We start from the raw sequence: 112,948 nt of genomic DNA, 5'->3' as shown, positions 1-112,948 counted from the left end.
TATAAGAACACAGGACCAACTAACAGAGAACTATAAGAACACAGGACCAACTAACAGAACTATAAGAACACAGGACCAACTAACAGAACTATAAGAACACAGGATCAACTAACAGAACTATAAGAACACAGGACCAACTAACAGAACTATAAGAACACAGGATCAACTAACAGAGAACTATAAGAACACAGGACCAACTAACAGAACTATAAGAACACAGGATCAACTAACAGAACTATAATAACACAGGACCAACTAACAGAACTATAAGAACACAGGACCAACTAACAGAACTATAAGAACACAGGACCAACTAACAGAACTATAAGAACACAGGATCAACTAACAGAGAACTATAAGAACACAGGACCAACTAACAGAACTATAAGAACACAGGATCAACTAACAGAACTATAAGAACACAGGACCAACTAACAGAACTATAAGAACACAGGACCAACTAACAGAGAACTATAAGAACACAGGATCAACTAACAGAACTATAAGAACACAGGACCAACTAACAGAACTATAAGAACACAGGACCAACTAACAGAACTATAATAACACAGGACCAACTAACAGAGAACTATAAGAACACAGGATCAACTAACAGAACTATAAGAACACAGGACCAACTAACAGAACTATAATAACACAGGACCAACTAACAGAGAACTATAAGAACACAGGACCAACTAACAGAACTATAAGAACACAGGATCAACTAACAGAACTATAAGAACACAGGACCAACTAACAGAGAACTATAAGAACACAGGACCAACTAACAGAACTATAAGAACACAGGACCAACTAACAGAGAACTATAAGAACACAGGACCAACTAACAGAACTATAAGAACACAGGACCAACTAACAGAACTATAAGAACACAGGACCAACTAACAGAACTATAAGAACACAGGACCAACTAACAGAACTATAAGAACACAGGACCAACTAACAGAACTATAAGAACACAGAATCAACTAACAGAACTATAAGAACACAGGATCAACTAACAGAACTATAAGAACACAGGACCAACTAACAGAGAACTATAAGAACACAGGATCAACTAACAGAACTATAAGAACACAGGACCAACTAACAGAACTATAAGAACACAGGACCAACTAACAGAACTATAAGAACACAGGACCAACTAACAGAACTATAAGAACACAGGACCAACTAACAGAGAACTATAAGAACACAGGACCAACTAACAGAACTATAAGAACACAGGACCAACTAACAGAACTATAAGAACACAGGACCAACTAACAGAACTATAAGAACACAGAATCAACTAACAGAACTATAAGAACACAGGACCAACTAACAGAACTATAAGAACACAGGACCAACTAACAGAACTATAAGAACACAGGACCAACTAACAGAACTATAAGAACACAGGATCAACTAACAGAACTATAAGAACACAGGACCAACTAACAGAACTATAAGAACACAGGATCAACTAACAGAACTATAAGAACACAGGATCAACTAACAGAACTATAAGAACACAGGACCAACTAACAGAACTATAAGAACACAGGATCAACTAACAGAACTATAAGAACACAGGACCAACTAACAGAACTATAAGAACACAGGATCAACTAACAGAACTATAAGAACACAGGATCAACTAACAGAACTATAAGAACACAGGACCAACTAACAGAACTATAAGAACACAGGATCAACTAACAGAACTATAAGAACACAGGACCAACTAACAGAACTATAAGAACACAGGACCAACTAACAGAACTATAAGAACACAGGATCAACTAACAGAACTATAAGAACACAGGACCAACTAACAGAACTATAAGAACACAGGATCAACTAACAGAACTATAAGAACACAGAATCAACTAACAGAACTATAAGAACACAGGATCAACTAACAGAACTATAATAACACAGGATCAACTAACAGAACTATAAGAACACAGAATCAACTAACAGAACTATAAGAACACAGGATCAACTAACAGAGAACTATAAGAACACAGGACCAACTAACAGAACTATAAGAACACAGGATCAACTAACAGAACTATAAGAACACAGGACCAACTAACAGAACTATAAGAACACAGAAAAAGGAGCCTGTGATACAAATTCCTCTAATATATTTTCACACACACACACACACACACACACACACACACACACACACACACACACACACACACACACACACACGTGTTAACAGTACAGACACACATACAAGACTGCATTGTCTCAAACACATGTGATTACTCAGCACTTCCTTTAGATGTATTTTTTCTGACGGCTCATAATCACACTGATTTCACAGCAAAAGCTTTGGGGCAGCACTTTGTCTTTCCTGCTCTGGCTAGTGTAGTGTAACCGTACTGCAAAGTCACAGCAATGTCGCAGGAAAATGCTGATGCCAGTAGCCTACCTCTCTTCCTCTCTCTCTCGCAGAATTCTTGAAACACACAACCTCCGGGCTGAACGCAACTGTCAGTCCTTCAACGAGGAGAGAGAAGAGAGAACATGGCTCTGATGTGATCTCACAGATCTGGGACCTGTCCCGAGTCCTCTTTCAGGAACAGTGTGCTGAAAACTCAGACAGGTAAATTACAAATCTGACCTCTGATTGGTCCGTCAGTGCCTTGTGCTGGTCGACTCTGCACCTCTCATAGATCATTCAGTACAGTTAAGGGAAGTAGAGGTCACCCGAAGGTCACACTTCCCTGCTTTCCCAGCTGTAAGCCGACCTCACCTCAGCAGATTCCATGGAAATATGTTCTAGGCATGATTCCCCTAACACTACCATAGGTGTCGGATCCAAAACCCTCACCAGTAATGTGTGAGAGTGTGAGTGATCGAGTGAGTGATCGAGTGATCGAGTGATCGAGTGAGAGTGAGTGAGTGAGTGAGTGAGTGAGTGAGTGAGTGAGTGAGTGAGTGAGTGAGTGAGTGAGTGAGTGAGTGAGTGAGTGAGTGAGTGAGTGAGTGAGTGAGTGAGTGAGTGAGTGAGTGAGTGAGTGAGTGAGTGAGTGAGTGAGTGAGTGAGTGAGAGAGAGAGAGAGAGAGAGAGAGAGAGAGAGAGAGAGAGAGAGAGAGAGCTTTTTGACCTTGACTTGTAATGAGCAGTGTTGATGAAACAGAAAAGAGGATGGATGCTCCTTTAAGACTCGATGACCTCCGACGTGTCTAGAGAAAGATGGTACGTGAGGTAGCGCTCCCCCTGGTTCATTATGTTCAGATCTACATCGTCTACGGAACTCAGATACCCTTCCTTAACGCTTTGATTATCAGGAACTCCTATATTTAAGCATCACTAAAAGTGGGTCATTCACAACCTGCTGTATCCAATAAAATATGAGTAATAATTATTCAGTTTAACTTCCCATCCAACTATTTAACTGCTACTGTATGGCCACCACCTTACATGATACCTGGAAGGACTTCCACTACAATCAGCACTTTTCACGTCAGGCTTGACTAAGTAGATATAGTGCTGATAAATCCCTCACAACACAGCACATTTAGTCAACCGTGGAACGACAATGAGAGGAATGCACCACTATATGAATAGCACAGATGATCAGTTATCTATCAACATGATTGTAGCCTGTCCATAGTAACAGGTCATGCTAGGAACTACAGTATGTTCATGGATTATATTACTCTACTAATCTTGTGCCGTTCATCATTAACATTTAAACTCTATACTGCTAACCACCATAAAAAAAAGTGGTTTGCTTGCTTTAAGATAACAATCTCCAAGTTAAGGATAGATGGATTCAGGCGATTTACTGAACATGCAAGATGGGAGAATTTAAACCACAACAGTCTCCCAAGGGAGGCGGAGTTAAAAAGCTTTTTAGTCTCCAACATGATTAAATACCCTGTTTTTTTGTTTTTTTTTCTCTATATATATATATATATATATATATATATGCCAAGGAGTTTCTTTGAACACAAGTCCTTCCTTTCCACAAAGGCTGCAGTCTCTTGACGTCTATGAAATGTACATTGAGTGGGCTGGTGCTGCCACCATCTGTTTCCAGCTATTAACTGAGATTAACTCCACAGCCATGGGAGTGTTGCCATGAACTCTGTCTCCACAGCCACGGGAGTGTTGCCATGAACTCTGTCTCCACAGCCACGGGAGTGTTGCCATGAACTCTGTCTCCACAGCCACGGGAGTGTTGCCATGAACTCTGTCTCCACAGCCACGGGAGTGTTGCCATGGACTCTGTCTCCACAGCCACGGGAGTGTTGCCATGGACTCTGTCTCCACAGCCACGGGAGTGTTGCCATGAACTCTGTCTCCACAGCCACGGGAGTGTTGCCATGAACTCTGTCTCCACAGCCACGGGAGTGTTGCCATGAACTCTGTCTCCACAGCCACGGGAGTGTTGCCATGAACTCTGTCTCCACAGCCACGGGAGTGTAATAATGTCTTTCTCCCTTTGTAATAATGTCTTTCTCCCTTTGTAATAATATCTTTCTCCCTTTGGAATAATGTCTTTCTCCCTTTGGAATAATGTCTTTCTCCCTTTGGAATAATGTCTTTCTCCCTTTGGAATAATGTCTTTCTCCCTTTGTAATAATGTCTTTCTCCCTTTGTAATAATGTCTTTCTCCCTTTGGAATAATGTCTTTCTCCCTTTGTAATAATGTCTTTCTCCCTTTGTAATAATCTCTGATGTATGAAATCAAAAATCTTCCTGAATCCTGGTGCATAGCTTTATTTAAACAATCCTGTCATGTCCGATCTCTGAACGCATCAACAAAAGAGGTAGAGAAGGAAGGATGCATCCCATCCACAGAGTGATTACACAGGGCAGGCAGGGAAGAGGAGAGAGGTGCTGGCAGGGAAGGGGAGAGAGGTGCTGGCAGGGTAGAGGAGAGAGGTGCTGGCAGGGAAGAGGAGAGAGGTGCTGGCAGGGAAGAGGAGAGAGGTGCTGGCAGGGTAGAGGAGAGAGGTGCTGGCAGGGAAGAGGAGAGAGGTGCTGGCAGGGTAGAGGAGAGAGGTGCTGGCAGGGAAGAGGAGAGAGGTGCTGGCAGGGTAGAGGAGAGAGGTGCTGGCAGGGTAGAGGAGAGAGGTGCTGGCAGGGTAGAGGAGAGAGGTGCTGGCAGGGAAGAGGAGAGAGGTGCTGGCAGGGTAGAGGAGAGAGGTGCTGGCAGGGAAGAGGAGAGAGGTGCTGGCAGGGTAGAGGAGAGAGGTGCTGGCAGGGTAGAGGAGAGAGGTGCTGGCAGGGTAGAGGAGAGAGGTGCTGGCAGGGTAGAGGAGAGAGGTGCTGGCAGGGTAGAGGAGAGAGGTGCTGGCAGGGTAGAGGAGAGAGGTGCTGGCAGGGAAGAGGAGAGAGGTGCTGGCAGGGTAGAGGAGAGAGGTGCTGGCAGGGAAGAGGAGAGAGGTGCTGGCAGGGTAGAGGAGAGAGGTGCTGGCAGGGTAGAGGAGAGAGGTGCTGGCAGGGTAGAGGAGAGAGGTGCTGGCAGGGAAGAGGAGAGAGGTGCTGGCAGGGTAGAGGAGAGAGGTGCTGGCAGGGTAGAGGAGAGAGGTGCTGGCAGGGTAGAGGGTGCTGGCAGGGAAGAGGTGCTGGCAGGGTAGAGGAGAGAGGTGCTGGCAGGGAAGAGGAGAGAGGTGCTGGCAGGGTAGAGGAGAGAGGTGCTGGCAGGGTAGAGGAGAGAGGTGCTGGCAGGGTAGGGTAGGAGAGAGGTGCTGGCAGGGAAGAGGAGAGAGGTGCTGGCAGGGTAGAGGAGAGAGGTGCTGGCAGGGAAGAGAGGTGCTGGCAGGGTAGAGGAGAGAGGTGCTGGCAGGGAGAGAGGTGCTGGCAGGGAAGAGGAGAGAGGTGCTGGCAGGGTAGAGGAGAGAGGTGCTGGCAGGGAAGAGGAGAGAGGTGCTGGCAGGGTGGCAGGGTAGGAGAGAGGTGCTGGCAGGGTAGAGGAGAGAGGTGCTGGCAGGGTAGAGGAGAGAGGTGCTGGCAGGGTAGAGGAGAGAGGTGCTGGCAGGGTAGGGAGAGAGGTGCTGGCAGAGAGGGAGAGAGGTGCTGGCAGGGTAGAGGAGAGAGGTGCTGGCAGGGTAGAGGAGAGAGGTGCTGGCAGGGTAGAGGAGAGAGGTGCTGGCAGGGAGGGGTAGAGGAGAGGTGCTGGCAGGGAAGGAGAGAGGTGCTGGCAGGGTAGAGGAGAGAGGTGCTGGCAGGGTAGAGGAGAGAGGTGCTGGCAGGGTAGAGGAGAGAGGTGCTGGCAGGGTAGAGGAGAGAGGTGCTGGCAGGGTAGAGGAGAGGTGCTGGCAGGGTAGAGGAGAGAGGTGCTGGCAGGGTAGAGGTGCTGGCAGAGGTGCTGGCAGGGAAGAGGAGAGAGGGTGCTGGCAGGGTAGAGGAGAGAGGTGCTGGCAGGGTAGGGAGAGAGGTGCTGGCAGGGTAGAGGAGAGGGTGCTGGCAGGGTAGAGGAGAGAGGGTAGAGGAGAGAGGTGCTGGCAGGGAAGAGGAGAGAGGTGCTGGCAGGGAAGAGGAGAGAGGTGCTTGCTGGCAGGGTAGGGAGAGATGCTGGCAGGGAAGCAGCAGAGAGGTGCTGGCAGGGTAGAGGAGAGAGGTGCTGGCAGGGAAGAGGAGTGACTGGCAGGGTCATGCTGGCAGGGTAGAGGAAGAGGTGCTGGCAGGGAGTGCTGGCAGGGTAGAGGAGAGAGGTGCTGGCAGGGTAGCCCCTGGCAGGGTAGGGGAGAGGTGCTGGCAGGGTAGAGGAGAGAGGTGCTGGCAGGGTAGAGGAGAGAGGTGCTCAGAGGAGAGAGGTGCTGGCAGGGAAGAGGAGAGAGGTGCTGGCAGGGTAGAGAGAGAGGTGCTGGCAGGGTAGAGGAGAGAGGTGCTGGCAGGGTCAGAGACATGGCAGGGTCCTGCTGGCAGGGAGAGAGAGAGGTGCTGGCAGGGTAGAGGAGAGAGGTGCTGGCAGGGTAGAGGAGAGAGGTGCTGGCAGGGTAGAGGAGAGGTGGTGCAGGCAGGGTAGAGGGAGAGAGGTGCTGGCAGGGTAGAGGAGAGAGGTGCTGGCAGGGTAGATAGAGCTGGCAGGGTAGAGGAGAGAGGTGCTCAGGGTCAGAGACATAGAGGAGAGAGGTGCTCAGGGTAGAGGAGAGAGGTGCTGGCAGGGTAGACATACAGCTGCTGGCAGGGTAGAGAGAGAGGTGCAGCTCCTCTGGCAGAGACATAGGTGCAGGCAGGGTAGAGGAGAGAGGTGCAGGCTCTCAGGGTAGAGGATAGAGGTGCTGGCCTCTCAGGGTAGACAGACAGCTGCCTCTCTCAGAGACATACAGCTCCAGGGTAGAGGAGAGAGGTGCTCAGAGACATACAGCTGCCTCTCAGAGACAGAGAGGTACAGCAGGGTCCTCTCTCAGAGACATACAGCTCCTCTCTCAGAGACATAGGTGCAGCTCCTGTCTCAGAGACAGTGTACAGCAGCCTCTCACAGCTCCTCTCTCAGAGACATACAGCTCCTCTCTCAGAGACATACAGCTCCTCTCAGAGACATACAGCTCCTCTCAGAGACATAGAGACATCCTCTCTCAGAGACATACAGCTCCTCTCAGAGACATACAGCTCCTCTCAGAGACATACAGCTCCTCTCAGAGACATACAGCTCCTCTCTCAGAGACATACAGCTCCTCTCAGAGACATACAGCTCCTCTCTCAGAGACATACAGCTCCTCTCTCAGAGACATACAGCTCCTCTCTCAGAGACATACAGCTCCTCTCTCAGAGACATACAGCTCCTCTCAGAGACATACAGCTCCTCTCAGAGACATACAGCTCCTCTCAGAGACATACAGCTCCTCTCAGAGACATACAGCTCCTCTCAGAGACATACAGCTCCTCTCAGAGACATACAGCTCCTCTCAGAGACATACAGCTCCTCTCAGAGACATACAGCTCCTCTCAGAGACATACAGCTCCTCTCAGAGACATACAGCTCCTCTCAGAGACATACAGCTCCTCTCAGAGACATACAGCTCCTCTCTCAGAGACATACAGCTCCTCTCTCAGAGACATACAGCTCCTCTCAGAGACATACAGCTCCTCTCAGAGACATACAGCTCCTCTCTCAGAGACATACAGCTCCTCTCTCAGAGACATACAGCTCCTCTCTACAGCTCCTCTCAGAGACATACAGCTCCTCTCTGAGACATACAGCTCCTCTCTGAGACATACAGCTCCTCTCTGAGACATACAGCTCCTCTCAGAGACATACAGCTCCTCTCAGAGACATACAGCTCCTCTCAGAGACATACAGCTCCTCTCAGAGACATACAGCTCCTCTCAGAGACATACAGCTCCTCTCTCAGAGACATACAGCTCCTCTCTCAGAGACATACAGCTCCTCTCAGAGACATACAGCTCCTCTCTCAGAGACATACAGCTCCTCTCAGAGACATACAGCTCCTCTCAGAGACATACAGCTCCTCTCAGAGACATACAGCTCCTCTCAGAGACATACAGCTCCTCTCAGAGACATACAGCTCCTCTCAGAGACATACAGCTCCTCTCTCAGAGACATACAGCTCCTCTCTCAGAGACATACAGCTCCTCTCTCAGAGACATACAGCTCCTCTCTCAGAGACATACAGCTCCTCTCAGAGACATACAGCTCCTCTCAGAGACATACAGCTCCTCTCAGAGACATACAGCTCCTCTCAGAGACATACAGCTCCTCTCAGAGACATACAGCTCCTCTCAGAGACATACAGCTCCTCTCTCAGAGACATACAGCTCCTCTCTCAGAGACATACAGCTCCTCTCTCAGAGACATACAGCTCCTCTCTCAGAGACATACAGCTCCTCTCTCAGAGACATACAGCTCCTCTCAGAGACATACAGCTCCTCTCAGAGACATACAGCTCCTCTCAGAGACATACAGCTCCTCTCAGAGACATACAGCTCCTCTCAGAGACATACAGCTCCTCTCAGAGACATACAGCTCCTCTCAGAGACATACAGCTCCTCTCTCAGACATACAGCTCCTCTCTCAGACATACAGCTCCTCTCAGAGACATACAGCTCCTCTCAGAGACATACAGCTCCTCTCTGAGACATACAGCTCCTCTCTCAGAGACATACAGCTCCTCTCTCAGACATACTGTACAGCTCCTCTCTCAGAGACATACTGTACAGCTCCTCTCTCAGAGACATACTGTACAGCTCCTCTCTCAGAGACATACAGCTCCTCTCTGAGACATACTGTACAGCTCCTCTCTGAGACATACAGCTCCTCTCTCAGACATACAGCCCCTCTCTCAAAGACATACAGCTCCTCTCTGAGACATACTGTACAGCTCCTCTCTGAGACATACAGCTCCTCTCTGAGAGCTCCTCTCTGAGACATACAGCTCCTCTCTGAGACATACAGCTCCTCTCTCAGAGAGCTCCTCTCTCAGAGAGCTCCTCTCTCAGAGACATAGTCTCTCAAAGTCTCTCAAAGCCTCTCTCAAAGTACAATGAACAGCACTGTACACTGACTTCCAAGGCAGTCACGACTTACTATAGCTGCACGTCCCTGAATATTCAGTAACCACCCTCACACGCACACTCTCACTCGCACAGATTCTAGCTCAAACCTGACAGTCAGCAGCACTACAAAGGAGCAGAACGGGTAATTACATCACAGGTTGGTAGCACCTTAATTAGGAAGACAGGCTTATGGTAAAGGCTGGAGCGGAATAGGTGGAATGGTATCAAATACATCAAACGGATGGTTCCATTTGCTCCGTTCCAGACATTATTATGAGTCGTACTGAATGACATGGAGCAGCAGCACAATGCAGCAGCCACCACGATGCCTTCACTGCCTGACAGTCATGACCTTCATGGCTAACAGGACAGGTGATTGATAAAGCCAAGGCAATTCCCATCCCCGTATCAGGCTAACGAGCGTGTTACCTGATAGCACAGCATAGGTAACCTTCTGTTGGGTTCAATAATCACTTATTCTTGTGCGTCCCAAACGGCACATATCCTATTCACTACCTAGGGCTCTGGTCAATAGTGTACTATATAGGGCTCTGGTCAATAGTGTACAATATAGGGCTCTGGTCAATAGTGTACAATATAGGGCTCTGGTCAATAGTGTACAATATAGGGCTCTGGTCAATAGTGTACAATATAGGGCTCTGGTCAATAGTGTACAATATAGGGCTCTGGTCAATAGTGTACAATATAGGGCTCTGGTCAATAGTGTACAATATAGGGCTCTGGTCAATAGTGTACAATATAGGGCTCTGGTCAATAGTGCACTATATAGGGAATCGGGTGCCATTTGGGATGCAGACACAGCCTTCCAGAAGAACAGCATCAGATCCTCCATAGTATATTGTATCTGTTGTATAATTTAGCAATAAAGCCAGAGGGGGTGTGGTAGATGGCCAATATATCATGGCTAGTGGCTGTTCTTATGTGTGACGCATCACGGAGTGCCTGAACACAGCCCTTACCGTGGTATACTAGCCATATATCAAAGTCTTGAGGTGCCTTATTGCTAACGTAATTAGAGCAGCAAAATAAATGTTTTTTATTCATTTAACCCATATTTTACCCGCTAAATTGACTGAGAACACATTCTCATTTACAGCAACGACCTGGGGAATAGTTACAGGAGAGAGGAGATGAATTAGCCAATTGTAAACTGGGGATGATTAAGTGACCATGACAGTATGAGAGCCAGATTGGGAATTTAGCCAGGACACCAGGGTTAACCCCCTACTCTTATGAGTAGTGCCATGGGATCTTCAGTGACCACAGTCAGGACACCTGTTTAACATCCCATCCAAAAGACAGCACCCAACACAGGGCAATGTCCCCAATCACTGCCCTGGGGAATGGGGATATATTTTTAGACCAGAGGAAAGGGTGCCTCGATCTGACCACTTCCAGCAGTATACGGTCTCCCATCCAAGGACTGACCAATACAAACGCTGCTTAGCTTCAGAAGCAAGCCAGCAGTGCGATGTATGGTGGTATGCTCATACCCGTGGTATACTGTCTGATGTTCCACAGCTTTCAGCCAATCAGCATTCAGGGCTCTAACCACCCAGTTCATAAGGCTGGATATGATTCAGAGCACCATTTCGGAACCAGCAAAATAATCCTCAACAACTTCAACCTTTTCAGAAATGACAAATGTTCAGTTTGTCCCCCACTGCATCATAGCCATGTCCTCCACACGCAGCCACGATGAGGTCATCTCCCAAAGCGTATCTATTGTCAGCAGCCATCGCTCCTGTGATGGAGCAGGAACAAGGTTGTGTTCAGTACGGTAGGCACCTGCAAGTTCCCGGACATTTCTGGGGGGAATGGCCCTAGTAATAATAATAATATAATAATATATGCCATTTAGCAGACGCTTTTATCCAAAGCGACTTACAGTCATGTGTGCATACATTCTACGTATGGGTGGTCCCGGGAATCGAACCCACTACCCTGGCGTTACAAGCGCCATGCTCTACCAACTGTGCTACAGAAGGAATGGCCCTAGTGCTCACCGTCCGATCCAACAGCTCCCGGACATTTCTGGGGGAATGGCCCTAGTGCTCACCGTCCGATCCAACAGCTCCCGGACATTTCTGGGGGGAATGGTCCGAGTGCTCACCGTCCGATCCAACAGCTCCCAGACATTTCTGGGGGGAATGGCCCTAGTTCTCACCGTCCGATCCAACAGCTCCCGGACATTTCTGGGGGGAATGGCCCTAGTGCTCACCGTCCGATCCAACAGTTCCCGGACATTTCTGGGGGGAATGGCCCTAGTGCTCACCGTCCGATCCAACAGCTCCCGGACATTTCTGGGGGGAATGGCCCTAGTGCTCACCGTCCGATCCAACAGCTCCCGGACATTTCTGGGGGGAATGGCCCTAGTGCTCACCGTCCGATCCAACAGCTCCCAGACATTTCTGGGGGGAATGGCCCTAGTGCTCACCGTCCGATCCAACAGCTCCCAGACATTTCTGGGGGGAATGGCCCTAGTGCTCACCGGGGGAATGGCCCTAGTCCACCGATCCAACAGCTCCCAGACATTTCTGGGGGAATGGCCCTAATGCTCACCGTCCCAGCTCCCAGACATTTCTGGGGGAATGCTCACCGTCCGATCCAACAGCTCCCAGACATTTCTGGGGGAATGGCCACCGTAGTGCTCACCGTCCGATCCAACAGCTCCCAGACATTTCTGGGGGAATGGCCCTAGTGCTCACCGTCCGATCCAATTTCAGCTCCCGGACATTTCTGGGGGAATGGCCCTAGTGCTCACCGTCCGATCCAACAGCTCCCGGACATTTCTGGGGGAATGGCCCTCCACCGTCCGAGTGCTCACCGTCCGATCCAACAGCTCCCGGACATTTCTGGGGGGAATGGCCCTAGTGCTCACCGTCCGATCCAACAGCTCCCGGACATTTCTGGGGGGAATGGCCCTAGTGCTCACCGTCCGATCCAACAGCTCCCGGACATTTCTGGGGGGAATGGCCCTAATGCTCACCGTCCGATCCAACAGCTCCCGGACATTTCTGGGGGGAATGGCCTTAGTGCTCACCGTCCGATCCAACAGCTCCCAGACATTTCTGGGGGGAATGGCCCTAGTGCTCACCGTCCGATCCAACAGCTCCCAGACATTTTTGGGGGGAATGGCCCTAGTGCTCACCGTCCGATCCAACAGCTCCCAGACATTTCTGGGGGGAATGGCCTTAGTGCTCACCGTCCGATCCAACAGCTCCCAGACATTTTTGGGGGGAATGGCCCTAGTGCTCACCGTCCGATCCAACAGCTCCCAGACGTGCTCAATGGGATTGAGATCTGGGCTCTTCGCTGGCCATGGCAGAACACTGACATTCCTGTCTTGCAGGAAATCACGCACAGAACAACCAGTATGGCTAGTGGCATTGTCATGCTGGAGGGTCATGTCAGGATGAGCCTGCAGGAAGGGTACCACATGAGGGAGGAGGATGGCTTCCCTGTAACGCACAGCATTGAGATTGCCTGCAATGACAACAAGCTCAGTCCGATGATGCTGTGACACACCACCCCAGACCATGACGGACCCTCCATCTCCAAATCGATCCCGCTCCAGAGTACAGGCCTCGGTGTAACGCTCATTCCTTTGACGATAAACGCAAATCCGACTATCACCCCTGGTCAAACAAATCCGCGACTCGTCAGTGAAGAGCACTTTTTGCCAATCCTGTCTGGTCCAGCAACGGTGGGTTTGTGCCCATAGGCGACGTTGTTGCCGGTGATGTCTGGTGAGGACCTGCCTTACAACAGGCCAACAAGCCCTCAGTCCAGCATCTCTCAGCCTATTGCAGACAGTCTGAACACTGATGGTGGGATTGTGCGTTCCTGGTGTAACTCGGGCAGTTGTTGTTGCCATCCTGTACTTGTCCCACAGGTGTGATGTTCGGATGTTCCAATCCTGTGCAGGTGTTGTTACACGTGGTCTGCCACTGCGAGGATGATCAGCTGTCCATCCTGTCTCCCTGTAGCGCTGTCTTAGGCGTCTAACAGTGCAGACATGGCAATTTATTGCCCTGGCCACATCTGCAGTCCTATGGCATGTTCACGCAGATGAGTCAGTAGAAAGGCCTCTTTAGTAGTGTCCTAAAGTTTCATAACTGTGACCTTAATTGCCTACCGTCTGTAAGCTGTTAGTGTCTTAACGACCGTTCCACAGGTGCATGTTCGTTAATTGTTTATTGTTTATTAAAACAAACATGGGAAACCATGTTTAAACACTTTACAATGAAGATCTGTGAAGTTATTTGGATTTTTACGAATTATCTTTGAAAGACAGGGTCCTGAAAAAGGGACATTTCTTTTTTTGCCGAGTTCAGTACATTATGGATAAAATGGCAGCTGAAAGAACGTGTGGCGATGTATGGAATGGATGAACACTAAAAGAAATGACTTAATAGTGGAGATAATTAAGCAATAAGGCACGAGGGGTGTGGTATATGGCCAATATACCACGGCTAAGGACTGTTCTAAAGCTCGACGCAACGCGGCCATATACCACAAACCCCCAAGGTGCCTTACTGCTATCATAAACTGGTTACCAACATTATTATTTTTATTTTATTTATTTCACCTTTATTTAACCAGGTAGGCTAGTTGAGAACACCTTTATTTAACCAGGTAGGCTAGTTGAGAACAAGTTCTCATTTGCAACTGCGACCTGGCCAAGATAAAGCATAGCAGTGTGAACAGACAACACAGAGTTACACATGGAGTAAACAATTAACAAGTCAATAACACAGTAGAAAAAAAGGGGAGTCTATATACAATGTGTGCAAAAGGCATGAGAAGGTAGGCGAATAATTATAATATTGCAGATTAACACTGGAGTGATAAATGATCAGATGATCATGTAGAGATATTGGTGTGCAAAAGAGCAGAAAAGTAAATAAATAAAAACTGTGGGGATGAGGTAGGTGAAAATGGGTGGGCTATTTACCAATAGATTATGTACAGCTGCAGCGATCGGTTAGCTGCTCAGATAGCTGATGTTTGAAGTTGGTGAGGGAGATAAAAGTCTCCAACTTCAGCGATTTTTGCAATTCGTTCCAGTCACAGGCAGCAGAGTACTGGAACGAAAGGCGGCCGAATGAGAGGTTGGCTTTAGGGACGATCAGTGAGATACACCTGCTGGAGCGCGTGCTACGGATGGGTGTTGCCATCGTGACCAGTGAACTGAGATAAGGCGGAGCTTTACCTAGCATGGCCTTGTAGATGACCTGGAGCCAGTGGGTCTGGCGACGAATATGTATCGAGGGCCAGCCAACTAGAGCATACAAGTCGCAGTGGTGGGTAGTATAAGGTACTTTAGTGACAAAACGGATGGCACTGTGATAAACTGCATCCAGTTTGCTGAGTAGAGTGTTGGAAGCGATTTTGTAGATGACATCGCCGAAGTCGAGGATCGGTAAGGATAGTCAGTTTTACTAGGGTAAGCTTGGCAGCGTGAGTGAAGGTGGCTTTGTTGCTGAATAGAAAGCCGACTCTTGATTTGATTTTCGATTGGAGATGCTTGATATGGGTCTGGAAGGAGAGTTTGCAGTCAAGCCAGACACCTATGTACTTATAGGTGTCCACATATTCAAGGTCCGAACCATCCAGTGTGGTGATGCTAGTCGGGCATGCGGGTGCAGGCAGCGATCGGTTGAAAAGCATGCATTTGGTTTTACTAGCATTTAAGAGCAGTTGGAGGCCACGGAAGGAGTGTTGTATGGCATTGAAGCTCGTTTGGAGGTTAGATAGCACAGTGTCCAATGACGGGCCGAAAGTATATAGAATGGTGTCGTCTGCGTAGAGGTGGATCAGGGAATCGCCCGCAGCAAGACCAACATCATTGATATATACAGAGAAAAGAGTCAGCCCGAGAATTGAACCCTGTGGCACCCCCATAGAGACTGCCAGAGGACCGGACAGCATGCCCTCCGATTTGACACACTGAACTCTGTCTGCAAAGTAATTGGTGAACCAGGCAAGGCAGTCATCCGAAAAACCGAGGCTACTGAGTCTGCCGATAAGAATCTGGTGATTGACAGAGTCGAAAGCCTTGGCAAGGTCGATGAAGACTGCTGCACAGTACTGTCTTTTATCGATGGCGGTTATGATGTCGTTTAGTACCTTGAGTGTGGCTGAGGTGCACCCGTGACCGGCTCGGAAACCAGATTGCATAGCGGAGAGGGTACGGTGGGATTCGAGATGGTCAGTAACCTGTTTGTTGACTTGGCTTTCGAAGATCTTAGATAGGCAGGGCAGAATGGATCTGGTCTGGTCTGTAACAGTTTGGGTCCAGGGTGTCTCCCCCTTTGAAGAAGGGGATTACTGCAGCAGCTTTCCAATCCTTGGGGATCTCAGACGATATGAAAGAGAGGTTGAACAGGCTGGTAATAGTGGTTGCGACAATGGCGGCGGATAGTTTCAGAAATAGAGGGTCCAGATTGTCAAGCCCAGCTGATTTATACGGGTCCAGGTTTTGCAGCTCTTTCAGAACATCTGTTATCTGGATTTGGGTAAAGGAGAACCTGGAGAGGCTTGGGCGAGGAGCTGCGGGGGGGGTGGAGCTGTTGGCCGAGGTAGGAGTAGCCAGGCGGAAGGCATGGTCAGCCGTTGAGAAATGCTTGTTGAAGTTTTCGATAATCATGGATTTGTCGATGGTGACCGTGTTCCCTAGCCTCAGTGCAGTGGGCAGCTGGGAGGAGGTGCTCTTGTTCTCCATGGACTTCACAGTGTCCCAGACCTTTTTGGAGTTGGAGCTACAGGATGCAAACTTCTGCCTGAAGAAGCTGGCCTTAGCTTTCCTGACTGACTGCGTGTATTGGTTCCTGACTTCCCTGAACAGTTGCATATCGCGGGGACTGTTCGATGCTATTGCAGTCCGCCACAGGATGTTTTTGTGCTGGTCGAGGGCAGTCAGGTCTGGAGTGAACCAAGGGCTGTATCTGTTCTTAGTTCTGCATTTTTTGAACGGAGCATGCTTATCTAAAATGGTGAGGAAGTTACTCTTAAAGAATGACCAGGCATCCTCAACTGACGGGATGAGGTCAATGTCCTTCCAGGATACCCGGGCCAGGTCGATTAGAAAGGCCTGCTCACAGAAGTGTTTTAGGGAGCGTTTGACAGTGATGAGGGGTGGTCGTTTGACTGCGGCACCGTAGCGGATACAGGCAATGAGGCAGTGGTCGCTGAGATCCTGGTTGAAGACAGCGGAGGTGTATTTGGAGGGCCAGTTGGTCAGGATGACGTCTATGAGGGTGCCCTTGCTTACAGAGTTAGGGTTGTACCTGGTAGGGTTCCTTGATGATTTGTGTGAGATTGAGGGCATCTAGCTTAGATTGTAGGACTGCCGGGGTGTTAAGCATATCCCAGTTTAGGTCACCTAACAGAACAAACTCTGAAGCTAGATGGGGGGCAATCAATTCACAAATGGTGTCCAGGGCACAACTGGGAGCTGAGGGGGGTCGGTAGCAGGCGGCAACAGTGAGAGAGTTATTTCTGGAGAGAGTAATTTTCAGAGTTAGTAGTTCGAACTGTTTGGGTATGGACCTGGAAAGTATGACATTACTTTGCAGGCTATCTCTGCAGTAGACTGCAACTCCTCCCCCTTTGGCAGTTCTATCTTGACGGAAGATATTATAGTTGGGTATGGAAATCTCTGAATTTTTGGTGGCCTTCCTGAGCCAGGATTCAGACATGGCAAGGACATCAGGGTTAGCAGAGTGTGCTAAAGCAGTGAGTAAAACAAACTTAGGGGGGAGGCTTCTGATGTTGACATTAATGAAACCAAGGCTTTTTCGATCACAGAAGTCAACAAATGAGGGTGCCTGGGGACATGCAGGGCCTGGGTTTACCTCCACATCACCCGCGGAACAGAGAAGGAGTAGTATGAGGGTGCGGCTAAAGGCTATCAAAACTGGTCGCCTAGAGCGTTGGGGACAGAGAATAAGAGGAGCAGGTTTCTGGGCATGGTAGAATATATTCAGGGCATAATGCGCAGACATTAGAGCACTACAAATAAATGTTTTGTCATATCCATGGTATACGGTCTGATATACCACAGCTGTCAGCCTATCAGCATTCAGTGCTTGAACCATCCAATTTATAATACCTGGTATGTTAGTCACTGATATCTGGATTATTCTCTAGACAGAGAACAGACATGTAAATAGACATTCTCTATATCCCTCAGTCCACCTAGAACCCTGACGTCTTGTCATCAGTTCTATAGAGAATCACTCTGGATTTATCTTGCTGTACTGTTAATAAAACAGTCCTCAATCGTAAGAGATACTAAGAGAATTAGGCAACACCCATTGCGGGGAACTTGTTTTATACACTACACAGTAGATCTGATTCTGCATGGGTAAGCATCATATCAGGTGCCTTGTCAGAGTAATATGATACAAGCAGTGGAGGCTCCTCAGAGGAAGGGGAGGACCATCCTACTCCGTGAATTTCAGAAAATATAAATAGTTAAAGATTTAAAAAGTAAACATTTTTAGATTAAACTAAAGTAAATATATTCACGTCACCAAATTATTGAATAAAACACATTGTTTTGCAATGAAGGTCTACAGTAGCCTCAACAGCACTCTGTAGGGTAGCACCATGGTGTAGCTGGAGGACAACTAGCTTCTGTCCTCCTCTGGGTACATTGACTTCAATACCTAGGAGGCTCATGGTTCTCACCCCCTTCCATAGACTTACACAGTAATATGACAACTTCCAGAGGATGTTCTCCAACCTATTCAGAGCTCTTGCAGCATGAATTGACATGTTGTCCAACCAATCAAAAGGTTCAGATAATGAATGTAGTACTGAAAGCATAAACTACAGCTAGTTAGCACTGCAGTGCATAAAATGTAAGTAGTTGACAGAGGGAAAGACAATAGCTTTGAATAATGTGTTTCCTAAATTAAGGATAGGCAGCAGAGAGAAAGCTAGCTAGCTATTGTCATTGTATTTTTTTTCACTTAGCTAATGCAGCGAGCTAATTTAGCCTACTCAAACAGAGAGGAATGCTTATGTTAGCTAGCTGGCTAAGGCTATCCAACACTGGAACTCTTCCAAGTCAAGTTAAGCTTTCAGTTTTATAAATGTATTGCTAAGAGGGCCCGTCCGTGTAACTGCTAAACTGCTTGCTGTACACGGCTGGTTTACTAACGCATTAGTTATAGTAGCCATGTTGACTATGTTTGCGAATAGGTTGAAATTGACAATGTAGGTTGTGTGTAGGTGGTTGTGTGGTATAAAGGTTGGGCTTGGGAGAAGAAAAAAAATCCACCTGGTCAGACAGCTGCACTGAAGTCCACAAGCGAAGGGTAAAGGTGAGAGGAGGAGAGTGTAGATTCAAGTAGGAATTATACAACAAGAAAAGTGATGATGCTGTTTGTATGTGGTTGCTATGAAAAGTGAACTGTGTATTCATTCCACCGATTGTTGAAAAATGTTTCTTAAACGGAAGCAAACGGAACAAAAACGGGGATAAACATACCCGAATTTGACTAATAGAAGCCCTTGTATAGACCTGTTTGAACTAATGATTACAACCTTGATCAGGCACCGACCTCCACCAGATACAAGCTGCCTTTAACACAACCTGTCTATTCTGTAGTATATTATTATTATTCTATTCTAGCGCTGTGCTGCCACCTAGTGGAGCAGACCTGAGACAACTCAAAAAGGTGAGCTTGGAAGAGAGGGAGGAGCAGAGGAATGGAGGTTAGACATTTACATTTCAGTCATTTAACAGATGCTCTTAAATTGATTTACAGGAGCAAATTAGGTTTAAGTGCCTTGCTCAAGGGCGCAGACAGATTTCACGTATTGCGGATTACTGGCCGAATGCTTTTAACCGCTAGGCTACATGACGCCTTTAGCTATTGACTCAAGTAGCATTGATTAGATAACAGGAGTTAAAAATGATTAAAAGGCATACATAAATAATACCAAATGAAGCACATTTTACACCATGATAACTGTCTCATATGTTTTATATGGAAGCTGTGACAAATGTCCCACATTACCAACATGTCAGAAAGAGGGGAAGCTTTGTATCCCCCAACATTTTTCAAACTGTTTAAAAAGGAAATGAAAACCCTCTCTTTTAACAGACATTAAAACTTAGCATGGTAATTAAAATAACTTAAAAAGCATCTCTCGCCAATATTGGCCATGAATGTTGTGAGTTGTTCGACAAATAAAACAAAATGTGTTCAGGCTTGCAATGGCATAGAAACGTAAAGTCATGGTCTTCTGATGCCACTGGCATCGACTTGACACAGCAGTCATGAAAATGACTTTTCACAACAACAAAAAAATCCCTTTACTGCCAGTCTTAACTGATTGTAACCCTTAAATAATCATCTCTAATGGAGCGATGATAAGGCTTAAACACTGTGCTTGAATCCAATAAGTAACTCGAATGTAATGCCAAAACAGCTGTACTAAATAATGAACAGAATATTATTTCTCAGATTGTTCCTGATTGCACTTAGGTCTGTCACTGCTATCAAAAACATTACCGAGGATGTATTTGAAAAAAAAAACAGCTGCATTTAACCATATTATGCCAGTCTGATAAGGATTCTTCTTTTATGATTCTTCTACTAATATTGTTTTGTTGATAAGTTTGCCAAGTCGTCATAGAAACAGACTAATTCTGAGGACATCATTTGCTTAGAAATCCAATGGTGTACATTATAATAGGAATTTGGTGAAATTCAAAACAGGGGAAAATGCATTCATCTTCTTCTCAGTCTATCAGTGGGAGGAGACCGCGGTGGCATCCCCTTCAGCCGGTGCTGCTGTCCGATTGGTTGGGCCAGGGCTCCGAGCTTCGTCTACTGAAGGTGGGCCTCCACATGCTCCAGGGGTTGTAGGAGGGGCTCAGCTGCGTGGGGGAGGGCTTTGTTGGGGCCGGGAGCGGGGTTCCACTGTCAGTGCTACCCATCAGATCGGTCAGGGGGGAAGCAGAGGAAGAAGAGAAGGAGTGTAGGGGGGAGTCAGAGGGGGGGCTGGTGGACCAGATGGAGGGGCTGAATGGAGGGCTGGAGCCCCACATGCTACTGCTGCCCAGGATGGACTGGATGAGAGGAGAGAGAGAGGCTGACCGTTAGGGACCTGGACTACTAGTACAGTCTGATGTCTTTGTGGAACAGACCTCATAAAAAGGTCCAATGCAGACAGATTTATCTCAATATCAAATCATTTCTGGGTAACAATTAAACAGTGATTGTTTTCAATTGAAATGGTCAAAGAGACTATCTTCTTAGCAAAGAGCAATTTCTCAAGGAAGAATTTAGCTGGGAGTAGGGAGGGGAAATTTAAAATGAGCTGTTATTGGCAGAAAGGTTTAGAACTCTTTCTTATTGGTCTATTAACTAATTTACCACATGGCGATGTCATCATGAAAGGAAAAAACTCCCTCCTACCAAAACAGGCTGAAATTTTAGGTCTTCTTTTCAAACAGCTTTACACAAAAAAAAGTACATAAACATAATCGTCACAGTATTATTCCAACCTCAGTGTGGAAACATCAATCAAAAATGGGATTTTCTGTTTTCACTAGGCCTTTAACTAACACTGAAGACACTTCTGGTGCCCATGTAAACGTCCCAAATCACACCCCGTTTCACCTGGGAAATTGCCTGTGTCTCTCCTGACAGCCATCCTACGCTATAGATACTTTCATGTTCCAATGTGGCTCTGGTCAAAAGTAGTGCACTACATGGAGAATACTGTAGGGTGTCAGGAGAGACTCAGGCCAGTTTACATAAGTATGGAGCAGTGAAAGAGGTCTTACTGTGGTGGGGGTAGCAGGGGAGCTGGAGCTGGGCTGGATGGGCCAGGGCTGTAGAGGCTGCAGGGACTCGTTTGGCCAGACGGACGGGGTGGTATGTCTGAACTCAGGCCAACTCTGCTGGGGCTCCATAGCACTCCTTCCCGAGGTCATCCCACTGAACACTACACAGCACAGTCAAACGTCAACTGGTTTCCATATACACTGAGTGTACAAAACATTAGCAACACCTTCCTAATATTGAGTTGCACCCCCTTTTGCCTTCGGAAGAGCCTTCATTCATCGGGGCATGGACTACATGGTGTTGAAAGCGTTCCACAGGGGTGCTGGCCCAATGCTTCCCACAGTTGTGTCAATTTAGCTGGATGGCCTTTGGGTGGTGGACCATTCTTGATACACACAGGGGAAACTGTTGAGTGTGAAAAAACCCAGCAGCGTTGCAGTTCTTGACACACTCAAACCCGTGTCCGGGCACCACTACCACACCCGGTTGAAAAGGCACTTACAGAGCCTTCAGAAACTATTCATACCCCTGGACTTATTCCACATTTTTGTTGTGTTACAGCCGGAATTAAAAAAATATATAAAAATGTATTTTCTTTCTTACCCATCTACACACACTACCCCATAATGACAATGTTTGCAAATATACTGAACATTTATTTACATAATTTACATTCAGGGGTATGAATGCATACGTATTCACCCCGAGTCAATACAAGTTAGAATTACGTTAGGCAGCAATTACACCTGTGAATCTTTCTCTAAGTGCATTGCACACCTGAATTGTACAATATTTGTCTATTATTATTTTTTTAATTATTCAAGCTCTGTCAAAGCGGTTGTTAATCATTGCTAGACAACCATTTTCAATACTTGTAAATCTGCTTGAAAATCTATCACGTCAAAATTGTAACTCGGCCACTCAGCAATATTCACTGTCTTCTTGGTAGGCAATTCCAGTGTAGATGTGTCCTTGTGGTTAAGGTTATTGTCCTGCTGAAAGGAGAATTCATCTCCCCGTGTCTGGTTTTCCTTCAGGATATCGCCTGTGCTTACTTCTATTATGTAAAAAATGTTACATTGAAAAACTCCAGAGTCCTTAACAATTACAAGCATACCCATAACACGATGCAGCCGCCACAATGCTTGAAAATGGTGGTACTCGGTAATGTGTATTATTGGATTTGCCCCTAAAAATAACACTTTGTATTAAGGACAAAAAGTTAATTGCTTTGCCAAATGTTTTGGAATATGTTTTATTCTGTACAAGCTTCCTTCTTTTCACTCTGCCAATTAGATTAATATTGTGGAGTAACTACAATGTTGAGTAACTACAATGTCCATCCTCAGTTTTCTCCTATCACGGCCATTCAACTCTAACTGTTTTAAAGTCACCATTGGCATCATGACGAAATCCTTGGGGGGTTTTCTTCCTCTTCAGCAACTGAGTTAGGAAGGACGCCTGTATCTTTATAGTGACTGGGTGTATTGATACACCATCCAAAGTGTAATTAATAACTTCAACATGCGCAAAGGGATATTCAATTCACTGCTCGACTGACAGAACTTACAGTTAATTGTGTGGGGTACAGAGATGAGGTAGTCATTGAAAAATGTTAAACACCGTTATTGCACAGAGTGAGTCCATGCAACTTATTGTGACTTAAAATATTTTTATTGAAAAATAATTCCACTGACTATGGGCAATTGTGTGTGGGCCAGTGACCAAAAAATCTCCATTAAATTAATTTTAAACTCAGGCTGTAAGAACATAATTTGAAAAAAATACAAGTAGTGAATACTTTCTGAAGGCACTGTGAAACTTTTGTCTTGTCCGTTCACACTCAATGGCACACTTACACAATCCATGTCCTAATGTCTCCAGGCTTAAAAATCCCTTCTTTAACCGACCTCCTCTCCTTCATCTACACTGACTGAAGTGGATTTAACAGGTGACATCAATAAGGGATCATAGCTTTCACCTGGTCAGTCACCTGGTCAGTCATGGAAAGTTCCTAATGTTTTGTACACTCAGTGTAGTGAATTTAACAGCCTCGTCTAGGGCCATGTTTTTCCTGGACGGTCACATGTCCATGAAAGACTCAGGGACCTACACCATGTAACAGATCACAACACATTGATCCATGCGATCTTCTCTCGAAAGAGAGTGTACAGAGTGCAGGTGTTATTGTGTCGCAGTTAGACATATTCATGCATTTCCCAAGCTATTCTGTCTGCTTTTTCTAACTGCTTACCTCCAGACAGGTTGAAGGTGTTGCTGGGTCCGAAGGCTGAGAAGGAGTTGACAGAGTTGAGGCTGGGTCTCCTGCCGTTCCCTACAGGGCTCCACAACCCCGAGCTGTCAGATCCATCACTCTCTACAGAGGAGAGGTGTTGGAGGACATCTCTGTCTCTGCTCCCCACAGCCGCCTTCGTTGCACTGCACCCTGGTGGTCGGAGGAGAGAACAACAGGTTAGCACAACAGCTACAGGAGTGGACACATTGAGCTTCTTCATTCACTCCCATATCAACCCCCTAGCCAAACACCTTCCCCCTGAAAGGACTGGATAGGTAGATGCGATATGATAAGAACTCCACCTTGGAGGTGCACGTCTCTTCGTTAACAACAGCTGGTGCACGATCTCTAATATTAAAGGGACACGTCGGGATTTTGGAAAGGAGGCCCTTTCTCTACTTCCCCAGAGTCAAGTGAACTCGCAGATACCATTTTTATGTCTATGTCAGGGTTTCCGTTAGCCAGTAATAGCCGACTGTTGGACAATATATTTTTTAATTCCTATAGATAAAACTGGTGTCAAAAAGAAAATTCCATTGTGAAATAAAGCTTTTTCGCCTAAATACATTTGACCGGTCATGCTTATCAGTCTATAGGTTAAATTGCATAATTTTGTGGAATTCAATTGCCGTGTGTTACGGTATATTTGTTATGCATCTTATTTGTCACACATTATACAGACAGAGTCTTTGAGAGGAAAATCTGTCAGATGCTGCAGCATCTCAAACGGCAACGGAAGGCAGGCTTCATCAGCGCGTCACACACCACTTTGCAATGAGCTGAAGGCAGTATGCATTTTCAAAACATATACTTCATTGTTTGAATACATGAGGCATGTCTTACCTTGCATCAGAGTAATCCATAAGATCTCCTCTCTAAATTTCTGACGTGTATTTTCTTCTCACATTGCGGTGCCCTTTTGGCAACAGTGTTTTGTATGAATTTGGGCTCTATTGTCCCACAACTGTCACAGAGTCTGTATGGAATAGGCCATTTCTTTCTCAACAAGCTGACCAATAGAATCAGTCAACTTTTCTACTATGGGGGATTAGTACATTGACATAGGCTAGTGATTTTGCTGTTCAGCTGCTAGTGATTTTGCTGTTCAGTACTCGTCTTGTTGGCTTATTAAAAAATCTTCAAAGTGCATATCAGAATTTGAAATGTCAAATTCCACATCACCAAGGATCTACCATGGTCCACACGCACCAACACAGTCGAGAAGAGGGCACGCCTACACCTCTTCCCCTCAGAAGGCTGAAAAGATTTGGCATGGGCCCTGAGATCCTCAAAAGGTTCTACAGCTGCACCATTGAGAGCATCTTTACTGGCTGCATCACCGCTTGGTATGGAAACTGCTCTGCATCCGACCACAAGGCACTAGAGGGAAGTGAGAACAGCCCAGTACATCATCACTGGGGCCGAGCTCCCTGCCATCCTGGACCTCTATACCAGGCGGTGTCAGAGAAAAGTTTACTCCACCAACCCAAGTCATAGACTGTTCTCCCTGCTAACGCACAGCAAGCAGTACCGATGCACCAAGTCTGGAACCAACAGGACCCTGAACAGCTTCTACCTCCAAGCCACTGCTAAATAGTTACCCGGACGATCTGCAGTTAACCTTTTTGCACTAACTTTGACTAATCACATATGCTGCTGCTACCATTTATTATTGGTTACTTTATTCCTAGTTATATGTATATATCTACCTCGTACCCCTGCACATCGACTCACTACTGGTACCATGTGTATACTGCCACGTTAATGTTACTCATTGTGTATTTATTATTGCGCTTTTTATGTTTCTATTATTTCTCTCTCTCTCTGCGTTGTTGGAAGGGCCCATAAGTAAGCATTTCCCTGTTAGTCCACACCTGTTGTTGACAAAGCATGTGACGATTAAAATTAGATTTTGATTGGCTAGATGGCCATATTGCTTAGACACATCCAATCATCTCAATTTTACACAGATGCTGAGAGTGTAGGGGCTAGAGTAAAGAGGCGAGGGGTCCATTTGGGACATGGGGGAAGAAGTGGTCAGAGACAGGACATCTGACTGACCTGGGCTTTTGTCGAATCCAGCCGCCACAGCAGCGAAGGTAGGGTTCCCGTTCTGACCAGGTACGGAGACCAACTTGGTCAGCTTGTTCTTCATGCCTGATGCAGTAGACATCAGACCCACCTCGCTGGAAAACACACAGAAACATAGAAGACTTTGGTATTTAGAAATAACCACTCTTGGATGTAGATTACATTTTTATCTTGATCTACATATATTTTGCAGTTATTATTTTGGCATTCTTCTTTTCATCACACCTTAGGATGTGTATGTTTCATGTCACTCTGGCACAGGTAACTACACAGACAGTTGTAGGACTTCTAGATCAGTTTAAGATGAAGAGCTGTGCAGGTCTCTGTTGTTGTAGGTTTGTTCACCTGGTAGCAGTGTTGACCATGCCGCTATAGGAGTCATACAGAGAGAAGCCAGACGAGGGAGGGGGAGGGGTTCCGATGGTTCTCTTCAGGAAGGGATCAGACGAGGGAGGGGGAGGGGTTCCGATGGTTCTCTTTAGGAAGGGATCAGACGAAGGAGGAGGAGGGGTTCTGATGGGTCTCTTCAGGAAAGGATCAGATGAGGGAGGGGTTTCAATGGGTCTCTTCAGGAAGGGATCAGATGAGGGAGGGGGAGGGGTTTCAATGGGTCTCTTCAGGAAGGGATCAGATGAGGGAGGGGGAGGGGTTTCGATGGGTCTCTTCAGGAAGGGATCAGCGTTCATGGTCTGCAGGGAGATCTGCTGGAGACTGTCCACAGCTGAGAGGAAACGGGGAGATGCATGTCATATGGCTGCCTTTATCACAATACTCAATTGGTTTGTTTTTATTTGAAAGACTGGATTGATACATGCTTGATTCAGGAAGTTAAAAAGAGTTAATATGCTAGAAGAGGTGGGGAAACAGGTTTGGAGCAGGTATGAGGGGGTTGTGGTAGTGCACTACATAACTCACCATTGTGTGCTATGTGGAGGGGCACACAGTCCCACTCCGGGGGAGGAGAGATGTCCTTCTCCCCTTCTGAGCCGCTGCTGTTCCCCAGCTCCTGCACCACCGGTTCATTGAACAGGAACTTAGCCAGGAGAGAGGGGCGGAAGTCTTCCAGCTTCACACGAGGCACTGGGGTTTGAGAGGAGGGAACGAGACTCAAACATAACCCTACACAGTCCTGAAAAGGTGTCTCCCAAGTCAGTGGGAAAAAAGGCAGGTAAAAACCAAACAAGACATTTGCCATGTCAATGTGAGAAAACAGAAAAGTCAAAAGGTCAGTTAGCTGGAAAGGTAGTAACTGACCTCTTGGTTTAGGAGGTATGGGTCTTGTTATGGTTGTTGTTGTTGAGCTGCTGGCCAGGGCCTGCTGCACCACCACCATGTTCTTGGAATTGAAGCTCTTGCGCTTGTTTTCCAGTGGGGTCACGTATGGAAGCTCCAGTGAGCTGTGGAAAAGCAACATGGAATAAAGTGGTCAATGTCTGGAAGCTCAATCACGTCTGAATACAAAAGGAATGCTTTATTTGTGAGTGCTGTCCCTTTTTCACACAAGTCAGATTACTCCTAGGCTACAGAACCCAATGATGTACAGAACTTACTAAGAGCTGAGCATGTCAGAATTTTGTATCGGGGTCATTGAGAAAAATGTGTACAATCCGGAATAACCAAAGAGGAACCCAACTTAAGACTCTGATCGACGACACGGTTTGTGATCGCTGCAGTTGTTTTCTAATCTTCAACTGTATCTGTAACTTCTGACACTGTCTTGTGTGTATTTTTTGGGTAATAATACTATGTACACGTTGCTATTGCCCTGTTTTTCCTTCTTGCCAGGTCACCCTCGCAAAATAGTTTTTTAACCTCAAATGGGTGTTACCTGGTTAAATAAAGGTTCAATACAAATAAAATAAACCACACCTAGACTTTGCATCCATTTGGCTCTTCTCCTTTGTAATGGCTGCTGGCTTCTTGATCTTGGACTTTGAGTGAGCTTCAGGAGTATCATCTTTCTTCTTCCCTTTGTTGTCCTCCATTATGTCTGGGTTGGAGTTCTCTGTGGTGGTGGAGGAGCTGTCATCGTTGTCCTCCCTCAGTTCCTCTCCTCCCTGAGCTCTTCCCTTGTTCCTCTTCTCCCGCTCTTCCTTCTTCTTCTGGGCCTTGGCTTTGGTCTGCTGCACTTTCCCTTTGGCTGCACTGGCTGGAAGGAGGGAAGAAGATGACAGATTCAATACACTGTGTGAACTGAATCAAATCCTGTCAATAATAAGAGTGTTCGTACTGTGTGCCCCTGAATGAGTCCGTTGTTAAATAAGCAGGTAATCACATTTTAAGGGCCATCCAAATTCTCAACACAAAAGCATATGTTTCTCAGGGTTAATACTAATATCCAGGTAGGTACCTTTGCCATAAACTGCATCCTGATTCCCCCCCTCCTCAGCAGACTCTGGTCTGTCCAGGTCTTTATCCATGGTCTCCACCAGGCTCACATAGTCAGAGTCCTCCGAGCTGTGCCGGCGTGGCCCTTCTAGGGGATTTCTTCCTGGGGCTGAAGGACCAGCCTGTGAGGGGTGCTGCTGGTTCTCTGGAGCTGGCTGTGGCTGCTTGGGGCTCCGGGCCTTGCGGCTGGCCTGTTGGCCAGAGGAGGGGGTGCTGTCGGAGACTTTGGAGCCTGGCTGGGAGGGAGGGATCGGGGGTTGTGTGGGGCCTCGGTTGTGGCCTCCTCTGGTGTTCCTGCTAGCAGCCCTGGAGGCAGAGCCTGGCATCCCTCGCAGGGAGTTGTGGTTGGCTTCTCCACCGTACCCATTCATACTGCGAGACAAAATACTGAGAAGTTAGTAATTATAGAATAAAATATTTACACACTAAACATCTCCGATCTACTCATCAAACCATTTCCGATAGTAACGTCAACATCTATCAGACAAAGTTTACACAAAATCGTACATTCAGAAAACAAACTCACTGTGCATCGCTTTGAAGTCGTACTATTTCCCTGAGGTCAAAGGGCCTCCCTGTCTCCATGGAGGTGCTGGATGTTTCGAAACACATGCGTCTCTTGAACGGCTCCCAGATCCCCAGGGCCTCCAGATAGGCCGCTACAATCACCAGCAAAAACATAGAGCTGGGCACAACAGATAGAGGCAACGCAACGTTAGTTATCCTTTACAGCCTTAGATACAGGGGAAATATCTGTCCAAGAAATGTTGCTAAATAAATGTATTTTGAACATGTAGAAAAGCTGATATGCCAAGATAATTCATGATATATGGGGTGCAACCTATGAGCCTAGTTCCAGATACTGGGCCTCTGAACTAATCTAGGGAACACACGGTCTAGGCGGGGATCCACCCATAGAATTCAAATGTGTTCTATTTGTGAGGCACCTCCTCTCACCTCATGATGACAGAGATGATGACATAGAGCTCCAGCTCCCAGTTGGGTCTGGGGAGGACAGCAGCACAGGCAGCCAGCATATGGTAGGGCAGAGAGGCGTTGAGGGAGAACACAAAGTAAGAGCCTCCGGTGGTGATGAACTTTAACTCCCGGATCACCCTGGAGGCTGTGAAGTCTGGCGTGAACCTGAGAGAGATGAAGAGACACGTCAACGTTGGTCATTTCAGTTGGTCATTGGAGGTACTAGTGATTAAACAAAGCAAGCACAAAACAATTGTAGTGATTCATGGGATATTTATCTATTAACTTTAAACTGCTAGCTATAGGTTTACTTACAATATGACGATTTCTTTCGAAGCATTGGGTTTTAGTGAAAACTCTTGGCAATTAAGGACTTTAAAGCCGAATCCCTCACAGAGACGTCCGTTTATTTCAGTGGATTGAATGTTAATTTCCAGCTGTCCAGTGTTCTCTAACTTAAAGGATTTTCTCAGAGTGACATTTGGCTCCTTCGACTTCATTTCTGAAACACGGTTCACAAAGTTAATTAGTCACATACCTCTGACAACTTCCTCTTTCATTTATATCTATTTAAAGCTGCAGAGGTTTGTGTGTCTAGAGATCAAATATATAATTTACACAAATACACAAGCATAAACAAACTATCAAAAGGGTTCTGCAAGACTATTCTCGGAAGTTCAACCCGCCGATAAGTAATGGTTTCCTGTCTGTGGATGCAGGACATTATAACAAACTGGATTCTAGACCGCTCACTGTCTGTGGATGCAGGACATTATAACAAACTGGATTCTAGACCACTCACTGTCTGTGCATGCAGGGATCTATAACAAACTGGATTCTAGACCGCTCACTGTCTGTGCATGCAGGGATCTATAACAAACTGGATTCTAGACCGCTCACTGTCTGTGCATGCAGGGATCTATAACAAACTGGATTCTAGACCGCTCTCTGTCTGTGCATGCAGGGATCTATAACAAACTGGATTCTAGACCACTCACTGTCTGTCTATAACAAACTGGATTCTAGACCATCACTGTCTGTGCATGGGGATCTATAACAAACTGGATTCTAGACCACTCACTGTCTGTGCATGCAGGGATCTATAACAAACTGGATTCTAGACCGCTCACTGTCTGTGCATGCAGGGATCTATAACAAACTGGATTCTAGACCGCTCACTGTCTGTGCATGCAGGGATCTATAACAAACTGGATTCTAGACCGCTCACTGTCTGTGCATGCAGGGATCTATAACAAACTGGATTCTAGACCCTCACTGTCTGTGCATGCAGGGATCTATAACAAACTGGATTCTAGACCCTCACTGTCTGTGCATGCAGGGATTCTATGTCTGTGCAAGGGATCTAAACAAACTGGATTCTAGACCCTCACTGTCTGTGCATGCAGGGATCTATAACAAACTGGATTCTAGACCCCTCACTGTCTGTGCATGGATTCTAGACCCTCACTGTCATGGGATCTATAACAAACTGGAACAAACTGTGCATGCAGGGATCTAGACCCTAGACACTGTCTGTGCATGCAGGGATCTATAACAAACTGGATTCTAGACCACTCACTGTCTGTGCATGCAGGGATCTATAACAAACTGTTCTAGACCACTCACTGTCTGTGCATGCAGGGATCTATAACAAACTGGATTCTAGACCCTCACTGTCTGTGCATGCAGGGATCTATAACAAACTGGATTCTAGACCCTCACTGTCTGTGCATGCAGGGATCTATAACAAACTGGATTCTAGACCCCTCACTGTCTGTCTGTGCATGCAGGGATCTATAACAAACTGGAACTGGATTCTAGACCCCTCACTGTCTGTGCATGCAGGGATCTATAACAAACTGGATTCTAGACCGCTCACTGTCTGTGCATGCAGGGATCTATAACAAACTGGATTCTAGACCGCTCAGACCTTCTACCACTCACTGTCTGTGCATGCAGGGATCTATAACAAACTGGATTCTAGACCACTCACTGTCTGTGCATGCAGGGATTTATAACAAACTGGATTCTAGACCACTCACTGTCTGTGCATGCAGGGATTTATAACAAACTGGATTCAAACTGTTTCAGTAGAGACTCATGTCATCTTGAACCTGACCACTCACTGTCTGTGCATGCCCCCTGGGATTCAAACCTTGCCCTGTCTGTGCATGCAGGGATCTACCTTCAGCATTCAACAAACTGGATTCTAGACCTGATGCAGGGATCCAAACTGGATCACCACTGCACTATAACCAACTGGATTCTTTATGCAGGGATCTATAACAAACTGGATTCTAGACCGCTCACTGTCTGTGCATGCAGGGATCTATAACAAACTGGATTCTAGACCGCTCACTGTCTGTGCATGCAGGGATCTATAACAAACTGGATTCTAGACCCCTCACTGTCTGTGCATGCAGGGATCTATAACAAACTGGATTCTAGACCCCTCACTGTCTGTGCATGCAGGGATCTATAACAAACTGGATTCTAGACCCCACCACTGTCTGTGCATGCAGGGATCTATAACAAACTGGATTCTTCCTGTAGAGACATAACAGTTATCAATACTACAATAAACAGGATTCTAGACCATATTTTATTCACACAAACGATATGATTCAAATTGCAATTCATTCATCCACACAACCACCAATATGGCAAGGGATCTATATTCTACTTCAAACTTCTAGACCGCTCTACAAAACTGTCTAACTGTCAGAGGATCTATAACAAACTGGATTCTAAAAAAAACATTTAAGTCAAAGGCTGTAAACAAACTGATATACTGGTCTGACTGGCATGACTTCTGTGCTGCTGTAACCCTGTAGCTACTACAGCACCTGGTGAGACTATATGGATTCCCACTCACTGTCTGTGCCAGGGATTTATAACAAACTGGATCTAGACCACTCAACCAAGGGATTTATAACAAACTGATTCTAGACCGCTCATGTCATGCTCAAACTGGATTCTAGACCCTCACTGTCTGTGCATGCAGGGATCTATACAAACTGGATTCTAGACCCCTCACCCTCAGTCTGTGCATGCAGGGATTTATAACAAACTGCTAGCATCAGAGCTGTGCATGCGGGAACTATAACAGAGTGATCCCTGACTGTCTCATGCAGGGATCTATAACAAACTGGATTCTGGATTCTGTGCATGAGTCTGTGCAGCTATAAACGGCAGGTAGCCTAGTGGTTAGAGCTGTCTGTGCATGCAGTAAACAAACTGGATTCTAGACCACTCACTGTCTGTGCATGCAGGGATCTATAACAAACTGGATTCTAGACCACTCACTGTCTGTGCATGCAGGGATCTATAACAAACTGGATTCTAGACCACTCACTGTCTGTGCAGTCCTTCAGTAGAGACTCAGTCATCTTGAACCTGAGGAATCCCCCTGGTCCCGGGGCCTTGCCCCCTACCTTCAGCCTTTCATAGCTGCCCTGACCCTGCACCACCAGGAACTCCATCACCGTCAGGTTGTTCCTGTAGAGACATAACAGTTATCAATAGTACAATAAACAGCAGTTTATATTTTATTCACACAAACGATATGATTCAAATTGCAATTCATTCATCCACACAACCACCAATATGGCCAAGTCGACAAATGAACTTCGAGAAAGTTAAAAAAACATTTAAGTCAAAGGCTGTAAAAGATATATGGTCTGACTGCTGACTTCTCTCTGTAACCCTGTAGCTACTACAGCACCTGGGAGACTATATTCCTCTTCTGCCCGTCCTCCTCAGTCCAACAGAGATATTCATAGCTCAAATCAGCACCCTGCCCTCAGAGGTGCAGATTTTAAGAAGCAGCATCAGAGCTTGCCGAAACTTCAGAGTGATCCTGACCTCAAGCAGTTAGCATAAACGGCAGGTAGCCTAGTGGTTAGAGTGTTGGGCCAGTAACCGAAAGGTTGCTAAATAGAGTCCCTGAGCTGCCAAGCTAAAAATCTGTCGTTCTGCCCCTGAACAAGGCAGTTAACCCACTGTTCCTAGGCTGTCATTGTAAGAATGTGTTATTAACTGACTTGCCTCATTAAATAAAATGAAAAATAAATAAATAAACACTGTACATTAAAATGGCACACTATCCCCTATATAGTGCACTACATTTGACCACAACCCCATAGTCCCTGGTCAAAAGTAGTACACAATATAGGGAACAGGATGCCATTTGGGACACAAACCAGAGACTTATGTAAGTGGACAACTGGTTACAGGCTATAGGGTTAACATGCCTTAGCATAAGCAGAGAGGAAACCGTGTGGTTGCTGACGGGGGAGAATTTCAAACGTAGCGACCTCACTTCCTCTGGCTGCAGCATTAGGTTGTAAACGTAGGGTTGTGTCGTCGAGCCCTCGGCGAAGCCTGCGCTGCCTCTGACCACAGGCGACTGCAAAGGGGAAGGAGAGATTCAAGTCTCAAACATGGTATTGTATTTGATCAACTGGCATGACACAGGACTAAAAGACAGAGCAAAGTAAACTCACATGGTTTCTGTGTACCTGGAACTCCATTGTGTCGGGGGTGAAGTGTGGGAGCCTCTCCAAGGGAAACCTGGCGTGAAAGAATATTAAGACCATAGAATTACTTCTAGAATTATTTTCCATTCATTCTAACTCTATGGTGGAGAAACCCCATCAGTGTGACGTGAAACATTTTGCCAAAATGGGTGACAGACATGATCACTATTAGCAAACTACAAGTGCATATTGAAGGCTACTCACATTTGTGCCAGTTTGTGGGTGACAGCCGGGAGGTTGGGATAGAGGGCTAATGGCAGGACTTGGACATAGACAGGAACGTCAGCTGGGTTCTCCAAGACAACCTCTATCTCCTGGCAACAGAAGACTGCTGGTTAGAACAGAAGGCTCAATACAGTAGCATGTACAGGACCCAGAGTTGTTCTTGACCGTGTGACTTGACCAGGAAAACTCTTGGCTCTAGTTATAGCCTTAGTTTAGAGTTGCTCTGGTCACATGGTCAGGGAACCACCCCTGGGCCTGCCAATCTATCCTGAACAAAAATCTAAACGCAACATGTAAAGTGCTGGTGCAATGTTTCATGAGCTGAAATAAAAGATCCCAGAAATGTTCCATATGCACAAAAATCTTCTCTCTCTCACGTTGTGCACAAATTTGTTTACATCTCTATTAGTAAGCATTTCTCCTTAGCCAAGATAATCCATCCACCTGACAGGTGTCAGATCAAGAAGCTCATTAAACTGCATGATCATTACACAGGTGCACCTTGTGCCGGGGACAGTAAAAATGTGCCGTTTTGTCACATAACGCAATGCCACGGATGTCTCAAGTTGAGGGAGCGCGCAATTAATATTCTAAGCTAGACATAGGAAAGATCTCAATTGCATAATCCCCGCGCCCTGTCCCCTCCCCAAAACCTCCCCAAGAGGACGTGAGGAGTATGCAATTGAGATATTCTCATAGAATTGATGTTAATGAATCCACCTCACCGATGAGCTGGTGAGGCTGGTGAGAGGGAACAGGACCTGCTGGGAAGAGTTCATGATAGAAGGCCACTTCAGCTGAGCTGACACTCTGGTCTCAATGTTCTTCTGGAGGTCAGCGTTGGCCTCAAACACCGCCTCCGCCATGTGTCCTGAACTCTCCTTCAGTGCTTTCCATCGCCGACGGAGCATTTGATACAAATCTACATCCACATCCCACATATCCTCCTGCATTGACAGCCCAGGCGGTCTGCTCTCAGCTGAAAGTTCAACATGTTTTAATGAAGAACAAGTTCGCTAGGTACAGCAGCAAACTAACCAGAAACCATTAAAGAATAACGCCAATAACCAAAAATACTCACATTTCAGAACAAACGGTAGTCCCACATAACAATGGTCGCCACACTGCAAGCTGGCATCAAAATAAATCTTGGCGACCTTCGACTTGCGTTTGGGTTCCAGCTCGTCCCGGTTGTTCTTCAGTCTCCTGTAGTAGAAACGTGAGTCCTCAGTCAGAGAGTGGATCTGCTGCAGGGTCACCTTCTGAGAGAACGAGCTCACCATGCTTAGACTCTGCTGCACTACTTTACCCTGGGAGGGACAGAAAACACATAGAAAATAGCATAGAGGCAAAATACAAAAATGTTTGATACACTCAAAACAATATAGCAATCTACGACAAGTAAAATATAGTTAGTCTAACCGGAAAAGATGGCGGGAGGACAATGTGTTTGGGATAGCTGGTCAACGTGCCCACTGCAACGACTGCTTTCACTGGTATCGTTAATATCTGTTTACAGAAGAGGAATGAAGAGCACTGACAATTCTTGAACATCACACAGCAGCAATGAACAAATTGATGCATTTTATGTAATGATTTTCGTTTATGTGTGTGTTTCCTTTATTTAACCAGAGAAGTTACGTTGAGATTGACATCTCCATTTCAAGTGAGCCCTGGCCAAATAGAACAATTTCACAAAAGTAAAACGTATATAGTTGCCGTAGCAACTCAAATAGCAGGACTTAGTGACAGTAGCACTTCAACGGGCCAGTTGACAGGTATACCTGGTAGTCTGTTGTGATGTGGATAGCTCCGTCGTAGGCCCCCTCCAGGTCTTTAGCCACCAGGGTGACCCGGAAGGCAGCGTAGTAGCCCGAGGCTAGGATCACCTGCAGGTGGAACAACAGAGCAGTCAGTCAGCCTCCTGATTTCCATCTACTTTACCTACTGCTCTCAGACACAAGGCCACTTTGTTGGTGTTTCCTAGAAGATGAACACAGCATTCTGTAGTCATCTATACACACCTCCTTTCTACTCCATCTGTACAGGACCATGAGAGTGCTCACATACAAAATATGTAGGGTCGGCAGGTAGCCTAGTGGTTAAGAGGTTGGGCCAGTAACAGAAAGGTTGCTGGATTGGATCACCGACTAAGTGAAAAAAAGTGATTGTCCCACCAAGCTATGTTAAGATGAATGCCTGAGTCACTCTGGATAACACTAAAATGTTTAAAAAATAAACTAATATTTCAAGGAAAAGAAAATGGAGAGAACATATATTTCATAGCAGACTTAAATGACCTCCATTATCTCCAACCAAGTACCTCTAGATTCAGCCAGTCCAGGGACAGTAGTAGTTGTGATGCTGTTACCGTTTTGTGAGGAGAAGCTGAGGCGCTGTGTAGCTCTCTGGTCTTGGTCAGCACCGTGGTTCTGTTGCCTCTCTCGATCTTCAACAGCTCCACACTCAGACTCTCTCCTGTCAGCAGCCATGGCCGGATCACCAGCTGTACGAGTGAGTGAGAAAATGACTCGTCTCCTTTTCCATCACACTAATCCAATCAGTTTTCAAACAAGTTGAGGTGAAGGAGAGATACTAGGTAGCCACCTCTAGTGAAGCATTAGTTACCCATGCATTCAAAAAGAGCTGTACTGCTTTATTATGGGAAGTCTACAGAGCAGAGGGGTGTTGAGGGTGAGCCCACCTCGATGGGGTTGCTGTTGACAACCACAAACAGGATGCTGCTGGTGTCTGTAGCGCTGAGGACACCAAAGTCCAGGAAGTTGTCTTGCAGACTGGGCGGCAGGACAAAGGGCTGTTGAGAGGATGGGAGGAAGAGAAAAATGAGAGTATATTGTTATGATATGGGGGCCAGGTTAGTATTAGGACATGCACCAACACCCCTATCCAGGGAACACTTCCACACACCATTCCTCCAGGGGGTAGTAGGAACCTTGTTCAGCCAGGTTGATAAGCACATCAGGTGATCATCAGTCAGTGTCCCAGCTTGCAAGACGTGAGGCTGCTGTTTGGTTTGGTGGCCATGAGGCCTTTCGTTTTGATTTCACATTTTTCGTTTAGGTATAACTGTTCAGAATTTTCCTTTTTGCACATATTTATGTTTAGTCACCATCTGAACAAATGATAATCTGCCTGGACTGGCAACCAAGAGATCAAGGTCTAGTTATGGGTTTCGTAACAAAATGCATTTGCAGGTGTTTCCCCCACAATGTACTCGAGTGTGTGAAGGATTTAATTTGTGTGTGTACACTATTTCCCCAGTGTGTGCGTGTTGCAGTACCTCCAGGAATCCAGTGTAGGCGCGGACGGGGAGGTGGAACTTGGAGGCGTTGGTGACCAGCAGGATGTTGCTGTCGATGTGATTGGAGGGCCGGACGGGCTGGAAGTGGAGGGAGAAGATGTAACGAGACTCCTGAGGGGGGATCAACACCGGCTCACTGAAGTTCTGCACCTGAGGAGGAGAACACAGGACCGTTCATATATACGCTGCCACCTGACGACACACTCAGAGGACAACAGAGCAGTTCAACACGTTTAATACTTGACAAACCAAAGTCCCCCCAGGGATCAATAAAGTAGCTCGTTTTTATCTTAAGACTTGTTAGTAATTTATTGAAGTTGGTTGTATTTAAGCTGGGTTGGAACAAAAGCCTGCAAGCTTTGAGTTGGCCGACAGCAACAGGCCTCTGGAACACGATACAGTTCATAACAGTTACTCACTAAGAACATGGTCTTGGCTTCATCTGGAAGGGACACGTCATGGATGCGGATGGCAAAGTGGAAGGTGTTGGTGAGGTGGATGGGTTTGACCACTGGCTCTAGCACACTGTCTCTGATGTGGAACAACGTGACCGTATGGTCAAACCCCAAATACCTGTCACACAGATGGAGAGGAGAGTTAGTGGAGACGTTTCAAATGTTCAGAAATTGTGTAATGGTGATTTGTTAAAGTAAAAAAATAATAATACTACTTCTCTTTTCACTGGTTAAATAAACTACTTGTCATTGTTATTGGTCAAGGAAACAGAAAAACCTACCCATCTAGAACCTCAGCTAGGTATGGGATTTCAAGTTTGGAGTAGCTTTTCTCTTTCGCTTTTACTGTTATTTTACCAGAGGACTGGGAAGCTTTTTGAACTTTCGAAGCTGGAAATCAAAAAAACAAAACCGTGTCAAAACAGGTTGGAACAAAAAGGCAGAGGTGCAATATGCAGGAGAAATTCCAGAAGGTATAGGGAGTACTGAGCAATATAGCTCACTTACCATCAAAACTAATACTAGCGACTTTGGTGTATCTATGTTCTCCAGCTTTTAGCGTGACGGCCTTGAAGTCTATTGTGATGGCATCGTTTGACGGCGTCGCTCGAACGCTCATTATTTGCACATCTTTTGCTCCGGAATTGAGAAGATGCAAATTCAACTGCTTTGGTCGATCTGTAAAACATTTAAACAGAAAATACAATAAACAACTAATCAAATCACCCAAGAACCATTTTCAAACGTCCAAATCACTCAAATATTTCACGAAAGCCTGACCCATTGGAGAATGAGGGTATAAACGTGAAGTGAACACAGCACACCTTGTGAGCGTAGCGTTCCAAAGTCCAACATTTCTATTGAGGAGTAGATTCCTGGTGCTGAGGACAAAGACACACAGGATCAGGAGATGTTTCAATCAGCCAGTCACAGATACAAGTATTGAAGTATTACGATTGGAAATGTATGGTGAGGCGTTGCTATTGGAAACATTGTTATTGGAAACGTATGGTGAGGCGTTGCTATTGGAAACATTGTTATTGGAAACGTATGGTGAGGCGTTGCTATTGGAAACATTGTTATTGGAAACGTATGGTGAGGCGTTGCTATTGGAAACATTGTTATTGGAAATGTATGGTGAGGCGTTGCTATTGGAAACATTGTTATTGGAAACGTATGGTGAGGCGTTGCTATTGGAAACATTGTTATTGGAAACGTATGGTGAGGCGTTGCTATTGGAAACATTGTTATTGGAAACGTATGGTGAGGCGTTGCTATTGGAAACATTGTTATTGGAAACGTATGGTGAGGCGTTGCTATTGGAAACGTACCCGAGGTGACCTCCACCTCTACAGGCAGGATGATGAACTCGTCCTGGTTGGAGGCGTTTGTTTTGATTCTGATGAAGGCCGTGTGGTTGTCTGCGTCTCTCGACGAGAAACTGGCTCTCATCACCCCCTTCGTCTCAAACGGGGGAATCTCCTGACAACCACACAGGAAGAAAGAACAGAAAAGACACTATTCAGGGATCAAGTAGTTGCCCAATTAAAAATCCGTTCTGGTCAGGTATTTGTCTCAATTCCAATTCTAATGGTGTAGAAGTAACAGGAAAATAATCTAAAAGCCCCCGACTGTCCTGATCTATACACACCCACAGATGGTGCGTTCCTCCCTGTTGCCCTGTGGGGAGCTCCAGGTGCAGGTCTCCTCCACTAGAGTACATCTCCACTACCTGCAGTGGCTCACTGTGTGGGTTGTGGATGTTTATGAGTGGAGAGAAGCTGCTGTTGACTGGGACTCGGGCCCCGATGAATGGCCGCAGCCTGTAGGGGTTGGGGATGCCCACACCAAACACCTGCAGGGGATAAGACACCAACAACATAAGACTCATGATCTACAGCAGGGACCTACTTGATCTACAACAGGGACCTACAGCAGGGACTAAGACTGAGGAGTCAAGGGAGAAAACCAGCAGAAAATGCAACCCACAAAGGATCCTTATATACAGTGTTCAGAACACACCTCCAGAATACAAACATATTACAGAATTATTATACATAGTGACACATTATATAAAACATACACACCTGACATGTAAACACTCCATGATTAATTATTAGTATAGATATGACATGTGATTCTGTAAACATATGTATTCATACACACCTGACATGTAAACACTCCATGATTAATTATTAGTATAGATATGACATGTGATTCTGTAAACATATGTATTCATACACACCTGACATGTAAACACTCCATGATTAATTATTAGTATAGATATGACATGTGATTCTGTAAACATATGTATTCATACACACCTGACATGTAAACACTCCATGATTAATTATTAGTATAGATATGACATGTGATTCTGTAAACATATGTATTCATACACACCTGACATGTAAACACTCCATGATTAATTATTAGTATAGATATGACATGTGATTCTGTAAACATATGTATTCATACACACCTGACATGTAAACACTCCATGATTAATTATTAGTATAGATATGACATGTGATTCTGTAAACATATGTATTCATACACACCTGACATGTAAACACTCCATGATTAATTATTAGTATAGATATGACATGTGATTCTGTAAACATATGTATTCATACACACCTGACATGTAAACACTCCATGATTAATTATTAGTATAGATATGACATGTGATTCTGTAAACATATGTATTCATACACACCTGATTAATTATTAGTATAGATATGTAAACACTCCATGATTAATTATTAGTATAGATATGACATGTGATTCTGTAAACATATGTATTCATACACACCTGACATGTAAACACTCCATGATTAATTATTAGTATAGATATGACATGTGATTCTGTAAACATATGTATTCATACACACCTGACATGTAAACACTCCATGATTAATTATTAGTATAGATATGACATGTGATTCTGTAAACATATGTATTCATACACACCTGACATGTAAACACTCCATGATTAATTATTAGTATAGATATGACATGTGATTCTGTAAACATATGTATTCATACACACCTGACATGTAAACACTCCATGATTAATTATTAGTATAGATATGACATGTGATTCTGTAAACATATGTATTCATACACACCTGATATGTAAACACTCCATGATGCGAGGTATTAATAAATAAAGTATTCTCTACGTTTCCTACTACTCGAGCGAGGAAGACCACATCAAACGACGTATTCCCCGCTGGTGGAATTATCTACAGGGAGAAGAGAAGGGATGGGATGAATTAACTCGAGAAATAACACGACAATTATCCAATCAAAAGATTGGAATCAAAAGGTCGAGCTACTTTTGGAACTGTAAATGTAACCAACCAATTAAGGTCAGTCTTGGGTGTGATAAAGCAGTAAACATGAAGATTCTTGTCATGATGCGATATCGTTTTAGAATATACTGGATGACAGCCAGACATAAACAAATCGCTTTAACAATAAAAATGTTTAAATACCAGGTGGAAAGAGGGCGTTTTTGCTCCAGCCAACATTCTTCCTTATTTGACTTGATTTTCCTGCTCTACTCTCAGGACTCAAACATGCTGAGCAGCACAGGCACACCATCCACCATCTCCTCTGTTCAGGAGTGCACTGGATTCAGAGCTGTCATGACTTTCACAATTCAGTTAAAAGGCCCAAGATGGCGGAATGTTGACAGTTGAGCACGTGCCTCTTGTTTTTCAAAAAGTACAAAACCAGCACATGATACCCATAACAGCCAGGTCACATGGTCAGACTGACAGGCAGGGGAATCGGAATGGCCGGATAAATGAGCCTCTGTCCACCGACAAACACAGGGCTTATTCTTTCAGCTTTTCAACAAGCCGTGCGTATGCCTGTAGAACAGGAGACATCGGCTGTGTCCCAAACCAAAAGGAAGCTTGCTGCCTACCTGGGCTCCAAAATGACCTATGTAGGTAGCACTTTCCTCAGTAGGTAACTGACATTTAAGATGAAATTGGTAGGCAGCATTTTAAGGTGCCTTGGGATTGTGACACGCCAATTTTGACGTCCTGCCTTAATGCTGCATCTTTGTGGAATGGGACACAGAAATAGGGTTATACTTATTAGCTACTCACCCTGTTTTGAAAGAATGATGCATGAAAATGTGCAGTTGTTGCTGATATAGATATCAAGCTAATTTCCTCTGCACTAGGATTGTGCAAATAAACTTTCTCCATTTTTGGCATTCCAACAGGCCTGGGAACAGGAAGAGAAACAGTGTTGTGAAAGCTGTTGCACATATAGCTGTCAGAAACATATAGGCCTAATGGGGTCAAATGGAGTCTGAAAGAAAATCTGTTTGATTTCCATTTCCTTGTCTCTCCTAACAGATGATGATAAAACGATCATGCTCCAGGAGGGCTCTTCTCTTAACTGTGGAAATACCCAGCAGATAAGAGCACGTTTAAAAAGTATCAATGCCAAGTTGTCAAATGATCTGAGAGGGTGATGCACAGAATGTACATCTCAACAACGTGACAGGAAGAAAATAAACAGAATAGTTGGTCGAATTTGTCCCATTTCACACATGTACAAGTCTATATTATCAAATTGTATTGGTCGCATACACATACTTAGCAGATGTTATTGCGGGTGTAGCGAAATGCTTGTTAAACTAGGGCAGAGCGATATGGCCAAAATATCATATAATGGTATTTTTCACATTTTTGACAGTATATAATGTTTTTGATTAATAAAAGTTCTACATTTGCTTTATGAGTAGTGTGACACCCTACGGTGGCAACACATACATTCTAAATTATTTCAATGGGTCTTTCTCCATTCTGATTGTTTTATACTGTTCAATTCAACTTCAACCTAAAATAATTTCCTGCATTTCCATCAATTTCCGCATTTCCTGGACTCATTTGAGATCATTTCCACACTGCCATGACATGGGCAAAAATACTAGGTCTTATTTTTAACCAAATGTTGTAATTGTGATTTAGATCAAAACACTTAGGTGAACTTCTGGAACCATGGAAATGTTTATTATAATTCTATAGTTAGAATATAAATAATAGTGGGCACTTTGAACACAGTGTTGTTTGACATGGACAAGTTATTGTGACAGGGTAGGAACCAAAGTGATGTTCAGTGTTTCCTAGAGGAACCTATAATCTTTGGCTACATTAAATCTGTATTCATATAGCCAACATATTAATTATTAGCCTATTCCTCTTTGATTTAGAAGATACTGTTGCACAAACAACATGCTGATTTAAGCCTCCACCAGTACTGGTATCAGTCTGTATTAGCTAGCTACGTTTGCTCTGACTCAGTACTTTTATTAGCTGGCTAAGACGATTTAGCTTAAGTTGCTAAGAAAATACAAACTAGCTGTTTGCAGATGTAAGAAACAAACAAATAATGTAATTATAGAATGCTTGTGGATTTATATTCAAATCAAAGTGGCAACATCTTCATCAACATTGTTGCATGTGCTGCGTTGACCATGCAGACTGAACAAAAGTGTCGTGGTCAAGCAACAAATGCACTCCTTGAGTGACAGGGAGTGGGACTAGGTCTGTGTGGAAAGCAGCATGGAGAGAGAGAGGAGAGGGATGACTCAAGTAGAGGAGTAAACTATAAAAATGGACGTCACACACACACACACACAGCGTATCACATTTAACAAACCAAACATTCAAATAGTTATAGAAGGTAACGTAAGAACCCAAACCGGTCCGTGCAAATATACTGGTATATAGTAAAATACAGTCTAATGCCCAGCCCTATGTTAAACACGTGTGAATTGGAAATGTGTTTTTGTTACATATCCCAACTCTCCCGAGACACCCTCGGAGAGTGGGGTGAGACACCCTCGGAGAGTGGGGTCACAGCCAGGGTCTGCCATTATCAACAGCGACCCAGGAGCAATTAGAGTTAAGTCCCTTGCTCAAGGGCACAGACAGATGGTTCACCTTGTTGGCTTGGGTATTCGAACTAGCTACCTTCACGGTTACTGGCCCAACGCTCTAAGCGCTAGGCTACTTGCAGGTGTATCTGTAGGTAGAGGAAGTTAACTCACTGTTCATGGAAGTCCAGCATTGGTGGCTCAAAGCGTATGGGCCTGCTGTTCCCTCTCTGTAAGGGTGAGCTGTGGGAGAGAAAAAGAGGAACCATAGTGAGGAAGAGAAGGGAAACAATTACGGCTGTTCATCCATGCTGCAGTCCTACTTCCTATCGCCCAACATGTAAAAAAAATATACAAAAATGAAAAGTGTTTACACACACACACAAAGCAAATCAGGTTAACATGTAAAAGCTCAGGGCAACCGCCAAAACAAGACAGGAAACCTGCCAAACCTGCTTTGCAAAAACAAGTGATCTACTGCAAGGTTGTTTCCCCTATATCATTTTGACTTACATATTGTAATTTCCCCCAAAAATAGTTTTTGCAAAGGTAATTGAAGTCAGAGATATGCATTAAACAGATGTCATTGCATGTGTATTCAGCTCAGACAAACAAGATCTTTCCATGAGAAACAAGGCACCCAAAAGGGAAACCGCTCCCTGCACACGCCACAGACAGTATATGACTTCACTGAACAACACGTACAAGCCGACAGCACACAGGCAAGTCATAAAAAGGTGTCGCTGTGGATCCATGACCAATGTTATGCAACATCAGGAACTCATTTGCTTCTTAAATTGGATTGCAACAACGAATATATGTTTTAATATTCCACTTGTAGGCCTTGGAATAGTTGTGCAGTCATAGTTGTACATTAGAACTTAGTTGTGCTACTACTGTGGTCTTGTGTGTTCTAAGAGAGTGAGGTGGAAAAGAACTGCACATGCTCTTAATGTCACTATGGGAGATTGACCTTCAGCTGGGTAAATCACACACACCCCTCTGTCTATGTGTGTGTTTACAAAGGAGCTCTACAACCAACCAGACCTCTCTCAGAATGACTCCTCCACTCCTGCATTTTGCAGCGTTTATAACTGTTAGAACACACATTTGCAGGTGGCGAACAATGCAGAGTGTTCAGCTTATATTAATTGTAGATCATATTATTTATAATGTAAACAGATGTAGATTCCCTGTAATTTCCCCCCTACAGCTTCAGAGTACAAACAAAGCCACATCATGCATTGTTTAATGGTCACAATGGGCCACTGACTGACTGAAAAGGGCCACTGACTGACTGAAAAGGGCCACTGACTGACTGAAAAGGGCCACCGTGTAACAGCCAACCAAACACTAAATTCTTGAGGTTTCAAAATGCAAATACATTGCTTATTCTGCGTGGCGTGCATTGGCCAACTTCTGATGTAGACTGAATGTTTTTTAAGCAATGTCAGCAGCTAGATAGATGGGAGGCTTGGCGGTGTTAGTTCGCCGTGGGTGGAGGAGAGGTGCGAAGTTTAGACTATAAAAAAAGGAACAGATGCATCGTCAGTCAGCATCGTGACTAAAAAGCCACAAGCCATTTCCTGTTCCAACTAAGCAACGCAAAAGTCTCTTCTGCATATTATAGAGGTTGTCTAGAGAACTTTAAACCTGCTGAATGCTGGCCAGGGGATAAAGTGAATCTGATAATGAATCTTCTGCATATTGTAGAGAAATGTAAAAGAAACCTAATGATACTGGCTGCTAGCCAGAAGAGGTAGAACCATGATAAAGACACCTATTGCATTATTTATATATATTAACTGGTGTGACACCTAAGAAATGGAAAGACAAAAATAAAAAACGGAGAAAGGCTAATATAAAATTAAACAGAAAACAGATGAACCACGTGTTACTAAATATAATCTTGGCCTCAACACAATGATGACTAGACAATGAATAACTACTATTTACAAGCTGAACACAACTCGTCATTTGGAGAGAAAATACATAAGCCGCAGTGTTATTGCATGCTTTTGTGGTCAATCAGTCCTTGGTGTTGTGGACAGAAACCTCAAGTCAAAGTGAAAGGAAAATTGCCAGGCTTGCATATTTAACTTGCCTAGTTAAATAAAAGTTAACCATGGAGCTCTTTCAACTTAATCGAAACTGATCTGAATAGCCAAAGCAGAACTTTGTTAAATTGCTAAATCTGTAGTGCTGGAAAAGTTGTGTCTTGATAAACCATTTAATATAATAATATAATAATATATGCCATTTAGCAGACGCTTTTATCCAAAGCGACTTACAGTCATGTGTGCATACATTCTACGTATGGGTGGTCCCGGGAATCGAACCCACTACCCTGGCGTTACAAGCGCCATGCTCTACCAACTGAGCTACAGATTTGTGAGATCATCTTCATAGATTAATGACGAAGAGCAAACACAGCATCTCAGCTGTTAGAAACAGTAAACCAGACACTCCGTTGTAATACGGCTGCAGCCGTACCAGACAATAACCACAACACAAGGCTCTTAGCACCGCCTACATCCTCATACACACATGCTGCCCTGGAGTCTGAACATTGACCTTCATTATCAAGTCAGACTTTAAAAAGGCACATGCACACAATAACTAACAGCGTACATTTCCGCTACAAACTCCATTCACCACCTTGCTTTCCATTTGTATTGATCTCTCAATTGAATTCCTTGCTCTTCAAGCAGAGAGACCATTCAGTGCTATTCCATTTCATTTTAGAATTAAATGAATTTCTATACCTTTGTGACATCACTTCCTTCAGCTGGGTTATACCAACTTCCTCCAATCTAAGCACTGGTTTAATCCAACACTTCTAGATAAGAGAGCTATAAAAACGTAATTGCCCTTACAGATGTTTACACAAACAATGGAGAGGAATCAAGTCAACTAAGAGGACAAAGGTGAACAGAGAGGGAGGCGTGAGGGGACTCCATTGGCATTGATATGAGCTGTTGCTATTAGGGTCTATCAGAATGAATACATAAAAATAAAATGTTGGTCCCATGTTTCATGAGCTGAAATAAAAGATCCTAGAAATGTTCCATACGCACAAAAAGCTTATTTCTTTCAAATTGTGTGCACATATTAGTTTACATCCCTGTTAGTGAGCATTTCTCCTTTGCCAAAATATTCCATCCACCTGACGTAGATCAAGAAGCTCATTAAAGAGAATGATCATTACACAGGTGCACCTTGTGCTGGGGACATTAAAAAGGCCACTCTAAAATGTGTAGTGTGTCACACAACACCCCAGACGTCTCAAGTTGTGGGAGCATGCAATTGGCATGCTGACTGCAGGAATGTCCAACAGAGCTGTTGCCAGAGAATTTAATGTTAATTTCTCTACCATAAGCGGCCTCCAACGTCGTTTTGAAGAATTTGGCAGTACGTCCAACAAGCCTCACAACTGCATTCCCAGTCTGGTGAAATCCATATATTTGGTCCAAATGAATTTATTTCAATTGACTATTTCCTTAAATGAACTGTAAGTTAGTAAAATATGAATGTTGTGTATTGTTCCATTGTCATATAATTGGTACATTAACTATCAACATAGGATTAAAAATAGTTATCCAGATTGCATTTTGGCAACATGTGTGTGTGTGTGAGATATATATACACACACACACACACACACACACACACACACACACACACACAGGGGGATTTAGTCAGCCACCAATTGTGCAAGTTCTCCCACTTAAAAAGAAGAGGCCTGTAATTTTCATCATAGGTACACTTCAAAAATGAGAGAAAAAAAATCCAGAAAATCACATTGTAGGATTTTTAATGAATTTATTTGCAAATTATGGTGGAAAATAAGTATTTGGTCAATAACAAAAGCAATGGACATTAGACCGCAATGTCTCTGTGAGACGCAAAGTAGGTTAACGGATGATCTCCGCTAGAGGTCAACCGATTAAAATCGGAATGGCCGATTAATTAGGGCCGATTTCAAGTTTTCATAACAAATCGGAAAACTGTATTTTTGGACACCGATTTGGCAGATAAAAATTGAACTTTTTTACCATTTTAAAACACCTTTATTTCATCTTTATTTAACTGGGCCAGGTCACAATTGTAAATGAGAACTTGTTCTCAACTTGCCTACCTGGTTAAAGGTGAAATAGGCAAGTCAGTTAAGAACACATTCTTATTTTCAATGACGGCCTAGGGACGGTGGGTTAACAGCCTCATTCAGGGGCAGAACGACAGATTTTTACCTTGTCAGCTCGGGGGATTCAATCTTGCAACCTTACAGTTAACTAGTCCAATGCTCTAACCACCTGATTACTTTGCACTCCACGAGGAGACTGCCTGTTACGCAAATGCAGTAAGCCAAGGTAAGTTACTAGCTAGCATTAAACTTATCTTATAAAAAACAACCAATCATAAATCATTAGTTAACTACACATGGTTGATGATATTACTAGTTTTTCCTAGCGTGTCCTGTGTTGCATAAAATTGATGATGTGCGTATAGTTGCTCCAATGTGTACCTAACCATAAACATCAATGCCTAAGTATATATTTTTAAACCTGCATATTTAGCTAAAAGAAATCCAGGTTAGCAGGCAATATTAACCAGGTGAAATTGTGTCACTTCTCTTGCAAAGCAGAGTCAGTGAATATGCAACAGTTTGGGCACCTAATTTGCCAGAATTTTACGTAATTATGACATAACATTGAAGGTTGTGCAATATAACAGGAATATTTAGACTTATGGATGCCAGCCGTTAAGATAAAATACGGAACGGTTCCGTATTTCACAGAAAGAATCAACTTGTTTTCGAGATGATAGTTTCTGGAAACTATCCATATTAATGACCTAAGGCTCGTATTTCTGTGTGTTATTATGTTATAACTAAGTCTATGATTTGATAGAGCAGTCTGACTGAGTGATGGTAGGCAGCAGCAGGCCCGTAAGCATTCATTCAAACAGCACATTTGTGCGTTTTGCCAGCAGCTCTGCTGTTTATGACTTCAAGCCTATCAACTCCCGAGATTAGGCTGGTGTAACCGATGTCAAATGGCTAGCTAATTAGTGGGATGCGCGCTAATAGCGTTTCAAACGTCACTCGCTCTGAGACTTGGAGTGGTTGTTCCCCTTGCCCTGCAAGGGCCGAGGCTTTTGTGGAGCGATGGGTAACGCTGCTTCGAAGTTGGCTGTTGGCGATGTGTTCCTGGTTCGAGCCCAGGTAGGAGCGAGGAGAGGGACGGAAGCTATACTGTTACACTGGCAATACTAAAGTGCCTATAAGAACATCCAATCGTCAAAGGTTAATGAAAAACAAATGGTATAGAGAGAAATAGTCCTATAATTCCTATAACAACTACAACCGAAAACTTCTTACCTTTCATATGTTCTCATGTTCTGAGCAAGGAACTTAAATGTTAGCTTTCTTACATGGCACATATTGCACTCTTACTTTCTTCTCCAACACTTTGTTTTTGCAATATTTCAACCAAATTGAAAATGTTTCATTATTTATTTGAGGCTAAATTATTTGTTATTGATATATTATATTAAGTTAAAATAAGTGTTCATTCAGCATTGTTGTAATTGTCATTATTACAAAAAATAAAAAGGCCAATTAATCGGTAGCGGCTTTTTTGGTCCTCCAATAATCGGTATTGGCGGTAAAAAAAAACATAATCGGCCGATCTCTGCATATGTGGATCCCACCTTGAAGCATGGAGGTGGTGGTGCTTTGTTGGCGACACAGGTTTATTTAAAATTCAAGGCACACTTAACCAGCATGTCTCCCACAGCATTCTGCAGTGATACGACATCCCATCTGCTTTGCGCTTAGTGGGCCTATCATTTGTTTTTCAACAGGACAATGACCTAAAACACACCTCCAGGCTGTATAAGGGCTATTTGACCATGGAGAGCGATGGTGCTGCATCAAATGACCTGGCCTCCACAATCACCCGATCTCAACCCAAATGAGTACTGCAGAGTGAAAGAAAAGCAGCAAACAAGTGCTCAGCATATGTGGGAACGCCTTCAAGACTGTTGAAAAAACATTCCAGGTGAAACTGGTTGAGAGAATGCCAAGAGTGTGCAAAGCTGTCATCAAGGCAAAGGGTGGCTACTTTGAAGAATGTCAAATATATTTAGATGATTTTCACACTTTTTTTGGTTACTACATGATTTCACATGTTATTTCATAGTTTTGACATTCTCTATTATTCTACAAAATAGTAAATACTGAGAGGAGATCCCTCTGTGAAACTTACTAAAACTCACATGATCCCATCCACCATAATAGTCTCTGTTAGTTTCAGAGAGAGTGAAAAAGGTGGAGCGAGACACTTTCAGACCAAATAGATTATTTTGAAGGAGCCACTAAAGCCCTGGAGAGAAGCACTCAAATATCCTAACCAAGGCCTGTGCTTCAGCTATTTTTACACTAATAGATTTTTACACCGAAACAGACCTAGGGCACACACAACGTAATGGGAAAAGAAACCCTGCTGATGTTGACAATCGCCCCGATGACGTGCTGCACTGTGGCGTTCCACCCCATCCATGTTTTCTGATGTGGTTCTCATGATGTTCTGACCGACTTATTATGTCACGACACATGTACTGCCGCCTGATGGGCGTGGGCCGCCTGATGGGCGTGGGCCGCCTGATGGGCGTGGGCCGCCTGATGGGCGTGTGCCGCCTGATGGGCGTGTGCCGCCGGTGTGGAGTGCACTGTGCAGATTGAGTTACTTTGTGACCCTAGCACAGAAACACACCGATTGCCAAACAATCCCTGGAAAGCCTGTTTAGTTCACCTGTGTGTGTGTTTACTTAAGGAAAGAGACAGGCCTCTGATCTGGAGGAACCTCATTGGCTGAGGGTGACGGTTAACCTGGCCTGAGGAATGTAAGGCAGGACACACACTGATTATTCAAGAGGATTAACATGTTTCAGACCGGTTCTTCTAAATGCCACCAAGGTTAAGTGTAGCGAACTGCCACCTAGTTTGGCTGAAAGCTTCACAACCGATGTCTAAAAGGGGTAACGTATTCACTGGGTGAGACTTTATGGAATCCACTTCTCGCTATTAACGATGATGTCTGTCCACATGCTATGTAAACCCAGTCCCCTCCCAATGTGATCCTAACACTGCCTTGATGCAGCGGGGCTCTAATTGAACCTCCTGAAAACTCTTAACATCCCTCCACTGTCTCCATAGTGACTAGGACACACACAGACCCACACCCTCCCGTTGTCTACCTCCAGTGAAACCCAGCAGCCAGTCGACCAGCTCCACCTCCCAGCAGCCAGCTAACCAGCCCCACCTCCAAGAGCATGACTATGTTGATGGAAATGAGAACAGGTGTGGCAAATGGAGGATCAGTCTCCTACGAAGCAAAGCCGCTACATATGGAACTGGCTAGCAGCCATAGATAAGCTGAGTAGAGATGTGATGCTAATGCCAGGGTTTACCCTCCTATTTCGAGTCTATCTAGGTGCGACTGGTGTTACATAAGGACGTTTAATTAATTAATTGTTTACAGTCATTGTGGCCTGAAACAACAAATACAGTTCTCTCAGAGTCATAGGTGCATTCAAAGATAAATTATTTTTTTAAATACCTTTTTTGATGATATGAACCCAGGTGAAGGTCAGGCTCTATCTGTAAAACAAAGAAAAATCCATGTGAAGTAACCATTAGATGAGCAGCAGGCGATCATCATAGCTCTAGTCTGACATGACTCAAAACGTAGGAACAAAAAGAAAGTTATCCCACCCCTAATGATATCATCAGAACAAACAAACCAGGTCTAGATGCAGAAAGTCATAGGCAAATAAGTAAGACGTGCTGGTGCATGCAAATGTGAGCAGTTCTGACATGATGATGTCGTTTTATTTTATAACAGCAGTCAAACGGATGTGTTTCCACCACAAAGGTGGAACACCCATCAATTGAACCCAACACTGGTGCCCAATTTGCATTGGATTCAGAATGTGCTGTATTAACTCTATTCACCTCACTGCTAATTGAAAAATCATATTTTGCACTACAGTGATTCAAGCATCAAAACCAGCAAAAGCTTAACGTCTCTGACTATGTACCTCCTTCAATCAAACCGGCCTTGGCCATATTTACGCAGCTATTTACACAACTACTGCCCTTGTTCATCTAAGACCATTTAACATGTGAAGTGGTGGCAGTCTACCTGTTGTTTCTTACCGTTCCCTCAACTTTTTGCAATTCTAGGCCTATTTGATCATAGCTAAAGAGGGGATGTTTATATACTATGCAAACACTCCACAGGGGGTTTAAATTAGTTGAGCCCTCAACTGATCTGTTAAGGCCAATCAGCACAGGCAGGCGAGGTGCGCAGGTGAACAGTGGTGGAGAGAGGAGGGGTGACTGACTTTCAGAGCAGTGACATGTGGGATGGACAGTGTGCTGACCCCGCCGGGCCAACCAGAGCTCGCTAGCCTCTATAACAGTGACATGTTTGTAAACTATTATATCTGGGTGCTAAATGACTTAAATGTAAATGTATCACTGTCAATAATGTCCTTTTGGATATCTCACAGAAGTCCTCTCTGTCATTTGTCTCGTCTGAAACAGTGAACAGCACACGACCAAGAAACCTGATAAAGGCTAACCACAGACTACCGGGGTAAAAATACATATAGCAGAGAAAGTGAAATTTACAGCTTTGAGAAGATACTGATCTCATGTTAATTTTTACAGCAATTATACTTGATTTCACAGGCTGCTATTCACCTCGTGTTTACTGAGTAACTACATAGTAGTGTGATAGTGTGTTCAGCTGTGCATGTTGTATAGGGAGGGTCATGTGCCTTTCTGTGGTCGCTAGGATGGGAGTGTAAGGAAACAATGTCTTACCTGCAAGAGGCCTCCCTCACCAAAGTGAAGTACCTCTAAGATTGTGTCTGATTGGATGAATGCTGTGGAGACACAATTTGTCAACAGTTATTAAAAGACCCCTCCATAATTACATTCTGCAGAAAGTGGCAGAGTTGACTTGCCAACTGTAAACAGAGCAGAAAACCGATGAAAATATCCATGTCTCTGCTATTGGTAGGGTGTGTTAAGTGTGCATATAGGTCCCCATTTTCAGTACATTCCTTAAACATGTCATGATTATGTTCAGCAATGCAGGAAACAGCCATACTTTAGACAGGAAGCATTTCAACTGTGGCATTTAAACTCAACCCACCACTGCTTCACACATTGAAACTGCTGGTGGAAAAAGTTCTCCTTTTCACCCTAGCCATAGGCTACATTTGTATTTGTCAAAGTTACAGTTAATTGGATATGGGAAGGTGTACTAGCAAACGAATGCTTCCCTAAACAACTGTAGCCATCTAGCTAGCTACTGTGTTGTTGAATCCCAGTGAGGAATGGGCTTAATTCTGACTGTATGAAACATAACGTTACGAGGATAGCTTGTTAGCAAAGCAAACCAATAAGAAAAAAACGCAAACCTGGTAAATGAGCACACCTATGATGAGTGTGCATTTCGTTGCACTGTACTCCAGTCCATGATGTATATAATGTGTAGCTTATATGTAAATGACAAATAAATGAACTTGAACTTGTCGGTCTTGACAAACTAAAAATACCACTTATTTCCTGGTTTAAAAGAACAGCTAAACCAGTGTGACAAGCACTAAAGTTAGCTAGTGAAGGTTGATCACAAGTTACCCAGGACTAGTGATAGATATCCAAAATGATTACGTTAGCTACCTAAGTTCAGGATATTTAGTGAAACATGACTGGAACTGGCAAAACAATTGAGCTAGCTATGTTAGTTAGCGAACGGTACAGCTTGAAATCTCAAGGGCCACTTTAGCTAGCTTGGCTAACGACGTTACCAACACGTTAAAGAAGCGACTGGACTGGTTAGGAATGTGTGAATATTAGCTAGCTAGTTTGGTCATAACGCAACCAAGTATTACATTTAGCTATTGAGCCATGTCCTTTACTAAGCCAGTCCAAATACAAGCCGACACCCCCTCAATCACTGGACACCTTGGCTCTAGTCTTGAACACAGGCTAACGTTAGGTCGTTAACGGTAGCTAAGCTTGCTAGCTAGCAATAGTACACTTGCTGGCTAAATGTAGCGGAAAAAAATGACAACTAAAAATACAAACCTTGTTTATTTGCCTGAGCTATATGAAAAAGTGCAAAAAATAAAACCCGAAGATATCCGAAACAAGACGTTTTTCCCCTCACTGGCAAGTGGAGGAAACTCGGTGTTCTTTCTGCTTGCGCCATTCTTCTGCTCTGACTGCATCACTATGACCGTGTGCTCCGAGCTATAAACATTGAGCGCAAGAACTGGCAAGCAGTGACACGAGGAAACTTTGTGGACACTGTGAACGGTGCAGTTGGCACTTGGCAACAGCACAAGAGCAAGTACTTTGGTCTTTGCCCCTCGACCTTCTCACACGTTTTAGTGTTTTTACATCCTTAATTTATATTTTCTATTTCAAATGCAACAGACATAAAAGTTATGTTCCATGTTCATACATATTTTTTTATCTGTTCCATGTTCATACATATTTTTTATCAGCAGTTCCAGCCTTCATAGATTTCTCTCTTTTGTTATTATAGCAGTTTAACGTTTAGTTAAGACTAGACAGGCACTATGTATAACGTGTCTTTATTCTCTTAGCAGCCACCATCTCTATCAGTTCACATGACAGACAGGAATTTAAAGACACGGGTCAGGCATTACTAATCAATTATGAATATCTGATTATCATCCTTATGCTTTGCTTTTCATTAAATTGTTGGGTGAAGATCAAGTGGAATAATACATGTAAACTCCAGAGGGCAGCAATGCTACATCATTTCCCAATCAAATTTCAATATGCCAAAATAAAATTAGCGAGAATGGGGGAAAACACACTCACAACATATTTGTATGACCCAAATGACACCATAAGCCAATGACACCATCAAATCCAAGTTATAATGTATGACAGACTTTAATACACTAAAGTAAATGTACCTCATATCATTTGTGAATCCTTCCCTGAGTTTATTTGAAGGGAGCAACAATCAGCATGCAGACATTCAATTTGTTTTGCTGACATATGGCCAATTGTTTTCCGTGCAAGGTCCATATGCCCTAGTGCTGGGTCCTAGGGGAGATAATACAGGCCCCCCAGGACACAAAGGTGTTCCTCTAGCTTGACAACTGCACAGTTAGTAGGGCAGATCAGGGACCCAGTGGTGTGATTGGAGTGAAGCGAAAGATGGTTAAGCAATTAGAAATGCACATGGGTTTAGCAATTATTGTTGCGTTTACCCACAACACAATAGAATAAACAACTGCCTGGAGTCCAGTGGAAGTAGCTGAAGGGAGGACGGCTCATGACACTGGTTGGAATTGAGTGACTGGTTTGATACCATTCCATTCCAGCCATTATGCTCCATTCCAGCTATTATTATGAGCCGTCGTCCTCTCAGCAGCCTCCACTGCTGGAGACATACAGGATGGTGATGGGTTAGGCTTTACAGCACAGGGCAAGTAGATAACAGATTATGTAGATAACAGACTATGAATTTGATTGATCCTCAGTGGAAAAAAGCTCAAATGTTTTGTTCATCATAATAATTTATATTATGCCACAAATGTTAATCTTTATGACCAGCCATCTGTATGAAATGTTAAAATAAATTAATAGGTTAGCCAACAATGAAGCATAATATCTAACAAATGGTTGTTGTTTTACAGACACCCAGTACTGTAGCTCTCCAGGAGGATGGTTGGCCACCCCTGACCTACCTGTGGGTCTTTCCATTTTACTAAACCTGCAAAAGTGGATTGAGCCTATGAGATAATATGAAGAAACCCAAAGGAAGAGCCATGCCCTCTTCACTCATCCCAGTTTACATCCTCTCATGTTAACAGTCCTGTCTAGATCTGGCTGAGGATATGCACTAGATTTTATGTAGGCATTTTAATGTAAGATGAGTGTCCTGAAAGGTGTCTGGAAATCAAATGTATTATTATTATTATTATTATTATTATATCTGGGGTATTATACAGAGACTTTACTATGAATGTCTTAGTTCCCTGATGTGTGTCCTTCGTGAGTCTTTCAATGTGTGGTTTGGTTAACACATATGGGGTCTTAAGTGCGTAGCCCATGTATAGGGATGTTTATTAGGTACACCACCCCATTCACCAAAATGGTTGGCTTCTTCAGACAGTGAGTCAAGTGGCTGTGGTTTGCTATAAAAATCAGGCAGACAGGCATCGAGGCATTCAGTTACTGTTCGATTAAACGTTAGAATGGGCCAAACTAGTGACCTAAGCAACTTTGAGCGTGGTATGATCATCAGTCCCAGGCGCACCAGTTCCAGTATGTCAGAAACGGCTGGCCTCCTGGGCTTTTAAAACACGACAATGTCTAGGATTTACCGAGAAGGGTGCGAGATACAAAAAACATCCAGTCAGCGGCAGTCCTGTGGGGGAAAATAACTCGTTGATGAAAGGTCAAAGGAGAATGGCAAGAATCGTGCAAGCTAACAGGCGGGCCACAAACAGGCAAATAAAGGCGCAGTACAGGCATCTCGGAACGCACAACTCCTCTGTTCTTGTCACACACCTGGTTCCACTCCTATCAGCTAAAAACAAGAAGAAGCAGATCCAGTGGGCACGCTATCAACAACACTGGACAATTGAGGAGTGGAAAAGCATTGCCTGGTCCGACAAATCCCAGTTCCTGTTGCGTCAGGCTGATTGCAGAATCAGGATGTGGCGAAAAGCAGCAAGAGTTCATCACCCATCCTGCCTGATGTCAACGTTACAGGCTGGTGGCAGTGGTGTAATGGTTTGGGGTACGTCTTCCTGGCACACGTTAGGTCCCATTGAGCAACGTTTCCATGCCCCAAAGAATTCAGGCATTTCTGGAGGCAGAGGGGTCCAACCCAGTACTAAATGGGTGTACCTAATAAACTGAAATATATGGAAATACTAGGAAATGCTCCAGGTCATACTAGGAAATGCTCCAGGTCATACTAGGAAATGCTCCAGGTCATACTAGGAAATGCTCCAGGTCATACTAGGAAATGCTCCAGGTCATACTAGGAAATGCTCCAGGACAGCAGTGTATGATTTGAATTGGCCTGTTTATTCCAGCACAAAGAGATTTTTAATTGATCCCTCAGCACATTGACAAAGACGCCTAGGATGGAGTGAATCATTGGTATCATGGTTACACACACAATCTCACAAGATCAATGATTTCTCATGTGAGAGAAAAGGAAGTGGCTCCTCCATATTAGGAGACATTTGGATATCTTGATCAACTGTATTGTGGGAGACCCTGAAAAACACCCTAAAGACTCTTCTTATTAACTTCTTCCCAGCTGACTGCAGTTGTCATTGCCTCTCTTGTGAACGTCCAAATACCATCAAAAGATTAGAGGCAATCTCATTTGTAAGTACTAATCCCACAGTGCCAGTGACTGCAGTCTGGCCACACGTAGGCTTTTGGAGTACACAAGGTTCAAACGTAAAGACAAATAAAACACAAACAAAAATACTTCAATACAATTTCAGTATATGGACTCTGAAGCTCCATCTATGCCTCTAATATTACATCAGTGTAGATTTAGTCTACTACTTGAAGAGGGTGCCTGGTACGAATGCATGTCCCCCAGTCGAACAATCACTTTTCTGGCCCTTTATCTAACGTTGTATGGCCAGTAAACACCTACATCTCACAGCCAACAGGACAGGTCATGCAGTTTCTGGAATTGTTGTTGGACAGAATTAGCCTTTTATTAATGACTGTTAATTCAATGTTTATTTCTGAGCCCTTGATAAGTATTTATAGCTGTGGTAGTGGAGAAACACTGTCTGAACAACTAATTAATTGCTTTACTCTCACATTCATTCGGGTGCCTCTGCGGTTCCTTAAGTCCGTCATGACAAGAACTGACTTAACACTTGGACCAGGGAAACACATTAGTGGATCTAGGGACATGCTGGAGTCTTAAATCTAAGATTAGAGCTTCTGTTCTATAGATGGAGGACGGAGGATTTCCCCTGTGTCTTCTCCACTTTTCCCAGGTGGGTGGGGCCTCTGTGGCCACCCAGTAGAGTAGCCTAGTGGGTGAGGCCTCTGTGGCCATCCAGTAGAGTAGCCTAGTGGGTGGGGCCTCTGTGGCCATCCAGTAGAGTAGCCTAGTGGGTGGGGCCTCTGTGGCCATCCAGTAGAGTAGCCTAGTGGGTGAGGCCTCTGTGGCCATCCAGTAGAGTAGCCTAGTGGGTGAGGCCTCTGTGGCCATCCAGTAGAGTAGCCTAGTGGGTGAGGCCTCTGTGGCCATCCAGTAGAGTAGCCTAGTGGGTGGGGCCTCTGTGGCCATCCAGGCCTCCTCTGTGGCCATCCAGTAGAGTAGCCTAGTGGGTGGGGCCTCTGTGGCCATCCAGTAGAGTAGCCTAGTGGGTGGGGCCTCTGTGGCCATCCAGTAGAGTAGCCTAGTGGGTGGGGCCTCTGTGGCCATCCAGTAGAGTAGCCTAGTGGGTGAGACATTCTGAACATCAGTGACATCTCACAGCAGCTCATGGCCCAGGCTGTGCTGAGGGAAAGAAGAGCGCCAACCGTGTCCTACCAAGCTAAGGGCAGAAAAGGGCACTTGGCTCTTCCTGTATTTGTAAACTGTAGGTAAACTACCTGCCTGATACGACACAACACCAATCACCCAGTCCTAAATCAACACCTACCCACTACTCACAAGACACTTGTGTAGATATGAATGGAGTCGATAGTTGTCTGGAATATTATAATATTTTCACCTTGCCCTCTGATAGGCTAGGTGGAATTTACGCCATATTTCGACCACTTATCCAATCCGTAAGGGGACGTTGCTTATTATCTGTTATTATGCAGGTGAGGAGCAACACATAGCACCTCTTTCAGTCCCAATGGAGGAGCAATGTTGCTAAGTGGGAGTCTAGGGATTCATTTTCAAGAAGGCAGGGAGAGGGGGTGAGTATGAAATACGCACTACATTTCTAATGGACTAATCTTTTAGCCTCTTTAAGCCCCAGTTCATCTCATCCTTCTGACTCCTGCTCTATTATTCACTGGAGCCAAAGAGTAAATCCGTCTTCCTTCTTAATATACTCTCATGACCATGTACTTATGGCAGTCTGGTCTGAACCTTGTTTAGTCGAACCTGGTGGAAGAACTGACATCTGGTCCAGGGGTGACTGACATTAGGGCCCATTGCAAGGACTCTGTTGCACGACATTATTTATTTCAGGCAACATCTAACGATAAATGATAGGACTTCACCACCTGAACAAGTACTATCTTACCTAACTGTAGGCTAATGGCAAAATTCCGAAACTAAATGAATACTGCCCTTATGTGGTAGTCGTTAAAAGTTGTAGAAACTTCACTTCGCAACAAGCGGTGGCGCTCACAGACCCCTCCCTTCTCTCTCTTCTTCCCACCAAGCAGTTAATGACTGTTCATGAAGGTGACGGAAGTGCGTTACGGTTTAAAGAAGGCTGCTTGGGTAATAAAGGACACAGGGGGAGCTGTCCGTTGGCCTGGGTGCTGAAATATAATTCCAAGTCGTTGTGTCCAGTAGTATAACATTTGAAAGTAATGTAAGGCCGTGTCTAAAGAGGAATTAATGATTGGAAAACGTTTGTGTAGCCTATGAAGCAAAGGAGGAAAACATGGGATTATATCACATCGAGAGTTCCTTTGACGAAGACATTTGGTTGAGGACTATCCTTCCCTAAACTATATTCAGGTACATTTAGACTAGAAATTTGCACAAATTGTGTGGTAGTCTAAAGAAAGAACCAATTTTCCGTTTTGTTGCAAATAATATAGAATTCATCAAATGTTATAGATAAAATGTTTTCATGTTTTCGCCTACATTTAATCGGGACCAACAATAAAGGATAGATCCAAGCAGCTATGGCTACTTGGCAAGGCAATTTGTGAGGACGTTCTGATTAGATCACATTTAAGCAGACTACTGTGTTAAAAAATAGGATGAACTAAACAACTAAATTAAATCACAATGAATTAACTCAAAAGTTTGAAGAAGTAATTAAAACAATTACAACTTGGATGTAGGCCTTATTCTAACCTTTTTGACAGATTTTTATTATTATCACCAGCTGCTGAAATAGTTTATAATCAACCATAAAGACATGTTAACATAAATTATAGATACATTGGAAACATTGGAAACATCAAACATTCTGAAAAGTCAATCAATTGGATTTAATTCGGTCTCCTTCGTAATTCTTAACAGTAGAGATGTAGCCTACCCGAAAGTGTTGTAAACTGTGTGGATTAATTCATTAATTAATTATTCCTTGCATGCAGGTTGTAAAATGTTAGATTTGAATGTGTGTTAATCCGTTATTTGACATTTTAAAAATAAGCACGAATACATATTCCATTTAAATATTTTTGTCTTTGATTTCAAATAAAACATGTTGCGCAGAATAATACAATCATGCCTTACTAATGTATCTGTATTCTTTCTCTAATCTCGTGTTTCATTTAGTTGTTCAATTTGAGGTTCAGATAGGGCCATTCAAAGACATCACACCATACTATGGGCAGGTCACGTCAATACTCCACATCATTTGCATGTAACGCTTTGGAAAGCAAAGCATTACTTTAGTGCGAGTCACACTTGTTGTGTGGTTGTGGACCAACAAGAAAAATCGTATTTTTTTTAGATCACATTTGAGTTTTTTATTGTTGTTATTAAGCAAATGTCTTGGTCAGTACACGTCCAACACACATTCATCGATACAATGTAGATTCATAAAATTCGTGAATCAGTCTATATGAAGTGAGATTGTTAAAACCATAGTTAAGTCTGTAAAAATCCCTTCTAAATCCACAGTGAGACATGTGGTTCACCATCCCTTAAAATCCCTATTCATACTTCTCCCCTCTAGGAGAGTCACAGAGTCATCCTAGACCTAGAGTTATCCTATAATAGATAGTTGAATCATAGTCATAAACTTTATATGGTTGTGATACATTAATATAAAATGTGGATGTACACAACTACTGATATGAACATTGTTGCCTCAATTTCTAGGCTTCAACATTGAAATGTCTCTGTTATAGTTGTAGGTATATTTAATATTTAACAAACAGTTGTTCTGACTTGTGAGACTGTGAACAATGTAAATAATCAAACCCTAACCCTTGTGGTCCTTCTGTAGCTCAGTTGGTAGAGCATGGCGCTTATAACGCCAGGGTAGTGGGTTCGATCCCCGGGACCACCCATACGTAGAATGTAAGTCGCTTTGGATAAAAGCGTCTGCTAAATGGCATATATTATTATATTATTATATTATCCTACTCTAAAGTATCCTCACTATTCTGTTCAGTTCACAGCAGTCCACCAGCCTGATGCATTGGGGACCATAGAGTGAACCAAGATGCCTAAGATCAGCACGGAGCAGTCTTATCCCAGCCACGGCCGCTGTTCGGTAAACACCCCCGACAACCTGGACCAGATTGAGAGTGGCAGCAGGTAAGAAATGTACAGGATTTTACCAGCTTGGGTTTAGTTTAGGATTTGAAAACTTTTACTTTGAAGAGCCAACAACACACAGACTCCATTTTTGAATGCCATTTTTGAATGCCAGTAAGCATTCTGTGTGATCATGATTTATTGCAGTGTAGTGACACTCCAAACACAGTAAACACAAACGTTGACACATCCCAAGCTAGTACAATTTCAGTGTATATTTTTAGCCTGGTGGAGGCCTCACTCTCTTCCTGGTGTCCTCTCTACACTGCAGCCATGAGGACCAACTGGACCCCTCCTTCACGGGGACAGGAGGCATGTCCAGGTCAGTGCAGATGTCTTTTTTACATATCATTATTTACATTTATGCTCATTTTAAGGACTACAATCAAAATAAGTCAATAGACTTTAATGTGTTTTTTATTCTTCATCATTTATAATGTGTGTATAGTTGTTTCTCATTGTTTTATAATGCATGTATAGTTGTTTTCTCAATGTTTGAACATCATTTGAACAACATTACAATGAATTTCTCTCAGGCTGTCTCGCTTCATGGTGTTGGTGAAGGGCTGGTCATCTCACAGTAGTCAGCCCTTAGATACCCTTCCTTTAGACTCAACCATGAAGTCACACACAGAGTTCAGAGAGGCCTGGAGAGCAGAGAGCATGTCCAACACCAGACTCTCTGACCAAGTCCGCAGGAGGAAGTGAGTCCCTGTGTGTGTGTGTGTGTGTGTGTGTGTGTGTGTGTGTGTGTGTGTGTGTGTGTGTGTGTGTGTGTGTGTGTGTGTGTGTGTGTGTGTGTGTGTGTGTGTGTTTTGCTCAATTTCTCTTTCTCTCATGTTGCAATTATTATGACTTAGAAATGAAATAACTGCTTAGATTTGAAGCTAACACGTGTATTTCTATATTTTTTCAAGCAATGGTCAATGGCCCCTTGCAGCATACAATATGAACAACTGCAACAACAAGGATGAGTAAGTGGACCAACTAGAGCATTCCGACCCCTTGACTTTTTCCACATTTTGTTGCGTTAAAACTTTTTATTCTAAAATGAATGTTGTTTTTTCCCCTAATCAATCTACACACAATACCCCATAATGACAAGGCAAAAACAGGTTTTTAGACATTGTTGCTGATTGATAACAAAATAAATTTAAATATAACATTTACATAAGTATTTCAGAACCTTTCATTTACTATGTAGGTAGTAACTAATCTAATCAAATCAAATGTTATTGGTCACACACATATTTAGCAGATGTTATTGCGGGTGTAAATAAATAGCTGTATATGGTTTTGTTCCCCCCCTGTCACTCTCCAAAGTATTTTGTGTGTCATAATTGTGATCAGACACATATTTGTTTTTATAAATGTCATACTGGAGCACAAAGAATGACAAATTACAAAGAAATATCAGGAGAAAGCCAAGAGACCTGTCACTACTCTTTTGACCCGACAGTAGAATGCTGCCCCCCTCTGGTCTTGATAAATCATTGCACATAGTTTCATGCAATGGAACATCTAATTGAAACCAAATAACACCCTCCATGAACATTACAATCCAATATCACCAAACAAATCTGTAAGAGTGACGTTAGTTCAGTTGATTAGCCTGATCCACCATCCAGACTGCTGAGCTTTTGTTTCTTAACATTTCGTATCAGTGGAGGCTGGTGGGAGGAGCTATAGGAGGACGGGCTCATTTTAATGGCTGGTAGGGAATAAATGGAATGGTATCAAACACTTCAAACATATGGAAACCACATGTTTAACTCCATTCCATTTATTCCATTCCAACCATTACAATGAGCACGTCCACTCCTCCCACCAGCCTCCGCTGCTTCATATAGAAAAACAGAGAGTTAGCTTGCGAGATCAGGATGGTGAAACAAGGCTTGGTTGATTACACCTGCTATAGATAATCCTCTTATTTTCCCCTTGTGTAATAGTGTGCTGTGCTGTAGTTAGTACCTGCTTCATTGAGATTGATAAAACGATATGTGGGAAAATAATGTGTTCAGCAAAAAAGACGAGAAGAAGGATGAGAAGAAGCCGGATCCCCCGAAGCCACCTGATAAGAAACCAGATGAGAAGAAACCGGATCCCCCGTAAGTATATTCAGATTCTATGGTTATATGGAAGTCTTATATGGATAAACAAAAAAATGGATTATAAGTTTACAGGAAAAAGCCTTGTATTTTATGTTTATTTCAGTAAAGAAGTGTGGATCATTGACCCCGCCACTGATATGTACTACCAATGGCTGACAATAGTAGCTGTCCCAGCATTCTACAACTTAATGCTTCTGGTGCCAAGGTGTGTGCTGTTTTAGAATTACAGCTTTAGGGTTTCCCAAGATATTGTTGAGTAATTGTGAATGATCAATACTCTTGTGTTTCTGCTTATCTCCCAGAGCTAGTTTCAATGACCTGCAGGCCAACTATGTAATGCTGTGGATGGTTCTCGACTACACTTCAGATGTCATCTATTACATTGACACGTTTGTGAGATCTAGGACAGGTAAAACCATTCTTGTTTAGGGTTGTTGAAATAATTTCTACATAACATAGCCTTGTTCAACAATCTAGTATTTGCGATAAAGCTTTGAAATGTCATCAACAGGTTTCCTGGAACAAGGATTGCTCGTGAAGGACCCAGTGAAACTAAAAGAACACTACCGAGCCCAGAAGCAATTTAAATATGACATCATATCGATGATACCTACCGATCTTGCCTTCATTCCATACGGTTACAACAATCCAGAGTTCAGATTCAACCGCCTCGGCAAGATGGCGCGCCTCTTTGAGTTCTTCGACCGAACGGAAACCAGGACAAACTACCCCAACATTTTCAGAATCGGCAACCTTGTGCTTTACATCCTGATCATCATCCACTGGAACGCTTGCGTCTTCTACGCCCTCTCCAAACTCCTGGGCTTCGGCTCAGACACCTGGGTGTACCCAAACATCACTGACCCCGAGATGGGCCAGCTGTCCAGGAAGTATGTCTACTGCCTCTACTGGTCCACCCTGACCCTGACCACCATTGGAGAGACCCCGCCCCCTGTCAGAGACATCGAGTACCTGTTTGTAGTCGCCGACTTCCTCACGGGCGTGCTGATTTTTGCCACCATTGTTGGTAACGTTGGCGCCATGATCTCCAACATGAACGCGGCACGCGCCGAGTTCCAGGCCAAGATCGACTCCATCAAGCAGTACATGGAGTTTCGTAAGGTCTCCAAGGTCCTGGAGGCCAGGGTGGTCAAGTGGTTTGACTACCTGTGGACGGAGAAGAAGACCTGCGACGAGAAGGAGGTTCTGAAGAACCTGCCGGACAAGCTGAAGGCTGAGATTGCCATCAACGTCCACATGGAGACGCTGAGGAAAGTGCGTATCTTCCAGGATTGCGAAGCCGGCCTGCTGATCGAGCTTGTGCTCAAGCTGCAGCCGCAGGTCTTCAGCCCCGGAGACTACATCTGTAAGAAGGGCGACATTGGCCGAGAGATGTACATCATCAAAGAAGGGAAGCTGGCTGTGGTGGCGGACGACGGGGTAACACAGTGGTGTGTGCTGAGCGATGGGGCGTACTTCGGAGATCTCAGTATCCTGGGCATCAAGGGCAGTAAGGCTGGCAACAGAAGAACAGCCAACATCAGGAGCGTGGGTTACTCTGACCTCTTCGCCCTGTCTAAAGACGACCTGATGGATGCTCTCACTGAGTACCCTGACGCCAAGTACGCTCTGGAAGAGAAAGGCAAGGCCATCTTGATGAAAGACAACCTCATTGATGAGGAATTGGGAAACAAGGCCGACCCCAAAGAAATGGAGAACAAAGTCCTTACAATGGAGACCAACATGGAGGTCATGACGATCAAGTTCACCAGAATGATTGCAGAGTGGGCAACATACCAGGCCAAGGTCAAGCAGCGCATCAGCAACATGGAGGCCAGGGTCAAACCCCTCAGGCAGGGGGATGGATGAGGTCATAGGACAAATAATCACATGCAGAATATCTACTCCACATATTTAACAGACACGGACATTACATGTAAATCTATAACTCATACTCACAATTTAGATCTGGTTAGATCTAAATAGCTTTCCATCCAAGTGGATTATAACCATAAACTGTATTGTTGACCAGTCAAAAGCAATGAAGGCTGGTGGGAGGAGCTATAGGAGGATGGGCTCATTGTAATGGTTGCAATGGAATAAATAGAACGCAGTCAAACATGTTGTTTCCATATGTTTGATACCATTAAATGTTTTGCATTCTAGCCATTACAATGAGCCAGTCCTCCTATAGCTCCTCCCACCAGCCTCCACTGGTCAAAAGTATACCTAGATTCAAACATAAACTCAGCCAAAAAAGAAAGTCCTCTCACTGTCAACTGCGTTTATTTAAGGCAAACTTAACATGTGTAAATATTTGTGTGAACATAACAAGATTCAACAACTGAGACATAAACTGAACAAGTTCCACAGACATGTGACTAACAGAAATGGAATTATGTGTCCCTGAACGAAGGGGGGTCAGAATCAAAAGTAACAGTCAGTATCTGGTGTGACCACCAGCTGCATTATGTACTGCAGTGCATCTCCTCCTCATGGACTGCACCAGGTTTGCCAGTTCTTGCTGTGAGATGTTACCCCACTCTTCCACCAAGGCACCTTCCCGGACATTTCTGGCGAGAATGGCCCTACCCCACACCTTCCGATCCAACAGGTCCCAGATGTGCTCAATGGGATTGAGATCCGGGCTCTTCGCTGGCCATGGCAGAACACTGACATTCCTGTCTTGCAGGAAATCATGCACAGAACGAGCAGTATGGCTGGTGGCATTGTCATGTTGGAGGGCCATGTCAGAATGAGCCTGCAGGAAGGGTACCACATGAGGGGGGAGGGTGTCTTCCTTGTAACGCACAGCGTTGAGATTGCCAGCAATGACAGCAAGCTCAGTCCGATGATGCTGTGACACACCGCACCAGACCATGACAGACCCTCAACCTCCAAATCGATCCCGTTCCAGAGTACAGGCCTCGGTGTAACACTCATTCCTTTGACCATAAACGCGAATCCAACCAGCACCCCTGGTGAGACAAAACCGCGACTCGTCAGTGAAGAGCACTTTTTTCCAGTCCTGTTTGGTCCAGTGACGGTGGGTTTGTGCCCATAGGCGACGTTGTTGTCTGGTGAGGACCTGCCTTACAACAGGCCTACAAGCCCTCAGTCCAGCCTCTCTCAGCCTATTGCAGACAGTCTGAGCACTGATGCAGAGATTGTACATTCCTGGTGTAACTCTGGCAGTTGTTATTGCCATCCTGTACCTGTCCCGCAGGTGTGATGTTCGGATGTACCGATCCTGTGCAGGTGTTGTTACAAGTGGTCTGCCACTGCAAGGACAATCAGCTGTCCGTCCCATCTCCCTGTAGTGCTGTTTTAGGCGTCTCACAGTAAGGAAATTGCAATTTATTGCCCTGGCCACATCAGCAGTCCTCATGCCTCCTTGCAGCATGCCTAAGGCACTTTCACACATATGAGCAGGGACCCTGGGCATCTTTCTTTTGATGTTTTTCAGTCAGTAGAAAGGCCTCTTTAGTATCCTAAGTTTTCATAACTATGATCTTAATTGCCTACCGTCTGTAAGCTGTTAGTGTCTTTAACGACCGTTCCATGTTCATTAATTGTTTATGGTTCACTGAACAAGAATGGGAAACAGTGTTTAAAACCCTTTAAAATGAAGATCTGTGAAGTTATTTGGATTTTTACAAATTATCTTTGAAAGACAAGGTCCTGAAAAAGGGATGTTTCTTTTTTTGCTGAGTTTAGTTATTTGTCCTGCTTGTTTGATAGGCTTAATGTTAATGTTTTTATTTTGTAATAAATATATTATCCAAAATTGGTCTGTATTTGAATCCAAAAGATACTGGTAGTTGAATTTTGCTGCTGGTGTGCTTTTGAAATGTCTTGGTCAGTTGAAATGGACATTATTGGACAATAATTGGATGTTTTTGGCTTACTATCATTTCCTATTCATTTCCACTTAAACTCAGATTGTACTGTACTTGTTAAAACTAAGAAGCTTAAAAACGGTCAAATCAAATGCAAACATATTTATTTGAACTTTCAGTGATATGTTCTCTTTTCAGAGGTTGAACAACTCGGCTCTTTTAAGCCAATCGACTGAATGTATGGTGTTGAATAAATGAACATGTCTTGGTTAACTTCACTGGGGTACGAGACAGTAAAAAAGTGGAAGAGTGCTTCAGAATCATAAATGACACAATCCTCAAAAAAAGTCTTATAAATCCATCTGTTGGCATATGTTTAAAATGAACTCTTCACCAAGTACAAGTTGGAAAAAAGCAGTCACTTTTATTTAGCATGTTTTCACAACACTTGATTTTAAGCCTTTTTATCAATTACATTTTTTTTTTTTTTTAAGGTAACAGTTAACTCAAACCAACCTATAAACTGACTGCTTCAATTCCAAGATCAGGGTGAACGTTGTCCATTCTCTGGGCCCTGGAGTCCTTTTAAATGTACAGGCGAGCAGCAACTTCAGCAGTACAAAACAGAGATACAAATGAATGAGGTACAGCAGAAACCCAAAGAAGCGATGGAGGAAGGGAAGGCTCAGGGCACAATATCTGAAATGTATTTGTTGGGGCAGGTTCTTCACAAGCAGCCCTGAGCACCGTTGAAAAGTGACATTACTGCGAGCTGGCTGACTGCTTTACGCCCCAACTGACTGAAAGACGGCATCAGGATCCATTGACATTCCTAAGCAGTGATTACATCCCTATGGAATTGTCCAGAAACTAAAAGACAAAGAAACAAATCAACTGTTTACTGTGCCAGTGCTGAAGGGAATTTTCACAGCTTTTTCCAAATCGAAAATTAACCATTTAAAAAAAGGGCTGTCGTAAGTTATTTTCGACACAGAGACAAATCTTCTAGATCGCTCCAGGATCACTGGAGAGCAAAGATTTGTCAGCAACACTTGGCAAATGTCTGTAGACATTTAATTTAGTACAAAATGCCTTGATTTTAAAAGGAAGATAAACCTGGGACATATTTAGGGTTGGTCTTCTAGAAGTGTAGACAACCAGAATAAATGATATTCTGATTATATTAATGTACTGAGGATTACAATATAATACCGGTTAGACAAGGGCAACACAGGAAGACTTCAGAAAAATATTTTTTTGAGAACAATCATGTACTTGTAGCCCAAAAATAATAATTCTGAAAATGTCTAAGTGCACTTACAACAGCTCCAACAAAGTTTCAGTCTACTCTCAGTGCTCCAATGGAGAAAATAATGTATGTCCCAAATGGCACCCTAATGGGCCCTAGTCAACAGTAGAACACTAGATAGGGAATCGGGTGTCATTCAGGACAGATGCTCAAGGTAAACATTTTCTGAAGATGCTGTCTGAATGAAATTACTTTCCAAGTTCCAAACACTTCCATGAAAAATGGGGCCTGGTTCGATTGGCTAAATAATATGGAAGGTGTGTGTGGGTGGGAGGGGGTAGGACATCATATACACATACACACGGTTTCCCTCGTCACATCAGCTTCTGACTGCAGCGATGCAACCGAAAGATCGCAAAGTAACAGACTGCAAAGAGGACTGCAATACATGAATGGATGCAGCCTTTTCTGTCTCACAAATGGTAAAATGTTTCTACATCGTCATTGTCACAATCCAGATTATTAAATAATCCCAGCCCTCCCCTTTCCCAACAAAAAAAGGTGTTATTCCAGTCAAGAATCAAAATAACCAATTTCAACCTTAAAATAAATATTAAGGGGGAAAACAATCCCCTGTACATAAAATAAAATAAGATAAAGGATGTGTTCAGAACACATTCACACATGGGAATTGAAACGTACTTTAGATCACATGAAGTTCAATGAAGCTGCTCCAAGAGATCGGGACGCTGGCACAGACAAACTCCACTACTAGAGTGCGCTACCTTTAGATTAACCATTGTGTTGATTTTCGGCTTTTCTCATCTCGAATCTTGAACGATTTTGTGTTGGTTGGTCATCTTTCATTTACTTTTTCTGATATGGGGGAAGGAGGGAGATTGTGAAAAGGAGTCCTCTTTCAGTGTGGCAGCCATGGCCTCAGAGCATCCCAAACCCTTTGGCATAGAGGATGGCTTTGAGCAGTCTCTCTCTCAGCTTCTCCCTGGTGTCGTACTCCGGGAGCAGCAGCACGTTGAAGCAGGTGTGAGATGTGGGTAACCTGCAGAAAGTGGCAGAGGAGAGGGAAGGGGTCAAAGGCCATTCCAATTGTTAAGGTCAACAGGCCATTCATTTGGAATGGGATTACCTTGAAGTTCCACTGTAATCTGAAGCCAATTCATCCATTTCCCCTCAAACAAAACGCATGCAAAGTACATTATTTTTATTCATTTATATATACACACAGTTGAACACATTTGCTAGTTGCATGTTTCCAACGTGATGTGAGTGAGCAATGTGGGCTGCAGACGGAAGACCTCCTCACCTGTCTGTGTCGGGGCCGTTCTTGGCGATGATCATCTTGAGCTTTCCCAGGCCTCCGACAGGGGCTCTGTCTGTGCCCGTGGTGAACTGCAGGAACAGCCTCTTCTGCTCCTCAGCAAACGAGTGCAGCGTCTCCCAGAACTCCCTGGTGGGTCAAGTACAGACAAGGCTTTATATTAGTGTCCTATCCTGGGTTTTTGGTCACTGTCCCTGATGTCAGCAGCAGATCAAACTGCTGAATTTCAAAATGGTTAGACTGTCCTTTCTGCAGTCAAGTCCCTTTTGAAGTAATGGTCCATCACACACACACACACACACACACACACACACACACACACACACACACACACACACACACACACACACACACACACACACACACACACACACACACACACACACACACACACACACACACACACACACACAAAAAATAAAGCAATTCCTTACTTAATGATGCGTGAATCTCTGCTGTAGCCGCCATCATATTCTGTCGTTTCTTCAAGTGCTTGAAAGTCTAGGTTCTGTGTGTGATATACACATTATGGAGAGTTAAAAATCACATTTAAAAACAAAAATAAATAAATAAATAAATACAAATGACTAAATTCTCTTTTCTACAGCTTACCCTGCTTCCACAGATGAGCAGCTCGATTTCCTCCGGCCGGAATAAATATTTCAGCGGGGACTCGTTGGTGACCATGTGAAAACCTCTTCTGAAGGCTTTGAACTGCTTCTCAACACTCTTATTCAGCATGTACTCCGCATACTGAGCTACAAACTCCTGTCGACCACAAGATGAAACAACGGCATGATTCTCTGGATGGAACACTACCTCATACTCTATTCAACCCCACTGGTCAAATAAGCTACATCTAAAATAGAAAAATCCTAATAATTAAAATGTCTAAAAGCATGATTTTGAGTGAAATAATTTTCTCCAAAAATTCTTGAAACTCACTTTTCTGTTCTCGTTGGTGACTGGAATTTGATCACCATTTTCCCTTAAGTCGTACATGAGGGGGTTTCCGAACAGGTCCGTCTGGGATATCTGGAAGGTGATCATCATGTCCTCCTCCACACTACCCTCGTACTCTGACAGCTCCTTCAGACTCTGGTACAGAACCTGCACAGAGAACAGGACACAGGGGAGAGCAGACAGGAACACCTTATCAATAACACCATTTCAATGGTATTTATCTGTTAAGGTCTATATTGCCCTGAAAGAAATTGCTAAGTAAAATGTAATGTAACACCATAGGAGTCTACAGCCATGTCGGAGCACAAAGGTTTAAATCCCACTCTGGAGATGAATATCATTAAGCTAATTGTATGAATAAACATGACTTCAAATACTAACCGGATTGGAGTCTGCGAGGTCCCGGAAGGTTCCTTTCTTGCCCATTAGCTTTCTGTAGACCACCATGGGGAAGTGAACGTCCAGGATGCAGTTGTTGTAAATGGCCAGGCCAAGGACGATGCCAATCAGCGTGAACTGACCCTCGTTTTCAAACGACGACGGGTTGAACCAGAACATCTTGGTGCGCTCGTCGTACGCAAACATTCCTGAGGAGAAGGAAGCCGTGTTAAGGACAAGGAACAACCTTTACAATACACAACACAAACCAACCACATCCACTGCAGTAACGACGATGACCTTTATAAAACACAACAGCAACACAAACCAACCACATCCACTGCAGTAACGACGAGGACCTTTATAAAACACAACAGCAACACAAACCAACCACATCCACTGCAGTAACGACGAGGACCTTTATAAAACACAACAGCAACACAAATCAACCACATCCACTGCAGTAACGACGAGGACCTTTATAAAACACAACAGCAACACAAACCAACCACATCCACTGCAGTAACGACGAGGACCTTTATAAAACACAACAGCAACACAAACCAACCACATCCACTGCAGTAACGACGAGGACCTTTATAAAACACAACAGCAACACAAACCAACCACATCCACTGCAGTAACGACGAGGACCTTTATAAAACACAACAGCAACACAAACCAACCACATCCACTGCAGTAACACAACCTTTATAAAACACAACAGCAACACAAACCAACCACATCCACTGCAGTAACGACCTTTATAAAACACAACAGCAACACAAACCAACCACATCCACTGCAGTAACGGACCTTTATAAAACACAACAGCAACACAAACCAACCACATCCACTGCAGTAACAGGACCTTTATAAAACACAACAGCAACACAAATCAACCACATCCACTGCAGTAACGACGAGGACCTTTATAAAACACAACAGCAACACAAACCAACCACATCCACTGCTAACGACGAGGACCTTTATAAAACACAACAGCAACACAAACCAACCACATCCACTGCAGTAACGACGAGGACCTTTATAAAACACAACAGCAACACAAACCAACCACATCCACTGCAGTAACGACGAGCAACACAAACCAACCACATCCACTGCAGTAACGACGAGGACCTTTATAAAACACAACAGCAACACAAACCAACCACATCCACTGCAGTAACGACGAGGACCTTTATAAAACACAACAGCAACACAAACCAACCACATCCACTGCAGTAACGACGAGGACCTTTATAAAACACAACAGCAACACAAATCAACCACATCCAATTCCATTCTCACAGTGACGGGTCAGCAACGTATCGACCGACTGACGACTTGGTTTCTCACCAATATCTGGGTTGAAGATCTCCTCCACGACGAGCTGAAAGAACTCTTTGGAAACCCCTCCTTCATCTACACCTTGTTCTCCTTCAAACTCCACATACAGCTGCTTCTTCAAGTCTGCAGGATTCTCCATGGCGATCATCTCAAGCTAACAGGAAGAATAGAAGTAAAAGAATGATCTAATACTAGTGTGAGGAATATAGTGGACACTCTCTCCAGTCAGTACAAACACCACTCCAATGCTTTTAAATTCTTGAGGGGGAGTAGACGAAACAAGTGCACACTTCGGGGTGGGAGAAACTAAACAGGGCCTTGGACTTACCCTGACGAGGGCATCATCGATGATGTGGTCTCGGCGTACTTTAAGCCTCAGGTAGGGGTTGAGCTGTTGTCCCTGCACCAGGCTGTAGAGTACTGTGATGCGTCGCTCGCTGTACATGCGGATGCGGTTGTCGTAGTACAGGCCCAGGTTCTTGGTCACGGCGTTGAGGATGAACGGACACGTCATGAAGGAGAACTTGTTCTCCGTCTCCACTTTAAAGAACGTGTAGTCCTTGTCCATCTCTAGGACTTCATTCAGGGGCTCGTTGACAAACTCCTCAAAGGGGATGAGGGGCCGCCGGCTGTCGGAAGTCCGGATGGTAAGCTCAGTCTCCAGGGGGTCCACCCGGGGGCCCTTCTTGTTTCTCCTCTCCTCCCCCAGCAGCTCCTGCAGTGTCAACTCGCTGGACTCAGGGATGGGCTCCTCGTCCTCCTCTTCGTTGTGCTCCGTGTCCACCTCCCCTCCCATGACATTTGCATAGTAGACAATCTTCAAGCACTTGGTGGCTGCCACCACTGCATCGTCGTCGTTCACCAGGTTGCGGCTGTTGAACTCATTGCTGACCACCTTAGTAATTAAAATAACAATAACTTTAATTTGTATAGTGCTTATCATTACAGAGGAATCTCATAGCTCTATGTAGGCTGAAAAAAAAGAAAAGACAAAATACCAAGAGAATCTAGCTACCTTGTAGGTGATGAGCTGCTGGAAGGTCTCCATTATGCGGTGGATCTGCTCAGCACTGTAGTGAGACCACAGGCGGGCCAGCTTGGCCAGCGCGGGTAGGGGCAGCTTGCTCATGGCCCTGCAGAACTGGGGCAGGGCAATCTCCAGGTAGTCTGGGCTGTGGAGGTTACTGTTCTCCATCACCACCACAAACAAGTTCAGGTAGTTGGGGTCCCGGGAGTAGACGTTGTGGTACGTCAGGTCACATTCCACGTTGGGCGACAGGTAGACTAGTGCGTTGAGGAAGGCAGTTTCGATATTACCGTTGGACAGCAGTCTCTGGTAGACCCTCCTGACAGCGTCGATGTCCACAGAAACCTCATCAGGACCTAGCTTCCCCACATCATTGTCCCCTGATGCAGCGCCGTCTAACCGGGAAGAGGAACCGGGCGAGTCCTCCTCCATAGCAGCAGCGGAGCAGGCGGCCGCTTCCTCCTCGTCCTCGTCTTTGTCCTCGTCCTTGCTCTGGAGGGACTTGAGCTCCTCCTTGGTGGGTGGTTTGGACCGGCGGAAGCTCTGCACCAGGCCCTCTGCGCTGGAGAACACCCGTCCTATGACCCGGATCAGAGGGGAGTAGTCCTCCTTCTCTCCACAGATGTGTAGGATCTCATACACTTTCTCCTCTGTTAGGTAATTCACATCTGGAAAACATCAATGTAATACAGTTAATTAAGCAGCATATGTAATATCCAGTTATGGACAGTTTCAGTTAAGACCAACAGTCTAATTCTGTAATTCTGCACTACAATTGAAACACTCCGAAAAGTATTGATGCACGAATGAGTCACTTATGCCAACACACCTTTGAAGTCGTCCCTTACACAATGGTTCATAGTGGTGCCTTTCTTGGAGGGGTGTGGGTCGCACAGTTTGGCATTGATCTTGTACAGCTCCAGGGCCTTGACGGCGGCTGCGTTGTTGTCCAAGCGGTGGGAGCCCCTGGACGAGGAACACCACACGTTCGAGCAGGAGTCATTCCCACAGCCCTCCGTTAACTGGTGGTAGTAGCGCTCTATTAGATGCTTGGCGGCTGCTCGCTTCCTGAATTGGAGGCCGTTCAGATTGGAAACATGGAGAGTTATGAAACTGGCTGCGAGTCTCAATCAAAACAGCACTGAAATCAGTCTTATCAACATCCAAAGTGGTAAACATTAAAAAAAAACTAAAAAACAAAGGGAACTTAAGGTCATTTATAAATATCAACGTGGTCTTCATTGGAAATTAGATAAGCCGCTAAACATTTAAGAACGAAAACATTAATTTTCATTGGGAACTTGTGGACTCAGCATCCATTGTGTGTGCCTGCTGCAGTCAGCAGACCATGCAGGAGAGTTGGTGTGTGGAAGCCAAAGAGGAAAATTATTAATATGAAGGTGCAGATGGTGACACTTTGACAAAATGACTGTGGACATTCATTGGTTAGTGAAAGGAGGGAGATATTAAATATTAGCATTCCATAGATAGTCAATTAACATGTTCTGTGGTAGGTGACTAAATTAACTTACTGTACTGTAGCTAGCTACTGTACATTAATCACTGAATGACATGACTGACAATTTAAAATAAACTTACATTCGGCTTGCTTCCGTGTTTTCTATGTCAGACTCCTCTTGTATTCTAAACAAACAAATACATCAATAGTTTAGGTCAGGAATATGTAGCTAAATCTGTTAATCTGAACCATATAGCCTACCTACTACAGCTAGCTACAGCAGAGAAATTAACAAACTTATCTAGCGAGTGAAACGATTTTTACAAGTGTAGCGTTAGCTAACTAGCTAGTTAAGACAGCCACAACAACTAACAGTAAGTGGACGCTAGTTAATCTTATGTTAATGTAAACCAATTTCTGACTGATGATGAAATGTCTACAGGAACAGCGAATATAAAATCTGCAAAGACCGATACAAGTAGCTAACGTTGGCCAGCTAGCTAACGCAGGCAGAGTGATGACCGTGCAGCTTGCTTGCTTGCTTAGTAGCTATTCGTTCAGGGGATAATGTTTTAGGTAACATAGTTACAATTCAGCAATACATCGTCGTAACTGTACGTTAACGTGAAATCAGAACAGCAAACAAACTACCTACCTAAAAGTTATGTTAATAACTCGCTTATTAGCATTGCTAGTTAGCCAACTAGCGGTTGCTAAATTCACTTTTCAGGCCTAGCCTAGCTGGAGGGCAACATTAACTAGCTGCCTATATACCTGGAAATCTGCAGGAATGTTGCACTTTTACTTCATTTTACATGCCAGTTACATAGCTAGCAAGCCAGAAACCATAAGTTGGGAATCATTTTATTGCTACGATACAGAAACATGCACCCTTCCCCAAACCACGACACTCTATTTATCTCCATGCCGACCTGTCGTATCCTCCTGCAGGGGATGTCTCGGCCTGTGGTAGCGCACACTCACAGTCCCTCTCGTCGGAATTCATACGAGACGTTCTCCCGCAGTTGCCCGTGATCCTGTGTAACTGTATGAATTAACACTTTCTCCACAGTTTGGATAAATGTTCAACAAATCGTTATGTTACTGCTCAAGGCTCTTGACGGTGATGGGCGATTTTATTGAATAAGGAACTTCATTTAAGGCCTATTTCATGCTCTAGTCTCTGTTTGGTGTTTACAGCCATCTTGACTTCAACAACCCGACCAGGGGACACGTCCCAGAATGCAATGTTGCGGTAGGAATATTTTGTTCAAAAGCCTTTTCCCTCACTTTTGAGCTCAGTTCAGTCATTGAGCTACTGCAAAAAACAGTGAAGCCTTTGTATGTCTATTACAAACGCTTCCAAAATACATAGCTATCCCTATTAAAATTGTTCATTGAGTCAGGCAAATGGGGTTCTGCCACTGTTCACTATACCGGTGTCAGAAGTGGGATACATGTACTATCGTTTTAATTCTTAAACGTCTAAGCTGGGGGGGACCCCTTTAGCTATATAATATGTTTGTTTAATTATTTGATAAAATAGTAAATTTGGCCTTTACTACTATAGCCTATAGAAACACAATGAATAACACATGCATAAATGGCAACAAAAAAAGTTAAAAAATAAATCATAAGTAATAAGGTTTTGAAATGTCTGTCCTATATCTAAGAGATATAAGAAAACTCAGGAAATATATATTTTTAATTACTCTAGGGTATAACCAGTGATGTTGAGACTCGTGCCCTTCCACAAATCCTGTTTCTTTTTTATTTCCATATTATTGTTACATTGATACAGCCAGGCCTAATTCCATACATTACCACTGTAAATTATCTGTACTTTCTCAAGTAGGCCTAAATGACATGCAATTAAATATGCAATCCATAACATTTATTCTCTAAGGGAATTGATTATCACGTTTACAGGAGTAACACTATATATTATCACATGTTCATAGTTGGGCCAAATGTAAATAGTCTTCATTTCTGGAATGAGGTCTTGCAAAGGGACATGGATCTTGAAAGGATTAAGAAACATAAAACACAATATGTTAGTTGTTGATTTGACCTGTGATGATTACTGTAATTACAATGACAATATTAATGAATGCTTAAACCTACTGGAACCTACTGGAACCTACTTTCGCCTGAGATGAGCCCCATCATGTAAGAAAACACCATACAAGGGCAGTTGCGGCATAAAGACAGTAACCCCTGGAAGGAAAATAATGATTTAAAAGTGACCTGTCTGCTTCAGAGATACGCTGCAGTTCTGACTTTTCTTTAAATAGCTACATTATGGCAGATATCTCCCCAACACTAGACAAGAAGATATTTAATTAACACAGAACAAAAACATAAACGCAACATATAGTGTTGGTCCAATGTTTCATGAGCTGAAATAAAAGATCCCAGAAATGTGCCACATGCACAAAAAGCTTATTTCTCTCAGATTTTGTGCACACATTTGTTGACATTCCAGTTAGTGAGCATTTCTCCTTTGCCAAGATAATCCATCCACCTGACAGGTGTGGCATGTCAAGAAGCTGATTAAAAAGCTTGATCATTACACAGACCTTGTGCCGGGGACAATAAAACACCACTTTAAAATGTGCAGTTTTATCACATAACACAATGCCCCAGATGTCTCAAGTTTTGAGGGAGTGTGTAATTGGCATGCTGACTGCAGGAATGTCCAACAGAGCTGTTGCCAAAGAGTTGAATGTTCATTTCTCTACCAAAAGCCGGCTCAAATGTTGTTTTAGAGAATTTGGCAGTACGTCCAACTGGCCTAACAACCGCAGACTACGTGTAACCACACAAGCCCAGAACCTCCACATCCGGCTTCTTCACCTGCGGGATCGTCTGAAACCAGCCACCCAGGCAGCTGAGGAAACTGTGGGTTTGCACAACCAAAGAATTTCTCAGGGAAGCTCATCTGCGTGCTCGTCGTCCTCACCAGGGTCTTGGCCTTACTGCAGTTCAGCGTCGTAAACGACTTCAGTGGGCAAATGCTTACCTTCAATGGCCACTCTGTTCACAGTGTGAATAGAGTGCCCCATGGTGGCGGTGGGGTTATGGTATGGGCAGGCATAAGCTATGGACAACGAACACAATTGCATTTTATCGATGGCAATTTTAATGCACAAATATATCGTGAGGAGATCCTGAGGCCCATTTTGTGCCGTTCATCCACCACCATCATGTTTCAGCATAATGCACTGCCCCATTTCGCAAGGATCTGGACACAATTCCTGGAATCTGAAAATGGCCCAGTTCTTCCATGGCCTGCAAACTCACCAGACATGTCACACATTGAGCATGTTTGGGGGGGCTGGATCAACATGTACAACAGTGTGTTCCAGTTCCCGCAAATATCCAGCAACTTCGCACAGAGGAGAGGGACAACATTCCACAGACCACAATCAACAGCCTAATCAACTCTATGTGAAGCAGATGTGTCACGCTACATGAGCCAAATGGTGGCCACACCAGATTTGGACTGGTTTTCTGATCCACGCCCCTACCTCTTTTTTTAATGGTATCTGTGACCAACCATCCATAGATGATTGTTTAATGAATTTATTTCAATTGACTTATTTCCTTATATGAACTGGAAATCAGTAAAAATCTTTGACATTGTTGCACGTTACGTTTATATTCTTGTTCAGTATAGTAGTTGCTGATGTATGGTTACTTTTTATCATACCATGGCAGCGTTTCGAATCCAAGCTAGACAGTCACAATTTCTGGCCTGTAAAAAAAGGAGAGGAAAAATGAATACCGTACATCAAATAGAGAAATACTGTATTTAAAATGATGATTAATTGATACCATACCATAGGATCTATGTCAAACTTCTGCCTAATATTTCTGACTGCTGCATCATTGCGAGGACAGTCCAGTAGTCCCTGGCTCTCATGGAACAGACAGTCCACTGTGTCAAACTTCTGGCTAATATTTCTGACTGCTGCATCATTGTGAGGACAGTCCAGTAGTCCTCCCTGGCTCTCATGGAACAGACAGTCCACTGTGAGTATTACATCACTTCTGGTCACTAGTCTGCTGCTGTAAGGTACAGTGTAGTCTGGGTTGAAGATGTGATGCAGTACTACCAGAATGACATCTTTACCCTCTGTCAAGAAAGAGAATGTGGGAATATGTCAAAATAAACCAATAAGCCTCTCAAATAAACAATGTAGTCATGTCATTCATGCCGTTGGTACATTTTGAGTAAATCTGGTGTGGAAAGAGAATATCTGGTATAGAGGGAAATAACATTGCTTGGGAAGTCATATTTGGGATGAGTTACTGTACTTGGAATCTGTTGCAGTGCTGCTTCAATATCAGTCCCGGCGCGGGAGACGATGGGACAGAAAGCCATGATGACATCACTCTCCACTGGAGATTTGACTTCCGTAAAACATCTTGTGGTGTTGTTGAGTCGTCTCATAAACTGAATATGAGAATCCAAAGTATTGCCAGTCTCAACTGTGTAGTACTTCATATTATGTGCCACTGATTTTAAACTGACAACAAAGAGGAAAGTCAAAAAGGTCATTGATAAAAGTATTCATGTTTTTGTTAATTGGAACCATGTTCATAGTTCAGCCAGCTATAAGAGCATTGTAGGTTTAACCATTTACTTTATAGTGCACCCCTTCATCAAAATATTACATTATACAAAAGAGCCCTGTAAGAAAATTACCTTTGCGTTCAATCATGGATCTAAAGGAAGTGAATGAACAGACAAATGGGTTTATTAGTCTAGATAGATACATATGAAAACTACAACCAGTGTGCAAACCATGAAGATAAAATATATTTCTCTTTAGTGCAAACTGTGTACAGCAGCATGAGGCTATATCACATTCTAAACATGCACTTTTTTGCTCTAGTCTTTCACAGTATCCAGCTCTAGAGCACTTTACCACCTCACTCCTTTCACTGGACCACATGATTTCTTGGAATTAGAAAGTGAAAGCAATGTGTTATTGTAAATGGACTTACTGACTCAGTTCTATTCTACATTCATAGAATTACTCACCTAAAAAACATTCCATTAAATTCTGCACTAGCAGTTTCCACTTAACCATGTGTACCGTTTTATTCCTGTTGTAGACATAGAATATTAAATGATCACAAAACCTTTCATGACACCCACCCAACTGTAATTGATAGTTATGGTGTTCATATTGAACATGAATTATCAATGAAATGAGGAAAGTAGACTTACTCTGCAGCTGTAGGATTATTTTCTGTTGACTGTACTGCAGTTGTGGTTTGAAGTGATCTGTTTTAATAGCAAAGAGAAAGTGAAACTAAACAGCATGAGATAATAAGGGGAGGTGGCCATTTTTTCATAAAGTCACAAATGCTGAGTTTACACAGGCAGATGCATTCAGATTTTCTTCCACTAATTGATCTTTTGACCAATCACATCAGATCTTTTCACAACAGATCTTTTTAGGAGCTGATCGGGAAAAAAGATCAGAATTGGGCTGCCTGTGTGAACGCAACCATCTGGGCAATCTACAGTTCAGACAACAAAGTGAGCACCACTGATTTGGTAAACAGCTGAGGAATGGGGCTGGAAAAATGTAACCACACTCACATTTATAGACAGAGCTATGGATGCACCACCATCCATGATATCAAAATGATAGTTTTAGCCATGGTTTAAGGCTATACAGTGTTTGTTTACAATTACACATTTAAAAACAATGGAATAAAACAAGCTTATATTTTGGGTTCAGATGGGGTTGACAGTTGTAATCTCATAGTGCAATTAGAATGTATAGTCTTTAAGAATCAATGGGTGTATCTATAATTAATTCAAAAGTCAAAAAATGTATGTACCAATAGCAGATTGCCACTTTAATATAAGGTAAATAACAGTAGTTAGACCAAGCACAATTTACATTTGTTTGCTCGCCTCAATTTCTTAAAAATCTGTCCTCTCATCCCCTTCATCTGTACTGATTGGAAAAATTTGACAGGTGAAACAACATGGTGGAAGCTCATCTTTAGTCCATTGACTTATGTATCCCCGTACATTGACTTATGTATCCCTGTACATTGACTTATGTATCCCTGTACATTGACTTATGTATCCCTGCAGCTGACTGGGTGTTTTTATTTATCCCTTACATTGAGGCACCCCATCTGCAGCTGACTGGGTGTTTTTATTTATTTACATATGACTTATGATCCCCCGGACTTACATCCATCTGCAGCTGACTGGTGACTTTATTTATTTACATATAGCCAGAGGCACACTCCATCTGCAGCTGACTGGGTGTTTTTATTTATTTACATATATCCAGAGGCATTGACTCCATCTGCAGCTGACTGGGTGTTTTTATTTATTTACATATAGCCAGAGGCATCCATCTGCAGCTGACTGGGTGTTTTTATTTATCCCTTACATTGACTTATGTATCCCTGCAGCTGACTTATGTTTTTATTTATTTACATATAGCCAGAGGCACACTCCATCTGCAGCTGACCCTGTACATTTATTTATTTACATTGAGCTTATGTATCCCCATCTGTAGCTGACTGGGTGTATTTATTTGACTTATATATCCCTGAGGCATTGACTTATCTCAGCTGACTTGACTTTTATTTATCCCTGTACATTGACTTGCACTATCCCTGTACATTGACTTATTTATCCCTGTACATTGACAGAGGCACATCCCTGTACATTGACTTATGTATCCCTTACATTGACTTATATATCCCTGTACATTGACTTATATCCATCTGCAGCTGACTGGGTGTTTTTATTTATTTACATATAGCCCTGAGGCACACTCCATCTGCAGCTGACTGGGTTTTTATTTATTTACATATAGCCAGAGGCACATCCATCTGCAGCTGACTGGGTTTTTTATTTATTTACATATAGCCAGAGGTTTCCATCTGCAGCTGACTGCATTTTATTTATTTACATATAGCCAGAGGCACAGAATCTGCAGCTGACTGGGTGTTTTTATTTATTTACATATAGCCAGAGGCACCCATCTGCAGCTGACTTGGTGTTTTTATTTATTTACATATAGCCAGAGGCACACTCCATCTGCAGCTGACTGGGTGTTTTTATTTATTTACATATAGCCAGAATTACATGCCATCTGCAGCTGACTGGGAGTTTTTATTTATTCTCAGACACAGTGCATCTAAACAACTGGTTGATATTTATTTACATCATCTGCAGCTGACTGGGTGTTTTTGATTTATTTACATATAGCCATTTACACTCCATCTGCAGCTGACTGGGTGTTTTTATTTATTTACATATAGCCAGAGGCACACTCCATCTGCAGCTGACTGGGTTAGAATATTTATTTACATATAGCCAGAGGCACATATCTGCAGCTGACTGGGTGTTTTTATTTATTTCATATAGCCAGAGGCACACTCCATCTGCAGCTGACTGGGTGGTTTTTATTTGCCGAGGCACATATAGCCTGAGGCAAATATGCACCCATCTGCAGCTGACTGGGTGTTTTTATTTATTTACATATAGCCAGAGGCACATTCCATCTGCAGCTGACTGGGTGTTTTTATTTATTTACATATAGCCAGAGGCACACTCCATCTGCAGCTGACTGGGTGTTTTTATTTATTTACATATCCAGCCAGAGGCACACTCCATCTGCAGCTGACTGTTTTTATTTATTTTTGCTCCACTATGGCGACTGTAGACTCACATCATGTGCCTAGGGCACACTCCATCTGCAGCTGACTGGGTGTTTTTATTTATTTACATATAGCCAGAGGCACACTCCATCTGCAGCTGACTGGGTGTTTTTATTTATTTACATATAGCCAGAGGCAGTCACCCATCTGCAGCTGACTGGGTGTTTTTATTTATTTACATATAGCCAGAGGCACACTCCATCTGCAGCTGACTGGGTGTTTTTATTTATTTACATATAGCCAGAGGCACACTCCATCTGCAGCTGACTGGGTGTTTTTATTTATTTACATATAGCCAGAGGCACACTCCATCTGCAGCTGACTGGGTGTTTTTATTTATTTACATATAGCCAGAGGCACACTCCATCTGCAGCTGACTGGGTGTTTTTATTTATTTACATATAGCCAGAGGCACACTCCATCTGCAGCTGACTGGGTGTTTTTATTTATTTACATATAGCCAGAGGCACACTCCATCTGCAGCTGACTGGGTGTTTTTATTTATTTACATATAGCCAGAGGCACACTCCATCTGCAGCTCTGCAGCCCCACTGCCAGGTGCAAACTCCATCTGCAGCTGACTGGGATTTTTCATTGAGCTGACTGTTTATTTACATATAGCCAGAGGCACATCATCTGCTGACCATCTTTACATATAGCCAGAGGCACACTGGGCTGACTGGGTTTTTTTATTTATTTACATATAGCCAGAGGCACACTCCATCTGCAGCTGACTGGGTGTTTTTATTTATTTACATATAGCCAGAGGCACACTCCATCTGCAGCTGACTGGGTGTTTTTATTTATTTACATATAGCCAGAGGCACACTCCATCTGCAGCTGACTGGGTGTTTTTTATTTATTTACATATAGCCAGAGGCACACTCCATCTGCAGCTGACTGGGTGTTTTTATTTATTTACATATAGCCAGAGGCACACTCCATCTGACAGCTGACTGGGTGTTTTTATTTATTTTACATATAGCCAGAGGCACACTCCATCTGCCGCTGACTGGGTGTTTTTGTCTGTCAAACCGTTCATTCAGGTACACACTAGACAGTGTTATGCACGAAAAGCCGAAGAGGCCAGCCGTTTCTGGGATACTGGAACCGGTGTGCCTGGCACCTACGGTGCAACCGGTGTGCCTGGCACCTTGAGTTTACGCTCAAAGTCGCTTAGGTCACTCGTACTTTTTGATTACAGTTTTTCCCAATTGTTTACACACTAAAAGTGGAACTTGAAACGCAATCACCGAAACCTGAAACTCATGTACCAAATCCCTAAACCAAGTCTGCAAAATTGCAAACACAATTCCTGCTTTTCAATTCTATATCACACTTTTTGCAAAACACTAGGCAGGCATAGGTTCATAGTCCAAGGCAGAGTCAAAAAGGGCCACAGCGGCAGGCAGGCAGGTCTTAAACAGGAAGACTAGAAAACATGCTGGTAAGACCTGACAAAACAAGATGAACTGGCAACAAACAGAAGACACAGGTATAAATACACAGGGGATAATGGGGAAAAAATAGGAGACACCTGGTGGGGAGTGGGGACAAGGACAAGGCAGGTGAAATAGATCTGGTTGTGACACAATGACTGTATCTATGACTTGGTTTTACTCAATGACTATGTTATTACTTGGCTTTCCTCAATGACTAGATGATTTGGCTTTGCTCAATGACTACCTACCAAAGGTTCCACTGTGTCCATTACAATGGATAAAAACATCTATTATTGAAGATGCCCAATCTTCAGAGATAACAATAGAACATGAAGACAAAGATACTGGTATCCATCTGGGGCCATGCTTTTCCCTAAATGATTATGACAAGTCCAGCTCCAGAATAGCCTAATCTTTTGAATACGGTGTAGTAAAAAAACAGCAACAACAGATAACATTAGCTAGCTAAGGTTAGTAAGATAACTAGCTAAGGTTAGTAAGATAACTAGCTAAGTTTAGTAAGATAACTAGCTAAGGTTAGCATGCTAGCTAGGTAGCTACACTAACAGCTGTTAGTTACCTATTTGTTGATGTTTGTCCACTCCACGTGGAAAAATCACCAGTCACCACATTTCTTCCCACCCACAATTCGTGAATATGTAGGCCTGTAAATTGTCTGGTCATTCTTCAGAGGTGGATCCAACACAAGAATTTCCCGCAGTAGGCAGGAATTACATTGAAATGAGGGCAGCATTGTCCTCTGGTGGGTCCTTTAATATAAGGTCAAGTACAGGTAGGCCAAAATAAAGGAAACACCAACATAAAGTGGCGCTGACACTACAAGCCAGCAGAACCATTTCATTGCGCCTTGGCATAGACTGTACAAGTGTCTGGAACTCTTTTGGAGGAATGCAACACCATTTTGGGGAGGAATTCCATGATTTGGTGTTTTGTTGATGGAACAGTGCTCAAGCGCCACTCCAGAATCTCCCATAAGTGTCCAATTGGGTTGAGCCTGGTGACTCAGACCCGACACAAATACCCTTTAAACCCACTATAATCCTTTGAGACCTCTCTTTTAAAGCAGAATATATATGTATATAATGAAGAGATGTTCTTGTCTCCGCCCTAACAATGAAAGTCGATGTCCCAAAGGTGAGAAGGCAGGAGGTCTGCTTAATAAACAGAATGTAGTATTCCCACATGGGATTGGACCCTTTCACTTCGCTTCTTCCTCTCTGTTCAAAGTCAATGAGATCTCTTCTTCTATCCATGGTAGCCAAAACAATGGGCAACTGGGCATTTCTACACATGACCCTAAGCATGATGGATTGTTAATTGCTTAATTAACTAAGAAACCACACCTGTGTGGAAGCACCTTTTTAATATACTTTGTATTCATCGTTTACTCAAGTGTTTCCTTTATTGCTTTGGGGTTATATGGGCAGGTGTAACATAACTTTGGACCATACCCGGGCAAACCAGGGACCCTCTGCACACAACAACTGACACCCAACTGTTACCCATCGCTCCCTTGCAGTCTTGGCTTTTGCTACTCAGAGCAAGTGACATCACGGATTGAAACGCTATTTAGCGCACCACCGCCAACTAGCCAGCAGTTTCACATCCTTTACACTCACAAACTCAAATGCATTTTGTCGATGGTAATTTGAAAGCAAAAATATACTTTGATGACCATTCCTCACCTAATGTTTCAGCATGATATCAACTGCATGTCTCAAGGATCTGGAAGCAATTCAGCATGTCAGTTCTGCCAGGCATGTGTAACATACTTTAAACCGTCCCCTTGCCCATACCCGGGCGCGAACCAGGGACCTTCTGCATCACCCTCATCGTTACCCATCGCTCCACAAAAGCCGCGGCCCTTGCAGAGCAAGGGGAACTACTACTTCAAGGTCTCAGAGCAAGTGACGTAACCGATTGAAACGCAATTTAGCGCACACCGCTAACTAAGCTAGCCGTTTCACATGCATACTCAGACATATCACCCATTGAACATGTTTCAGATGCTCTGGATCGATGTGTACGACAGCGTGTTCCAGTTCGCGCCAATAGCCAGAAACGTCGCACAACCATTGAAGTGTCAACATTCCACACGAAGGAGCGGTGTTGTGCTGCATGAGACAAGTGGTCACACCAGATACGGACTGGTATTCTGATCCACGCACATACCTTTTAAAAAGGTATTGAGGTATCCAACTAGACGCATATCTATATTCCCAGTCGTGTGAAATCCAGATTAGGGCCCAATTTATTTCAATTGCCTGACAGGAACCGAACTCCGTAAAATTTAACTGTTGCATGTGGTTTATTTTTTGTTCAGGGTAAAAATCAACTTTCCTTATTTCAATAATGTATAATAAACCTACATTGCAGTGAAAGTGACAACCCATGCATTACATTAATGCATTATGACAAATTCTGCCAATCTGAAATTTATTGTTGACATCCAAATATCTGCAGGGGTGCTAAGGTTCTAAACCAAATGTTAGCTGAGGATGGATGCACACATTACGTCTATTCCATGCGTCTACATGTCTATAACCCAGCACATTGTGGCTAAGACACTTAATCCTAAACCAACTTCATTCAATTGGTGTAAACCTTCATGAAAAACAAACCTACATTTATACAGGGTTTCAGGGAAAGGAAAATAACACCCATAAAGGGTTTGTTTTAAATCTCCTAGACAGACAATCATGATTTCTTCTCACTCATTTATTAAAGGAGAGCTTGAGTTAGCCACTGACACATGCTGTTAGTCTTGAGAATAGACAGGTTCAGATCAGTGAGCCAACGGCATACAGAGGCCGTGTCCTCCAGGTGCCACCGTGCGGCTCTGTCAGAAAGAGAAACAAAAAAGCCTAAACAAAAAAACAAAATTCAGAGGCAGGAAGTGGTCACCCCTTGACATGTACACACGCCCCTCTTCCATTCCCCAGTCCTCTAGTCAACACTCCTCATACAGCAGCTGGGTCCTACCAAGTCTGATACTTCTAGGAGTTTATTACAGCTGGGGAAACATGACATTTTCACATGGTTCCAGAGCACAACTACACCAGTTAAACTTGTCGTGGAAAGGGTTAAGTCAATTTCATCAAAAGACCAGATGATTCTGAACAGTTTAACAGGATGGAGAGGAAACTGAATTAATACTTGTGTTCATTTGTTTTCCCTTTGTGGAAGTGAGGCCAACAACGCTCCAACCATCAGGATTCAGGAAGAAGAGGGTATAGACCACTCCAGTGGGCGTTAACACATTATTGACTTAAAGGGGAGGGTCATCCTCTGGAGGGGGCAGGGTCTTATTGACAGTCCCTCAGACAAATCAACCTGGTCCCTACAGTTAGTCGAGTGCAGGGAGACTGACTGGATAGGGAGGGGACAGCAGGAGGCTGCAGTGAAGTCCACACACGCTACAGATCAGAGATGGAAAAGGAGATGGGAGGGAGATGGTGATCTAGGAAGGAGGAGATCCAGGAGCTAGATGTTTAAACATGGTCTTGTTGTTTTCCAACAAAGGAAGGGGATAAGGCTTCTCAAGCAGTGTTGAGGAGGTCTTGGATGGCCTTCTGTTGAGTTTCATTCAGCATCGTAACACACTGGGTCCACAGTCCTCCAGAACCCTGGAGGGGACACAAGAAGCTTTTAGATGAAGAAACTGCTGACTGACGACTAGACCTAGGACATGTCAATGTGGGACACTGACAAGGTGGTTCAAATGAAACTGTTTGGTTTACGCCAATATTCAGTATTCCTCAATGCTTGGCTCAAAAAGCAGAAGTTTCCAGATTGAACAAACTAACTCCGGCAAGTAGAGCATTCCCTCACCTGTACTTGGCGGATGACATTTGCCAATCTCTTGCTGCATGCATCCTCACTCTTGACCGACTCGTTGGCGACCCCTTCAGCGATGATCTGGAATATCTTGGGAAGATTTGCATTGTCTGGTCCGAGGACAATAGGATTGTTGCTGTTGGAAGGAAAATGCATTAACAAAGAGAACATCTATACCATAGACATATCAGCTGCAACACTTGGGTCATGTTCATTAGGCGACAATGTAAAACGTCTAAAAGCTAAGCAACAGAACACTAAATAAATGTTTTATTGGCCAAGTTGCATTAGACAACTCCCGGTTTGTCAGTTTCCAGCCATTTGGAGCCTAATGAACACAAACCAAATCAGTAATATTAAAGTCAGTCCCCCACCTTTCAATAAGGTCACAAAGGAAGTCAAAGGTGTGCACAGCTTCCTCCTTGTCTTCGTTGAGTGGCAGCCAGGAGAGCCAATGGGGAAGGATCTCGTTGACATTGGCACACTCAGGCCTGAATCTCATGACCTTGCCCACGGCTGAGATGCAGTTCTCTGTGGCGTTGACATTCTCCTTGACCTTGGAGTCTGGAGACTGGATCACACCCAACAGCGTGGGCAGTGCCTCTGGAGAAGAGGATAACCAGAGTCAGGAGAAGGCAGAGACAAATGTCATGGGATGCATGTCAACAGTGCAACAAGCAGGCTATCCATAGTGGGCTGTAGCCAAGTGAGCAAGTCTAAATCATGATTTGCCCACTGACTAGGTTCAATGTAATCAAGTTAGATACATATTCCTAGATAAATAGAGGGCCTTCAGAAAGTAGTCAACTCCACTTATTCCAAAATTTTGTTGTGTAAAAAAAGCGCAATTAACTTCAATCCCACCGTGTAACTAAAAGTAACAAGTTAAAGGGTGTGAATACTTTGATGACACTAGCTGGACAGATAACATGACCCTGATTGTCTCAGGTACCGGTGCAGAAGGGTCGGTAGTTCTCTCCTCCGTACTGAGCCATGACTCCTACGCCGTAGGCTGCAGCTTGTCTCACTTCGGGGCTGGTGTCACACAGCGACAGGGCCATGGCCCGCAGGAAGAGTTCCGCGTATTTAAAGGAAGAGGGGCTGCAGTGCTCAACCACGTCGTCAAAGATGCACAGACCCCACTGCCTGTCTGCCCACGGCCTGCTAGGACACTGGAGACAACAGCAAGAGGTCAAAGGTCAGCCCTGTAACAGCACCAAGCTTCTGTTAATTAAATCCTACAGGTTTGGCACACCAATGTGACCCCACATACATGGACATGTTCATTAGGCACCAAATAGAAGAAAACTGACAAACAGTGAAGACTAGAAACACTAGTTTTCCACGAGGTTGTGTCACGGTGTGCCCTAATGAACATGACCAAGGACCATGTTAATGTCAGTCCGTTGGAGTGAGTGATGGAACGATCCTCACCACGAGCTGTACGATGAGCTGTAGAAGCTGCTCAAACCACGGCAGCACTTGTTCCTTGTAGCTGCTGAACACAGAGTGCAAAATGTCTGACACCTTGGTCAGTATGTACACATCGTTTTCATCCTGCAGAGAACACAACAATCACATGGTAGGAAACACTGCCAGGGAAATGGGAACAGAACAGTTGGTTCATGCAGAAACGCATCATGCAAGACAAGGCTGAAATATGTTGATTCATTCTAGAGCTGAATAAACACTTGGAAAAAGCAGGTGTGAACACAAACACTGCTACTGGACAGTACAAACTTGACATGGCTCACATCAGTGCAGTCACTATTGCTGTAAACTTGAAGATTTAACAGCCACATTACCTTGCATCTAACAAGTCATTAAAATGCCCAGAAGGTCCGTCGTGAGGAACGCTCACCTCGTCTTGTAAAGTTTCCTCCATGCCCTCGTCGTAGTCCTCATCCTGTCGTTTGGCCTGTCTCAACTCCTGGTTCTTAAAGTGTTCCTCCAGCTTCCCCTTCAGAATCCCTCCCAGCTCTTCAAAGTGCTCGTTGTTCAGGCAGCCCTCTCCCATTAACTCAATACACTGGAGGGCAACCACAGTCAGCATCTCTCCATATCATAAATTAATTACAACTTAAAATTCATTAGATTAATTTGTGTGGAAATGCTACAGACAATATAATCTGAGCATGTGGGATGGGGGTTACCTTGGCAAACGAATGCATGATTTCTGATAGGACATCAGAGTCTGGCTCTGTGCCAATGGCCTTGATGAGGGCGTCGCACATGAAGTGCCACATCTGTGTGAGGTAGTCTGGGCCTCGTACCCGCGCACACTCCAGCAGCAGGGGCATGGACTCCGCTGCTGCCACCCGCACACGTACAGACAGGACAGTCAAGGACCAACCACAGTGGACGACAACAGTCCCATTCAGAGACCTGCCAGACAGCCCAGCCAACAACAGTCTTCAAAAAACACATGACGTTCAACATGTAGTGAGCGCTCCCATTAAAAGGATATCATCGTGGAAGTAGAACTTGAGCAGAGGAACCATCAGCTTGACCACCTGTTCTGTGTACTCTACAAACCCTTCCTTCAACTCTTTAGCATAGCACACCTGGAGAACACAGAGACAGGCTTTTAGAAAGAAGACCTGCTGAGTTTATTAAAATCCAAGACAGCTTATTCTTAGTCTTGGGAAGGAGACAGGGTTAGCCTGAAAGCAGAGTTTGGGTAATGTCCAGGATGAAAAAGGAAATAGATCTAATCCCTAAACTGGAAATGACTCCAAATCTAAAGCAATACGGCAGCCATGTTTAAATGAAGTTCTATTGGCGTGTGAGCAGCACTGCCCCTCGCCCAGTCTCACCAGCATCTGGCAGGCAGTGGCCTTCTCTTCCAGCCCGGCTGTCTTGATGCCGAAGCTCTGCTGGTCTCCCAGGTTCACAAACTCCCATCCATCATCCTCAGACATGTTCTCCATGTCCTGGGCTGGGGAGGGAAGCCAGGAGAAAAGGTTTAGTTAGCCACAGGACACTACCCTTCACACAAGCATAGCAAGCCAGTTGAATTGCATTTCCATCAGGTTTTGACTTCAATAATTGAGATTCTATAGTGACTATGGGAAGCTTGCAATGTTCTATAGGAGTCTACTGTGTATACCAAAATCAATTCCAACATCCAACCAGCGTAGAACTTACTGTCCAGGAGGGCCACCTCTGGCTTGATAGAGGCAGTCTTCATTAGGGGCCCCATGACCACAGGTAGGTACTGCTGGAACTCTTTCCCCAGGATCTTACATCCTGGCCCAGGCTGAGATCATGTAGGAGATCTGAGGGAACAGACAACCAGGGGTTCGTTCAGTATGGAGAAAACGGTTTGAAATAACATTTTATTTGTCACATGCGTCAAATACAACAGGTGTAGGTAGACCTTTACCTACAAGTCCTTAACCAACAAAACAGTTCACTTCTTGAGGGTCGGGGGCAGTATTCAGGTGGTTGACATGCCCAAAGTAAATTGCTTGTTATTCAGGCCCAGAAGCTGGGATATGCATATAATTGGTAGTATTACATAAACTCTGAAGTTTAAAAACTTAAAATAATGTCTGAGTATAAGATAACTGATATGGCAGCTGAAAAACCAAGGAGAATCCATCCAGATTTTGTTTTGTTGGAGTCTGCCCATTCAAATGCTTGTTTATGGGAAAATCAAAGGAATACCTCCCAGATTGCAGTTCCTAGGGCTTCTACTAGATGTCTGTCTTTAGAAAGAGTTTTAATTTTATTGGTAACTTTTGGGATTCCTTTGTATGGATTTTGAATGAGGGAAACATGTGAATTATTGAGTCAAGCGCACCAACTAAACAGACTTTTGGGGATTTAAGACAATATTTACTAAATTAATTAAGAGTAAAAAAGTGAACAGGAACAATGGGGAGGCACTACCAGACCATGTCCAATAACAGATCTGAGATTTCAGTTGCAAAACGTTTCACTACAGTGTTCTCTACATAACCCAGCAGTTCAGTTCCCAAAACAATGCAGATAGAAATGCAACAATTAGAGCAGACAGCAGTCCCCGTTCTGATGGATAATCATATCCATTCTAGACAACACATCTGTAAACATACCTGTGGGTCGTCATCCTCCAGGTCATTGAAGTCAGTCTGGGTCTTCAGCAGCAGCTGCATCACAGCTGACGCGTCAGGCATGAACTGAGATAGAAGGCCAATCAGTCAACGTTTCACCAAACAGACAAATACAAAATGGATGGAGAGGAAATAACACTGAAAGTACGGGCATTGAGCATGTATGCAAATCTTGGTGTGACAAATCTTCTTGCATAAGAAACATGTACTGAACACCTGGTAGACAAAGCAGTGTGTACCTTGTCCTTGCCGACAGCCAGGCCGATGAGGCTGATGCACTCAATGGTCTTCCCTCGGAGCAGCCGCAGCTCCTTCTGCACAGCGTTCTCCACGATATGTTTGAGGGAGGGCATGAACAGGTCGTAGTAGGGAACAAACTTCTCCTCGGCCGTGTCCGCCACAGACGCTATGGACGTCACCACCTGCTCCAGAACCAGCTTGGTACCCTTCTGGATCAGCTGGGACGGTGGACAGAGGGCTTCATTAGCTTATTGCCTAGATGAGTAATTCAGTGGCTTAAAGCATCCACAAGTTAACATGGTCATTGATCATGACCTACCAAGGCCCATTAACAAAGACATACGTCTGATAAGGGTTTGTGCTGCAAAACAGATTAGACGGATAATGTACAAATCAACAAAGATTGGTATTTTTTCCCTAAACAGATTGGTAACACTCAAAGCTGAAACGCATTCGATGACGTCAAATAAATAGATTGTAAATGTAGTCTGACATTAAGTAACAGATTCCTACAGCGAGAGAAACCCGTGGTGGAGAACAGACTTTTAATCTCCCAAAAGGTCTTACTGCTAAACCATAGAGGACTGTCGCAGAGAAATACCTTGTGGGTTGAAATGTTTTTAATACACACACTAAGACAGAAAAACAGCACACATTGACAGATATACCTCCTGTAGTTTGGCCACCATGATGACATGTAGGTGCTGGACCAAGCTGTCCAGATAGGGGATCAGGAGGGACTTGGGACAGTCCTCAGTGAAGTTGATGAGGGCCGCGGCAGCGTGGGCCTGGACACGGGGGTTGGTCTGGTCCTCCATGGTCTGCAGTAGGGCAGAGATCACCTGGTGGGAGAGGGCACAGGGTCAAAGGTCAGCGGACATGAATATAAATTTGCATCAGTGATGAGTTTGATAAGCTGTGCAGGTTTAAGACCCTGTTTGACATGGGCACTTTCTTTACAAGAGGTGGTAAAACTGCCAATGGAAAACAATGTGTCCTCAAAATCCAGTTCAACAAGTCATGTGGAAAAATCCATTATACCTTATCGTGGAATTTCTTTTGGAAGGTGGGGGCGAAATCGGTGGCCATCTGTCCGATGGCGTTGCATGCAGCATAACGGACTCTGGGGTGCTGGAAACAGAGACAAAGGGTCAACAACAAATCACATCAGGGAGAAACCACAACTCCAACGTGAAACAGATTCAACTGAATTAAAAAATACTTTGTGACAACTGCTGATGTAAAAGGTCTTTACAGACTGTAGCCCAGTTGGTACAGCAGGGGTTTTCCTGCAACGCCATGATAGTGGGTTTGATTCCTGCGACCACCCATACTTAAGTTACGCACGCATGTCTAAGTCGCTTTGGATCAAAGCGTCTGCTAGATGGCACGTATATTATATATGAAGGCATTTGATTGGTTGAATAAACTCACAGGGTCCTGACAGAACAGTAGCAGGAAGCTGACGATCTCGTTGAGGATGGCCTCCATCTGTTGGTGGCAGCCCTCCCCGATGGCCGACAGCGCCATGAGGCCGGCGTGGCGGTACTTCCAGTCAGCTGACACACAAACATACAGTTACTGACGTGTTGCTAGGTAACATCACAGCTGGGTCATACCTGCCACCCTATGGTACATGATCCTCATGATCGAGACCATGTCCAAGAGAGTGGTTCTGGATATGACAGATGTAGTAGAAGTGTTTGAAACCAAAGATAAGACGTACGGTTCTGCAACATAGTCATGATGTGCTGTTTGATCATGGGCAGCACCATCTTCCCTCCCAGCCCACAGGCCATTCTGTCCAGAGCGCTCTCTCCTGCAACTGCATTGCTGTGAAACCCACACAAAAATACAACAAGTTAACAACCCCATCCTACATTACCTTGGTCAGATTATGCCTTCAAGCAATCACCTTTGAACCTTTTGTACACGCTATAACCATTTTTGCAGTATGCCTCATCAGCAGTGCAGGAAACACAGGTTTAGGCTGTACCAGTTGAAGATTGTGTGTATGTGATGTAGCTGGCATAGAGATGGAATGAATAGAACAGGCTTGGAAACTAACCCTAGAAATTTGACTGGTAAACTCATGGTACATTTGCAATGGCTGCCTGGTATTGTGATGCAATCATTTTCATGGTATTATAGAATGTTTATTAAAATTATGCTAATTGATGTAGCTCATGCAATGGTATGCATTTGTTACAATGTCAGTTGAGTTGAACCAAACCACAGCACAGATTGATGGTACACTTCCTGCTTAGCTCCTCTAAGAGTAGACTTGCACTGGCCACCAGACCACCCATCATTGACTTGAATGGGGACGGCCGTTCTATTCATTACATTTCTGTAGTAGCTAGGCTGTACCTGTCAAAGTCATCGTCCTCCAGCTCATCAGCCATAGACCACTCCTCGTCCTCCTCCAGATCCACCATCATAGCCAGCATCTGGGGAACTGCACAGAACCACACCAATACATCACTGACTTTACTGTGACCACTGAGGACAAACAATGGTGAACACTTAGTCAACAGCAAACTACAAATACTTTCCTACATTTGGACTAAACAACCCAATAGTGACAAACCTCCAAACTAAATGCTAGCTTCTGCTGCTGAAACAACCCTCAAATGAGAAACTGTTCAAACAGCTATTCGGTTGCATTTTTAGCCTGCAGTCAAAAGGAGTCAGACTGAAATAGCACTTTGAAGTGCTACAGCACACAGCAGAGAGTTGATTTAGACACTTCCCAAAACAACATTTCCTTTAGCTGCACACAGTTTACCTCTGAAGAGAACAGACTGACTGCATCTCCACTGGCATGAGAGAAAATGTACTTCCTGCCATCCCTTACAAAAATACATCTGAGTGAATCAGTACACCTCAGACAGCAGACTGGGGTGATGAGACAGGGACGGTTTGACCATCACTCACCGCTGGATGCCACGATGGCGGTGTGTTTCCTCAGCATAGCGGCGGCAGTCTCGGACAGCGTGACGATAACCTCCAGGGCCAGCTGCCTCTGCATGTTGGTCAGGGTGGTGTCAGCACACAGCTTCAGGCTGAGCTGCAGGGTGGCCTCCAGGTTGGGGCGCAGGTACTTGGGGGCCGTGTCAGCGATCTCAACCAGAGACTTCAGCACAGAGTCATCTCCCTGGTAACACGACTCATTCACCGCCTTACCAGAGACCGAGAGGGATCGTTAAAACCAGCAGAACGGGTAAAGATACATTACAATAGAAGAGCACATCACATCTAGAGATTCATCTGAGAAGGATTCATTATTAAAACCGCTAACAGACAACATGTAAGGGTACATCTGTGATTTGACTGGAAGAAGCTAATTTCCCCGGAGCAGACGTGGGGGCCCGTCTCACCTGCAAGATGCCTGGCAGCAGGTCAGAGAAGTGCTTCAGCAGGGCAGTGTTGCCCTCGTTGGACAAGACGAAGGAGGCTGCAGCGCGGGCAGCTAGGGTACGGATCTACAGGGGGGAATAAGGGAGACAATGACACTACCAGTTCGGGTGACAATAGTTTATACCAGACTTGAGTTATCCTTCCAGGAGCTGGAGTGACTTTGAAAGCTGAAAACATGTCTGCAGAGTTAGGAGTTTCTATTCAAATGGAGGTGGCGAGTGTTACCCCTGCATGGCACTCACCTGCGGGTTCTCCTGGTCCTGCATACACTGGACCAGCATCCTCTTGATCACCTCCATGTAGTGCTGCTGCTGGTTGCCAAAGATACCTGGGAAGTTCCTACAGAGAAAGACCATAGTGGGAGTTATGCCAAAGGCTGCATATGCAAAGCTTAGGCTATACTCACGTCATCGTACAAGAACACAGATCAACAAGTAGTCATTAATACTTTGTTTTCAGAATAAATCATGAAGTCTTGGGGGGTATTGGGTTGGGTTTCTCACCAGAATATATGCAGGGCGGCCTCTCTCAGGCCAACGTTGTCAGAGTTGACCGAGTCAAACAGGAACTTGAGCAGCTCTGGCCACTGGTTGTTTCCATCATCATCTAGAGGAACCATGTAAAGACAAGAGAATGTAGTATACCAGACTGAGCTGAAGGAGCCTGTCCATATCACTCCACAAGGGGACACAGCCAAAGTGTTTCATAGTCAAAACCACCATGGTTATGCATGGACCAAGAGGTCAACTGCAGATCCCCCTCAGCTGTCCCCTAACCAACCTAGGAGGTTGCGGCAGAGCTCTGCAGCGATGTCGGCGACCTTCTTGCGAATGTTGGGCGAGGCCTCTGTCTGGATGCTGGTGACCAGCTCTGTCTTGATGGCCGTCTGCATGTCCACCGTCAGGCCGGGGTAGATCTCCTCGAAGGAGGACGACAGCAGCCGACGCAGCAGCACCGCCGCCATAGTCTTGACCTGGGGGTGGGGGACACATTTCATGGTTACACCAGAGGTCAATGCCTCCATTTGATCAAAGTTTAACACAATTAAAGTCCACAGTTTCAGTCGGTCAAAGGTGTGCCATAAGTCTTCCTTGGCAACCAGTCCTTAACCCTGACATGTAGATATCCGAAAGGGACAATTGGAAAAGCAAAACTTGTCTCAACATACATGACATCCCCCTGAGCAAAGCCTAGCTCTCTGAAACAAAGATCTAAACATGTCAAGTAGGCAGCAGAGGTATGCGGTTCCCAGTCGAGTTCCTGTCCTGCTCCCGTTTCACCACTCTATAAATACTGTCACGCGAGAGGGGACATGGAGGGCCAGGCCGCCTAGCCCATCCAGTGCACTACTTTTAACCAGGGCCCATCTTCAAAAGTAGTGCGCAATATAGGGAATAGGGTGCCATTTGTGACACAGAAGAGCTAACAGATGCTGCTCAGCAATCACACCCTCATCTGAATAAATGTCAGAAGAGGACGACTCACTGGTCATGTTCCCCTGCTCAGACGCTGCATGCGTCGACCAATGGTTACGTGCCACAGCGACTATGCTGTCAGGCACCAGATTGCTATTGTGGGGTAATCCCAGGTGAAATACCTATCCAGGCGTTGTAAGATCTGGCATTTGTCAGCAACGTCCAAGGAGGCAGCATGAACAAAGTGACGTGACAATGGACATGTGTTATTACACTATTACTGTGCAGGTTGGTGAGCATAAAAACAAGGTATTTGAGCTGATGCAATGCAAAAGGACTACTTCCAGAAGATTAAATGACTACAGGATTCCTAGGATAGAATGGATGCTGCACTACAACGGTATTACACAATAAGAATTTGGCTACAGAAGTACTGTGACACGGCTTTGTCTTGTGACTAAATTTCCTTCCAAGACTTGTTTACATGAGCTCATTCTCCCCCTCAGAGAAATTATTAATCTTTAAGAGTCAACCATGGGCAGCAGGTAGCCTAGCAGTTGGGCCAGTAACCGAAAGGTCGCTGGAACAAATTCCAGAGCAAACAAGGAGAAAAATATGCCGATGTGCCCTTTCGCAAGGCACTTGACCCCAATTGCTCCTGTATGTAGCTTTGGTTAAGAGTCTACCAAATGACTCAAATGTAACAAACCTCTTCTGCGCAGGCTGCATCTCGGATGGCCTGCAGCAAAAATGTGATCTTTGTCTGACCGGGGATGGTGTCGTACGCTTCCTGCAAAGAGAGAATGCGTCAGTTAGAGGAAGCATTCACGTGTTCTCCTGAAAGCAATTGCACTGATAACGGAGGTGCGTGGGGGTCATAGAGTGAAATTCAGGGTTATGAAAATCTCCCTTGGTGCAAAGTTAGACTAATAGGATAGGAGTTGTCATCTTAACTAGAAGCTACTCATTAGTTTGTCTAATGCGGCAGCTGTCTGACATCTGGTTATTAACACTATGGCTGTTGCTGGATGCTTGGTGACATTGGGGGGGGCACTGCACATTCTCTCTCCAACAATGTGGATGTATGCCCCAGGACACACCCCACCTCTTCAAGATTCCTGCTAACTCCGTCACTGCTGCTAAACATAAAAAATAAACTAATGGGGGAAACACTGAATTAGTTCTGGTTCATAGGTGGCATCTAATCTTTTAGTTTCTGCACCCGGAACCTTGACAGGGTCAGCAAATAAGAGCACATAAGCCCACCACAGGACAGTTTGGATTTATTGGTGCTATATATAGTGTTAGGTTAATGAGTGTGACTACATCTAGCTCTGAGTATCTTCACAGTAGATTACAATGCCCATAGCATTGACCAACGACATTTAAAATGGACTCATTGAATCTAAACTTGTTTTATTCTATCCCTGCTGTCCAGTACGTTGGTAGATATAATCCTGATCTCCATGACGTTCTCTCTGTGTGACTAAAGGATTCCGATGAGCTTAACCATCGGCAGACACTCATTGTCTTTCATAAAGGAAAGTGCTGACCGCTAGTGGGGGATGAGTGCGATAAGATTCAAGTGAAACTCAAAGCCAGAGCTCTGATGAAGAGACCGTCCATAACAATGCGCTACGGATCCCAATCTCGGCTTGATCACGGATAAGTATGTCTAGTCAGTGTGAAAACAAGATAATTAACGTTAACTGCTAATCCTGGTAGCTAGTTTCAGAAACTGAGACCAGGCTATCCATGAAGATTACCAACTAGTGACACAGCTGACCAGGTAGATGTGTGGATTACACGCATGCTAATACAGGCGTGCTCATATGATCTGTATATTTACAAAGATAGCTTGCTATCGTGTTAGATACCGACCTAGTTGCGACACATCGTACCTGAAACAAAAAAGCCCACAGGTCCGGACAGACTAAGCTCTTATACATGTAGATTTAGCGGACGTAACGACTGTAAAACGAACTAGTTTGTTAGCCATCTTATAACTAAAGTTACGCATCATCACACCAGCTGACATGACATAGGGAGTAAGCGAGATAACTAACAGTAGTTTGTAGCTTCGGACTCTAAATGTATTGCAACATAGCTGACTAACTAGCTAACGTTAGCTACATTTCCGACCGGGGCCCTTGACAATTTTATGTTGTCGATTAAACGTTGCTTTAGATAGCGTTACTGGGGTCGATTTCTCAAGTCTTCGGGTGAGGAACCAAAATATTTAACTACCTAAAACATAGCTAGTTAAACTAGTAACGTTAGTAGCTACTGTAACCGAAGTGGTGATGTGCATATCAATGTGTGTCTCTAACTTGCTAACTAGCTAATGAACGTTAGCTGAGCACGACTGTAGTGTTAGCTAACGTTAGTTATAGATAGAGAAGGGCCTTTTAAAATCGTTGACGAAGCCTTAATGACTTGCTTACTAACGAAGTTTCATGGATAAATGAATTGTTCCATTTCCACATGCTACATTTTTAGCCAACTAGTTAACGTTAGCTGCTAAGCCGTAGACTAGTCCACTTCGGCTTCACACGTGGGCTGGGCTAATCGCAAATTGGTTAACTCTAGCGAGTAGCCTCAGCGCGGTGTTTATCGACCTAGACAGTATATTTTGAGAGCTTACCTCGGACTGTTTCCTGATGTCGTTGTCAGGGCTCATCAGGTTGCCCAGCAAGATGTAGAACTGCTGCTGCTCCGCCATTGCAGTGAGATCCAGAAAACGCTCAGCCAAGAGAGACCGCGGAAAGGAAAGCCGGCAGACGTTGCGACCCCTTGCACCGGACACAAAACACCCCAGGTCCTGATTGGCCTCTATTATCAACGCTACCCTTCGTAGATTGGTTAGATATATTGGGATAAACGTAGATGATAGGTGTTTGGTATATGTGTTCTTCTTATTGGACAGTGAAAATCCAACCACGAAGCGATTGGTGAATTTTCTCGGCACACCCGCCTGTAGAATTAAATGGGCGTTTCTCTCATTATTTCGATGATGTCATTACAAAATATTACAAAAGCGCGGGAAATTAACACATTGTGGGAAAATAGCAGATAGAAAGTCTTTGAGCGCAGTGAACACGGTTGCGCGGGGAGAGGATACAGTTTACGTGAAATTGACGACAAAAGTGGATGTTTCTTTTGCATTTTAGCCAGTGGTGGAAAATGTACGCAGTTTTCATTATTGAGTCAAATTAAAGATACCTTAAAAGGAAATTACTCAAGTTAAAGTGATAGTCACCCAGAAAAAAATATTTGGTTTGAAATATACTTAAGTATCAAAAGTAAATGTAATTTCAGAAATGTACTAAACTATCAAAAGTAAAAGTGTAAATCATTTCAAATGTCTTATATTAAACAAATTAGTTGGCACAATTGTTCGTGTTTTTTTAAATTTACGGATAGCCAGGGGCAGACTCCCAACACTCAGACATTCAGAAACAAACCAAGGGATGTTCTCTTGATAAGTGCGTGAATTGGACCATTTCTGTCCCGCTTCAAAATGTAACGAGTACTTTTGCGTGTCAGGGAAAATGTATGGAGTAAAAAGTACATACTTTTCTTTAGGAATGTAGTGAAGTAAAAGTTGTCATAAATAGTAAAGTACAGATACCCCAAAAAACGACTTAATTAACTCGTACTTTAAAGTAATTTTACTTAAGTACTTTACACCACTGATTTTAGCTTACCTTAAACATTTTCAGAAACTTAGCCTAATTCTTATTTTTAACTAGGCAACTAGGCAAGTCAGTTAAGAACAAATTCTTATTGTATTATTTTTATAACACGTTACGTTAATTATCCTGACTTGCTGCGTAAGTTCTCCTAACCTACTACGAAAATCCCCTTCTGGTCAATTCTGACAAACCGTTTCCCTTTTAGTCAAAACGAGTGAACAGCAAGCAAGTATTATCTGCCACACCAAAATACATAACAGTATTAACATATTGTGTGTAGCCTAATAAGGCGATGTGTTTATGTTGCCATCAATTCAGAAAAAAATGAATGTGAGACTTTTTCATTGTTCACATAGTTGGCAAGGCTATGCAGTTTCTGTTAGCCGGCGGCTGCCTAAAATGGGGTAGCTTGCTCTGACAAATGTGACTGATGCAAAAGCAGCCAACAATCTGTGGTTCCATTTTTTTTTGTCCAGTTCACTGTTGTAGGCTACTACTAAAACTATAATAAACTATCTCTGGCTACACTATGGACTATCACTTCCAAAATAACATTTAGATGTAATATCACATCAGGGCAATAAAGGGACGGTTATAGATAGGGAATCATAGCATACACGTTTGCTTATAAATATTTCCATCTGCATTGTTTAATGTATCTACATTTCTAAGCTACCCAGATAACAAACAAAAAATGTACCGGAAGTGATATTCACGTGTCAACCTGGCTAGTTCAGTTCCGTTCGTTGCGGAGGAGGAGCTGTGCGTGGTGAAGTTGGCTGAAACGATAGAAGAGCATATGCCATAGCATGTGTTTATAGTAGAGCTATTTGCTTATAGTTTTACTAACTGAATTACCGTGGTCTGATTTGACGAGATGACACAAAACTGCAGACCCCTCAAGCGCCCTGGTGTCGGAGTAGGGGTTCTGGTCACAGATTCAGCTCACTCCAGCTGCGTCCTCGTTGGAAAGAGAAAAAGTGCAATGGGCAAAGGAACGTATCAGCTACCTGGCGGTCATCTAGAATTTGGGTGAGTAGCTAAGTATTTCTTAATGTAAACAAGTGTGTGATATTAATTTCATATTAAAGCTCACCAATAGTTGTATTTTTTCATTTGAAGAGAGACCTGGGAAGAATGCGCACACAGGGAGGTGATGGAAGAGGCAGGAGTGCGCCTGAAAGAAGTCAGGTTCGCATCCGTGGTGAACTCCATCAAGCTCGATGAGCAGTACCACTACATCACCATCATCATGCAAGGAGAAGTGGACAGGAGCTACCCAGCAGAACCAGTCAATCTCGAACCAGAGAAAAATGAAGGTGAGAAACCTGGCTATCCCAGTCTCCTAGGTTCCCATGAATTCCAATGGTATTACTGTATTTGGCCTGCACTATTTACTACACTGGTAAGTTAATGATTTCTATCTGAGTTTATGTAGATATTTTTGCCTCTCTGTCTGTCTGTCCCAGGTTGGACATGGACACGGTGGGACCAGTTTTCTCAAGAGGACCAACTCTTCCTGCCTCTGGCCTGCCTGAGACAACAGGGCTTCCAGCCGTTCAACACCACATAACACTGCAGCTACGCAGAAACAGAGAAGAGAGGGGCGAAGCACAGGGATAGAAGACACATCCATTAGAACTGCTTTGTAGGACCTAAACCATTCAGGCTGTTGGGTATACATGGTAACGGTTGAACTAATGTTGATTAGCACCTTTGGTTGGGTAAACATGGCAACGGTTGAACTAATGTTGATTAGCACCTTTGGTTGGGTAAACATGGTAACGGTTGAACTAATGTTGATTAGCACCTTTGGTTGGGTAAACATGGCAACGGTTGAACTAATGTTGATTAGCACCTTTGGTTGGGTAAACATGACAACGGTTGAACTAATGTTGATTAGCACCTTTGGTTGGGTAAACATGGTAACGGTTGAACTAATGTTGATTAGCACCTTTGGTTGGGTAAACATGGTAACGGTTGAACTAATGTTGATTAGCACCTTTGGTTGGGTAAACATGGTAACGGTTGAACTAATGTTGATTAGCACCTTTGGTTGGGTAAACATGGTAACGGTTGAACTAATGTTGATTAGCACCTTTGGTTGGGTAAACATGGTAACGGTTGAACTAATGTTGATTAGCACCTTTGGTTGGGTAAACATGGCAACGGTTGCTGGACTTATGAGGCGACAGCTCATGGATCTAACAGAAGGAAGTTATGACAACAAATCATTACGGTTTGAGTGTATTTATTTAAATGAAATGTTAATGCAAAGCACACTGTACTACAAATAACCTGTATGTGTTTTGTCAATATTAAAAGTAACATAAGAAGTAGATGATAATTTAACAGTTTTACAGTAGAGTTTTAAAGACACAAGTAACATACCACACTTGACAAAATAAGTGTCTCATCTGACTCCTGCAGTCCTCCCAGTCTACAGCAAGATGGCGCCAGAGACCCAGGCTGCCAGCAGTGTGGTCCACAGTGTTGCCGTGACGGTGGCAGCATAGCTGTAGAAGGCCTTGTCGTGTGTGTAGGTGATGATGTGTTGTGCTCCGGCGTAGGCCTCCTCACAGGTGGGCTGGATCTGGTCCTCTGGGAGCTCGAAGCCGTGTTCGCCCTTGTCCCTCAGCTCAAAGGTGAAAGACAACGGGATGCCGATCAGCCTGGCAAAGTCCTGAGACGAACCCGAGAAGGGATCTGGAGACAGAGAGAGTTTTATAGGCCAGTAGTTGTATAGTCTGTTCCCATTGGATTGCCATGTGCCCGAGTATAGATGTGGGTCTTGATCAAATGGGATTAACCAGGCATTGCTCACTTCAGTGTTTGGTGACTCGTTGTCTTCCCTCAGCCTTACTTACACAGGATATCAGGTGAGGTGCCTACAGTGTAGTCCTTCCCATGGACAGCCTTTATAGCCATGGCTGCTCCCAGACCCACCTCCATCTGGCAACACAGAGACATACTGCAGGTTAATATGGTCAGAAAACACGTGCACCCCCGTTGATCCCCATTTTAAAACACTGGTCTATTACAACACAACTTATTTTGCGGGGCGGGCGTACCAGCTCATCATGGTTGGGTGCTGAGATGTTGGGATGTCCGTAGGGCACCAGGAGCTGCTGGCCATAGGAGTGGATGGTGAGGAAAGCCAGAATATCTTCTCTCATTTTCCCCAACATGTCTGTGACGGCCCAGGCCTCAGACTCAGAGAGAGCCTTGGTGCCGCAGTAGAGCAGATTGCAGCAGTCTGTCGAGACACCAACCACTGCACAGACAGGAGAGGAAAACACAGTAAGGATGTGTGTGTGTCAGGGTTGGGGTTGGGGTCAATTCAGGAAGTAAAACAAATTCCAAATGTTCCTCATTGAAAAACATTGAGAATTGTAATTTCAGTGTACTATCTGAATTCAATGGAATTGACCCCAACCCTGGTGTGTGTGAGTGAGTGTGGTTTAGAGTTAGAACCATACTCACTGCCCCAGTTAGCGTAGAAGTTACGATTGAGGTCTGTTCCATAGCAGGTACAGCCTCCTGTTCCTGGAGATCTGGACTTCCTCCACAGTCGAGTCTACAGAGATAAGAACCACTAGTCACTAACTGGAATGATAATACTGTCATCAATAATATTTATGTTACAATATGTCATCCAAGCCAATAGATGGCGCTCTTGTTACTTCTAAGGTCTACTCATATAGTGTACCAGCATGTCTAGGTCTATTGTGATCTATGTACTGTACTGATAACACCTGGCAGAGATGTGACGCAATTAAAGACACAATTTGTCATATTTCCAGTAGTTTCCAAGAATGTGTCAAAGCTGGTCTGAAGTAGCATTAATCAGTACTTACACTTTCATTATGCCAAGAGTAGATGTAGCCATCAACGTTTAGGACTGGTGTGATGTAGAAATCTAGATTTTTCATCATCTCATTCACCTTGGTGTCGGTTTTGTACGTTCTCAGGATCTGTTGGTAGAAATCAAGGAGGAGATTCTCACCAGTACTGCTTCATGCTCTTTAATTTCTATGATAGTACACACACACACACACACACACAATGTTTTGTACAGCTAACCTTGTGGGGGGACACAATTCAGTCCCATTCAAAATCCTATTTTGCCTAACTCGCAACCCGTACTCTTACCTTAACCCAAAAACCTTACCTTAAACCTAACCCTAGCTCCTAACCCAAAAAGTAACCCTGGCGCCTAAACCTAATTCTAACACTAATTCTAACCTTAACCCTAAACCTCCTAGAAATAGCATATGACCTCATGGGGACCAACAGCATGTCCTCAGTTGGTAACATTTTTGTTTGTTTACTATTCTTGTTTCGTTTACTTCTGGTCCCCACACCTCTTTAACGAAGTACTGGCAGAAAGCGGGAGTGATCCATTCTCTGGCGTGGATCCCACAGTCCATCCAGATAGCCTTCTTCCTCTCAGTAGAACTCAGACCAATCTGCAACATAACAACCAACAGGAGATCTCCATTGAGCTGCAGACATTGGCCTCTTGGGTCTAGTCAAAGCAGAAGAACACTAGTGATGAAAGCTACTTAGTGGTTTCCCTGTAAGACTGACCTAGCCAGGGCCAGGCATGCTGACGACAGTGAATGCAGAGAGAGAGAGAGAGGTGAAGAACCTTCAGTAAGGTGATGTTCCTCCTCATATGTTTGACCGTAGACCATGGAGGACACAACATCTGGGTTCTCCCTCTTCATCTGCTCCATCCATGCTGTAATCTATAGGGAGAGGTACCAGAGTCTATGCAGTGAGGACTCAGTCATTCTTTGTGTGTGTGTGTGTGTGTGTATTCTCTCTCACCTCTGACATATTGTGGTACCTGGTGTAGTAATTTCTCTCAGTGGTCTCCTCTCTACTCCAGACAGCACTGTACATTGACACACATACTCTATGCACATCAAACGAATACATCTTGGTTTGGTGGTTATAAATTGGTTGTAAATCAGCTACCGATGTATGAATCTTTAATAAAATTCCTGTTAGTCTGACTTGTTAAGTCATCCTTCATAGGAGACTAACCGTAGTAGAGTTACAGTATCCCTCCCAGACTCACCTGTCCTGGGCTCCATGTCCACTCTGGACAGCCAGAGATAACAGAACCAATCCAACAGAGCCCAGACCCAGCATCATCATCAACAATGTCCCTCTCTCCTTTACTAACAGGTCTCACAACTCACTGTGTCTTCCAGCTGTCAAATCAGTCACCTGGGCAGCAGGGAGAGGACTTTATACAAGTCCTCATCTAGATGAAGACACGTGCAGCCCCACATCTAGATAAAGACATGATGTAAGAAACTGTTATCTCTGTTATGTCATTACAAGAAAGAGAACAGAAAGATAGAATGGCGCTGATCTAGTGGTAATAAAATAAATATGTAAAGCCACACCTTTACCTTGATCAGAAGAACTCACTAGTCTGACGACTGTGATTATCTCAGATGCACTAAAAGCCAATTTATGCTTGATCCAAAAGAATGTTAGTAAGTTCCATATAGAGGGTGTGTTGGAAATTGCGGCGGATCTGGAGGCATGTTGATAAGGACTCGGTGAAAGTGCTAGCCACTGCCCTCATTCAATGCCATTTTGACTACGCTAGTACTTCCTGGTTTGGGGGCTTATCTAAGCTTTTGAAGGAAGCTCCAGATAGACCAGAATAAGCTGATCAGGGTGGTATTGAAGGTGAGTCCACGTACTCCCATAGGTAGGAGCTGCTTTCAGGAACTAAACTGGCTGCCTGTTGAGGCTGAGGTGTTCCAGATTAGACTGGGTTTGGTTTACAGGAGTATTTATGGTTCTGCCTGTTGAGGCTGAGGTGTTCCAGATTAGACTCGGTTTGGTTTACAGGAGTATTTATGGTTCTGCCTGTTGAGGCTGAGGTGTTCCAGATTAGACTCGGTTTGGTTTACAGGAGTATTTATGGGTCTGCCTGTTGAGGCTGAGGTGTTCCAGATTAGACTCGGTTTGGTTTACAGGAGTATTTATGGGTCTGCCTGTTGAGGCTGAGGTGTTCCAGATTAGACTCGGTTTGGTTTACAGGAGTATTTATGGGTCTGCCTTTTGAGGTGTTCCAGATTAGACTCGGTTTGGTTTACAGGAGTATTTATGGTTCTGCCTGTTGAGGCTGAGGTGTTCCAGATTAGACTGGGTTTGGTTTACAGGAGTATTTATGGTTCTGCCAGTTGAGGCTGAGGTGTTCCAGATTAGACTCGGTTTGGTTTACAGGAGTATTTATGGGTCTGCCTGTTGAGGCTGAGGTGTTCCAGATTAGACTCGGTTTGGTTTACAGGAGTATTTATGGGTCTGCCTGTTGAGGCTGAGGTGTTCCAGATTAGACTGGGTTTGGTTTACAGGAATATTTATGGGTCTGCCTGTTGAGGCTGAGGTGTTCCAGATTAGACTCGGTTTGGTTTACAGGAGTATTTATGGGTCTGCCTGTTGAGGCTGAGGTGTTCCAGATTAGACTGGGTTTGGTTTACAGGAATATTTATGGGTCTGCCTGTTGAGGCTGAGGTGTTCCAGATTAGACTCGGTTTGGTTTACAGGAGTATTTATGGGTCTGCCTGTTGAGGCTGAGGTGTTCCAGATTAGACTGGGTTTGGTTTACAGGAGTATTTATGGGTCTGCCTGTTGAGGCTGAGGTGTTCCAGATTAGACTGGGTTTGGTTTACAGGAATATTTATGGGTCTGCCTGTTGAGGCTGAGGTGTTCCAGATTAGACTGGGTTTGGTTTACAGGAATATTTATGGGTCTGCCTGTTGAGGCTGAGGTGTTCCAGATTAGACTCGGTTTGGTTTACAGGAGTATTTATGGTTCTGCCTGTTGAGGCTGAGGTGTTCCAGATTAGACTGGGTTTGGTTTACAGGAGTATTTATGGTTCTGCCTGTTGAGGCTGAGGTGTTCCAGATTAGACTGGGTTTGGTTTACAGGAGTATTTATGGTTATGCCTGTTGAGGCTGAGGTGTTCCAGATTAGACTGGGTTTGGTTTACAGGAATATTTATGGTCCTGCTCCCAGATATCTAAGTGATTACTTTCCTTGTGTTAGGGATGCACATAATCACAGCACCAGATCAGGTGTTGTTAATGTGTGCTTCTACAGGTTCAGGAGTAATGCTGGGAAAGGTACTTTCTTGTATACTGGAGCCTCAGAATGAAATGAGTTGCCTCTGCCCACAAAAACGACGTCCTCTCTGGGCAGCTTTAAAAATAAAGTAAAAATATGTTTGATGTCTTCTGTGCCCATATGAATAACCCCTATGATGAAACGACAATGATGAGATAGATGTTCTTCTTCTTTGTTTTTATGTTTTATTATCTCAATACCACACTGTGTTTATCTGTGTTCAATGTTGTCTAGCCATCTTGTCTCAAGAGGACCACAATGGAAATAAGTCCCAGACTTTATTGTGTGTCATCCTCCATGATTTTACTCAAGTGCATGTATGGCTTTTTAAGTTTTATGTGTGCTTGTTTTTTAAAATGGTCGAATTAATAAAATAAAATAAACTGAACAGAAGCCAAATTGAGCTCTGTACCACATCACTGTGCACCTCCCAAATTGTGTAATGATGCGGAAGGGTCCGTATAGCTCTGTATAGCTTCATATAGCTCTGCATTAACATGATTGGTTGACAGTAGGTGGGGGCAGGAGGTCCTGTATGAACACAAGCTCACTTCCTTGACAACTTCCCTCACAACAGCTCTGCGAAGTGCAATAAGTATGAAAGCCCTGACTTCTGCAGAGGCTGTATTACCGTAAATACTGCACGGCCAATGCAGACAACAGATTGACCAAGCACTGCCTTTAATGCTCCTCAGCTACACATGGACAGGGGAGAGGGGTCAACGTAACCTTCTGCTACCCAGGAACAGTGGGTTTTGTTCTACTTTACTTTTTTTATACAAACAAATGATAGTACTACTGATATTGATTAGCGCATTGTTGGGAACGAGCAAACAAGAAAGGCATTCCACTGTACTTGTGCACGTGACAATAAAAACTAGAAACCTGACAGAGGTGAAAGCAACTGGACACAATGGTGCTGTTGGATCTGATCAAGTTAAACAGTCAAATCTTGCATCCGGAGCAGAGAGGTTGATCTAATGTAGAACTGGACCTTCACTGAACTCGTGGGGCTCGATAACAGAAGCAGGACGTTACGACAGCATTACATAGCAGTTGAGTATATTTATATCACGGAAATGTTCATTCAAAATATACTACTGTACAAACGTGTTTGTGTTTTGTCACTTTTAACGTCCGTTATATTTTACAGCAGAATTGTAGAGAAACAAATAACAAAGCACAGTTGATCAAATAAGTGATTGAACAGATTATATAGTCTATCGGAAAGTTTATCACTTTTGTCCAAAGTCTCATTTCTGAATATACTGATAAACTGCCACCATCTCCTGGCCTGACTCCTGCAGTCCTCCCAGTCTACAGCAAGATGGCGCCAGAGACCCAGGCTGCCAGCAGTGTGGTCCACAGTGTTGCCGTGACGGTGGCAGCATAGCTGTAGAAGGCCTTGTCGTGTGTGTAGGTGATGATGTGTTGTGCTCCGGCGTAGGCCTCCTCACAGGTGGGCTGGATCTGGTCCTCTGGGAGCTCGAAGCCGTGTTCGCCCTTGTCCCTCAGCTCAAGGTGAAAGACAACGGGATGCCGATCAGCCTGGCGAAGTCACGAGACGATCCCGAGTTGGCATCTGGAGACAGAGTATAGGCCAGTGGTTGTAATAATAGAGAAACACAAGAAAGGATTTGTTGAATTGTAAACAGTGCACAGGATATTCATGTAACTATAGCCACTTAGAAGTCACAGTATCCTCTTAGTCTCACTACTTACACAACACATCAGGTGAGGTGCCTACAGTGTAGTCCATCCCATGGACAGCCTTTATAGCCTTGGCTGCTCCCAGACCCACCTCCATCTGGTAACACAGAGACATATGTTATTAGGGTCAAAGAAATTGCACCCCTGTGCGTCTCCAAAAGCAGAATTGAAAAACGCTGGTCTACTTGTGTGTGGAACAGGCATACCAGCTCATCGTAGTTGGGTGCTGAGATGTTGGGATGTCCGTAGGGCACCAGGATTAGCTGGCTATAGGAGTGGATGGTGAGGAAAGCCAGAATGTCTTCTCTCATCTTCCCCAACATGTCTGTGACGGCCCAGGCCTCAGACTCAGAGAGAGCCTTGGTGCCGCAGTAGGTCTCAGAGCAGCAGTCCGTCGAGACACCAACCACTGCACAGACAGGAGAGGAAAACACAGTTAGGATGTGTGTGTGTCAGGGTTGGGGTTGGGGTCAATTCCCCAAATCTCAGTTCCAGTCAATTCAGGAAGTAAACCAAATTCCAAATGTTCCTCATTGAAAAGCATCGAGAATTGGAATTTCAGTGTACTATCTGAATTCAGTGGAATTGAAATGGAATTGACCCCAACCCTGGTGTGTGTGAGTGAGTGTGGTTTAGAGTTAGAACCATACTCACTGCCCCAGTTAGCGTAGAAGTTACGATTGAGGTCTGTTCCATAGCAGGTACAGCCTCCTGTTCCTGGAGATCTGGACTTCCTCCACAGTCGAGTCTACAGAGATAAGAACCACTAGTCACTAACTGGAATGATAATACTGTCATCAATAATATTTATGTTACAATATGTCATCCAAGCCAATAGATGGCGCTCTTGTTACTTCTGAGGTCTACTCATATATTGTACCAGCATGTCTAGGTCTGTTGTGAACTATGTACTGTACTGATAACACCTGGCAGAGATGTGACGCAATTAAAGACACAATTTGTCATATTTCCAGTAGTTTCCCAGAATGTGTCAAAGCTGGTCTGAAGTAGCATTAATCAGTACTTACGCTTTCATTATGCCAAGAGTAGATGTAGCCATCAACGTTTAGGACTGGTGTGATGTAGAAATCCAGATTTTTCATCATCTCATTCACCTTGGTGTCGGTTTTGTACGTTCTCAGGATCTGTTGGTAGAAATCAATGAGGGGGTTTCCATGATTGGTACTCACACCCCTAGACACAATCCTGACAGAAACATGGATATGTTTCACTGTAATGGACACACACACCTCTCTGACAAAGTACTGGCAGAAAGCAGGAGCGATCCATTCTCTGGCGTGGATCCCACAGTCCATCCAGATAGCCTTTTTCCTCACAGTAGAACTCAGACCAATCTGCAACACAACAACCAATAGGAGATAAGTACATCTAAAATCTGCAACACAACAACCAATAGGAGATAAGTACATCTAAGCTCTATATCTTTCAGTAACTGAGTTGTGGCCATCATCTCCCTTGATTGTCTCCCAGGAGACATATATTGTCTATTGAGAGCTAGAGAGCAAAATAGAGAGAGAGAGAGAGAGAGAGACAGACAGACAGAGAGAGAGAGGTGAAGAACCTTCAGTAAGGTGATGTTCCTCCTCTCATAGGTTTGACCGTAGACCATGGAGGACACAACATCTGGGTTCTCCCTCTTCATCTGCTCCATCCATGCTGTAATCTATAGGGAGAGGTACCAGAGTCTCTATGCAGTGAGGACTCAGTCATTCTTTGTGTGTGTGTGTGTGTGTGTGTGTGTGTGTGTGTGTGTGTGTGTGTGTGTGTGTGTGTGTGTGTGTGTGTGTGTGTGTGTGTGTGTGTGTGTGTGTGTGTGTGTGTGTGTGTGTGTGTGTGTGTGTGTGTGTGTGTGTGTGTGTATTCTCCTTCACCTCTGACATGTTGTGGTACCTGGTGTAGTAATTCCTCTCAGTGGTCTCCTCTCTACTCCAGACAGCACTGTACATTGACACACACATATGCACATCAAACAAATATTTCTTGGTTTAGTGGTTATAAATTGGTTGTAAATCAGCTACCGATGTATGAATCTTCAATAAAATTCCTGTTAGTCTGACTTGTTAAGTCATCCTTCATAGGAAACTAACCGGACTCACCTGTCCTGGGCTCCATGTCCACTCTGGACAGCCAGAGATAACAGAACCAATCCAACAGACCCCAGACCCAGCATCATCATCAACAATGTCCCTCTCTCCTTTACTAACAGGTCTCACAACTCACTGTGTCAAATCAAATCAGTCCCCTGGGCAGCAGGGAGAGGACTTTATACAAGTCCCCATCTAGATAAAGACACACCTTTACCTTGGTCAGAAGAACCCACTAGTCATAGGTTCTGTTAATGTGTAATCAGGAGTCTATTAAAATTGAGGAGGGTGTAAATATCACAAGAGGGGGTGAGGGGGAGGGAGAGAGCGAGAGAGAGAGAGAGAGAGAGAGAGAGAGAGAGAGAGAGAGAGAGAGAGAGAGAGAGAGAGAGAGAGAGAGAGAGAGAGAGAGAGAGAGAGAGAGAGAGAGAGAGAGAGAGAGAGAGAGAGAGAGAGAGAGAGAGAGAGAGACAGAGAGAGAGAGAGAGAGAGAGAGAGAGAGAGAGACAGAGAGAGAGAGAGAGAGAGAGAGAGAGAGAGAGAGAGAGAGAGAGAGAGAGAGAGAGAGAGAGAGAGAGAGAGAGAGAGAGAGAGAGAGAGAGAGAGAGAGAGAGAGAGAGAGAGAGACAGAGAGAGAGAGAGAGAGAGACAGAGAGAGAGAGAGAGAGAGAGAGAGAGAGAGAGAGAGAGAGAGAGAGAGAGAGGGGGGAGTGTAATGTTTACTGTTACTTTTTATTGTTTATTTCACTTCTGTTTAGTATCTGGTTCACTTGCTTTGGCAATGTTAACATATGTTTCCCATGCCAATTTTGCCCTTAAATTGAAATTGAATTGAGAGAGAGCGAGAGAGAGATATCCTCAGTGTACAACGTAAACTACCAAATAATGCATGCAGAGCAGAATTAGGCAGATAATTATCAAAATCCAGAAAATAGACATATTAAACTCGACATCCACCTAAAAGGAAGCGATTCCCAAACCTTCCATAACAAAGCCATCACCTACAGAGAGATGAACCTGGAGAAGAGTCCTCTAAGCAAGCTGGTCCCGGGTCTCTGTTCATAAACACAAACAGACCCCTTAGAGCCCCAGGACAGCAACACAATTAGACCCAACCATATCATGAGAAAATAAAAAAGATAATTACTTGACATACCGGAAAGAATTTACAAAATAACAGAGCAAACTAGAATGCTATTTGGCCCTAAACAGAGAGTACACCGTGGCAGAATATCTGACCACTGTGACGGACCCAAACATAAGAAAATCTTTGACTATGTACAGACTCAGT

At 44.0% G+C, this 112,948-nt stretch overlaps 6 protein-coding genes, 3 long non-coding RNA genes and 2 pseudogenes across 14 annotated transcripts; 4 read left to right on the top strand and 7 right to left on the bottom strand.

The window, feature by feature from the left end:
• Positions 1–19,503: 19,503 nt before the first annotated feature.
• Positions 19,504–54,117, bottom strand: LOC118374885 (transmembrane protein 131-like). Of its 4 annotated transcripts, none has more exons than XM_052509098.1 (36): positions 53,697–54,113; positions 52,425–52,486; positions 51,154–51,194; positions 43,706–43,774; positions 41,751–41,871; positions 40,758–40,874; positions 39,278–39,481; positions 38,958–39,108; positions 38,451–38,507; positions 38,134–38,304; positions 37,908–38,016; positions 37,591–37,744; positions 37,151–37,321; positions 36,554–36,664; positions 36,221–36,355; positions 35,634–35,738; positions 35,272–35,358; positions 34,931–35,159; positions 34,575–34,828; positions 33,829–33,938; positions 33,592–33,658; positions 33,340–33,494; positions 32,442–32,584; positions 29,402–29,588; positions 29,066–29,251; positions 28,635–28,793; positions 28,071–28,480; positions 27,590–27,869; positions 26,975–27,117; positions 26,636–26,800; positions 26,296–26,441; positions 26,066–26,253; positions 25,691–25,815; positions 23,588–23,779; positions 21,333–21,493; positions 19,504–20,612 (listed from the first exon to the last, which is right to left on the bottom strand). In XM_052509098.1, exons 1-36 carry the CDS (start codon positions 53,818–53,820, stop codon positions 20,322–20,324), a joined length of 5,580 nt encoding a protein of 1,859 aa, XP_052365058.1. In that variant the 5' UTR covers positions 53,821–54,113; the 3' UTR covers positions 19,504–20,321. The 4 variants fall into 4 exon arrangements, with proteins under 4 accessions (XP_052365058.1, XP_052365059.1, XP_052365057.1 ...); XM_052509099.1 differs by having other exon boundaries at positions 26,344–26,441; positions 53,697–54,112; XM_052509097.1 differs by having other exon boundaries at positions 26,066–26,441; positions 34,611–34,828; positions 53,697–54,117.
• A 4,948-nt stretch (positions 54,118–59,065) lies between these two features.
• LOC127924384 (cyclic nucleotide-gated channel cone photoreceptor subunit alpha-like) lies at positions 59,066–66,990 on the top strand. Its single transcript, XM_052509121.1, has 9 exons — positions 59,066–59,331; positions 60,947–61,092; positions 61,364–61,414; positions 61,629–61,796; positions 62,010–62,066; positions 63,114–63,200; positions 63,307–63,408; positions 63,506–63,612; positions 63,715–66,990. Exons 2-9 carry the CDS (start codon positions 60,998–61,000, stop codon positions 65,070–65,072), a joined length of 2,025 nt encoding a protein of 674 aa, XP_052365081.1. The 5' UTR covers positions 59,066–59,331; positions 60,947–60,997; the 3' UTR covers positions 65,073–66,990.
• Positions 66,991–67,189: 199 nt separating this feature from the next.
• LOC118374893 (ubiquitin-protein ligase E3A-like) lies at positions 67,190–76,037 on the bottom strand. Its single transcript, XM_035761374.2, has 12 exons — positions 75,743–76,037; positions 74,951–74,995; positions 74,181–74,419; positions 73,340–74,019; positions 72,653–73,219; positions 72,334–72,478; positions 70,975–71,180; positions 70,576–70,740; positions 70,243–70,398; positions 70,065–70,138; positions 69,616–69,759; positions 67,190–69,351 (listed from the first exon to the last, which is right to left on the bottom strand). The coding sequence occupies exons 1-12, from the start codon at positions 75,814–75,816 to the stop codon at positions 69,231–69,233; spliced, it is 2,616 nt and encodes an 871-aa protein (XP_035617267.2). The 5' UTR covers positions 75,817–76,037; the 3' UTR covers positions 67,190–69,230.
• On the bottom strand, positions 71,251–72,285 carry LOC127924386 (uncharacterized). Its single transcript, XR_008117792.1, has 3 exons — positions 72,115–72,285; positions 71,449–71,625; positions 71,251–71,389 (listed from the first exon to the last, which is right to left on the bottom strand). It is a non-coding gene; the product is annotated as an uncharacterized LOC127924386 (long non-coding RNA).
• A 501-nt stretch (positions 76,038–76,538) lies between the features above and the next one.
• Positions 76,539–80,134, bottom strand: LOC127924385 (uncharacterized). Of its 3 annotated transcripts, none has more exons than XM_052509124.1 (8): positions 80,050–80,134; positions 79,861–79,925; positions 79,522–79,541; positions 79,131–79,342; positions 78,653–78,948; positions 78,523–78,567; positions 76,945–77,027; positions 76,539–76,830 (listed from the first exon to the last, which is right to left on the bottom strand). In XM_052509124.1, exons 4-8 carry the CDS (start codon positions 79,318–79,320, stop codon positions 76,794–76,796), a joined length of 651 nt encoding a protein of 216 aa, XP_052365084.1. In that variant the 5' UTR covers positions 79,321–79,342; positions 79,522–79,541; positions 79,861–79,925; positions 80,050–80,134; the 3' UTR covers positions 76,539–76,793. The 3 variants fall into 3 exon arrangements, with proteins under 3 accessions (XP_052365084.1, XP_052365082.1, XP_052365083.1); XM_052509122.1 differs by having other exon boundaries at positions 76,955–77,027; XM_052509123.1 differs by lacking the exon at positions 79,861–79,925 and having other exon boundaries at positions 76,955–77,027.
• A 7,254-nt stretch (positions 80,135–87,388) lies between these two features.
• On the bottom strand, positions 87,389–99,821 carry LOC118374887 (importin-5). Its single transcript, XM_052509019.1, is given in 25 exon segments — positions 87,389–87,609; positions 87,815–87,956; positions 88,195–88,423; positions 88,773–88,992; positions 89,255–89,377; positions 89,682–89,849; positions 89,974–90,146; positions 90,288–90,384; positions 90,637–90,758; positions 90,968–91,068; positions 91,070–91,098; positions 91,900–91,983; positions 92,157–92,375; positions 92,826–92,999; positions 93,199–93,288; positions 93,592–93,716; positions 93,884–93,990; positions 94,528–94,615; positions 95,095–95,338; positions 95,538–95,642; positions 95,820–95,916; positions 96,081–96,183; positions 96,358–96,550; positions 97,702–97,782; positions 99,637–99,821. Coding segments are annotated over 25 exon segments (3,279 nt in total). The 5' UTR covers positions 99,715–99,821; the 3' UTR covers positions 87,389–87,522.
• A 1,568-nt stretch (positions 99,822–101,389) lies between these two features.
• Positions 101,390–103,026, top strand: LOC127924368 (nucleotide triphosphate diphosphatase NUDT15-like). Its single transcript, XM_052509020.1, has 3 exons — positions 101,390–101,719; positions 101,810–102,006; positions 102,157–103,026. Exons 1-3 carry the CDS (start codon positions 101,565–101,567, stop codon positions 102,258–102,260), a joined length of 456 nt encoding a protein of 151 aa, XP_052364980.1. The 5' UTR covers positions 101,390–101,564; the 3' UTR covers positions 102,261–103,026.
• Positions 103,027–103,037: 11 nt separating this feature from the next.
• On the bottom strand, positions 103,038–106,345 carry LOC127924367 (carboxypeptidase O-like; annotated as a pseudogene).
• Positions 103,905–110,519, top strand: LOC127924370 (uncharacterized). The gene is made up of 2 exons (XR_008117734.1): positions 103,905–104,377; positions 110,414–110,519. It is a non-coding gene; the product is annotated as an uncharacterized LOC127924370 (long non-coding RNA).
• On the top strand, positions 106,359–108,205 carry LOC127924369 (uncharacterized). Its single transcript, XR_008117733.1, has 3 exons — positions 106,359–107,294; positions 107,487–107,550; positions 107,615–108,205. It is a non-coding gene; the product is annotated as an uncharacterized LOC127924369 (long non-coding RNA).
• LOC127924366 (carboxypeptidase O-like) lies at positions 108,888–111,838 on the bottom strand (annotated as a pseudogene).
• Between the last annotated feature and the right edge of the window lie 1,110 nt (positions 111,839–112,948).

This window comes from Oncorhynchus keta, unplaced genomic scaffold (assembly GCF_023373465.1).
Source record: "Oncorhynchus keta strain PuntledgeMale-10-30-2019 unplaced genomic scaffold, Oket_V2 Un_contig_3981_pilon_pilon, whole genome shotgun sequence".
NCBI lineage: Eukaryota > Metazoa > Chordata > Actinopteri > Salmoniformes > Salmonidae > Oncorhynchus > Oncorhynchus keta.
Note: the sequence above shows the minus strand (reverse complement) of the source record. Positions and strands in the feature narration are given on the sequence as shown.

Excerpts from the sequence above, each read along its gene's own strand:
- LOC118374893 (XM_035761374.2), bottom strand. The coding sequence starts at position 75,816 with ATGAATTCCGACGAGAGGGACTGTGAGTGTGCGCTACCACAGGCCGAG. Across the intron at positions 71,181-72,333 it reads GATCTTCAACCCAGATATTG|GAATGTTTGCGTACGACGAG; the intron begins GTGAGAAACCAA and ends CCTTCTCCTCAG. Across the intron at positions 69,760-70,064 it reads AGAGATTCACGCATCATTAA|GGAGTTCTGGGAGACGCTGC; the intron begins GTAAGGAATTGC and ends TTGACCCACCAG.
- LOC118374885 (XM_052509096.1), bottom strand. The coding sequence starts at position 53,820 with ATGGCGCAAGCAGAAAGAACACCGAGTTTCCTCCACTTGCCAGTGAGG. Across the intron at positions 43,775-51,153 it reads GGTTCATATCATCAAAAAAG|CTCACCCTTACAGAGAGGGA; the intron begins GTATTTAAAAAA and ends TCTCTCCCACAG. Across the intron at positions 32,585-33,339 it reads TCCTCTCTGCTTATGCTAAG|GAACAACCTGACGGTGATGG; the intron begins GCATGTTAACCC and ends ATGTCTCTACAG.
- LOC127924385 (XM_052509122.1), bottom strand. The coding sequence starts at position 79,320 with ATGAAGTACTACACAGTTGAGACTGGCAATACTTTGGATTCTCATATT. Across the intron at positions 78,949-79,130 it reads AGCACTGCAACAGATTCCAA|AGGGTAAAGATGTCATTCTG; the intron begins GTACAGTAACTC and ends CTTTCTTGACAG. Across the intron at positions 78,568-78,652 it reads AGTTTGACATAGATCCTATG|GCCAGAAATTGTGACTGTCT; the intron begins GTATGGTATCAA and ends CTTTTTTTACAG.
- LOC127924368 (XM_052509020.1), top strand. The coding sequence starts at position 101,565 with ATGACACAAAACTGCAGACCCCTCAAGCGCCCTGGTGTCGGAGTAGGG. Across the intron at positions 101,720-101,809 it reads GGCGGTCATCTAGAATTTGG|AGAGACCTGGGAAGAATGCG; the intron begins GTGAGTAGCTAA and ends TTTCATTTGAAG. Across the intron at positions 102,007-102,156 it reads CGAACCAGAGAAAAATGAAG|GTTGGACATGGACACGGTGG; the intron begins GTGAGAAACCTG and ends TGTCTGTCCCAG.
- LOC127924384 (XM_052509121.1), top strand. The coding sequence starts at position 60,998 with ATGCCTAAGATCAGCACGGAGCAGTCTTATCCCAGCCACGGCCGCTGT. Across the intron at positions 62,067-63,113 it reads AACTGCAACAACAAGGATGA|CAAAAAAGACGAGAAGAAGG; the intron begins GTAAGTGGACCA and ends TAATGTGTTCAG. Across the intron at positions 63,613-63,714 it reads GTTTGTGAGATCTAGGACAG|GTTTCCTGGAACAAGGATTG; the intron begins GTAAAACCATTC and ends TGTCATCAACAG.